A 144179-nucleotide genomic window follows, 5' to 3' on the forward strand; every position below is an offset into this window, starting at 1 on the left:
TCAATGCGGAAGACACATTTAGGGTGAATGGATTCAGTTGTGACTGACTAGATATCCCCTTTCCTTTCCCATCCCAGTCCTCCTTTAAGACTCCATAATGTTTCATCATTAGATGCTACAGTCCTCCTTTAAGACTCCATAATGTTTCATCATTAGATGCTACAGTCCTCCTTTAAGATAGATCTTTGATGAAAACCTGCTCCAGAGCAGAACCTGCTGCTTGAACAGAGTTCTGAGTATAGGGTCTGAATATTTAAGTAAATGTAATATTTCAGTTTTGTATTTTTTGATAAATTAGCAAAATTATCAAACAAAAATGTTTGGTATTGTGTTTTTAGAAAAAGGCTGTAATGTAACAAAATGTGGAAAAAGTCAAGGGGTCTGAATACTTTCAGGAGGCACTGTACTCTCCGATAGCAACGGCCAATAGCAGACCACTTCCTATATCAGGGACATAGTCGCTCCCGTCTTCCATGTGTGAAAGGTAACCTGGTGAATATCATAGAATCAGGGTTCTGTTAGGTAACCTGGTGAATATCATAGAATCAGGGTTCTGTTAGGTAACCTGGTGAATATCATAGAATCAGGGTTCTGTTAGGTAACCTGGTGAATATCATAGAATCAGGGTTCTGTTAGGTAACCTGGTGAATATCATAGAATCAGGGTTCTGTTAGGTAACCTGGTGAATATCATAGAATCAGGGTTCCGTAAGGGAACCTTCAGTTCTATTTCAGTGACTCGTTAGTCTCTCACTTTGGGGATATAGTCAACTACTACATTTACATTTACATTACATTTAAGTCATTTAGCAGACGCTCTTATCCAGAGCGACTTACAAATTGGTGCATTCACCTTAAGATATCCAGTGGAACAGCCACTTTACAATAGTGCATCTAAATCTTTTAGGGGGGGGGGGGTCAACTACTACTACAGAGCTCATATACTCTCTGATGCCAAGTCTAGACAGGATCATCCCTCAGAGGTCCCCACTCTACTCACCGTATGTGTAGTGATGTCCAGTCAGTAGAACCTCATGAAGGTACATCACCACAACATGCTGCATTACAGATCTCTTGAACAGAGATGCCTTTGAACCATGCCTATGTTGTAGCCATACCTCTGGTGGATTGAGCCATCAAGCCCTCCGGAGGAGTCAGATCCTTGCTACTATAGAACCCCATGAAGGTATGGGGGTGTAACTCATTATATGGATATAATGGCTAAAGTAAAGCAGTTTTAAATAAATCTAATTTCTACTCTTTCCAGTGGCTCCAACAGCGGCAATAACCTCAAGCAAAACATAAAAATCCCAGGATGGGACTAGCTGTTTGGGTACTGGGCGGAGGTGACCCTTCATAAAACAACAGATCAGGGGGTGTTCCACTGTATAGTTGTTGCAGCCTAAATGGCAGCCAAATATACATTTATAGTTGAAAAGGTTTTCCTTCGTCAGAAAGCAGAGTAGCTCTGAAACAGAGCAAACAAAGGGCCTGTTCTGTTATAATCTCCACCCGGCACAGCCAGAAGAGGACTGGCCTCCCCTCATAGCCTGGTTCCTCACTAGGTTTCTTCCTAGGTTTGGCCTTTCTAGGGAGTTTTTCCTAGCCATCGTGCTTCTACACCTGCATTGCTTGCTGTTTGGGGTTTTAGGCTGGGTTTCTGTACAGCACTTTGAGATATCAGCTGATGTACGAAGGGCTATATAAATAAATTTGATTTGATTTGACTGATTTGTTTCTGATCTCACCATCTGTTAAATACACACCCCTTATTGTGCTATAGTGAGTGTGTGGCTCTAGCACTCTGAATAGAGTTTATTCTCAAGGAGAGCGGTCACGTGTGTTGAGAAGCAGAGGATCACTGGTTTGAGCCTGGTATGGGGACAGTGGAGGAATTGCAACTGTTAGCAGCACACTGGCATCAGTTAAACATGAAATGAATAAAGTTAGTCATTTCCAAATGAACCATGTTCTTTAAGGTCAATATGTTGGAGTTCAGGATTTACTTGACCTGTTAAAGTAGGAAATGAAATGAACTTTGTCCATCACAGAGACGGAAGTCAAGACAAAAACAGGAGCTTGTTTTAAAATATATATTGGCCATGTTTAACAAGTTGTGTTGATCAGATGTTAATGAAGCAATACAGACGACATTGAAGTGTCTGGAGTTTAGTTTGTGTGTTCTAGAGTCTTGTAAAGAAAGGGGGGGTTGACTGGGACAGACAATGTAACATCCATCATGATTAATGATTTGAAAAAATGTTTTTGTAAAACATGCACCTGACATCAGATCATCTTGAAACTTTCTCTCTAAAGCTAACTTTCATCAAGGTTTTATATGGTCTATTGGTTTCTCTCTTTTCATTGGCAGAATCCTTTTTCAGTGTTATGATATTCATAACATCCATATCCACCAGTCTATCTTCCTGTCAACTAACAGAACTCTGCTGGTTGTCCTGGTAACAGATACCAGTGGGCAGATCTATTGTATTTGTTCAAGCTAAACTACAGCACTTACTTTGATGAGTCAAATCTGATCCTTTCTTCTCTTCTCCTCCTCTCATAGTTCCACTCAGCCCCGTTGTTTTCCTGCAGTCCACCAGCAGCACAGACAACCTCTTCATACCCAGCAGTAAGGTGCTACCGGGAGAGGCACGAAACGGGGACTCCAGGAGGGAGGAAGGGCTACCATTGTCCTGGTAACCATAAAGAGGGGACACAGACACATATCATTATGGATGCTGATGTCACTGTTGTCATGAAGTGCTTTACAGAAACCCAGCCCAGACCCCGATAGAGCAAGCTGTATGCTAGTCCAGACCAAAATGTACCATCTGGTGTTGTGATCTGGAGAGACTCTTCTCTGCCTCGTCAGCATCAGGATGTTGTTGAGGCTCCCCAGAGGATCCACGATAGTCATGTCTCTCTCCTGTGTGAACGACAACATCAAACAGATTGTAAACTTATGATCTTCTACTACAATCACAGGGTCTTACAAGAGGCATGAATGTCTAAAAAGGGCCTATAATGGCCACTTTCATCATGATTTTGTAAAATATTGTTTGTGTTGTAAATGTAAAAGGGTCGTTCCACTAAATGGAGGCTTTTTGCACCCCTTTGATATTTTAAGTAGAAATGATGCACCAATATTGAATTTTAAAAGCCTGTTATGCAAAGTGAAGATTACCACTTAAACATTTCCTACCTTACTGAACAACATGTTCAAGTGTAGAACTTCAGTAGAATGGCCCTTTAAAACCCCCACATTAGTTCAGGTTATAATTTGTGTAACTTTCCAACAGGAATATGTTCCAAAAACTTCGTAAATAACAAGGTTGCCAACAAACAGCGCATACAAAGTTGTATAGAGGCGGAATAAGACACCGGGAAGGGAGTGGGCTATTTCATTACGTGTTTCACTCACCACGTTAATCCACTCTGGTAGCCTACGGACAAACATTAAGAATAAGCTACGTGGTGAGTTGATGCCTATTCGGCAGCGTGTTAGCTCGGTGAATTGACCATGCTACTTTGTTTGCGGCGTTTGTTGGCATCCTTGTACTTTACGAAGATTTTGGAACAGATTCCTGTTGGGACGTTCCACAAATTAGACCCCATTAGTTCAACAACTGCATCGTTTGTGACCCTGGTTTTAAGACAGTACTCACTGGTGGTAATCGGAAATTCCCTCTCCTCCTCTTTTATTGAGATAGCCTCCTCTTCCTCTTTTACTACAAAATGTTCTTCCTCTTCTTTCAATGTTATGGCATTTTCCTCCTTTTTGATTCTGAAAGTTACTACCTCCTCCTCTTCCACTCTGACAACCTCTTTCCCATCTTCCTCTTTCACTGTAATATCATCCTCTTCTGTCAATGTGATAGCCTCCTCTTCCTCCTTTATCATCCTGAAAGCTTCTCCCTCTCCTTTCATCAGAGCTTCTTTCTCCGTCGAGCTTAGTGAGCTCATGCTCCGGGCGATTATCCTAGTACAGTATCAATTTAACACATTTGCTAATCTAAGACTCAAATTACGTTTAAATTAACGAGTAGATACGTAAACATAATTATGAGCCAGCTAGCAAACCACCACGTTGATTGAATCAGAAGCCTTTTGTCGCAGTTGAAGAAGCATCCTGTCCCGTCCACTAGAATACACGTCACGCAAGAAGCATCACCCGAAAGACTCATATCGCCATCAGCTGGCTGGAGTGGGTAACGCAGATTGGAGAAAAAACAACCAGATGTTATGTTTTCTCTTCCTTCTTACAGCCAATACTTTCCTCCAGGGCTGACCTGCCCATTAGGTAGGATTAGGTGACAGATTGACGAGGGTGGCATTTTACGAGCTAAATTGACCAAAGCTCATCGCTAACAACACATAATAACACCTCACATAATGTTGCCCTAAAACTATGACAATTTCTATCACCCAGTGGCATATGGGCTATTAAGGTGAGTGTAGGTGAGGCCACATGAAGCAGTGCCTGCTTTGTTTAAGGTAACATGGACAGATAGGACTCTACCTGTGTAGAGCACATGCCCCTTTTCCCTTCCAATCTCTAAAGTGTCCTTTTGGGTGGTGGTATAAATTGTATTCATTTTTTTGTCATTTTTATTCTGAACCCACTGCCTGCAAGTCATTGTTAAATTTGCCTAAATATCTTACAGGTAGACCCTCTTTCACTCTCTCTCATCATGTCACAAGCTGACAGGCTCCCAGAGGCAGGGTAATAAAAGGCCCCCAGCTCACTCAACTGCCCCTCCCCTCTCCAACAGCCATCAACCCAGAACATCCTGAAGACAGAACATCTAAAAGATTTTCCTCATGGAGCTTTTTGAAAGTGAGGTGAATATTCAATGTGATGTTTGTACGGTGGATTCAGAAAGTATTCAGACCCCTTTACTTTTTCCACATTTTGTTAAATTACAGCCTTATTTTAGAATGGATTTAAAAAATACATATTCAGCAATCTACACACAATACCCCATAATGAGAAAACAAAAACAGGTTTTATAAAAATTTTGCGAATTTATTAAAGATAAAAAACAGAAATACCTTATTTACATAACAGTAAGTATACAGACCCTTTGCTATGAGACTGTCAGAGCAAAAATCAAGCCATGAGGTAGAAGGAATTGTCCGTAGAGCTCTGAGACAGGATTGCGTCGAGGCACAGATCTTGGGAAGGGTACCAAAACACTTCTGCAGCATTGAAGGACCCCAAGAACACACTGTGGTGAAGAAGGCGCAACAGAGCCTCTTCAACCTCAGGAGGCTAAAGAAAGTTGGCTTGTCACCTAAAACACTCACAAATATTTACAGATGCACAATGAAAGCAATCCTGTGTCGGCGCTCTACGCACCATTCCTTCGACCTCGTGGCTTGGTTTTTGCTCTGACATGCACTGTGAATTGTGGGACCTCATATAGACAGTTGTGTGCCTTTCCAAATCATGTCCAATCAATTGAATGTACCACAAGTTGTAGAAACATCTCAAGGATGATCAATGGAAACAGCATGCACCTGAGCGAGTCTCATATCAAAGGGTCTGAAAACTTATGTAAATAAAGTATTTCTTTTGATTTTCTATAATTTGCAAACATTTCTAAAAACCTGAATACTTTCCGAAGGCACTGTATGTATATAAAAATATGTTTTCCAGTAACCCTACCATCCATCCCCTAATTAGAGTAAACTAATGCACAACAACTATTAGGCTTCTACGTCCAGCTTCTACATACTATGTACAATTTACACAATATATTTTACAATAGTTATATTTAGTTTGTTTTTAATCCTATTCTTCAGTTACCCTAAACCTCTCCCATCTATCTCTGAAGACCACCCTCTTTGATTTCTATTTGCCATATATTTTTAACTGTGCTGTTTCACAAAAGTGATTGACTTTTATATTCTCATCGTTGCTACAGATTGTAAATTAAAAATAAACATGTTTGCTAAAAGTATTATTATTTTATTAATCAATTGACTATGACTTTTCAAATCACTCAGTAGTCCTGTCTGCAGTTAGCTCCAGGTAAATGTTGCCATTCATTGACCTGCGACCAAAAACAAGCAACATATGGACAGTACCAAAACAAATGATCTAATGATTCTGTCTCTTCGCAGCTAAATCTGCAGGGGTTCGTTGTATCCCCACATATATTTTGTATAATAATTTCAATTGAAAAATTCTAAGTTTTGAATCTGGTGTCATTCACAATTTTCATGAACCAAGTTTGGTCTTTAAAGCAGGGCTGACAGACAAGATTCTGACTTTTCCCCCCTTCCACTTGTCTCTTCCATTTTTGTGGTAATGCTGCAATTAGTTGGTTGTAATTTTGGGTAGAGCAGAGATTTCCATATATTTTTATGAGCTGCATGTGTGACAACTCCACCAGTCCTATTGATGGTATAATTTACAAAGATTATACCTTTTTCATGTAATCAATTTTATTTATTTATTTTGATCAGTTACTATATTTGAGTTTAACCATTTTTTAAAATTATTTGTTTGGTCTTTTCTGGTGGATTAAACTGAAATTGCAACCAACTTTCTAAGGCTTGTTTTAAAAAATAATGATCTTTTGGAGATGATTTCATTTTCAAATAACTGAAAGTGAGAGGTTGTAATCTGAATAAAGAGAAAAAGGCCATTCTTGAACATCGGGTGAGACATTCTTACTAATCTGATAGAGAACCAGGTCGGAATAAAAGTATAACCTTTGTATGATTGAAGCTTTTAGTTAGAGATCTAATTCTTTAATGATTAATCATTTCTGCCCTCCGAATTCATATTCATTATATAAATAGTCCTATTTAATTTAGTCTTGCTTGCTGATATAAATACAATTGAATATTCTTTTCTCGTATAATTTAAAAGGGGACTGGGAGACAAGTCAGGATCAAGGCAAAGATGAACGGAGCAAAGTACAGAGAGATCCTTGATAAAATCCTGCTCAGGACCTCAGACTGGGACAAAGGTTCACCTTCCAACAGGACAATGACCCTAAGCACACAGCCAAGACATCGCAAAAGTGGCTTCGAGACAAGTCTCGGAACGTCCTTGAGTGGGCCAGCCAGAGCTCGGACTTGAACCGGATCGAACATCACTGGAGAGAGCTCTGGTGCAGGTTTTCATCAAGGATCTCTCTGTACTTTTCTCCATTCATCTTTCCCTCGATCCCTGCCACTGAAAAACATCCCCACAGCATGATGCTGCCACCACCATGCTTCACCGTAGGGATTATGCCAGGTTTCTTCCAGATGTGACGCTTGGCATTCAGGCCAAAGAGTTCAATCTTGGTTTCATCAGACCAGAGAATCTTGTTTCTCATGGTATGAAAGTCCTTTAGGTGCCTTTTGGCAAACTCCAAGATGGCTTTCTTTTGTCTTTTACGGAGAAGTGGCTTCCGTCTGGCCACTCTACCACAAAGGCCTAATTGGTGGAGTGCTGCAGAGATGGTTGGTCTTCTGGAAGGTTCTCCCATTTCCACAGAGGAACTCTTGAGCTCTGTCAGAGTGACCATCGGGTTCTTGGTCACCTCTCTGACCAAGGCCCTTTTCCCCCTATTGCTCAGTTTGGCTGAGCCGCCAGCACTAGGAAGGGTGGTTCCAATCTTCTTCCATTCAAGAATGATGGAGGCCACTGTGTTCTTTGGGACCTTCAATGTGGCAGAAATGTTTTGGTCCACTTCCCCAGATCTGTGCCGTGACACAATCCTGTCTCGAAAGGAATATATCACATCAAATATAGGCTACTTAAAGTTCAAGTTAGATCACACATTCCGCCGATTGTTGTTGAAAAACGTTTCTTAAACAGAACAAAACGGGGATAAACATGAAACATGGAATATGATTGGCAGTCATCTAATATGCGGTAATAGAAATAAGGCCATAATCTGCCTCATCTTAAACGGCACTGTTAGGATGGTGGACCACTCTTGGTACACATGGGAAACTGTTGAGCTGGGAAAACCCAGCAACTTTGCAGTTCTTGACACAAACCGGTGCACCTGGCACCTACTACCATCCCCCGTTCAAAGACACTTAAATATTTTGTCTTCCCCATTCACCCTCTGAATGATACACATACACAATCCATGTCTCATTTGTCTCAAGGCTTAAAAATTATTATTTAACTCATCTCCTCCCCTTCATCTACACTGATTGAAGTGGATTTAACTATTGACATCAATAAGGGATCATAGCTTTAGCCTGGATTCACCTGGTCAGTTTATGTCATGGAAGGAGCAGGTGTTCTTAATGTTTTGTAGACTCAGTGTAAAGCACTACAGATAATCAAGTGCTATTTGAATGTGATGCATTTGCTCTATTGTTTACAGCGGGGTTGGGAAATTCCAGTCCTCGAGGGCCTGATTAGTGTCACAGTTTTGCCCCAGCTAACACACCTGACTCCAATAATCAACAATTCCTGATCTTCAGTTTAGAATGCAATTTGATTAATCAGCTGTGTTTGCTAGGGAGGGAGAAAAAGTGTGACAATAATCAGGCCCCGAGGACTGGAGTTGCCCACCCCTGGTTTACAGGATGATTTGTATCTTAAAGAGCGTAGCTTTAAGGGAATAGTACCCACATCTAAATAAAAACGAATGTAAAAAATGAACAGAGCAAATGTGTATTAAAACACTACCTAATCATATAAGTATTTATTTAACATTTACATATTCATATTGTAATGAAACAGTAGGGAGCAGGTCTCGAACCCTCGACCTTCTAACCCGAGGTCCGGCGCGCTATCGACTGTGCCGCAAAAGCATGCTCGTGCGGCAGGGTTGATTTCCGCGACTATAAACCCAGGGTCGCTATTATTATTACACTATTAAGCTTCTACGTCTGTATACAGGACGGTATTATTTGTAAGACGTAAGAGAAAATATATCATCTTATTGTTAAATTATTATGACGTTCTTTCCAATACAAAAGTGTAGTAACTATTGTTTCCAAACTGCGTTACCCACTCCAGTCAGCAGAAGGCGAGTTTTTCAGGTGATGCTTCTTGCGTGACGTATAATCTAGTGGACGGGACAGGAGGCTTCTTCAACAGCGACAAAAGGCTTCTGGTTTAACCACGCGGTGCTTTGCTAGCAAACCTAAAACTCTTTATACCATTCTTGTGTATATTACTCTTAGTGTTTCGAACATAATTCTGTTTACCTATCTACTGGTTCATTTATAAACGTAATTTGCTTGTTAAATTAGCAAATGTGTTACATTGATACCGCACTAGGCTAATTTCCCGGAGCATAAACGCACAAATCTAGACGGAGAAAGAAACTCTGGTGAAAGGAGGCAAGGAAGTTTGAAGAATGAAAAAGGAGAAACAAGAGGATGATATTACAGTGAAAGAGGAAGATGGGAAAGAGGTTGTCAAAGTGGAAAAAAAGGTAGAAGCTTTCAGAATCAAAAAGGAGGAAGATGCCGTAAAATTGAAAGAAGAGGATGAACCTTTTCGAGTAAAAGAGGAGGATATCGCAATAAAAGAGAAGGAGACTGAAGTTCCGATTACCACCAGTGAGTACTGTCTTAAAAACAGGGACACAAACTATGCAGTAGTTGAACTGTGTTTTTTAAGGGGCATTATACTGAAGTTCTGCACTTTGATATGTTGTTCAGTACTGTAGGAATTGTTTAAGGGGCAATCTGCCATTGGTACATATATTTTGTGCACTTCAAAATTGTATTTATTGAATTCTCTATGGTCTATATTAAAGTGCACTAATTCTAATATAACAGGCTTTTAAATATAATATACAGTGCATCATTTCTACATAAAATATCAAAGGGACGCAAAATGCATCCATTTTGTGGAACGGCCCTTTAACATTTGCACCACAATGGTGGGAAAAGTACGCAATTGTCATACTTGAGTAAAAGTACAGATACCTGAATAGATAATTACTCAAGTAAAAGTGAGTCACCTAGTAAAATACTTCCTGAGTAAAAGTCTAAAATATACTTTAGTATCAAAAGTAAAAGTATATAACTAATTTCAAATTCCTTATTAAGCAAACCAGATGGTGCCATTTAACATTTTTTTTTTTTTACATTTACGGATAGCCAGGGACACACTCCAACTCTCCTACAATCTACAATTGAAACGTGTGTTTAGTGAGTCCGCCAGATCAGAGGCAGTGATGATTACCAGGGATGTTCTCTTGATTAGTGAGTGAATTGGACCATTTTCCTGTCCAGCTAAGCCTTCAAAATGTAATGAGTACTTTTGGGTGTCTGGGAAAATGTATGGAGTAAAAAGTACATCATTTTCTTTAGGAATATAGTGAAGTAAAAGTCAAATTAGTCAAAAATAGTAAAGTACAGATTCCCTGAAAAACTTAAATCGTACTTTAAAGTATTTTTTACTTAGGTACTTTATACCACTGATCACAAAAAAAAGAAAAAGCATAATTCAAGTGGCTAATTTAGGCCCTTTTTAGACATATATTCAAGCCTCTTGTAACACTGTAATTGCAATAGATGGTCATAAGTTTACCGTCTGTTTGATGTTCTCATTCACACAGGAGAGAGACATGACTATCCTGGATCCTCTGGGGAGCATCAACAACATCCTGATATTGACGAGGAAGAGAAGAGTCTCTCCAGATCAGAACACCAGATGGTACAGCTTGGTTTGGTCTATTATACAGCTTGCTCTATCGGGGTCTGGGCTGGGTTTCTGTAAAGCACTTTATGACAACAGTGACATCAGCATCCATAATTATATGTGTCTGTCCCCTCTTTATGGTTACCAGGACAATGCTAGCCCTTCCACCCTTCCGGAGTCCCCATGTCGTGCCTCTCCCGGTTGCGCCTCACTGCTGGATATGAAGAGGTTGTCTGTGCAGCTGGTGGACTGCAGGAAAACAACGGGGCTGAGTGGAACTGTGAGAGGAGGAGAAGAGAAGAAAGGATCAGATTTGACACATCAAAGTAAGTGCTGTAGTTCAGTTTGAACAAATACAATAGATCTTCCCACTGGTATCTGTTACCAGGACAACCAGCAGAGTTCTGTTAGTTGACATGAAGATGGACTGGTATCTGTTACCAGGACAACCAGCAGAGTTCTGTTAGTTGACATGAAGATGGACTGGTATCTTTTACTAGTAGGGCCGTCACAGACTAATAGAAATCTTGTTTGACTTAGTCACCTGTTCTTTCCACCAATCAATTGGTGCACATTTTAAATGTGTATTTCTATATATACACTACCGTTGAAAAGTTTGGGGTCAATTAGAAATGTCCTTGTTTTTTAAAGAAAGGCACATTTTATGTCCAATAAAATAACATCAAATTGATCAGAAATACAGTGTAAACATTGTTAATGTTGTAAATGACTGTTGTAGCTGGAAATGGCAGATTGTTTTATGGAATGTCTACATAGGCGTACAGAGGCCCATTATCAGCAACCATCACTCCTGTGTTCCAATGGCACTTTGTATTACCTAATACAAGTTTATAATTTTAAAAGGCTAATTGATCATTAGAAAACCCCTTTGCAATTATGTTAGCACAGCTGAAAACTGTTATGCTGATTTAAAGAAGCAATAAAACTGGCCTTCTTTAGACCAGTTGAGTGTCTGGAGCATCAGCATTTGTGGGTTTGATTACAGGCTCAAAATGGATCAATTAGCCTTTTAAAATGATAAACTTGGATTAGGTAACACAACGTGCCATTGGAAACACAGGAGTGATGGTTGCTGATAATGGGCCTCTGTACGCCTATGTAGATAATCCATAAAACAATCTGCCATTTCCAGCTACAACAGTCATTTACAACATTAACAATGTTTACACTGTATTTCTGATCAATTTGATGTTAGTTTAAATGGACAGAAAAAGGCTATTCTTTCAAAAACAAGGACATTTCTAAGTGACCCCGAACTCTTGAATGGTATTGTATATCCTAACACCATCCATGTTGTAAACAGCATTCTGCATGAATTCTTACTCAACTTGCAACAAAACAATTTTATGAAATCTAATTTTGTTAGAAATCTAAAATTGTTTAACATGGTCAAGTTCGGTTTCTGTGCAATCTTCAGACACTCTAGAAGGCAACCAAACTTGTTTCATCATTCTACATGATGTATTGGCTATACAACACCTGAATTAGCCCATGAAGGGTCTTGGTCCAATGACCACCTATCGTTTTGAAACCTAGCTAGATAGCCAATGAGCTGGGCTTTCCAGCAGTATGTGAATGCCGTTTGTAGGACAAACAGCCATCATGCTAGAGCTGTGCACAACAGAGTTCATTCTCTGGTGAAAGGAAACAGGACGCACTGTAGTTTACGTTTCACAGCAGTTCCTTCTCTTCTACAAACTTCTCAAATCTGAAAAAGTTAAACATGGCTACTAAGAGTGGAAAAGCTAAATCTCAGTCCAAGTATAAACATTTTGATGATATTATTGCAGAATTTGACCAGGAGAGTGACACAGAAGGAATGGATGAGGACTCTGTGAGTGACCACAGTTATGATTCCAGCGCGGAAGAAATGTTTTTGGAAGGAAAAGATCCACTTTTAGACCAGTAAGTAAAATAGGTTTTTGCTTCCCATGCTAATGCAGTTGTTTAAATGGTCGCATATTCATTTTGATCTTTTTTATTTATTTATATTTATTTATACACACAGTCGAAGTTTACATAAACTTAGGTTGGAGTCATTATAACTCGTTTTTCAACCACTCCACAAATTTCTTGTTAACCTCACTAGGGTATGTGGGACGGTAGCGTCCCACCTCGTCAACAGCCTGTGAAACTGCCAGGTGCCAAATTCAAAACAGAAATCCCATAATTTAAATTCCTCAAACATACAAGTATTTCACACTATTTTAAAGATACACCTGTTGTAAATCCAGCCAAAGTGTCCGATTTCAAAAAGCTTTTACGACGAAAGCACACAAAACGATTATGTTAGGTTAGAGCCAAGTCACAGAAAAATACAGCCATTTTTCCAGCCAAAGAGAGGAGTAACAAAAAGCAGAAAGAGGTAAAATGAATCACTAACCTTTGATGATCTTCATCAGATGACACTCCTAGGACTTCATGTTACACAATACATGTATGTTTTGTTCGGTAAAGTTCATATTTATATAGAAAAATCTGAGTTTAGGCGGGACGCTACTGTCTCACTTGGCCAAAAGCCAGAGAAAATGCAGGGCGCCAAATTCAAATGAATTACTATAAAAATCTAACTTTTATTAAATCACATATGAAAGAGACCAAATTAAAGCTACACTGGTTGTGAATCCAGCCAACATGTCAGAATTCAAATAGGCTTTTTGGTGAAAGCAAACAATGCTATTATCTGAGGATAGCACCATAGTAAACAAAGAGAGAGAAGCATATTTCAACCCTGCAGGCGCGACACAAGATGCAGAAATAAAAATGTAATTCATGCTTTAACTTTGACGAGCTTCTGTTGTTGGCACTCCAATATGTCCCATAAACATCACAAATTGTCATTTTTTTCGATTAATTCCGTCGATGTATATCCAAAATGTCCATTTATTTGGCGCATTTGATCCAGAAAAACACCGGTTCCAATTTGTGAAACGTGACTACAAAATATCTAAGGTTACCTGTAAACTTTGGCAAAAAATGTCAAACTACCTTTGTAATACATATTTTGGTATTTTTTTACGTAAATAATCGATAAAATTGAAGATGGGATGATCTGTGTTAAATACAGGATTAAAACCAACTGTAGCTAGCTTTCTGGTCACGCGCTTCTAACAAACAGGACACTTCGAGTGACCCTCCTTCAAGATGGCCGTACTTCATTACACAAAGGAATAACCTCAACCAATTTCTAAAGACTTCCAGTGGAAGCGGTAGGAACTGCAAGAATGTCCCTTCGAAATCTGGTTTCCCAATGAAAATTCATTGAAAAGAGAGTGACCTCAAAAAGAAAATCTGAATGCTTTGTCCTCAGGGTTTCGCCTGCTAAATAAGTTCTGTTATACTCAGACATGTTTCAAACAGTTTTAGAAACTTCAGTGTTTTCTATCCAAATATATCATAATCATATATTATCTTCTGGGGATGAGTAGCTGGCAGTTTAATTTGGGCATGCTTTTCATCCAAAATTCCGAATGCTGCCCCCTACCCAAGAGAAGTTAACTGCCTTGTTCAGGGGCAGAATGACATATTTTTACCTTGTCAGCTCTGGGACTCGATCCACCAACCTTTGGGTTAGTGGCCCAACGCTCTAACCACTAGGGTTACCTTACCTTATCGCCCCGAGGTTCCACATCATCAAGCAACATGATCTGTTTGGTGCTGTTCCATTCACTCCATTCCATTGTTATATAAATAGCCATTGGAGGCTGTTGAGGGGAGGGCTGCCCACAACAATGGCCGGAATGGAGTAGAATGGAACAGCACCAAACAGACCATGTTGCTTGATACCATTCCACTCACCTCACCCCGGCCACCACTATGAGCCGTTCTCCCCTGACCAGCCTTATTCACCATTGATAAACACACACTTCACCGTCGTGATTATGTTCCCTCTACTCTATATAATAGACATCTGTTTATTTTACGTGTCGATACAGGGCTCATCTGTAGAAGTATTCTTACTGATTGTTTTTTCTTACACAGTGCCAGGGACTCGGATGAACAATGGGAACCCACAATGTCAAGGTGTCCATCCCCCACTAATTCAGACACTGAAGCTGGTTCATCCAGCCGGACCCCTGCTGTCTCCTGCTCCACACCTTCCCCCGCCCGGCCATCTAGAGGTGTGAAGAGGTCAGCCCAGAAGCGGAGGAGGGCCAGTGAACCAGCGACAACTACCACTGAGGCAGAGGACCGTTGGCACACTGTGCTAGAAGATGATGTGGAGCCACTTCCACCAACATTTAGACCGAAAAGGCATCCAGGACCTCAGCTGGACAAGACTGTAAAGTACAGCCCCCTTCATCTTTTCCAGATGTTTTTCTCCTTGTCAGTTCTTGATTCGCTGGTTTCTAACACCAACAAGTATGGGGCTAAGACACAAGCAGATAAGAAAGAGGCATGGAAGCCCATTTCCATCCAAGACCTGTACTGTTACATCTCACTGGTTATTTACATGGGGTTTGTGAAGTGTAAAAACCTCAAGGACTACTGGAGAACGTCAACACTCTACCAACTGCCTTTCCCCTCCACTGTCATGCCTTCTAAAAAGTTTCTGACTATCTCGCAGGCGCTTCATATCAGTGACCCACAAGTTGACGACGACAATGACAAGAAGAGAGGCACAGCAAGCTTTGATAGGCTCTGCAAAATCAAACCTCTCTACCCCAGCATGGTTGAGGCTTGCAAGACCCATTTTCAGCCCAACCAGAACCTGTCCATAGATGAGAGGATGGTATCCTCAAAGGCTAGAATTGGCTACAAACAATATATGAGTAACAAGCCGACAAAATGGGGGTACAAACTGTTTGTTTTGGACGATTCTGTGTGTGCCTACACTTGGAATTTTTTTGTTTACGAGGGGAAATCCATCTCAGCCACCGGTAAGGGACTTAGTTATGATTCCGTTATGGAATTATTCGATTTTCAACTGCTGGGGACGGGCTACAAACTGTTTGTGGACAACTTCTACACAAGCCCTACCCTGTTCACAGACCTGAGGAAGCTGAATGTGTGGGGTTGTGGCACCATTCGTCCCAACAGAGTGGGTTTTCCCAAAACAAAAGTAAACGACATGCCAAAGCGGGCTGATAGGGGTACCATGCGATGGATTCGTAAAGATGACCTGCTCTTTGTGAAGTGGATGGATACCAGAGAGGTGGTCATGTGCTCCAGTATCCACAAATCCTTCAGTGGCGATCACGTAGTCAGGCGTGTGAAGGACGCTAATGGGGAACAGACCACTAAAAATGTTCCCATTCCTGCTGCTGTGAAGGATTACAACAAGAGCATGGGAGGTGTGGACCTGTCAGACGCTCTGATAGGCGACTACAATGTTCTCCACAAGACAACGAAATGGTACAGAACATTGTTCTATCATTTCATAGACATTGCTGTGGTGAATGCATTCGTCCTCCAGAAGGAAATGGCTAAGAGCTCTGGACAGACCTCCATGACACAGCTAGCCTTCAGAAAGCTGCTCATCTAGGAGCTTGCTGGCTACGGCACAAAGTCCACTGCAGCACTTTCTGACCCCTCTACCTCTGTCCCTTCTGCTCCTGCCACCAGTTTTGTTCACATGCCCGAATTCATAACTGCAGGCATGAATGTGCCTCGGGGCAAAAAGGCCACAGCATGGAGGCGTCTTTGTGTTCTTTGTCACATGAAGTCCCCCATCACCTGCACGACTTGTTCGGTTTGCCTCTGCTTTACAGCAGAAAGAGACTGCTTTGGGACTTGGCATCAGCAGCACGATATTGTGTAGAGGACTGAGGGTCTTCCAAATACTGTCATTCTAAAGTGTTCAAATTGTTTTTTTATTTTTTATTTTTTAACTTTGTGTGGTTTGTGGTGTTGTTCAACAGTGACATTTGATCACTGTGGGCTGCTAACTTGGCCCTTAAATGTTTCACTTCTGTGTTTGGAGATATTGGATCAGCATTCTTGTCACATTTCCCGTTAGTACCTTTTATGTAGGGAAGCTAATGATCCATCATTTATGACATTCCTGGGAGTGTGTAGACTTGTATTTTTTATTAGCGTAGCATTTTTGTATCTTCTATGTAGTTATTTTCTTGAAAAAATCAATTTGGCCATTTGGGCAACTGGTGTGGGACACCTGGGTGACTTCATACTAAATGTCATTTAACTCGCTCATTCTTGACGTTATCAGTCTGACTTTGCACATGTACTGTTGCCCTGTTGTGGACAACAAATAACTGACCCCCAGCGTCCTATATCAATGTATGTCCTTTTGCATTTCAAAGATTATCAAATAAAAATTGTAAACATGTATTTTTTTGTTTTTATCTTTTACCAGCTGTGTTATATTCTCCTACATTAATTTCACATCTCCACAAACTTCAGTGTTCCTTTCAAATAGTATAGAATATGCATAACCTTGCTTAAGGTCCTGAGCTACAGGCAGTTAGATTTGGGTAATTTTAGGTGGAAATTGAGATGAGGGGTCCAATCCGGAAGAGGTTTTAACCTGACCCAACCATTCTCCTCCCTCTCCTGCTGGCTTTCACTGATTGTGCCATTACTCTCCTGAAGTTGCCGCATTGACCAATCATGTCAATGAGAAGCTATACAGAGCTGTCCGCATTGGTACAACATTTGGGAGGTGCTTGGCGGTGCAGTACGGAGCTCCATTTGGCCTCTGGAGGCTGAGACCAAATTTTTGGATAAAGCATAAATTGGATTTTAGTCTTTTTTTGTAGGGTTAGTTCAGAGGGTGCAAATACAATGCCTTCGGAAGTATTCAGGCCCCTTGACTTTTTCCACATTTTGTTACGTGACAGCCTTATTCTAAAATATATATTTTTAAAATAATCAATCTACAAAATACCCAATAATGACGAAGTAAAAACAGGTTAACATTAAAAATTAAAATATCACATTTACATAAGTATTCAGACCTTTTACTCAGTACTTTGTTGAAGCACCCTAGGCAGCGATTACAGCTTCGAGTCTTGGGTATGACCCTACAACCGCCTTTCTTAAAGTATGGGTCGCGACCCTGTTAATGGTGGGTCGCGATGTGTCAGTGTACATTTATAAATGTTCACAACACCACAAAAATTGCAAAAAAATTCAAACCTATTTTTGCTCTGTCATTATGGGGTATTGTGTGTGTAGGGGAAAAAACGATTTAATCAATTTTAGAATAAGGCTGTACGGTGAAAGGTCAAGGGGTCTGAATACTGTATGTGCCAAGTTAAAATATTCCCAAGAGACATGTTCTAAACTCTGCTTCTGGCTCCTCAGCAACTTTGCAGTGTTCTGTTATTTCTATTAGCCCAGAACGTTTGTTGTGTTATTACATACAGTGGAAATAACATTTGGATATCAGAGCGGCGGTAACTCACCAGCATTACGACCTGGAATACGACTTTTTAGAATGTGATCCTTTGATCGTAGCCCCCAGGGCTCGCCGCCGACGGCAGAGAAGAGGTATTCAGAGTGGACTTCTAGTCAGACTCAGGAGGCGGGCACACCATGTACAAAGAATAATAATGCAATTTAACCATTGATGGATGGTGACGAAAATAATGACATCACCAGTAGTCATGTTAAAGTTGTCAATGTTTTATTGGTGAAGTTGATGTATTTGCATGTGGCTGTGCATTATATGATGCCTGAATAGGAAGCATAGTCTGATCGTACTGTTTTTTAAAATAAATTCTTGATCAAAACCTTCTTTGGGGTTAATTCCAAATATCTACTTGCATTGCTTGGTAGTGTATTCGCATAGTATGATACATAAATAATAACATTTAAGTCAAATAAAACAAACAGTATTATCCTGAATTCAGACGTGAATAACATTTTTGTTATCACATCAAAACCTTTCAGAATGTACCTGTTTTCATTATAGAACGTTGGCTAGTAAGCTGCCGATCTGTCTGAATCAGTAGCCTTGTGTCGAACGGTCCCGTCGACTAGATTATACGTCACGCAAGAAACAACTTGAAAGAATCATCTGCTGACTAGTTTGGGTGACGCAGTTTGGGAAAATGTTAATTACATTGTTTATTCTTGCTAACAACTTAATACAAAGTATTTTCAAAATAACCAGAGCTGTTTTTACTGCCCCATAGGAGGCATTTTGCCATGCTGTCATTGGAAATACGAATTTGTTTCCGAGGCTGCTGTTCATGCTGGGAATGTTGATTGGCAATTAAGTTTGGTAAACTAAGAAAACTATCATTTTATAGTAGATTTTGATCACACAATATACATTGGACATACTCAGAAGTAAATACCACACCTTTTCATTCCATGTCATTCATTTCACTACTTTCACAGGAAGTTATGCTACACTGCCTACAGGACGTTATGCTACACTGCCTAAAGGACGTTATGCTACACTGCCTTCAGGACGTTATGCTACACTGCCTACAGGAAGTTATGCTACACTGCCTACAGGAAGTTATGCTACACTGCCTACAGGAAGTTATGCTACACTGCCCACAGGAAGTTATGCTACACTGCCTACAGGAAGTTATGCTACACTGCCCACAGGAAGTTCTGCTACACTGCCTACAGGAAGTTATGCTATCTTATATCTTCATTCCTACAGCCTTCATCCCTGCCCCGTGAGTCTCTTCACTGTCTGATCTTCAGCCCCATGTTCACAGGAGAGCCCACCTGCACTCAGCTGGTCAGGTGCCTTAACAGGAAAAGCATATGACATCACACAGGGAGAAAGGCAGGAGCAGTGGTGCCCTGTATGTCCAAGGTGTCTCTGGGCCAGATGACTGTAAAATAACGTTGTGACCGCTGCTGAGGTAAAAAAAAAAAGGCCATACAAATTTGCTTGATTGATTGTATAAATAGAAGTCCTACTACCCGTCAGGTAGGAAGTAGCAGTGAAGTCCTATTACCAGTCAGATAGGAAAAAGCAGTGAAGTCCTATTACCAGTCAGATAGGAAGTAGCAGTGAAGTCCTATTACCAGTCAGGTAGGAAGTAGCAGTGAAGTCCTATTACCAGTCAGGTAGGAAGTAGCAGTGAAGTCCTATTACCAGTCAGATAGGAAAAAGCAGTGAAGTCCTATTACCAGTCAGATAGGAAGTAGCAGTGAAGTCCTATTACCAGTCAGATAGGAAGTAGCAGTGAAGTCCTATTACCAGTCAGGTAGGAAGTAGCAGTGAAGTCATATTACCAGTCAGGTAGGAAGTAGCAGTGTCAACACTGCCAAGTGGCTGGGATGTCCTCCACTGAGTCAACAGTCCTCTCCACCATAAACACCTCCACCACCGTCTGTTGTTTTCAACACATTCATGTTTCTTAATAAAAGAAGAAGTGATGCAGTCAGTCTCTCCTCAACTCTTAGCCAAGAGAGACTGGCATGCATAGTATTTATATAAGCCCTCTGATTACAATTAAGAGCAAAAAGTGCCGCTATGTTCTGGGCCAATTGCAGCTTTACTAGGTCTTTCTTTGCAGCACTGGACCACACGACTGGACAATAATCAAGATTAGACAAAACTAGAGCCTGCAGAACTTGCTTTTTGGAGTGTGGTGTCAAAAAAGCAGAGCATCTCTTTATTGCGGCTAGACCTCTCCCCATGTTTACAACCATTGAATCTATGTGTTTTGACCATGACAGTTTACAATCTAAGGTAATGCCAAGTAATTTAGTCTCCTCAACTTGTTCAACAGCCACACAATTCATTACCAGATTCAGCTGAGGTCTAGAACTTAAGGAATGATTTGTACCAAATACAATGCTCTTAGTTTTAGAGATGTTCAGGACCAGTTTATTACTGGCCACCCATTCCAAAAAAGACTGCAACTCTTTGTTAAGGGTTTCAGTGACTTCTTTAGCTGTGGTTCCTGATGTGTATATGGGTGAATCATCAGCATACATGGACACACATGCTTTGTATAATGCCAGTGGCAGGTCATTGGTAAAAAAAAGAAGTACATCACACTTTACATGTTTGACATTAGAGAAGCTTCCATTAAAAACCTGTTGAATTCAATTAGGTAGATAGCCCTGAATCCACGATATGGCAGAGGTTGAAAAGCCATAGCACAGACATTCTTAAACAACAGGTTATGGTCAATAATATCAAAGGCTGCACTGAAATCTGCACAATCATCAGTCATTTGTGTCAGTGCGTACATGTTAAGTGCCCTTCACGATGAGCATGCTGAAAATCTGTTGTCAATTTTTCTACAGACAAATAGCATTGTATTTGGTCAAACACGATTTTTTCCAACAGTTTGCTTAGAGCTGGCAGCAAGATTATAGGTCTGCTGTTAGAACCAGTAAAGGCCGCTTTACCACTCTTGGGTAGCGTAATTACTTTGGCTTCCCTCCAGGCTTGAGGACAACGACTTTCCTCTAGGCTCAGATTAAAAATATGACAGATAGGAGTGGCTATAGAGTCAGCTACCATCCTCAGTAGCTTCCCATCTAAGTTGTCAATGCCAGGAGGTTTGTCATTATTGATCGATAACAATTTTTCCACCTCTCCCACAATAACTTTACAACAGTCAATACTTGCAATGCTTTTCTTTCATTATGTTTTTTTTACAAGTTTGTTTACATCATTCTTTATATCATTGATCTTGGATTCATAATAAAGTTTATTATTTTTGTTGAGTTTGGTCACATCATTTCTCCATTTGCAGTACGTAAGCCAGCCAGATGTGCAGCCAGACTTATTAGCCACTCCTTTTGCCCCAACTCTTTCAAACATACAGTTTTTAAACTCCTCATCAATCCACGGAGCCTTAACAGTTCTAACAGTCAGTTTCTTAACAGGTACATGTTTATCAATAATTGGAAGAAGCAATTTCATAAATTCATCAAGTGCAGTGTCTGGATGCTCCTCATTAATCAAATCAAACCAACAAATATTTATAACATCTTCCACATCAGAGTCACACCAGAATCTTTGTTTAACCTCTTATACAACAGTTACACAGCGAAGTGTAGACAGTCTGAATTCCTGAAGCATTGGTTGATGAGCACATATCTTTATAGTTTCCTGTTCCTGGGAGGGACTTTATTCATACAAGGATGCAGGTACAGCTGGTTTGCAACACAGGATGATACTCCCAGGAACAGGAGATTATAATAAGACAGTTTCACAAGGTTAGTCACATACTCAGTTATGTGGACATATACAATTACCATTTTCCATTACAGTCTGAACATTTTAATGTCATTAAATCATCAGTGGGCCAACAATGCAAATATCAACAATGGAGCAAAAGAATCACATCCAAATATCACTCGATTATCTGTAGTGCTGGAGGAATGACACACCCAGATAAACACACATAGTCAGAGTTTAAAAAAGGACCATTTAAACACATGGAATCTGATCTACTTTATATTCAAACTGACAGACTCCATATACAATTTGTTTTCTAATAAAAACAAACAAATATATGTTTGAGTATACTGTGTACAATTCAATTTCATATGGTATAAACAAGTAAACACATTATCAGTCAACAATATAAGACAATGGGAGCACTGTGTATGTTCTCTGATGAATTTTAAGTCAATGTGATGTGAAATATCAATTTACACAGTAGGAGAAGTAATTATTCTCTCTTCTGTGTGTATTCTCTCAGGTTCAGGTGTCTTTTCTGGTTAAAACTCTTGCCGCACTGGGAGCAGTGGTAAGGCTTCTCCCCTGTGTGTATTCTCTCGTGTTGTTTCAGCTCCCATAAGAGGTTAAAACTCTTGCCACAATGGGAGCAATAGTAAGGCTTCTCCCCTGTGTGTATTCTCTCGTGTTGTTTCAGCTCCCATAAGAGGTTAATACCCTTTCCACACTGGGAACAGTGGTAAGGCTTCTCCCCTGTGTGTAATCTCTCATGTCGTTTCAGGTACCCTAACAGGTTAAAACTCTTTCCACACTGGGAGCAGTGGTAAGGCTTCTCCCCTGTGTGTATTCTCTCGTGTTGGTTTAGGTATCCTTTCTGGCTAAAACTCCTTCCACACTGGGAGCAGTGGTAAGGCTTCTCCCCTGTGTGTATTCTCTCGTGTTGCTTCAGCTCCCATAAGTGGTTACAACCCTTTCCACAGTGGGAGCACTGGTGTCTTCTTGCTGGTTTGGACGTCCCTGGCTCTGGTTCCTCTGAGTCTGGTCTTTCTCCTGCCAAAGACAAGTGTGTTTTTTAAAAAAGAGACCCAAATGAAACCACATGATAAAACAGCCTTGCTACGAGGGTAAATCCTAATCAGATCCCTCAATAACCTGATGCCAGTTTTAACAACCTTGGTGTGATTTTAAAACAAATGTTGTAGAGTTTCCTGGCAATTACTGATAATATGTTTACATTACTTATTTATTTATCCAAACTAAACAGTTCTAGGACAGATGTCGCTAGATTCCAATTGAGCAGGTGTTTCTAAATATATAACTTTCATAGCTGTATGATACAGAATGCGACCTACACACTTCCTTAAACTATAAGTAAATAAGTAATTTTAAGTGGACATCAGTAACATCTCCCCGTTGTGGAAAGGGTTCGACACCTGCTGTTTAAATGGCCCAATTTCTTATTTAGACTTTCACAGATTTTCAACAATTTGACTATCGCTGATGTCATATTTTGGGTAAAGTAAAAAATTAGGTGAAATATTTTGGGTAGATGTTCCTAAAACTGATAGTAACTAAAATAAACAAAAATATAAACGCAACATGTAAAGTGTTGGATGTTTCATGAGCTGAAAAAAAAAATATTGCAGAATTTTTAACATCCCAGTTAGTGAACATTTATTCTTTGCCAAGATAATCAATCCACCTGACAGGTGTGGCATATCAAGAAGCTGATTGAACAGCTTGATTATTATACAGGTGTACCTTGTGCTGGGGACAATAAAAGGCCACTCTAAAATGTGCAGTTTTGTCACACAACAATGCCACAGATGTCTCAGAGGGAGCGTGCAACTGGCATGCTGACTGCAGGAAAGTCCACAGGAGTTGTTGCCAGGGAATTTCATGTACAGTACCAGTCAAAAGTTTGGACTCACCTACTCATTCAAGGGTTTTTCTTCATTTTTACTATTTTCTACATTGTAGAATAATAGTGAAGACATCAAAACTATTAAAAAACACATATGGAGTCATGTAGTAACCACAAGTGTTAAACAAATAAACAAATATATTTTTATATCTATAATATATATAGATTTTTCAAAGTAGCCACCCTTTGCCTTGATGACAGCGTTGCACACTCTTGGCATTCTCTCAACCAGCTTCACCTGGAATGCTTTTTCCAACAGTCTTGCAGGAGTTCCCACATAAGCTGAGAACTTGTTGGCTGTTCTAAAACTTTTGACCAGTAGTGTAGAATAATATATCTGTAAATCAGATGTTAATGAAGCAATACAGACAAATTTGAAGTGTCTTTTTTCTTTTGTTTTCCTGTTCTACAGTCTTGTAAAGATAGGGGGGGGTTGACTGGGACAGGCATTGTACCATCCATAATGATTTGAAAAAATGTTTTTGTAAAACATGCACCTGACATCAGATCATCTTGAAACTTTCTCTCTAAAGCTAACTTTCATCAAGGCCTTATATGGTCTATTGGTTTCTCTCTTTTCATTGGCAGTAACCTTTTTCAGTGTTATATACATCCATATCCACCAGTCTATCTTCCTGTCAACTAACAGAACTCTGCTGGTTGTCCTGGTAACAGATACCAGTCCATCTTCCTGTCAACTAACAGAACTCTGCTGGTTGTCCTGGTAACAGATACCAGTGGGCAGATCTATTGTATTTGTTCAAACTAAACTACAGCCCTTACTTTGATGTGTCAAATCTGATCCTTTCTTCTCTTCTCCTCCTCTCACAGTTCCACTCAGCCCCGTTGTTTTCCTGCAGTCTACCAGCAGCACAGACAACCTCTTCATACCCAGCAGTACGGCGCTACCGGGAGAGGCATGACACGGGGACTCCGGGAGGGAGGAAGGGCTAGCGTTGACCTGGTAACCATAAAGGAGGGGACACAGACACATATCATAATGGATGCTGATGTCACTGTTGTCATTAAGTGCTTTACAGAAACACAGCCCAGACCCAGACGGAGCAGGCTGTATGCTAGACCAGACCGAGCTGTACCATCTGGTGTTCTGTTCTGGAGAGACTCTTCTCTGATTCGTCAGCATCAGGATGTTGTTGAGGCTAACCCAGAGGATCCACAATAGTCATGTCTCTCTCCTGTGTTAACGAGGACATCAAACAGATCGTAAACTTATGACCATCTATTGCAATCTTAGAGTCTTATAAGAGGCATGCATATGTCTAAAATGGCCACTTTCATCACGATTTCCTAAAATGTTGTTTGTGATGCAAATGTAAAAGTGTCGTTCCACAAAATGGGTGACTTTTGCGTCCCTTTGATATTTTAAGTAGAAAATATGCACCAATATTGAATTTTAAAAGCCTGTTATATTAGATGAGGGAAACTTTAATATAGACCACATGGAGAATTCAATACATCTAATTGAGAAGTCCCAACAAAAAATGTACCAATGGCAGATCGAACCTTTAACAATTTATACAGTACTGAACAACATATTAAAGTGTAGAATTTCAGTAGAACGCCCCCACAGTTCAACAACTGCATAGTTTGTGTCCCTGTTAAGACAGTACTCATTGGTGTTAATCGGATATTCTGTCTCCTCCTCTTTCACTCCCAAAACGTCTTCCTCCTTCACCTTTACTGAGATAGCATCCTCTTCCTCTCTAAAAGGTTCTTCCTCTTCTTTCACTATAACAGCCTCCTCTTCCTCCTTTTTCATTCTGAAAGATTCTTTCTCCATACAGCAGACCCCCTCTTCATTAGCAAGGGAAGAGTAGTTTGGTGTGCTCATGGTCAGGGATGTTAGCTAGCTAGCATTAGCGACTAGCCTAGTGCTAGGCTCAGTATCAATCTTTAACAAGTTTGCAAATTGAACAAGCAAATTAGGTTAAAGTTAAGCAGTTGATACGTCAACCGAAATTTGTTTAAAACACTGGGATTAGCTAATGTACACAAACATGGTCTAAAACGTAAACCTTTCAGTTTTATGTTGGCTAGCAAGCTACCGAGGTGGTTGAAAGAGTATCCGCGTTGTTGTTCCTGAAGAAGCGTCCGGTCCAGAAAATCACACGTCACGCAAGAAGCATCACCTGAAAGACGCATATCGCCGTCTGCTGACTGGAGTGGGTAACGCAGTTTGGTAACAACAGTTACTACACTTTTTGTATTGGAAAGAACGTCATAATAATTTAACAATAAGCTGATATATTTTCTCTTCCAAATAATACGTTCCTGTACACAGACGTAGAAGCTCAATATGAATATGTAGATGATTAATAAATACTTATATGAATAGGTAGTGTGTTGTTAATACACATTTTCTCTGTTTATTTTTCACATTCGTTTTTATCTAGATGTGAAAATACTATTACCTTAAAGCCACGCTCTATAAAATACAAATCATCCTGTAAACAACAGAGCAAATGCATCCCATGCAAATAGCACTTGATTATCTGTAGTGCTATACACTGAGTCTACAAAACATTAAGAACACCTGCTCCTTCCATGACTTAGACTGACCAGGTGAATCCAGGCTAAAGCTATGATCCCTTATTGATGTCACTAGTTAAATCCACTTCAATCCGTGTAGATGAAGGGGGGAAACAGGTTAAATAAGGATTTTTAAGCCTTGAGACATGATACATGGATTGTGCATGTGTGCCATTTAGAGAGTGAATGTGGAAGACAAAATATTTAAGTTACTTTGCACGGGGTATGGTAGTAGGTGCCAGGCGCCCCGGTTTGTGTCAAGAACTGCAACGCTGCTGGGTTTTTCAGCTCAACAGTTTCCAATGTGTACCAAGAATGGTCCACCACCCAAACAGTGGTGGTCAGTGCCGTTTAAGATGAGGCAGGACAATTTGTTTTTTCATGAGCATGGCCTTAATTCTATTATAGCATATTGGATGACTGTCATTCATATTTCACTCACCCTGTTCAATGTAACAGCAATAGGTTTAGGCTAGTACATGATACTCTAATTGTCCCTATACCCATCATGAGGCAGCAACCTAGCCTATGAATGAAAGTTTAGAATGTAGGTTCACACAGGTCGAGAGAAAATGTTGCAGTGACACATGGACAGACACATTCAATATCGCCTTGCACACTCTCGCCTGCATCTAGCTAAGATAGAGAAGGTGAACAGTATAACTTTAGACCGTCCCCTCGCCCATACCCGGGCGCGAACCAGGGACCCTCTGCACACATCAACAACAGTCACCCACGAAGCATCGTTACCCATCGCTCCACAAAAGCCGCGGCCCATGAGGTAGCAACCTAGCCTATGAATGAAAGTTTAGAATGTAGGTCACACAGGTCGAGAGCAAATTTTGCGGTGACAGACAGTGACACATGGACAGACACATTCAATATCGCCTTGCACACTCTCGCCTGCATCTAGCTGAAATAGAGATATTACTGGACAAATTCAGGTATGTTTATCCTGGTCTTGTTCCGTTTAAGAAACATTTGTCAACAGAATCGGCGGAATGAATACACCCCTGATCAGGCATAAACACAGTTCACTTTCATAACAGCCACGTTGTATTCCTTCTCTCCTCCTCTCACCTTTTCCCTTTGCTTCTGGACTTCAATGCACAACAGATCAGCTGTATGTGACCAGGCGAAAAAACCTTTCCAAGTCAAACCATACCATAACTGCTACACACAGCCTACATCCTTGTCACCATATTAGCTAAAGTAACATCATAGTCAACATAGCTAATAGAACTAACGCGTTAGTAAACCTGCTACAATCATGCAGTAACGTTACAGTGTACAGTCAGTAAGCAGTTTAGCACTTACATTGGCGGGTCCCAGTGGCAATAAATTTGTAAAACCAAAAGCTTGCCATGACTTGGAAGAGTTCCAGTGTTGTGTTGGATAGTCATAGCCAGCTAGCTAACATAGCATCCCTTTGTTTGAGCCAAGTGTTTGAGTAGGCTAAACTAGATAGCTGCATTTGCTAGCTAAGTAAGTGAAACTGAAAGTGGAAAATAAGTGACGAAATATCTCTCTCTCGCTTCTCCTTCATTTTGGAATAAAATAATTTGTTCAAAACTGTTCAACTATTGTCTTTCTCTCTCTTTGAGTCAACTACTCACCACATGTTATGCACTGCAGTGCTAGCTAGCTGTAGCTTATGCTTTCAGTACTAGATTCATTCTCTGATCCTTTCATTGGTTGGACATCATGTCAGTTCATGCTGTAAGAGCTCTGATAGGTTGGAGGACGTCCTCCGGAAGTTGTCATAATAATAATAATAAGTCTATGGAAGCCTTGAGATTCCTCCTAGGTTTTGTATTGAAGTCAATGTAACCATAGGAGGATGCAAAGTAGCATGTTTTAATCAATTATTATTTGGTGATAAAAGTATACTAAATATAATTACATCTAAACTGAAACTGACATACTCCATATTTAGTTCAAATAAATTGTTATTTGTCACATGCGCTGATTACAACAGGTGTAGTAGACCTTACCGTGAAATGCTGAATACAACCTTACTGTGAATTGCTTACTTACAAGCCCTTAACCAACAATGCAGTTTTAAGAAAAATAAGAGTTAAGAAAATATTTAGTAAATAAACAAAATAAAAAAAGTAACACAATAAAGAATTCAGGAAGTACCTGTACAGAGTCAATGTGGAGGCTATATACAGGGGGTACCACTACAGAGTTAATGTGGAGGCTATATACAGGGGGTGCCAGTACAGAGTCAATGTGGAGGCTATATACAGGAGGTACCAGTACAGAGTCAATTTGGAGGCTATATACAGGAAGTACCAGTACAGAGTCAATGTGGAGGCTATATACAGGAAGTACCAGTACAGAGTCAATGTGGAGGCTATATACAGGGGGTACCGGTACAGAGTCAATGTGGAGGCTATATACAGGGTGTACAAGTACAGAGTCAATGTGGAGGCTATATACAGGGGGTACCAGTACAGAGTCAATGTGGAGGCTATATACAGGGGGTACCAGTACAGAGTCAATGTGGAGGCTATATACAGGGGGTACCAGTACAGAGTCAATGTGGAGGCTATATACAGGGGGTACCAGTACCGAGTCAATGTGGAGGCTATATACAGGAAGTACCAGTACAGAGTCAATGTGGAGGCTATATACAGGGGTACCAGTACAGAGTCAATGTGGAGGCTATATACAGGGGGTACCACTACAGAGTCAATGTGGAGGCTATATACAGGGGCTACCGGTACAGAGTCAATGTGGAGGCTATATACAGGGGGTAACAGTACAGAGTCAATGTACTGAGGTACAGGTCAGGAGCAGGTGTTGAAATAAAACACATACAGCTTTATACAGTTTGATTTAATGAGGCTTAATGACCAAAAGCACAATTATATTTTTGTAGAAAAACATGAGACAAGTGTACGAGCAGTATGCCTGTTCTCTCATGAACTTTAAGTAGCCTATATTTGATGTGATATATTCTTTTCGAGACAGGATTGTGTGACGGCACAGAATTGGGGAAGTGGACCAAGGCATTTCTGCAGCATTGAAGATCCCAAAGAACACAGTGGCCGCCATCATTCTTAATAAATGGAAAGTTAGGAAGTTTGAAACCACCAAGACTCTTCCTACTTCCGGCGCCGACAGAGATGGCCGCCTCGCTTCGCGTTCCTAGGAAACTATGCAGTATTTTGTTTTTTTACGTGTTATTTCTTACATTGGTACCCCAGGTAATCTGGATCAGTACTAATCAGTACTAATCAGTAATCAGTAAAAGGCACACACATGAAAGTCTGTTTGGAGTTTGCCAAAACGCACCTAAAGGACTCTCAGAACATGAAAAACAAGATTCTCTGGTCTGATGAAACCAAGATTGAACTCTTTGGTCTGAATGCCAAGCGTCAGGTCTGGAGGAAACCTGGCACCATCCCTACGGTGAAGCATGGTGGTAGCAGCATCATGGTGTTTGGATATTTTTCAGCAGCAGGGACTGGGAGACTAGTCAGGATCGAGGGAAAGATGAACGGAGCAAAGTACAGAGAGATAATTGATGAAAACCTGCTCAAGAGCACTCAGGACCTCAGACTGGGGCAACGGTTCCCCTTCCAACAGGACAACAACCCTAAGCTCACAGTAGAACAACATAGAAGTGGCTTTGGGAAAAGTCTCTGAATGTCCTTGAATGGCCCAGCCAGAGCCCGGATTTGAACCCGATCGAACAACTCTGAAGAAATCCTGAAAATAGCTGTGCAGCGACGCTCCCCATCCAATCTGACAGATCTTGAGAGGATCTGCAGAGAAGAATGGGAGAAACTCCACAAATACAGGTGTGCCAAGATTGTAGTGTCATACCAAGGCGGCTTGAGGCTGTAATCGCTGCCAAAGGTGCTTCAACAAAGTACTGAGTAAAGGTTCTGAATACTTATTTAAATGTGATATTTCAGTTTTAATTTTAAAATGCATTTGCAAACATTTCTAAAATCCTGTTTTTGCTTCGTCATTATAGGGTGGTGTTAGGGTGGTATAGGGTCCTTATTATAGGGTGGTATAGGGTCCTTTTCTGTTAGTTTGTGTATGTGTTAGCTGGTCAGGACGTGAGTTTGGGTGGGCAGTCTATGTTTTCTGTTTCTATGTTGGTTTAAGGGTGACCTGATATGGCTCTCAATTAGAGGCAGGTGGTTTTCATTTCCTCTGATTGAGAGCCATATTAAGGTAGGTGTTTTCACACTGTTTGTTTGTGGGTGGTTGTCTCCTGTGTCAGTATGTATGTTCGTGCCACACTGGACTGTAGCGTTTGTTTGTTTCGTTTCGATGTCGTCTGTTTCCTGTACGTAAGTTTATGTTTAGTTATGTAAGTTTATGTTCAGGTTTCGTCAACGTCGTTTTCTTGTTTTGTAGTTTGAAAGTGTTTTGTTTCGTTTCGTGTGGCCATCGTATTTTAATAAAGATGGCTTATTTCCCAACTGCTGCGTTTTGGTCTGAAGATCCTTCTCTCCTCACCTCATCCGAAGATGAGGAGAGCACCAGCCGTTACACCTCCCAATTTAATCAATTTTAGAATATTCCAGTAAATTCAGGAAGTAAACTGAAAATTCCAATTCTCTTCTATGGTTTTCAATGAGGAAAATGTGGAATTTGGTTTACTTTCTGAATTGACTGGAATTGAAATGGAATTGACTCCAACCCTGGTTTTACTACAAAGCTGTCAACGTCATCATTTAGTCAATCGATGTTATAATGCATAACGCTCACAGCTGTGCTTGTTGTCATTCAGAGTACATTTTCTAATTTAATAAAACAGAATTAAACAAATAAAATGTATTTTGCACCTGAATAACTTCAACATGGACAATCTGGTTGATTCTCTGCTCAACAACACTGACCGCGTCAAACTTTGCTGTGTGTCCAGGCTGTCACTTCTGTCATCAGCTACTAACACCAGTGCTGCACCTTTGTCCTTGAGAGACTGGATGACAGCTTCCTGCTCCCTCTTCCATAGTGACAACACTGATTGCTCAACATGGGCTTCCTGGTTATGAAATAAAGTGTGGCGGTCAATGGTAGCCACTCCCATTGTGTGAAGCAGTTGTAGTCTTTGTTGGCAGGTATCCAGACACCAGAATGGCAGTAGAAAGGAGCCTGTTCCCCGCATGCTTCCTCCCAATCATTGGCTGGATCGACTACTCCCCCACCTGACCACAGGACCAGCACTGCTGTCTGATCTTCATTCCTACAGCCTTCATCACCGTCCCTGGAGTCTCTTCACTGTCTGATCTTCATTCCTACAGCCTTCATTACCACCCCTGGAGTCTCTTCACAGAGTAAGTAAAGCTAGTTTAAGAAACCTGTCCCATTCTACTTGTCTATTATCTTTGTTTAGAAATAGTCATGTGTGACCTACTGATTTTCCCTACAATTTATTTTAAGGATTTAGAAATATAGAAATAGTAGAACGAGCAATGTCAGAGTCTGGAATATAAATATATATACAGTTAGTTTACAATGTATATGATGGTGTGTCTAGACATTATGGACTGTATATGAATAGAAAAGGTGTATACAGCAGTAGTTATATAGGATGAGCCTTGACTAGAATACAGGGTGGAGTACTGGGTGGTAGACGGCAGTGTAACAGTGACTAAAGTGCAGGGCAGGGTACTGGGCGGAGGCCGGCTAGAGGTGACTATTTAACAGTCTGATGATCTGGAGATAGACCACACATTAATCACACAATAAGTATTGTGGTGGTAGCATCATGTTATGGGTATGCTTGTCACCGGCAGGGACTGGGGAGTTTGTCAGGATCAAAAGAAATATGAAAGGAGCAAAGTGTAGACTTTGTATAGTCACTGTACAGCCTAAACTGTGGAGTGACCTCATAAAATGGGATATCAGCCAACTCAGTGACAACCACAGAACACAACTATGTATAGTTTACACAAATATTAGCATCTTAGCTCTTATTGCAGGACTTTGAATGTGGTACATCACCTCCATAACCAACCTATTGTGTGTATTGAACATTCATATTGGACTGTACAGCTAGCTAACTGGCTACTGATCAACCTATTGTGAGAGTTGAACATTCATCATTGACTGTACAGCCTTACCTATAGAGTGTACACCACCACCGATCACAACTTCCTGTTTCCATCACAGCTGTCGTGAGTTTTTATACGGTATGACTTTACTGCCATAAAAACTTTGGATGGAAGCGTGGTTAATTAAGATATATATAGCAGCACAGCTAACTGGCTACCGAATAACCTATTGTGTGTATTGAACATTCATATTGGACTTCATATTGGACTGTAGCAGCGAGCTAACTGGCTACCGATCAACCTATTGTGTGTATTGAACATTCATATTGGACTTCATATTGGACTGTAGCAGCGAGCTAACTGGCTACCGATCAACCTATTGTGTGTATTGCACATTCATATTGGACTGTAGCAGCTAGCTAACTGGCTACCGATCAATCTATTGTGTGTATTGAACATTCATATTGGACAGCCTTACCTATATAGTAGCACCACCACCCATCAGCCCATTCTCTTCTTGATGTCAAAGCTGCAGTGTATTGTTGCTATAGGAGTTTATGATTAATAACCTTATTTCATTCAAACCACACTAAGATGTCACCACACTATTCCTTTAAAGCCCCTCTGTCAGATATAAATCATCAGAGTGGGAAACCAACTGACATGGAAACAATGGAGCAAATGTATCACTATCAGAGTGTATTATGACATCAGATAGAACTACTCAGACATTCTAAATATCACTTGATTATCAGAGGGGTGTATTATGACATCATATAGAACTACTCAGACATTCTAAATATCATATGATTATCAGAGGGATGTATTATGACACAAATTGCATGGAAACTTAGCTACTAAGGTGGATATTGATCCAACACCTGCCGCTTTTTCAAACCAGCTCACTGGGCACAGACGTGTTGAACATCTAGTTTCTATTTACATTTCTTTGAGTCAAGTAAAGTGAATTCAACATGAAATCAACACAAAATGTCGCCTGTCATTGGATTTAGGTTGCCAGTTCGGTGAAAAATAAAAAAATACCTGCCGTTCATGGCTTTTTACAAATCCAATCAGTTTTCAACATTAATCTATCATCATCACATGGATTTGTTTTGTTGAAATGTCGTGGAAATAAAGTTTATTCAACCAGTGGGAGGCTTGTAAATGACCCCAGGAAAGTCAAACAAAGACCTATTCATTGAGACAATGATAAACAGCAATCTGTGGGAGAGTTGTGGTGGATATTATAAAATAAGGATCTGCTGGAGTCCAAGTCAAACCAAGATTCTTTATTTCTGAGCTCAGAGAGAAGAACAGTTACACAGCGCAGTGTAGACAGTCTGAATTCCTGAAGCATTGGGTGATGAGCACATATCTTTATAGTTTCCTGTTCCTGAGAGGGACTTTATTCATACAAGGAAACAGGTGCAGCTGGTTTGCAACACAGGATGATACTCCCAGGAACAAGAGATTATAATAGGACAGTTTCACAAGGTTAGTCACATACTCAGTTACGTGGACACATACAATTAACATTTTGCATTACAGAGTCTGTGAACATTTTCATTTCATAAATCATCAGTGGACCAACAAGGCAAATGTAAACAATGGAACAAATGCATCACATCCAAATATCACTTGATTATCTGTAGTGCTGGAGGAAAGACACCCAGATAAACACAAACACAGAGTTTAAAAAAGGACCATTTAAACACATGGAATCTGATCTACTCTATATTCAAACTGACATACTCCATATTCACTTCATGTTTTCTAATAAAAACATACAAATATATGTTTGAGTATATTCACACTTGGAGAATAAATTATTCTCTCCTGTGTGTATTCTCTCATGTCTTTTCAGGGTCCGTAAACGGCTATAACACCTTCCACACTGGGAGCAGTGGTAAGGGTTCTCCCCTGTGTGTATTCTCTCATGTTCATTCAGGGCCCCTAACCGGTTAAAACACTTTCCACACTGAGAACAGTGGTAAGGTTTCTCCCCTGTGTGTATTCTTTCATGTTGTTTCGTGGTTTTTATCCGCAAAACTCTTTCCACACTGGGAGCAGTGGTAAGGTTTCTCCCCTGTGTGTATTCTCTCATGTTGTTTCAGTTTCCCTAAATCTTTAAAACTCTTTCCACACTGGGAGCAGTGGTAAGGCTTCTCCCCTGTGTGTATTCTCTCATGTTGTTTCAGGTTCCCTAAATCGTTAACTCTTTCCACACTGGGAGCAGTGGTAAGGCTTCTCCCCTGTGTGTATTCTCTCGTGTTGGTTCAGGTTTCCTTTATGGCTAAAACTCCTTCCACACTGGGAGCAATGGTAAGGCTTCTCCCCTGTGTGGATTCTCTCATGTTGTTTCAGGTCCCATAACCGGTTACAACCCTTTCTACAGTGGGAGCACTGGTGTCGTCTTGCTGGTTTGGACGTCCCTGGCTCTGGTTCCTCTGAGTCTGGTCTTTCTCCTGCCAAAGACAGTGTTTAAAATAGAGACCTGAATGAAACCTCCACATGATAAAACAACCATGCTACGAGGGTAAATCCTGAATCAGATCTCTCAATAACCTGAGGGCTGTTTTAACAATCTTTGTGTGATTTTAAAACAAATGTTGTAGAGCATCCTGGTAATTACTGATATGTTTACGTTACTTATTTTTTTCATCCTGTTTTACAAGTCAGAACACAAAAAACTAGACAGTTCTATGACACTAACACAGACATCACTGGATTCCTATCAGCAGGTGGTTCTAAATATATAACCTTCATAGTTGTATGATACAGAATGTGACCTACAAACTTCCTTAAACATAAAATAACTAAATAGGTAATTTTGTGTGATAGTCCGAAACTTGTTTTTACGTCGAAGACACAAAGCACATCAGTAACATCTCCCCGTTGTTGAAAGGGTTCGACACATGCTGTTTAAATGGACTAATTTCTTATTTAGACTTTCACAGATTTTCAACATTTTGACTATCGCCGATGTCATATTTTGGGTAAAGTAAAAAATAAGGTGAAATATTTGGCAAGATGTTCCTAAAACTGATAGTTAATACAATTAACAAAAATATAAACTCAACATGTAAAGTGTTGGATGTTTAATGAGCTGATAAAAAAAGATTGAAGAATTTATTACATCCGTTAGTTAACATTTATTCTTTGCCAAGATAATCCATCCTCCTGACAGGTGTGGCATATCAAGAAGCTGATTGAACAGCTTGATTATTACACAGGTGCACCTTGTGCTGGGGATAATAAAAGGCCACTTGAAAATGTGCAGTTTTATCACACAACAATGCCGCAGATCTCTGAGGGAGCGGGCAATTGGCATACTGACTGCAGGAATGTCCACTGGAGCTGTTGCCAGGGAATTTAATGTACAGTACCAGTCAAAAGTTAGGACTCACCTACTCATTCAAGGGTTTTTCTTTATTTTTACTATTTTCTACATTGTAGAATAATAGAGAAGACATCAAAATTATTAAAAAACACATGGAATCATGTAGTAACCACAAGTGTTAAACAAATCAAAATATATATTAGATTCTTTAAAAGTAGCCACCCTTTGCCTTGATAGCTTTGCACACTCTTGGCTTTCTCTCAACCAGCTTCACCTGGAATGCTTTTCCAATAGTTGTGAAGGAGTTCCCACATATGCTGAGAACTTGTATGCTGCTTTCCCTTCACTCTGCAATCCAACTCATCCCAAACCATCTCAATTTGGTTGAGGTCGGGGGATTGAGTAGGCCAGGTCATCTGATGCAGCACTCCATCACTCTCCTTCTTTTTCAAATAACTCTTACACAGCTTGGAGGTGTGTTGACCAAGGCCATTGTCCTGTTGAAAAACAAATGATAGTGGGACTAAGCCCAAACCAGATGGGATGGCGTATCGCTGCAGAATGATGTGGTGGCCATGCTGGTTAAATGTGACTTGAATAAATAAATCACTGACATTGTCAACAGCAAAGCACCCGCACACCATCACATCTCCTCCTCCATGCTTCATGGTGGGAACCACACATGCGGAGATCATCTGTTCATCTACTCCGCGTCTCACAAAGACATGACGCTCGGAACCAAAAATCTCAAATTTGGACTCATCAGACCCAAGGACAGACATCCACCGGTCTAATGTCCATTGCTCGTGTTTCTTTGCACAAGCAAGTCTCTTCTTATTGGTGTCCTTTAGTAGTGGTTTCTTTGCAGCAATTCGACCATGAAGGCCTGATTCACGCAGTCTCCTCTGAACCGATGATGTTGAGATGTCTGTTGCTTGATCTTTGTGAAGCGTTTATTTGGGCTGCAATTTCTAAGGCTGGTAACTCGAATGAACTTATGCATCAGAAGTAACTCTGGGCTTTCCATTCCTGTGATGGTCCTAAAAGTAATGATGGACTGTTGTTTCTCTTTGCTTATTTGAGATGTTCTTGACATAATATGGACTTCGTCTTTTACCCAACAGGGCTATTTTCTGAATACCACCCCTACCTTGTCCCAACACAACTGATTGGCTCAAACACATTAAAACCTGTTATGGCTAGGGGTTCCGCTAGCGGAACGTTTCGACAACATCCGGTGAAATTGCAGAGCGCGAAATATATATATTTTTTATTCTAAATATTTAACTTTCATGCATTCACAAGTGCAATACACCAAATTAAAGATTAACTTCTTGTTAATCTAGCCACCGTATCAGATTTCAAAAAGGATTTACAGCAAAAGCAAACCATGCAAATATCTGAGGACCCTATCAAACAAACACATGACAATCATATTTCAACCCGCCAGGTTGACTCCATGCTACACTCCTCCTTTAAGACTCCATAGTGTTTCATCATTAGATGCTACAGTCCTCCTTTATGACTCCATCATGTTTCATCATTAGATGCTACAGTCCTCCTTTAAGACTCCATCATGTTTCATCATTAGATGCTACAGTCCTCCTGTAAGACTCCATAATGTTTATCATTAGATGCTACAGTCCTCCTTTAAGACTCCATAATGTTTCATCATTAGATGCTACAGTCCTCCTTTAAGACTCCATAATGTTTCATCATTAGATGCTACAGTCCTCCTTTAAGACTCCATAATGTTTCATCATTAGATGCTACAGTCCTCCTTTAAGACTCCATAATGTTTAGAATATGTCTGGAAGCGCTACTCTATCTATTCTACTCTTATCCTTTCGGTTTTAATAATATTTAATAATAATAATGTTATAATAGGTAATAACTAACTTTAATAACTAGGGTTAATACCTGCCTGGCGCACCAACAAAATCTTTCTTTACCCCCCTCTAACAATACCGCTACAGAATTAGCATAGTAGGCCATGTAACTGAAGGTAATCTGAAATATTTAGGACTAACTTATTCCTTGCCACCCATTCTGAAACTAACTGCAGCTCTTTGTTAAGTGTTGCAGTCATTTCAGTTGCCGTGGTAGCTGACGTGTACAGTGTTGAGTCATCTGCATACATAGACACACTGGCTTTACTCAAATGTCGTTGGCATGTTGTTGGTAAAGTTTGAAAAAAGTAGGTGCCAAACAGCTGCCCTGGGGAATTCCTGATTCTACCTTGATTTTGCTGTACAGGCTTCCATTAAAGAACACTGTGTTCTGTTAGACAGGTAGCTCTGGGGTGGTAGGCCAGTAACCGAAAGATTGTTGGATTCCCGAGCTGACAAGGTAAAACTCTGTTGTTCTGTCCCTGAACAAGGCAGTTAACCCACTGTTCCTAGGCCGTCATTGAAAATAAGAATTTGTTCTTAATCTTAACTGACTTGCCTAGTTAAATAAAGGTTACATTTAAAAACATATATTAAAAAAAGAATCCACAATATAGCAGGGGGTGTAAAGCCATAAGTTTTTTTCAGCAGCAGACTACGATCGATAATGTCAAAAGCCACACTGAAGACTAACAAAACAGCCCCAACAATATTTTTATCATCATCAACTTCTCTCAACCAATCAGTCATTTGTAAGTGCTGTGCTTATTGAATGTCCTTCCCTATAAGCTGAAAGACTCAATTTGTTTACTGTAAAATAGCATTGTATCTGGCCAAACTATTTTTTTCCAAAAATGTAAGGGTTGGTAATAGGCTGATTACTGGCTTAAATAGCCGACCAAAGGGAGCTTTACTATTCTTGGGAAGTGGAATGACTTTAGCTTCCCTCCAGGCCTGAGGGCACACACTTTCTAGTAGGCTTAAATTAAAGACAAGGCAAATAGGAGTGGCAATATTGGCCGCTATTATCCTCAATCATTTTCCATCCACGTTGTCAGACACCAGTGACATGTCATTGTTGATTTTTTTGCCCAAAATTTAATTGAAGATGCTCCAAAGATTTTTACTATCATTCTTCATGTCATTTATCTGTTTCATAGTGTAGTTTCTTCTTCTTTTTATTCAGTCAAATGATTTCTCAATTTGCAATACGTTTGCCAATCAGTTACACAGCCAGACCTATTTGCCATCTCTTTTGCCTCCCTCTTCATCATACCATTTTTTGATTCCTCATCAATCCACGTGGATTTAACAGTTTTTGCAGTCATTTTCTTAATGGGTTCATGCTTATTAGTAACTGGGATAAGCATTTTCAAATGTGTCAAGGGCAGCGTCTGGTTGCTCATCATTACACACCAAGGACCAACAAATATTATTTACATCAACAACATAGGAATCACTACAAAACTTATTGTATGACCTCTTTCACACAATATTAGGCCCAGCCTTTGGAACTGTGGTTTTCCTAGACATGGCTACTATATTGTGATCACTACATCTGATGGATCTGGAAACTGCTTTAAAACACATTTCTGCAGCATTAGTAAAGATATGATCAAAACATGTTGATGATTACATTTCTGTACTGTTTGTAACTACCTTGGTAGGTTGATTGATAACCTGAACCAGGTTGTAGGCACTGGTTACAGTTTGAAGCTTTCTCTTGAGTGGGCAGCCTGATCACAGCTTTCCTCCAGTATTAGTTAATTAATCAACAGTGTCTGGAGTTTAGTTTGCCTGTTCAACAGTCTTGTAAAGATAGGGAGGGTTGACTGGGACAGACAATGTAACATCCATAATGTTTTAAGGAAAAGTATTTGTAAAACAAGCATCTTACATTGGATCATCTTTTAACTTTCTCTCCAAAGCTAACTTTCATCAAGGTTTAATACGGTCTATTGGTTTCTCTCTTTTCATTGGCAGAATCCTTTTTCAGTGTTATGATATTCATAACATCCATATCCACCAGTCTATCTTCATGTCAACTAACAGAACTGCTGGTTGTCCTGGTAACAGATACCAGTGGGCAGATCTATTTTAATTGTTCAAACTAAACCACAGCACTTACTTTGATGTGTCAAATCTGATCCTTTCTTCTCTTCTCCTCCTCTCACAGTTACACTCAGCCCCGTTGTTTTCCTGCAGTCCACCAGCAGCACAGACAACCTCTTCATACCCAGCAGTAAGGCGCTACTGGGAGAGGCACGACACGGGGACTCCGGGAGGGAGGGCTAGCGTTGTCCTGGTAACCATAAAGAGGGGACACAGACACATATCATTATGGATGCTGATGTCACTGTTGTCATGAAGTGCTTTACAGAAACCCAGCCCAGACCCCGATAGAGCAAGCTATATGCTAGACCAGACCAAGCTGTACCATCTGGTGTTCTGATCTGGAGAGACTCTTCTCTGCCTCGTCAGCATCAGGATGTTGTTGATGCTCCCCAGAGGATCCACAATAGTCATGTCTCTCTCCTGTGTGAAGGAGAACATCAAACAGATAGTGAACTTACGACCGTCTATTATAATCATAGGGTCTTACAAGAGGTATTAATCTCTCTAAACAGGGCCTAAAATGCAAATCTTAAAGGGTCGTTCCACTAAATGGGTACCTTTTGCATACCTTTGCATTTTAAGTATAAATTATGCTCCAACATTGCATTTTAAAAGCCTGTTATACTAGATGAGATGCACTTTAATGTAGACCACATGGATAATTTAATAAATCTAATTTAAAAGTCCCCAAAATATATGTACCAATGGCAGATTAAAACTAACAAAGGCAGATGGCCCCTTTAACAATTCCTACAGTACTGAACAACATATTCAAGTGTAGATCTTCAGTAGAATGGCCCTTAAAACCCCACATTAGTTAAACTAACGGCATAGTGTGTGACTCTGTTTTTAAGACAGTACTCACTGGTGTTAATCTGATATTCTGTCTCCTCCTCTTTCACTCCCAAGACGTCTTCCTTCTTCACCTCTACTGAGATAGCATCCTCTTCCTCTCTAAAAGGTTCTTCCTCTGTTTCCTCTATAACATCCTCTTCTTCTTTCACGACAATGTTCAGCCTCAGAGCTTCATTCTGCATACAGCAGACCTCTTCTTCTTTAACGGAGGAGGAGTTGTTTAGTGAGCTCATGGTCTGGGATGTTAGAATTAGCGACTAGCCTAACGCTAGGCTCAGTATCAATGTTTAACAACTTTGCAAATTGAACAAGCAAATTAGGTTAAAGTTAACCAGTAGATACGTCAACTGAACTGCGTTAACAACACTGAGATTAGCTCATGTACATTAACATGTTCTAAAGCGTCAATCTTTCAGTTTTATGTTGGCTAGCAAGCTACCGAGGTGGTTGAAAGAGTAGCCGTGTTGTTGTTCCTGAAGAAGCGTCCCGTCACTTCACGCAAGAAGCATCACCTGAAAGACGCCCATCGCCATCTGCTGGCTGGAGTGGGTAACGCAGTTTGGAAACAATAGTTACTACACTTTTGTATTGGAAAAAACGTCCGAATAATTTAACAATAAGCTGATATATTGTAAATGATGAATACATACATCTATGAATAGGTAGTGTTTTAATAAACATTTTTCACATTCGTTTTTATCTCGATGTGACGGTACTTGATTGGTGTCACACTTTTTCTCCATCGCTAGCAAACACAGCTGATTAATCAAACTGCATCTTAAACTGAAGATTATGATTAGGTGATTATTGGAGTCTGGTGTGTTAGCTGGGGCTGGAAGCTGTGATCCCTTATTGATGTCACTAGTTAAATCCCCTTCAATCAGTATAGATGAAGGGGAGGAGACAGGTTAAATAAGGCATTTTAGGCCTTGAGACAAATGAGACATGGATTGTGTATGTGTGCCATTCAGATGGTGAATGGGGAAGACAAAATATTTAAGTGTCTTTGAACGGGGGATGGTAGTAGGTCCCAGGTGCCGGTTTGTGTCAAGAACTGCAACGTTGCTGGGGTTTTCCAGCTCAACGGTTTCCCATGTGTACCAAGAATCATCCAACACCTAAACAGTGCCGTTTAAGATGAGGCAGAATGATTTGTTTTTTTCATGAGCATGGCCTTAATTCTATTACAGCATATTGGATGACTGTCATTCATATTCCATTCACCCTGTTCAATGTAACAGCAATAGGTTTTGGCTACTACATGATACTAGAATTTTCCCTATACCCATCATGAGATTGCCTATGAATGAAAGTTTAGAACGTAAGTGCACACAGGTCGAGATAGGTTTTATAGGTGAGAGACAGTCTTGAAGACATCACTAACTAATTATCATGGTCCAAACACACCGAGACAGTCGTGAAGAGGGCACGACAACAACTTTTCCATCTCAGGAGACTGAAAAGATTTGGCATGGGTCTCCAGATCCTCAAAAGACCTACAGCTGCACCATCGGGAGCATCCTGACCGGTTGCATTACCGCCTGGTATGGCAACTGCTCGGCATCTGACCGTAATGCACTACAGAGGGTAGTGAACATCACTGGGGCCAAGCTTCCTGCCATCCAGGACAATTATAAAGAAAGCCCAAAAAATTGTCAGATGCTCCAGTCACCCAAGTCATAGACTGTTTTCTCTGCTCCCGCACGTCAAGCGGTACCGGAGCACCAAGTCTAAAACCAAAAGGCTCCTTAACAGCTTCTACCCCCAAGCCATAAGACTGCTGAACAATTAATAAAATGGCCACCTGGACTATTTACATTGACCCCACCTCCATTTGTTTTGTACACTGCTGCTACTTGCTGTTTATTATCTATGAAATGTCACTTCACCCCTACCTACATGTACAAATTACCTCGACTAACCTGTACCCCCGCACATTGACTCGGTACCAGTACCCCCTGTATATAGCCTTGTTATTGTTATTTTATTGCGTTACTTTTTATAATTTTTTACTTTTGGTCATTTGCTCATTTTCTTAACTCTTCTTGAACTGTACTGTTAGTTAAGGGCTTGTAAGTAAGCAATTCACTGTAAGGTCTACACTTGTTGTATTCGGAGCATTTGACAAATAAAGTTAGATTTTATTTGACAAATTCAGGTATGTTTATCCCGTTTTTGTCTGTTTAAGAAACGTTTGTCTCTAGAGAGTTGAAAACAGCAGGTCTGGGACAGGTAGCACCTCCGGTGAACAGGTCAGGGTTCCATAGCCGCAGGCAGAACAGTTGAAACTGGAGCAGCAGCACGGCCAGCTGGACTGGGGACAGCAAGGAGTCATCATGCCAGGTAGTCCTGAGGCATGGTCCTAGGGCTCAGGTCCTCCGAGAGAGAGAAAGAAAGAAAGAGAGAAAGAGAATTCGAGAGAGCATACTTAAATTCACACAGGACACCGGATAAGACAGGAGAAATACTCCAGATATAACAGACTGACCCCAGCCCCCCGACACATAAACTACTGCAGCATAAATACTGGAGGCTGAGACAGGAGGGGTCAGGAGACACTGTGGCCCCATCCGATGATACCCCCGGACAGGGCCAAACAGGCAGGATATAACCCCACCCACTTTGCCAAAGCACAGCCCCCACACCCCTAGAGGGATATCTTCAACCACCAACTTACCATCCTGAGACAAGGCCGAGTATAGCCCACAAAGATCTTCGCCATGGCACAACCCAATGGGGGGTGCCAACCCATGATTACGGCTGCACAGTATTGTCTCTTCTCGATGGCGGTTATGATATCGTTTAGTACCTTGAGCGGGGTTGAGGTGCACCCATGACCAGCTCGGAAACCACATTGCACAGCGGAGAAGGTTCATGCTGAAAGAGCTCTGATAGGTTGGAGGATGTCCTCCGGAAGTTGTCATAATTACTGTTTAAGTCTATGGAAGCCTTGAGAACCATGAGCCTCCTAGGTTTTGTATTGAAGTCAATGTACCCAGAGGAGGACGCAAAATATATGTTTTATTCAATTATTTGGTGATGTGATTATATTTAGTATAGTTTTATCCAAAAATTATTTTATTTTAATGTTTTACCAATTTCCCTTCCCACAAATTTTTTTTAAAAATTAAATAAAATATAAAATCCCTTCCCACAATTATGTAATGTTGGCTCGTTGTCCTTTGGGTGCAGTGGAGGATTCTCAGAGGAGGAAGGGGAAGACCATCCTTCTCTGAGCAGCCTCCACTGCACCCAAAGGACATCCAGCCAACATGACACAATTGTGGGAAGCATTGGAGTCAACATGTCCCAGCATCCCTGTGGAAGGCTTTGGACACTTTGAAGAGTTCATGCCCCGACAAATTGAGGCTCTTCTGAGGGAAAAGGGGGAGGTTCCTAGTCCATATTAGGACGTTTATTTCTCTCCAAATGTTTGGTATGATCAGTGTATATATATATAAAGAAAATATTGCATGACCAAAAGCACAATTCTATTTTTGTAAAAATGAGACAAGAGTACGAGCATATGTGTGTTCTCTCATGAACTTTAAGTAGCCTGTATTTGATGTGATAAACTCCTTTCGAGACAGGATTGTGTCACAGATCTGGGGACGTGGACCAAAACATTTCTGCCACATTGAAGGTCCCCATCATCTTAAAAGGAAGAAGTTTGAAACCACCAAAACCCTTCCTACTGCTGGCTGCCCGGCCAAACTGAACAATCGGGGGAGAAGGGCCTTGGTCAGGGAAGTGACCAAGAACCCAATGGTCACTCTGACAGAGCTCCTCTGTGGAGATGGGAGAACCTTCCAGAAGGACAACCATCTCTGCATCAAAATACAGAGAGATAATTTTTTTTAACTTGCTCCAGAGCACTCAGGACCTCAGACTGGGGCAAAGGTTAACCTTCCAATAGGACAACGACCCTACGCACAAAGCCAAGACAATGCACAAGTGGCTTTGGGAGTCTCTGAATGTCCTTGAGGGGCCCAGCCAGAGCCCAGATTTGAACCCGATTTAACATCTCTGGAGAGACCTGAAAATAGCTTTGTAGTGACACTCCCCATCCAACCTGACAGAGTTTGAGAGGATCTGCAGAGAAGAATGGGAGAAACATGAGGCTCCTGCTGCTGCTGTCCTCAAGGGCAAATTGACAGATTTTTCACCTAGTTGTCTTTGGGATTCAAACCAGAGATCTTTCGGTTACTGGCCCAACACTAGTAACCGCTAGGCTACCTGCAGCAGGAGCCCCATGTTGACAGGAGAGCCCACCTTTATTTTTCCCTCATTATGAACATTCATATCAGTCAACAGTCAACCTATTGTGTGTATTGAACATTCATATTGGACTGTAGCAGCTAGCTAACTGGCTACTGATCAACCTATTGTGTGTATTGAACATTCATATTGGACTGTAGCAGCTAGCTAACTGGCTACTGATCAACATATTGTGTGTATTTAACATTCATATTGGACTGTAGCAGCTAGCTAACTGGCTACTGATCAACCTATTGTGTGTATTGAACATTCATATTGGACTGTAGCAGCACGGCTAACTGGCTACTGATCAACCTATTGTGTGGATTGAACATTCATATTGGACAGCCTTACCTGTATAGTAGCACCACCACCCATCAGCCCATTCTCTTCTTGATGTCAAAGCTGCAGTGTATTGTTGGTATAGTTTTTGATGAATAATAATTCAAATTGTGAAAATAGAAGTGTACAATTTATATATATATATATATTTAAACAACTTTAAGATACTGTTTGCCTCTATGCAGATGTAGAAGCTGACTAGGAATATACATTATCAATAAATAGTTGATTGTTCTTTTTCACATCATACTAAGAATACTGAGCCACAACCTGTAAATGTGACCATACTATTTATTTCAAGCCACACTAAGATGTCACCATACTACTCCTTTAAAGCCCCTCTGTTAGATATAAATCATCAGAGTGGGAAACCACCTGACATGGAAACAATGGAGCAAATGTATCACTATCAGAGGGGTTTATTATGACATCATATAGAACTACTCAGACATTCCAAATCAGGCTTCATCCATATCATGAAGGTGGATTTTGATGAATAATAATTCAAATTGTGAAAATAGAAGTGTACAATTTATATATATATATATATATTTAAACAACTTTAAGATACTGTTTGCCTCTATGCAGATGTAGAAGCTGACTAGGAATATACATTATCAATAAATAGTTGATTGTTCTTTTTCACATCATACTAAGAATACTGAGCCACAACCTGTAAATGTGACCATACTATTTATTTCAAGCCACACTAAGATGTCACCATACTACTCCTTTAAAGCCCCTCTGTTAGATATAAATCATCAGAGTGGGAAACCACCTGACATGGAAACAATGGAGCAAATGTATCACTATCAGAGGGGTTTATTATGACATCATATAGAACTACTCAGACATTCCAAATCAGGCTTCATCCATATCATGAAGGTGGATATTGATCCAACCATTTCAAAAGTAATCACCGGGCTGATGGAAACAGGATATGCCTGTACAATTTTATTAATTAATGCAGACAGACAATTTGTTAGTTTGTTTTACATGGTGGGGTCTTTTTGTGTCAGTAAAAATGTATGAATGAGAAATGGCGATGGAAACTCCTTTATGTGCAAATATTTATATAATAACCATCACATCTCAGTTAACTTGGAGTCACGCGATGATATGTTGTGTGGTCCTCCCTCTACGACTTGGGAACCCATGAAGTTTATTAGGCTACAGATGAAATAAGTTATGAACTTCACAGGATGGTGAAACTGCATGTGATGAGCTTGATGCTCCTTTCCAATACATTTTGATGTTCTTATTCTGGTGACATGATGATTGATGCTTGGTTGCCATTAGACAAATAAAATAATATCTCTCTCATCCATAATAATCTCATCATGTAGGTAGCCTACCAGCACTGTATCTGTGAGCTGCTGACTACAGTGCACGGGACAAGAGCACGTTTGCTATATAATACAACAGCTTTTTAAACCCTCAGTAGAGTTGAAAATGTGATGGAAACCCATTTAACTTGCATTTTTCATACGGTATACGGGATTTTAACAACAAAAGTTTTTTTATTTGTCACACAAAGCCTTATGTCTGCAATTAGTCTGTTTGAAAGAAACATTTCTGGTGGGAAAATGCATATATTGTTTTGTACATATTTAAGAATATTCACATGAAAATCTGTCGCAAATTACATGGAAACTTAGCTACTAAGGTGGATATTGATCCAACACCTGCTACTTATTCAATCCAGCCCACTGGGCACAGACGTCAGTTCAACATCTAGTTTCTATTTACATTTCTTTGAGTCGTGAATTCAACATGAAATCAACACAAAATGTCACCTGTCATTGGATTTAGCTTACAAGGTGGGTGAAAAATAAATAAAGATTCCTGATGTTGACGGCTTTTTACAAATCCAATCAGTTTTCTGCATTGATCTAACATCACATGGATTAGTTTTGTTGAAATGACTTGGAAACAACATTTATTCAACCAGTGGGAGGCTTGTAAATGCCCCCAGGAAAGTAAAACAAAGAACTCTTTACTGAGACAATGACAAACAGCAATCCGTGGGAGAGTTGTGATGGATATTATAAAATAAGGATCTGCTGGAGTCCAAGTCAAACCAAGATTCTTTATTTCTGAGCTCAGAGAGAATAACAGTTACACAGCGCAGTGTAGACAGTCTGAATTCCTGAAGCATTGGGTGATGAGCACATATCTTTATAGTTTCCTGTTCCTGGGAGGGACTTTATTCATACAAGGACGCAGGTGCAGCTGGTTTGCAACACAGGATGATACTCCCAGGACCAGGAGATTATAATAGGACAGTTTCACAAGGTTAGTCACATACGCAGATATGTGGACACCTACAATTAACATTTTGCATTACAGACTCTGTGAACATTTTCATTTAATTAAATCATCAGTGGACCAACAATGCAAATGTAAACAATGGAACAAATGCATCACATCCAAATATCACTTGATTATCTGTAGTGCTGGAGGAAGGACACCCAGATAAACACACAGAGTTTAAAAAAATACCATTTAAACCCATGCAATCTGACCTACTCTATATTCAAACTGACATACTCCATATTCACTTCATGGTTTCTAATAATAACATAAAAATATATGTCTGAGTATACTTTGTACTATTTCATTTCATATGGTACAAACAAGTAAACACATTCTCAGTCAACAACATAAGACAATGGGAGCACAGTGTATGTTCTCTGATGATATTCACACAAGTATTCTATCATCTATGGATTCTCACATGTCTTTTAAGTGACTGTGATGAGTAATACGTCTTCCCACAGTCTGAGCATTTGTAAGGCTTCTCTCCTGTGTGTATTCTCTCATGTCGTTTCAGGGCCCCTAACAGGTTAAAACACCTGCCACACTGGGAGCAGTGGTAAGGCTTCTCCTCTGTGTGTATTCTCTCGTGTTGTTTCAGGGCCCATAAACGGTTAAAACACTTGCCACACTGGGAGCAGTGGAAAGGCTTCTCCCCTGTGTGTATTATCTCATGTCTTTTCAAGTAGCTTTTCCGTTGAAAACTTTTCTCACACTTGGAGCATTGGTAAAGCTTCTCCCCTGTGTGTATTATCTCATGTTGTTTCAGGGCCCATAACAGGCTAAAACACCTGCCACACTGGGAGCAGTGGTAGGGTTTCTCCCCTGTGTGTATTCCCTCGTGTCGTTTCAGTGCCCCTAAACCGTTAAAACACTTGCCACACCGGGAGCAGTGGTAAGGCTTCTCCCCTGTGTGTATTCTCTCATGTGTTTCCAAGTAACTTTTCCGGCGAAAACTTTTTTCACACTGGGAGCAGTGGTAAAGCTTCTCCCCTGTGTGTATTATCTCATGTTGTTTCAGGGCCCCTATACCGTTAAAACACTTGCCACACCGGGAGCAGTGGTAAGGCTTCTCCCCTGTGTGTATTCGCTCATGGGCTTTCATGTTTTCAAAGTGATTAAAACTCTTGCCACACTGGGAGCAGTGGTAAGGCTTCTCCCCTGTGTGTATTCTCTCATGTTGTTTCAGGGCCCCTAACCGGTTAAAACATTTGCCACACTGGGAGCAGAGGTGTCGACTTGCTGGTTTGGACGTCTTTAGTTCGTCCAAGTTTGGTTTTCCTCCTGCCAAAGACAGTGTTTATTTTAAGACAGACCAGAATGAAATCTCCACATGATAAAACTGCCTTGTTATGAGGTTTAAACCAAATCAGATGCCTCAATAACCTGAGGCCAGCTTTCAAACGTTTCATCATTTAAAACAATCTTTGTGTGATTTTAAAACAAATGTTGTAGAGCATCCTGGTAATTACTGACATGTTTACATTACTTATTTTTATTTCTGTTTTATAAGTTAGAACACAAAACATTAGACAGTTCTATGACACTCAAGACACAAACATCGCTGAATTCCTATCAAGCAGGTGGTTGTAAATACACTGCTCAAAAAAATAAAGGGAACACTAAAATAACACATCCTAGATCTGAATGAATGAAATATTCTTATTAAATACTTTTTTCTTTACATAGTTGAATGTGCTGACAACAAAATCAAACAAAAATTATCAATGGAAATCAAATTTATCAACCCATGGAGGTCTGGATTTGGAGTCACACTCAAAATTAAAGTGGAAAACCACACTACAGGCTGATCCAACTTTGATGTAATGTCCTTAAAACAAGTCAAAAAATTAGGCTCAGTAGTGTGTGTGGCCACCACGTGCCTGTGTGACCTCCCTACAACGCCTGGGCATGCTCCTGATGAGGTGGCGGATGGTCTCCTGAGGGATCTCCTTCATAGTTGTATGATACAGAATGCGACCTACACACTTCCTAAAACCTAAAATAAATAAGTAAAAAAGCAAAAAATTATCATTTGCAAAGATAATCCATTTACCTGACCGGTGTGGGATATTGTTTAACACTTTTTTGGTTACTCTATGATTCCATAAGTGTTTTTTCATAGTTTTGATGTCTTCACTATTATTCTACAATGTAGAAAATAGTGAAAATAAAGAAAGACCCTTGAATGAGTAGTTGTGTCCTGACTTTTGACTGGTAGTGTATGTGGTCGATTCTGTGGGAAAGTCAACCTGAACATGTGTAACGGAGGTGAGAACGTGCCGTAAACTCACTCCACAGCTAGCTTGAAACATCATAGATGGAGCTATCCAACTGGTACCTTTTGTATAGCTTCAATCGGTTCATTGTCAAGGAGAGCGGTCACATGTGTTGAGAAGCAGAGGATCACTAGTTTGAGCCAAGTATGGGGACAGAGGAGGAAGCTAAACTGTAAGCAGCACACTGATGTCAGAAACATGAACAAAAAAAGTGAGTCATTTCCTAATGAAACAATGTTCTTTAAAGTCTATATGTTGGAGTTTATTTGACCTGTTAAAGTAGAAAATGGATTTAATTTTGTCGACGGAGCACAAGTCTCACAAATGTTTTTCTTCATTTAATCAATATCACAGCTTTTAGAAAAGGCTTACAAAGCTTGTTTAAAAATAAATACATACAGTTGAAGTCTGAAGTTTACAAAGACTTATGTTGGAGTCATTAAAACTAGTTTTTCAACCACTCCACAAATTTCTTATTTCACTTATAATTCACTGTATGTTTCAAAGGCCTACCTTCAAACTCAGTGCCTCTTTGCTTGACATCATGGAAAAATCTAAATAAATCAGCCAAGACATCAGAAGAAAAATTGTAGACCTCCACAAGTCTGGTTCATCCTTGGGAGCAATTTCCAAATGCCTGAAGGTACCACGTTCATCTGTACAAACAATAGTATGCAAGAATAAACACCATGGGACCACGCGGCCGTCATACTGCTCAGGATGGCCGTGTACGTGGGAAAAGTGCAAATCAATCCCAGAACAGCAGCAAAGGACCGTGTGGAGATGCAGGAGGAAACAGACACAAAAGTATCTACATCCACAGGAAAACGAGTCCTATTTCGACATAACATAACCTGAAAGGCTGCTCAGCAAGGAAGAAACCACTGCTCCAAAACCGCCATAAAAAAGCAAGATTCCGGTTTGCAACTGCACATGGGGACAAAGATCGTACTTTTTGGAGAAATGTCCTCTGGTCTGATGAAACAAAAACAGAACTGTTTGGCCATTATGACCATCGTTATGTTTGGAGGAAAAAGGGGGAGGCCTGCAAGCCGAACACCATCCCAACACCGAAGCATGGGGGTGACAGCATCATGTTATGGGGGTGCTTTGCTGCAGGAGTGATAAAAGAATTATAAGGTTAAAGATAATGATTAAATAATTAAACCCGGAAACTTAACTATAAGGGAGTATAGGTTAGGATATATAAGGAATAATACAAATATTATCCAGAAGTCCAACTAGGTTGGATTGGGGAGAGAGAGGAATGTGTGTGTGTGCGCCTAAAGAAAGCACAAAGGACAATTAAACTGTGTTTGAACCGACCCGGCTATAACTCTGAGAAAGTACGATAGGACAGGGATTACCACTCCAGGTTTCCCTTATCTGGGGGGGGAATGTTACTGTCAGCTGGGTAGTGATAAACTGTGGTGAGAATTCTGGAGAAGAAGATAGCTCTCCTAATGTTAGTGTGCATGTAAGTGAGAAGAATGGTATAAAAGGAATGTCTTTGTATATGAACTGCAGAACGTTCTCGTGAATAAATTGTACAAGCCTTTTGCATAAGCGGAGTCCTTGCCTAATCATTATTAAACCTATGGTCTTACAAACCTCTGGGATTTGTCAAAGTTGATTGATTATTAGTTATTATCATTGGGATTGAAAATTCTCATGAAAAGAAGGGACTGGTGCACTTCACAAAATAGATATTGGAGTGGCCATCACAAAGCCCTGACCTCAATCCTATAGAAAATATGTGGGCAGAACTGAAAAAGCGTGTGCGAGCAAGGTTACACCAGCTCTGCCAGGAGGAATGGGACAAAATTCACCCAACTTATTGTGGGAAGCTTGTGGAAGGGGCAACCTGAAACGTTTGACAAAGGTTAAACAATTTAAAGGCAATGCTACCAAATACGAATTGAGTGTATGTAAACTCCTGACCCACTGGGAATGTGATGAAAGAAATAAAAGCTGAAAGAAATCTCTATTATTCTGTCATTTCACATTCTTAAAATAAAGTGGTGATCCTAACTAACCTAAAACAGGGAATTTTTACTGGGAATAAATGTCAGGAAATCTGAAAAACTGAGTTTAAATGTATTTGGCGAAGGTGTATGTAAACTTCCGACTACGACTGTACATTTTTATGTTTAACACGTTCTCTGTAGATCAGATGTCAATGAAGCAATACAGACCACATTGAAGTGTATGGAGTTTTGTCTGCCTCTTCTAGAGTCTTGTAAAGATAGGGGATTGACTGGGACAGGCAATGTAACATCCATAATGTATTTAAGGAAAGTTTCTGTAAAACATGCACCTTACATCAGATCATCTTGAAACTTTCTCTCTAAAAATAACTTTCATCAAGGTTTTATATGGTCTATTGGTTTCTCTCTTTTCATTGGCAGAATCATTTTTCATTGTTATGATATTCATAATATCCATATCCACCAGTCTATCTTCCTGTCAACTAACAGAACTCTGCTGGTTGTCCTGGTAACAGATACCAATGGGCAGATCTATTGTATTTGTTCAAACTAAACTACAGCACTTACTTTGATGAGTTAAATCTGATCCTTTCTTCTCTTCTCCTCCTCTCACAGTTCCACTCAGCCCCGTTGTTTTCCTGCAGTCCACCAGCAGCACAGACAACCTCTTCATACCCAGCAGTAAGGCGCTACCGGGAGAGGCATGACACGTTGACTCCGGGAGGGAGGAAGGGCCAGCGTTGTCCTGGTAACCATAAAGAGGGGACACAGACACATATCATTATGGATGCTGATGCCACTGTTGTCATGAAGTGCTTCACAGAAACCCACCCCAACCCTGATAGAGCAAGCTGTATGCTAGACCAGACCAAGCTGTACCATCTGGTGTTCTGATCTGGAGAGACTCTTCTCTGCCTCGTCAGCATCAGGATGTTGTTGAGGCTCCCCAGAGGATCCACAATAGTCGTGTCTCTCTCCTGTGTTAATGAGAACATCAAACAGATGGTAAACTTATGACCATTGTTGTGGAAATATTGAATCAAATATTTCTCAGATACCGGAGCTTACATTCACTTAGGTTGGAGTCATTAAAACTAGTTTTTCAACCACTCCACAAATTTCTTGTAAACAAACTATAGTTTTGGCAAGTCGGTTAGGACATCTACACTGCTCAAAAAAATAAAGGGAACACTTAAACAACACAATGTAAACCCAAGTCAATCACACTTCTGTGAAATCAAACTGTCCACTTAGGAAGCAACACAAGAAGTTTTAAGACTCCATAATGTTTCATCATTAGATGCTACAGTCCTCCTCCAAGACTCCATAATGTTTCATCATTAGATGCTACAGTCCTCCTTTAAGACTCCATAATGTTTCATCATCAGATGCTACAGTCCTCCTCCAAGACTCCATAATGTTTCATCATTAGATGCTACAGTCCTCCTTTAAGACTCCATAATGTTTCACCATTAGATGCTACAGTCCTCCTTTATGACTCCATAATGTTTCATCATCAGATGCTACAGTCCTCCTCCAAGACTCCATAATGTTTCATCATTAGATGCTACAGTCCTCCTCCAAGACTCCATAATGTATCATCATTAGATGCTACAGTCCTCCTCCAAGACTCCATAATGTTTCATCATCAGATGCTACAGTCCTCCTCCAAGACTCCATAATGTTTCATCATTAGATGCTACAGTCCTCCTTTAAGACTCCATAATGTTTCATCATTAGATGCTACTGTCCTCCTTTATGACTCCATAATGTTTCATCATTAGATGCTACAGTCCTCCTCCAAGACTCCATAATGTATCATCATTAGATGCTACAGTCCTCCTCCAAGACTCCATAATGTTTCATCATCAGATGCTACAGTCCTCCTCCAAGACTCCATAATGTTTCATCATTAGATGCTACAGTCCTCCTTCAAGACTCCATAATGTTTCATCATTAGATGCTACAGTCCTCCTTTATGACTCCATAATGTTTAGAATGTGTCTGGAAGCGCTACTCTACTCTTATCTTTTCGGTTTTTATAATATTTAATAATAATAATAATGTTATAATAGGTAATAACTAACTTTAATAACTAGGGTTAATACCTCCCTGGCGCCTCAACAAAATCTTTATCTTTATCCCCCTCTAACAATACCGCTACAGAATTAGCATAGTAGGCCATGTAATTTAAGGTATTCTGAAATATTTAGGACTAACTTATTCCTTGCCACCCATTCTGAAACTAACTTTAGCTCTTTGTTAAGTGTCATTTCAGTTGCCATGGTACAGTGTTGAGTCATCCGCATTGAGTCATCCGCACACACTGGCTTTACTCAAATGTCATTGGCATGTTGTTGGTAAAGATTGGAACAAGCAGGTGCCAAACAGCTGCCCTGGGGAATTCCTGATTCTACCTTGATTTTGTTGTACAGGCTTCCATTAAAGAACACTCTGTGTTCTGTTAGACAGGTGGCTCTGGGGCGGCAGGTAGCCTAGTGGTTAGAGCGTTAGGCCAGTAACCAAAAGGATGCTGGATCGAATCCCCGAGCCGACAAGGTAAAACTCTGTCGTTCTGCCCCTGAACAAGGCAGTTAACCCACTGTACCTAGTTATATAAAGGTAAAATAGAAATTAAACACTGGTGACATGTCATTGTTGATTTTTTTTAAACCAAAATTTCATTGAAGATGCTCCAAAGATTTTTACAATCATTCTTTATGTCATTTATCTTTGTTTAAAATTTTTTTTATTATTTACCTCAACAACATAGGAATCACCACAAAAGATTGTATGACCTCTTTTACACAATATTAGGCCCAGCCTTTGGAACTGTGGTTTTCCTAGACATGGCTACTATATTGTGATCACTACATCTGATGGATCTGGATACTGCTTTAAAACACATTTCTGCAGCATTAGTAAAGATATGATCAAAACATGAAGATTTCATTCCTCTACTGTTTGTAACTACCCTGGTAGGTTTTCTGATAACCTGAACAAGGTTGACAGCACTGGTTACAGTTTGAAGCTTTCTCTTGAGTGGGCAGCCTGATCACAGCTTTCCTCCAGTATTAGTTCATTAATTACCAGTGTCTGGAGTTTAGTTTTCCTGTTCTACAGTCTTGTAAAGATAGGGGGGGTTGACTGGGACAGAAAATGTAACATCCATAATATTTTGAGAAAATGTTTTTGAAAAACGAGCACCTTACATTGGATCATCTTAGAACTTTCTCTCTAAAGCTAACTTTCATCAAGATTTAATATGGTCTATTGGTTTCTCTCTTTTAATTGGCAGAATCCTTTTTCAGTGTTATGATATTCATAACATCCATATCCACCAGTCCATGTTCCTGTCAACTAACAGAACTCTGCTGGTTGTCCTGGTAAGATACCAGTGGGCAGATCTATTGTATTTGTTCAAACTAAACTACAGCACTTACTTTGATGAGTCAAATCTGATCCTTTCTTCTCTTCTCCTCCTCCCACAGTTCCACTCAGCCCCGTTGTTTTCCTGCAGTCCACCAGCAGCACAGACAACCTCTTCATACCCAGCAGTAAGGCGCTACCAGGAGAGGCATGACACGGGGACTCCGGGAGGGAGGAAGGGCTAGCATTGTCCTGGTAACCATAAAGAGGGGACACAGACACATATCATTATGGATGCTGATGTTACTGTTTTCATGAAGTGCTTTACAGAAACCCAGCCCAGACCGAGATAGAGCAAGCTGTATGCTAGACCAGACCAAGCTGTACCATCTGGTGTTCTGATCTGGAGAGACTCTTCTCTGACTTGTCAGCATCAGGATGTTGTTGAGGCTCCCCAGAGGATCCACGATAGTCACGTCTCTCTCCTGTGTGAACGAGAACAGCAAACAGACGTAAACTTATGACCATCTATTACAATCAAGAGGCATGAATATGTCTAAAATGGCCTTTTTCATCATGATTTTGTCAAATATTGTTTGTGTTGCAAATGTATAGGGTCAATTCCAATTCTCTCCACTTGGATTCTCTGCCTCTAACCCTAATACAGGGGCCAAGTCACTGGCTTACTGGTGCTCTTTCATGCCGTCCCTAGGAGGGGGTGCGTCACTTGAGTGGGTTGAGTCACTGACGTGATCTTCCTGTCTGGGTTGGCGCCCCCCTTGGGTTGTGCTGTGGCGGAGATCTTTGTGGGGTATACTCGGCCTTGTCTCGGGATGGTAAGTTGGTGGTTGAAGATATCCCTCTAGTGGTTTGGGGGCTGTGCCTTAGCAAAGTGGGTGGGGTTTTATCCTTCCTGTTTGGCCCTGTCCGGGGGTATCATCGGATGGGGCCACAGTGTCTCCTGACCCCTTCTGTCTCAGCCTCCAGTATTTATGCTGCAGTAGTTTATGTGTCGGGGGGCTAGGGTCAGTTTGTTATATCTGGAGTACTTCTGTCTTATCCGGTGTCCTGTGTGAATTTAAGTATGCTCTCTCTAATTCTCTCTTTCTCTCTCGGAGGACCTGAGCCCTAGGACCATGCCTCAGGACGACCTGACATGACTCCTTGCTGTTCCCAGTCCACCTGGCCGTGCTGCTGCTCCAGTTTCAACTGTTCTGCCTGCGGCTATGGAACCCTGACCTGTTCACCGGACGTGCTACCTGTCCCAGACCTGCTGTTTTCAACTCTCTAGAGACCGCAGGAGCGGTAGAGATACTCTTAATGATCGGCTATGAAAAGCCAACTGACATTTACTCCGGAGGTGCTGCACCCTCGACAACTACTGTGATTATTATTATTTGACCATGCTGGTCATTTATGAACATTTGAACATCTTGGCCATGTTCTGTTATAATCTCCACCCGGCACAGCCAGAAGAGGACTGGCCACCCCTCATAGCCTGGTTCCTCTCTAGGTTTCTTCCTAGGTGTTGGCCTTTCTAGGGAGTTTTTCCTAGCCACCGTGCTTCTAAACCTGCATTGCTTGCTGTTTGGGGTTTTAGGCTGGGTTTCTGTACAGCACTTTGAGATATCAGCTGATGTACGAAGGGCTATATGAATACATTTGATTTGATTTAGAATGCCCCGTTAAAACAATACATTATTTCAAGAACTTCATAGTGCCCCTGTTTTTAAGACAGTACTCACTGTTTGTAATCTGATCTTCAGCCTCCTCCTTTTTCACTCCCAAAACGTCTTCCTCCTCTTTTATTGAGATAGCCTCCTCTTCCTCTTTTACTCTAAAAGGTTCTTGCTCTTCTTTCACTACATTCTCTTCTTTCAATATTACGGCATCTTCCTCCTTTTTGATTCTGAAAGCTTCTACCTCCTCCTCTTCCATTCTGACAACCTCTTTCCCATCTTCCTCTTTCACTGTAATATCATCCTCTTCCTCTTTCAATGTGATAGCCTCCTCTTCCTCCTTTTTCATCCTGAAAGCTTCTTCCTCTCCTTTCATCAGAGCTTCTTTCTCCGTCGAGCTTAGTGAGCTCATGCTCCGGTCGATTAGCCTAGTGCATTATCAATTTAACACATTTGCTAATTTAACAAGCAAATTACGTTTAAATGAACTAGTAGATAAGTAAACAGAATTATATTCCAAACACTAAGAGTAAAATAGACAAGATTGGTCTAAAGCGCTTCAATGTTTCGGTTTTAGGTTCGCTAGCAAATCACCACGTTGGTTGAATCAGAAGCCTTTTGTCGCTGTTGAAGAAGCCTCCAGTTCCGTCCACTAGATTATACGTCACGCAAGCAGCATCGCCTGAAAGACTCAAATCGCCATCTGCTGACTGGAGTGGGTAACGCAGATTGGAAAAATATTAATTACAATGTTTATTCTTGCAAGCAATGTCATGAGAGGTAATAAAAAATAAAAAAACAGATGTTATGTTTTCTCTTACTTCTTACAGCCAATACTTTACTCCAGGGCTGACCTGCCCATTAGGTAGGATTAGGTGACAGATTAAAGAGTTTTCATTTTTATGTCATGGTTATTCTGAACCCACTGCCTGCAAGTCGTCTAAATTAGCCTATGTGATTTGTATTTTCCTTCAACTTTCTGAAGAGGAAAAAGCCAGGAAATGCCCCTGTCTGAGTGCATTTGTCTACCACTATGTTTAGCTGCTGGGCGATTATGCTAATGACAACCATCTTCTGGTTGATGGAAAAGCTTTCCCAAAAACTTTGTCAATTAAATGTTAACTATAAAGTAGTCTATGCCTACCTGGCAGAATGATATCATGATTATTTGCATCAATCCTGTTGTGATTTGTTCAGCAAACTCTGCAATCACATGTGTGCTACAGAGACACCACCAACCAAGCAAGGCTCTTGCTGGTGCCACTTGAATTAAAGGGTATCTACACACAAAAATGAACATTTCTTAGATTTTTCTCAGACTTCAAAAGTGGTCTCCTGATGTGGTTTAAGTATTGTTGTGGACTTAGAACATCCAATATTGTTGTTTTTCTATTAACAGTGTGATTTAGAGAGAAAAACAGAAAAACAGGGACATCAGAAACCTGGAAAAACCAGACGGAGAAAATGGAATTAGGTTAAAAAAAGAAAAGACAACGGATTTGATACAGATGTTATATATAGATAGAGATGTTATAGGGCCCTAAATATTCTATTCAGTTTTTCTCATTACTGGATTATGTAGGGATAGTGTAGAGTAACAGCTGTATCCCGAAGTGACCTTTAACCTCCCTGCTCCTCAATACTTCTTCCACTGGATCAAAGCTTCAGCCAAGTAGGATACATGATAGTGGCAACACATGGAGTTGGTTTGGATATAGTCATGGTAGGATACATGATAGTGGCAACACATGGAGTAGGGTTCGATATAGTAATGGTAGGATACATGATAGTGGCAACACATGGAGTAGGGTTGGATATAGTCATGGTAGGATACATGATAGTGGCAACACATGGAGTTGGGTTGGATATAGTCATGGTAGGATACATGATAGTGGTAACACATGTAGCTGGGTTGGATATAGTCATGGTAGGATACATGATAGTGGCAACACATGGAGTTGGGTTGGATATAGTCATGGTAGGATACATGATAGTGGCAACACATGGAGCTGGGTTGGATATAGTCATGGTAGGATACATGATAGTGGAAACACATGTAGTTGGGTTGGATATAGTCATGGTAGGATACATTGGGCGGCAAGATGTTCTTTACCATTCGGCCATCAGATATGCCACCAATGCTCCTTATAGGAAACCTCACTGCACTCTATACTCCTCTGTAAACGGGTTATCTCTGTATACCAGTCGCAAGACCCACTGGTTTAATGCTTATTTATAAAACCCTCTTAGGCCTCACTCACCCCTATCTAAGATATCTACTGCAGCCCTCATCCTCCACATACAACACTCGTTCTGCCAGTCACATTCTGTTAAAGGTCCCCAAAGCACACACATCCCTGGGTCACTCCTCTTTTCAGTTCGCTGCAGCTAGCGACGGGAACAAGTTGCAAAAAAACACTCAAACTGGACAGTTTTATCTCCATCTCTTCATTCAAAGACTCAATCATGGACACTTTTACTGACAGCTGTGGCTGCTCCGCGTGATGCATTGTTTTCTCTACCTTCTTGCCTTTGTGCTCTTGTCTGTGCCCAATAATGTTTGTACCATGTTGTGTTGCTACAATGTTGTGTTGCTACCATGTTGGTGTCATGTGGTGTTGCAACCATGTTGTGTTGCTGCCATGTTGTGTTGCTACCATGTTGTTGTTATGTTGTGTTGCTACCATGTTGTTGTCATGTGATGTTGCTACCATGTTGTGCTGCTGCCATGTTGTGTTGCTACCATGTTGTTGTTATGTGGGGTTTCTACCATGTTGTTGTCACGTGGTGTTTCTACATGTAATAATAACAACATGTGTGATTTATATAAAGTTCTTTAGTACTAAAACATTAGTGACATAATTTAGTTTTTAATATGACATAGTAAACTTTAATAATTGTAATATGTATGTTTAAATGACTGTACTAAAGTTTTTGAATAAAATAAAAGGTTTGAAATAAAATGTAATTTACCTTCAAAGAATTGAAATCTCTCTCTCTTTCTCTCCCTCTGTCTCTCCTTGGCTGGGAATGTTAAGGGTCAAGAAGTTGTGAATCTAGGGGGGCTCTTACACACAGGGGAACTAAATGTACACAAAATAACTAACAACCTGGACCCCCAGGTGTCTTTAAAACATATGTTTTACTAACGACCTAAACAGGTCACTTTCACCCTTTCAAAAATAGTTATAGGGGAGATGTCTGGGGGATGTCTCTGTCTTTGAAAGGGTCATTGTAATATTAAGATGTCCCCTTTACTGATGACCTAAACAGATACATCTTACCTCCCATAAAAGAGTGTCCGAGGGATGTCTCGGTCAACCCCACCAAAAATGCCCCAGAGGCCTCACACCATTCTCTTCGAAAGGTTCATTGTACTCTTTAACTATGCTTCCTTTACTGACGACCTAAACAGATCACTTTTACCCTTTAAAAAATATTTGTCAGTTATCCAGATTTAATGGTCAAGAGATTGTGAACCTAGAGGGGCCCTTGAACACATGTTGTGTTGAGGTACACATATGTTTTCTGTTTATGAAGGAATAAATTATTGGCAGGATATAGACCACAAAACAACAAAAAAAGATAACTGTATTCTTAACGATGTGCCCTTTACTAATGACTTAAAAAGATAATTTTACTCCATGAATAACACTTTACTGCAGGGGGCTAAATCAGGGGCCTTCAAAGCTGCAGAAATGTTTTGGTACCCTTCCCCAGATCTGTGCCTCAACACAATCCTGTCTCGGAGCTCTACGGACAATTCCTTCAACCTCATGGCTAGGTTTTTGCTCTGATCTGCACTGTCAACTGTGGGACCTTATATAGACAGGTGTGTGCCTTTCCAAATCATGTCCAATCAATTGAATTTACCACAGGAGGACTCCATTCTAGTTGTAGAAACATCTCAAGGATGATCAATGGAAACAGGATGCACCTGAGCTCAATTATGAGTCTCATATAGCAAAGGGTCTGAATACTTATGTAAATCATTATTTTGTGTTTAAAACATTTGCAAAAATGTATAAAAAACTTGTTTCCGCTTTGTCATTATGGGGTATTGTGTGTAGATTGCTGAGGAAATTGTTTCATTTAATACATTTTTTAATAAGGCTATAAGATAACAAAATGGGGAAAAGTCAAGGGGTCTGAATACTTTCCAAAGAAACTGTAAGTGATTGAGGAGAGAGCATAATTGCTATATTCTAATTAAAATCATTGACCCATAAGGGAACATATGACCAAAGCAATGCGTGACCCATACAGAATTAAAAAAATAATAATCTCAATGAGAAATATAATTAAATAAACAAACGTTTGCATAACCAAAGACATGAAAACTGGTAGGGAACATTGTATTTCGCTAGGATTTCATATGGCCAGGAAGGTTACTGAGAATAACAATAGACAATAGTTAATGTTGCTAGTCTAGGGATGAAGATAGTGAAGGTTCATTATGTTAAAGATGTTTTTTATTTAGACGTGGAAACAATGTTTATTGGAAAGTAAAACAAAGAACTCTTTCCTGAGACAATGATAAACAGCAATCCGTGGGAGAGTTGTGGTGGATATTATAAAATAAGGATCTGCTGGAGTCCAAGTCAAACCAAGATTCTTTATTTCTGAGCTCAGAGAGAATAACAGAGTTTGGTATTTTATTAGGATCCCCATTAGCTGTTGCAAAAGCAGCAGCTACTCTTCCTGGGGTCCACACGAAACATGACACATAATACAGCACATCAATAGACAAGAACAGCTCAAGGACAGAACTACATACATTTTGTAAAAGGCACACGTAGCCTACATATCAATGTATGCACACAAACTATCTAGGTCAAATAGGGGAGAGGGGTTGTGCCGTGAGGTGTTGCTTTATCTGTTTTTTGAAACCAGGTTTGCTGTTTGTTTGAGCAATATGAGATGGAAGGAAGTTCCATGCAATAAGGGCCCTATATAATACTGTACGCTTTCTTGAATTTGTTCTGGAAACTTGGGGACTGTGAAAAGACCCCCGGTGGCATGTCTGGTGGGATAAGTGTGTGTGTCAGAGCTGTGTGTAAGTTGACTTGTAAGAACTTTGATGATATCTGTACATTATAGGAACACCTGTGATGACAAAAGTACAATGATTCATGTTTTGCTTTAGCTTGAGATTAAGAATCAGTGGTTGACACCTTGCAAGTGAATGAAAAGGTCAACTGTACAAAGCAGATGTTGAAACTATATTTTAGGTAAGAGATGGATAAAGGGAACTAAGAGTTCCTGTTGATACTATGTTCCAGTCTTACTTCCAGTCTGACATGATAGCAATAAGGGGAAGAGTGATTGGGAAACTAACTGCCAATAACGCAATAAGCTGAACTCCGCCTAGCAGAGACATCTTTGTATTAGCAACTATTAATTATGAGCTTATATGGTATTAAAGTTAAGGGACATCACCCTGGGCGGGGTGATCCTCAGTAGGGGATAAAAAGGGAAAACACCATCTTTTGAACTGAGTGTTGCTTGCAAATTGCTGTAAGTGTAAACTCCGTGTTGCAATCCTTATTAAACAAACTAAGCTCTGATCAAATAAGTTTTCCTGTGATCTCTTGTGTGCACATAGGGCAGAATTCCCTTACAGACTACACAAACAATTTGGGATTTTCAACACATTCATGTTTCTTATAAAAAGAAGAAGTGATGCAGTCAGTCTCTCCTCAACTCTTAGCCAAGAGAGACTGACATGCATAGTATTTATATCAGCCCTCTGATTACAATTAAGAGCAAAACGTGCCGCTCTGTTCTGGGCCAGCTGCAGCTTTACTAGGTCTTTCCTTGCAGCACTGGACCACACGACTGGACAATAATCAAGATTAGACAAAACTAGAGCCTGCAGAACTTGCTTTTTGGAGTATGATGTCAAAAAAGCAGAGCATCTCTTTATTGCGGCTAGACCTCTCCCCATCTTTACAACCATTGAATCTATATGTTTTGACCATGACAGTTTACAATCTAAGGTAATGCCAAGTAATTTAGTCTCCTCAACTTGTTCAACAGCCACACAATTCATTACCAGATTCAGCTGAGGTCTAGAACTTAAAGAATGATTTGTACCAAATACAATGCTCTTAGTTTTAGAGATGTTCAGTACCAGTTTATTACTGGCCACCCATTCCAAAACAGACTGCAACTCTTTGTTAAGTGTTTCAGTGACTTCATTAGCTGTGGTTGCTGATGCTTATATCGTTGAATCATCAGCATACATGGACACACATGCTTTGTTTAATGCCAGTGGCAGGTCATTGGTAAGAATAGAAAAGAGTAGAGGGCCTAGAGAGCTGCCCTGAAGTACATTACACTTTACATGTTTGACATTAGAGAAGCTTCCATTAAAAACCCTCGGAGTTCTAGTAGATAGATAGCTCTGAATCCACATTATGGCAGAGGTTGAAAAGCCATAGCACAGACATTCTTAAACAACAGGTTATGGTCAATAATATCAAAGGCTGCATTGAAATCTAACAATAGAGCTCCCACAATCTTCTTGTTATCAATTTCTCTCACCCAATCATCAGTCATTTGTGTCAGTGCAGCACATGTTGAGTGCCCTTCTCTATAAGCATGCTGAAAGTCTGTTGTTAATTTGTTTACAGAGAAATATCATTGTATTTGGTCAAACACAATTTTTCCCAACAGTTTGCTAAGAGCTGGCAGCAAGCTTATAGGTCTGCTCTTAGAGCCAGTAAAGGCCGTGTTTACCACTCTTGGGTAGTGGAATTACTTTGGCTTTCCTCCAGGCCTGAGGATAAAAGACTTTCTTCTAGGCTCAGATTAAAAATATGACAGATAGGAGTGGCTATGTCCTCAGTAGCTTCCCATCTAAGTTGTCAATGTCATTATTGATCGATAACAATTTTTCCACCTCTCCCACACTAACTTTACAAAATGTAATACTTGCACTGCTTTTCTTTGATTATGATTTTTTACAAGTTTTTTTCCCATCATTCTTTATATCATTGATCTTGGCTTCCTAATAAGGTGTATTATTTTGTTGAGTTTGGTCACATAATTTCTCAATTTGCAGTACGTAAGCCAGCCAGACTTATTAGCCACTCCTTTTGCCCCAACTCTTTCAAACATACAGTTTTTAACTTCCTCATCAATACATGGAGCCTTAACAGTTCTAACAGTCAGTTTCTTAACAGGTACATGTCTATCAATAATTGGAAGAAGCAATTTCATAAGGTTTTCCCACAGTCTGAGCTTTTGTAAGCCTTCTCCTCTATGTGCAGTCTCATGTGTTCTTTCAGGCTTCCTAAATGGGCAAAAGCTTTGCACCTGAGAGCAGTGGTAAGGCTTCTCCCCTGTGTGTATTCTCTCGTGTTTGTTCAGTTCCCCTGACCAGTTGAAACACTTACCACACTGAGCAGTGGTAAGGCTTTTCAACTGTATGTATTCTCTCATGTTTTTTCAGGTTACTTAAATGGTTAAAACTCTTTCCACACTGGGAGCAGTGGTAAGGCTTCTCACCTGTGTGTATTATCTCATGAACTTTCAAGTTCCTTAAATTGTTATAACTCTTTCCACATTGGGAGTAGTGGTAAGGCTTCTCCCCTGTGTGTATTCTCATGTTTTTTCAGATCCCCTGACTGGTTGAAAAACTTGCCACACTGGGAGCAGTGGTAAGGCTTCTCACCTGTGTGTATTCTCTAGTTGTTTCAGGCTCCTTAATAACCTCTTATGGCTGCAACCCTTGTTCTCAATTTCCGCCTGAAGACATACCCTAATCTAACTGCCTGTAGCTCATGCCTAGAAGCAAGGATATGCATATTCTTGGTATCATTTGAAAGGAAACATTCTGAAGTTTGTGGAAATGTTAATTGAATGTAGGAGAATATAACACAATAGATCTGGTACAAGAAAATACACGGAAATAAACATACGTTTTCTGTTTTTATTGTTGTAGCATCATTTTTCACATGTACTGGAATAGCCAAACAGTCAGATAGGATGCTGGGCACAATTTAGATGGAGAACACAACTGTACAACTGTACTGGGCAACTGTAGTTGTGCAAAGTATTAGACTGATAACTTCAGGAATGGGTGAGCTACAAGACATTTAGCATGAAGTTACCCAGGTGTCCCACACAAGTTGCCCAAATGTACCCAAGTGGCCGAATTGGTGAAATGATATATAACTATATACAACAGTGCAAATAACTATATACAACATATCAAAAAGCAATTCTAACACACCAAAAAATATATAATTAAAATATATATATGAGAAAAAATTAAAAAACAGGGGTAGAGCCTTTAGAAGTCCTCTACACAATATTTTGCTGCCTGTGCCATGTCCCATAGCAGTCTCTTTCTGAGTTAAAGCAGAGACAAACTGAACACGTGGTGCAGATGATGGGGGACTTCATGTGACACAGAACACAACAACGCCTAAATGCTGTGGCCTTTTGTCCATGAGGCACAGTCATGCCTGCAGTAATGAACTGTGGCATATGAACACCACTGGAGGCAGGAGTAGAGGGGGCAGAGGTAGAGGGGGCAGAGGTAGAGGGGGCAGAGGTAGAGGGGGCAGAGGTAGAGAGGGCAGAGGTACAGGGGGCAGAGGTAGAGGGGGCAGAGGTAGAGGGGGCAGAGGTAGAGGGGGCAGAGGTAGAGGGGGCAGAGGTAGAGGGGGCAGAGGTAGAGGGGGCAGAGGTAGAGGAGGCAGAGGTAGAGGGGGCAGAGGTAGAGGAGGCAGAGGTAGAGGGGGCAGAGGTAGAGGGGGCAGAATGTGATTCAGTGGACTTTGTGCGATAGGCAGCAAGCTCCTTGATGAGCAGCTCCCTGAAGGCTAGCTGTGCGATGGGGGGCTGTCCACAGCTCTTCGCCATTTCCTTCTGCAGGATGAAGGAATTCACTACAGCAATGTCAATGAAGTGGTAAAACAATGTCTTGTACCACTTCTTTGTCTTATGTAGAACATTGTAGTACCCTATCAGTGCGTCTGATAGGTCCACACCTCCCATGCTCTTGTTGTAGTCCTTGATGGCTGCAGGAATGGGGACATTTTTGTTGTTCCATGCACCCAAAGCATCTTTTACACGCCTACTGACATGGTCGCCATTGAATGACTTGTGAATAGTGGAACACATCACCACCTCTCGAGTGTCCATCCACTTCACAAACAGCAGGCCATCTTCACGGATCCATCGCATGGTCCCCCGCTCAGCCCGCTTAGGCATGTCATTTACCTTTGTCTTTGGAAAGCCCACTCTGTTGGTCCGAATAGTGCCACAAGCCCACACCTCCCGCTTCCTCAGGTCTGCAAACAGGGTAGGGCTTGTGTAAAAGTTGTCCACAAAGAGTTTGTAGCCCTTCCCCAGCAGTTGGAAATCCAATAACTCCATCACAGAGTCATAGCTAAGTCCTTTACCAGTCGCACAAGTGTTCTTCCCCTCATAGACAAAGAAATTGCATGTGTATGCACACACAGTATCAGCCAAAACAAACAGCTTGTAACCCCACCTAGTTGGCTTGTTACGCATGTATTGTTTTAGGCCAATTCTGGCCTTTGAGGCTACCATCCTCTCGTCTATGGACAAGTTCTGTGCGGGCTGAAAATGGGTCTTGCAAGCCTCAACCATGCTGGCGTAGAGAGGTTTGACTTTGCAGAGCCTGTCAAGCCGTGCGGTGCCTCTCCTCCTGTCATTCTCCTCATCAACTTCTGGGTCACTGATGTGTAGCGCCCGTGAGATATTTAAAAACCTTTTAGAGGACATGACAGTGGGGGGGAAAGGCAGTTGATAGAGTTTGGATGTTTTCCAGTAATCCTTTAGGGTTTTGAACTTCACCAGCCCCATGTAAATTACCAGTGAAAGGTAGCAGAAAATGTCTGACATGGAAATGGGCTTCCATGCCTCTTTCTTTCCTGCTTGCTTCCTAGCCCCATACTTGTTAGTATTGCAAACAAGGGAATCAACAACTGCCGGGGTGAAAACAGTTGGAAAAGTTGCATCGGGCTATACTTCGAAGTCATATCCAGTTGGGGTCCCGGTTGCCGTTTAGGTCGGAAAATTGGAGCACGAGGCTCCACATCTTCCTCCAGCACAGAGTGCCATTGCCCCTCTACCAGCAGGTTCCACACTTCCCTTCCTCCGCTTCTTTGTTACCCTCTTCCCACCTCTAGATGGCCGGGCGGCGGTAGGTGTGGAGCCGGAGACAAGCAGGAGTCCGGCAGGATGAACCCGCTTCAGTGGGGGATGGGCACCATGGCACCGGAGGCTCCCAGTCAGAGACTCTATCACTGTGAAAGAAAACATAAAAAAAAATATTTGTATTGTATGAGCCTTTTATCATCACATAAAATAAACAGATATGTATTGTATAGAATACTTCACTACGGTGAAGTGCTGTTCCATTCAACTGCGGCCATTGTTGTGGGCCTGCCCTCCCCCCAACAGCAACAAATGGCTATTTCATATGGAAATGGAGAGGAGTAGCAGGCGCAGTGGCCATGTGTGTGTGTTTGCTGTTTTACGCCATTCCATTTGGGGGAAAAAAGGAAAATATATACATCTGACATGGAATATATATATATACACACACACACACATCCACCCAAACAAACACACACGTGGCCATGTGTGTGTGTTTTATGTTCTACTCCATTCTATTTGAATAAAAAATGGAAAATATATATATCTGACATGGAATATACACTGATCAAAAAAATAAAGGGAACACTTAAACAACACAATGTAACTCCAAGTCAATCACACTTCTGTGAAATCAAACTGTCCACTTAGGAAGCAACACTGATTGACAATACATTTCACATGCTGTTGTGAAAAATGGAATAGACAAAAGGTGAAAATTATAGGCAATTAGCAAGACACCCCCAATAAAGGAGTGGTTCTGCAGGTGGTAACCACAGACCACTTCTTAGTTCCTATGCTTCCTGGCTGATGTTTTGGTCACTTTTGAATGCTGGTGGTGCTTTCACTCTAGTGGTAGCATGAGACGGAGTCGACAACCCACACAAGTGGCTCAGGTAGTGCAGCTCATCCAGGATGGCACATCAATGCGAGCTGTGGCAAGAAGGTTTGCTGTGTCTGTCAGCGTAGTGTCCAGAGCATGGAGGCGCTACCAGGAGACAGGCCAGTACATCAGGAGACGTGGAGGAGGCCGTAGGAGGGCAACAACCCAGCAGCAGGACCGCTACCTCCGCCTTTGTGCAAGGAGGAGCACTGCCAGAGCCCTGCAAAATGACCTCCAGCAGGCCACAAATGTGCATGTGTCTGCTCAAACGGTCAGAAACAGACTCCATGAGGGTGGTATGAGGGCCGACGTCCACAGGTGGAGGTTGTGCTTACAGCCCAACACCGTGCAGGACGTTTGGCATTTGCCAGAGAACACCAAGATTGGCAAATTCGCCACTGGCGCCCTGTGCTCTTCACAGATGAAACTAGGTTCACACGCACATGTGACAGACGTGACAGAGTCTGGAGACGCCGTGGAGAATGTTCTGCTGCCTGCAACATCCTCCAGCATGACCGGTTTGGCGGTGGGTCAGTCATGGTGTGGGGTGGCATTTCTTTGGGGGTCGCACAGCCCTCCATGTGCTCGCCAGAGGTAGCCTGACTGCCATTAGGTACCGAGATGAGATCCTCAGACCCCTTGTGAGACCATATGCTGGTGCGGTTGGCCCTGGGTTCCTCCTAATGCAAGACAATGCTAGACCTCATGTGGCTGGAGTGTGTCAGCAGTTCCTGCAAGAGGAAGGCATTGATGCTATGGACTGGCCCGCCCGTTCCCCAGACCTGAATCCAATTGAGCACATCTGGGACATCATGTCTCGCTCCATCCACCAACGTCACGTTGCACCACAGACTGTCCAGGAGTTGGCGGATGCTTTAGTCCAGGTCTGGGAGGAGATCCCTCAGGAGACCACACGCCACCTCCGCCATCAGGAGCATGCCCAGGCGTTGTAGGGAGGTCATACAGGCACACGGAGGCCACACACACTACTGAGCCTCATTTTGACTTGTTTTAAGGACATTACATCAAAGTTAGATCAGCCTGTAGTGTGGTTTTCCACTTTAATTTTGAGTGTGACTCCAAATCCAGACCTCCATGGGTTGATAAATTTGATTTCCATTGATAACTTTTGTGTGATTTTGTTGTCAGCACATTCAACTATGTAAAGAAAAAAGTATTTAATAAGAATATTTCATTCATTCAGATCTAGGATGTGTTATTTTAGTGTTCCCTTTATTTTTTTGAGCAGTGTATATAAAGAAAATATTGCATGACCAAAAGCACAATTCTATTTTTGTAAAAATGAGACAAGAGTACGAGCATATGTGCGTTCTATCTCATGAACTTTAAGTAGCCTGTATTTGATGTGATATGATTCAGTCACGGCATAGATCTGGGGAAGTGTACCAAACCATTTCTGCAGCATTGAAGGTCCCCATCATCTTAAAAGGAAGAAGCTTGAAACCCCCAAAACCCTTCCTACTGCTGGCTGCCCGGCCAAACTGAACAATCAGGGGAGAATGGCCTTGGTCAGGGAGGTGACCAAGAACCCAATGGTCACTCTGACAGAGCTCCTCTGTGGAGATGGGAGAACCTTCCAGAAGGACAACCATATCTGCATCACTCCACCAAGCAGGACTTTATGGTAGAGTTGCCAGGCGGAAGCCACTCCTCAGTAAAAGGCACATGAAAGCCAGCTTGGAGTTTGCCAAAAGGCACCTAAAGGACTATCAGACCATGAGTAACAAAATTCTCTGGTCTGATGAATGCCAAGGGTCACGTCTGGAGGAAACCTGGCACCATTCCTACGGTGAAGCATGGGGTTGGCAGCATCATGCTGTGGTGATGTTTTTCAGCGGCATGGACTGGGAGACTCGTCAGGATCGAGGGAAAGATGAACGGAGCAAAATACAGAGAGATAAGTTTTGAAAACTTGCTCCAGAGCACTCAGGACCTCAGACTGGGGCAAAGGTTAACCTTCCAATAGGACAACGACCCTACGCACAAAGCAAAGACAATGCAGGAGTGGCTTTGGGAGATGTCTCTGAATGTCCTTGAGGGGCCCAGCCAGAGCCAAAACAGAACTCATTTTGCAGCAAACTTCCTGGCAGGAAGTGAGAAATCTGAAATCGGGCACTCTGTTCCAGGGTCAGTTTATTAATTTGCATGTAATCTATGGGTCGACATGCACTGCATACGCCTTCCCCTAGATGTCAGTAAGCAGTGAAAATTGGAATGGGGTGTCTAGGTAGATCTGAGGCCGTACAAAAGCTCTTGGAACCGGGTGTGCAGTCTTTTCAACGTTCATCATGACGCAAGACAGACCTCAGGATTGCATTCTGAAAAGCTCTCGTTATAGGCGTTAGATATATCCGGCTCTGATTTTATTCGATATAGGTGTTAAAAACATCATAATGTAGTTATTTTAAACCGAGTTATATCAGTTTATATCAGTATATTGCGATTTTCGGTATTTTATTTGTGCTGCGTTATGGTGAGTTGGACACGTCTTCGCCACATGGCTAATGTTTGCTGCTAATTCCAAAGTTGAAGACGACAATCTACAACCGAGCAACGATTATTCTGGACAAAGGACAACTTGCACAAGATTCTGATGGAAGCTCATCAAATAGTAAGAACTATTTATGATGTTAATTCGTTGTTCTGTTGAAAAATGTTAAACAATTATTCCGCCATTAATTTCGTTGCGGTCTCGCTTTAACGCACGCTGTATGTCGTAGTAACGTTAATTTTAACAATCTAACACAGCGGTTGCATTAAGAACTAATGTATCTTTCATTTGCTGTCCAACCTGTATTTTTTTGTCAAGTTTATGATTAGTTATTGATTAGATTAGGTGCCTCTCCCAAGATTTCTCCCGACATTTTGTTTGCATTTTGGCTACTATTCATTTTGAACAAACCATATATGTTTTGTGTAATTTGATGTTATAGGACTGTCATCTGAAGAAGTTTGAGAAGGTTAGTGAAAAAATGTATGTCTTTTGCTGGTTTATTCGTTATTGCTACTGTTGGCTTGAATCAATGCTGTTGTGTGGTTGGCTATTGTAGTAAGCTAATATAATGCTATATTGTGTTTTCGCTGTAAAACACTTAAAAAATCTGAAATATTGGCTGGATTCACAAGATCTTTGTCTTTCATTTGCTGTACACTGTGTATTTTTCATAAATGTTTTATGATGAGTATTTAGGTAATTCACGTTGCTCTCTGTAGTTATTCTAGTTGCTTTGGTGAGAGTTGTGATGGTGGCTGCAATGTAAAACTATGATTTATACCTGAAATATGCAATTTTTTTTAACAAAACATATGCTATACAATAAATATGTTATCAGACTGTCATCTGATGAAGTTGTTTCTTGGTTAGTGACTATTTATATTTTTATTTGGTCGAATTTGTGATAGCTACCTATGCAGTAAAAAAATGGTGGGGGAAAAAAGTGGTGTCTTTTGCTATCGTGGTTAGCTAATAGAAATACATATTGTGTCTTCCCTGTAAAACATTTTAAAAATCAGAAATGATGGCTGGATTCACAAGATGTGTATCTTTCATCTGGTGTCTTGGACTTGTGATTTCATGATATTTAGATGCTAGTATTTACTTGTGGCGCTATGCTAGGCTATGCTAGTCAGCTTTTTTACTGATGAGGGTGCTCCCGGATCCGGGATGAGTACCAAGTAAAATTAAGATACTGTTTGCCTCTATGCAGATGTAGAAGCTGAATAGGAATATACATTATCAATAAATAGTTGATTGTTCTTTTTTCACATCATACTAAGAATACTGAGCCACAACCTGTAAATGTGACCATACTATTTATTTCAAGCCACACTAAGATGTCACCATACTATTCCTTTAAATCCCCTCTGTCAGATATAAATCATCAGAGTGGGAAACCAACTGACATGGAAACAATGGAGCAAATGTATCACTATCAGAGGGGTGTATTATGACATCATATAGAACTACTCAGACATTCCAAATATCACTTGATTATCAGAGGGGTGTATTATGACATCAGATATAACTACTCAGACATTCCAAATATCACTTGATTATCAGAGGAGTGTATTATGACATCATACAGAACTACTCAGACATTCCAAATATGCCCCACTAAGATGTCACCATACTATTCATTTACAGCCCCTCTGACAGATATAAATCATCAGAGTGGGAAACCAACTGACATGGTGTAACGGCAGCCTTGCCTCTCTTTACTAGATTAGGGGGTGTAACAGGGATCAGACCAACACGCAGCGTAGCCAGTGCTCAACATGTTTAATTAAACGAATAAACAGTGAACACTACAAATACAAAATAACAAAATGTGGCAAACCGATACAGTCCTAGCTGGTGCATAGAAAACACAAAGACAGGAAACAACCACCCACAAAATCCCAACACAAAACAAGCCACCTATATATGATTCTCAATCAGGGACAATGATTGACAGCTGCCTCTGATTGAGAACCATATTAGGCCGAACACAGAAACAGACAAACTAGACACACAACATAGAATGCCCAGCCAGCTCACATCCTGACCAACACTAAAACAAGCAAAACACATAAGCACTATGGTCAGGATGTGACACATGGAAACAATGGAGCAAATGTATCACTATCAGAGGGGTGTATTATGACATCATATAGAACTACTCAGACATTCTAAATATCACTTGATTATCAGAGGGGTGTATTATGACATCATATAGAACTACTCAGACATTCTAAATATCACTTGATTATCAGAGGAGTGTATTATGCCATCATATAGAACTACTCAGACATATCAGAGGGGTGTATTATGACATCATATAGAACTACTCAGACATTCTAAATATCACTTGATTATCAGAGGAGTGTATTATGCCATCATATAGAACTACTCAGACATTCCAAATATCACTTGATTATCAGAGGGGTGTATTATGACATCATATAGAACTACTCAGACATTCCAAATCAGGCTTCATCCATATCATGAAGGTGGACATTGATCCAACCATTTCAAAAGTAATGACCGGGCTGACGGAAACAGGATATGCCTGTACAATTTTATTAATGCAGACAGACAATTTGTTAGTTCGTTTTACATGGTGGGGTCTTTTTGTGTCAGTAAAAATGTATGAATGAGAAATGGCGATGGAAACTCCTTTATGTGCAAATATTTATATAATAACCATCACATCTCAGTTAACTTGGAGTCACGCGATGATATGTTGTGTGGTCCTCCCTCTACGATTTGGGAACCCATGCAGTTTATTAGGCTACAGATTAAATAAGTTATGAACTTCACAGGGTGGTAAAACTGCATGTGATGAGCTTGATGCTCCTTTCCAATACATTTTGATGGTCTTCTTCTGGTGACATGATGATTGATGCTTGGTTTCCATTTGACAAATAAAATAATATCTCTCTCATCCATAATAATCTCATCATGTAGGTAGCCTACCAGCACTGTATCTGTGAGCTGCTGACTACAGTGCACGGGACAAGAGCACGTTTGCTATATAATACAACAGCTTTTTAAACCCTCAGTAGAGTTGAAAATGTGATGGAAACCCATTTAACTTGTATTTTTCATACGGTATATGCGATTTTAACAGCAAAAGTTTTTTTATTTGTCACGCCAAGCCTTATGTCTGCAATAAGTCTGTTTGAAAGAAACATTTCTGGTGGGAAAATGCATATATTGTTTTGTACATATTTGAGAATATTCACATGAAAATCTGTCGCAAATTGCACAGAAACTTAGCTACTAAGGTGGATATTGATCCAACACCTGCCACTTATTTAAACCAGCCCTTTGGGCACAGACGTCAGCTCAACATCTAGTTTCTATTTACATTTCTTTGAGTCGTGAATTCAACATGAAATCAACACAAAACGTCACCTGTCATTGGATTTAGCTTACAAGTTGGGTGAAAAATAAATAAAGATTCCTGATATTGACGGCTTTTTACAAATCTAATCAGTTTTCTGCATTGATCAAACATCACATGGATTTGTTTTGTTGAAATGACGTGGAAACAACATTTATTCAACCAGTGGGAGACTTGTAAATGACCCCAGGAAAGTAGAACGAGGAACTCTTCATTGAGACAATGATAAACAGCAATCTGTGGGAGAGTTGTGGTGGATATTATAAAATAAGGATCTGCTGGAGTCCAAGTCAAACCAAGATTCTTTATTTCTGAGCTCAGAGAGAATAACAGAGTTACACAGCGCAGTGTAGACAGTCTGAATTCCTGAAGCATTGGGTGATGAGCACATATCTTTATAGTTTCCTGTTCCTGGGAGGGACTTTATTCATTCAAGGACATAGGTGCAGCTGGTTTGCAACACAGGATGATACTCCCAGGAACAGTTTCACAAGGTTAGTCACATACGCAGATATGTGGACACATACAATTAAAATTTTGCATTACAGACTCTGTGAACATTTTCATTTCATTAAATCATCAGTGGACCAACAATGCAAATGTAAAAAACGGAACAAATGCATCACATCCAAATATCACTGTATTATCTGTAGTGCTGGAGGAATGACACCCAGATAAACACACACACAGTGTCAGAGTTTAAGAAATGACCATTTAAACACATGGAATCTGATCTACTCTATATTCAAACTGACATACTCCATATTCAATTCATGTTTTATTACAAAAACATATATTTGAGTATACTTTGAACCATTTCATTTAATATGGTACAAACAGGTAAACACATTCTCAGGCAACAATATAAGACAATTGGAGCACTGTGTATGTTCTCTGATGAATTTTAAGTTAATGTGATGTGAAATATAAATTTACACACTAGGAGAAGTAATTATTCTCTCCTGTGTGGATTCGCACATGATGTTTAAGTGACTGTGATGAGTAATATGTCTTCCCACAGTCTGAGCATTTGTAAGGCTTCTCCCCTGTGTGCAGTCTCATGTGTTCCTTCAGCTTCCCTGAATAGTTAAAACGCTTTCCACAGTGGGAACAATGGTAAGGCTTCTCCCCTGTGTGTATTCGCTCATGAGCTTTCAGGTTTCCTAAATGGGTAAAATGCTTTGAACACCGGGAGCAGTGGTAAGGCTTCTCCCCTGTGTGCAGTCTCTTGTGTTCTTTCAGGTTTCCTAAATGGGTAAAACGCTTTGCACACTGGGAGCAGTGGTAAGGCTTCTCCCCTGTGTGCACTCTCATGTGTTCTTTCAGGCTTCCTAATTGGATAAAACGCTTTGCACAATGTGAGCAGTGGTAAGGCTTCTCCCCTGTGTGTATTCGCTCATGAGCTTTCAGGCTTCCTGACTGGTTAAAACTCTTTCCACACTGGGAGCAGTGGTAAGGCCTCTCCCCTGTGTGCAGTCTCATGTGTTCTTTCAGGCTTCCTAATTGGGTAAAACTCTTTCCACACTGGGCGCAATGGCATGGCTTCTCCCCTGTGTGTATTCGCTCATGAGCTTTGAGGGTGTCTAACCGCTTAAAACTCTTTCCACACTGAGAGCAATGGTGTGGCTTCGTTCTTATGTGTACCCTCTCATGTCTTTTCAAGCTAACTAACTGGTTAAAACTCTTTCCACAATGGGAGCAGAGGTGTCGTCTTGCTGGTTCGGACGTCTTTGGTTCCTCCAAGGTTGGTTTTCCTCCTGCAAAAGACAGTGTTAATTTTAAGAGATGCCAGAATGAAATCTCCACATGATAAAACTGCCTTGCTGAGGTTTAATCCAAATCCCATCCCTCAATATCCTGATGCCAGTTTTCAAACATTTCATAATTTAAAACAAATGATGTAGAGCTTCCTGGTAATAACTGATAATATGTTTACATTACTTATTATTCTTTCTGTTATATAAGTCAGACCACAAAACACTAAACAGTTCTAGAACACTGAAGACACAGACTGGATTCCAATCAGCAGGTGGTTCTAAATACACTGCTCAAAAAAATAAAGGGAACACTTAAACAACACAATGTAACTCCAAGTCAATCACACTTCTGTGAAATCAAACTGTCCACTTAGGAAGCAACACTGATTGACAATAAATTTCACATTCTGTTGTGCAAATGGAATAGACAAAAGGTGGAAATTATAGGCAATTAGTAAGACACCCCCAAAAAAGGAATGGTTCTGCAGGTGGTGACCACAGACCACTTCTCAGTTCCTATGCTTCCTGGTTGATGTTTTGGTCACTTTTGAATGCTCGCGGTGCTTTCACTCTAGTGGTAGCATGAGACGGAGTCTACAACCCACACAAGTGGCTCAGGTAGTGCAGTTCATCCAGGATGGCACATCAATGCGAACTGTGGCAAAAAGGTTTGCTGTGTCTGTCAGCGTAGTGTCCAGAGCATGGAGGCGCTACCAGGAGACAGGCCAGTACATCAGGAGACGTGGAGGAGGCCGTAGGAGGGCAACAACCCAGCAGCAGGACCGCTACCTCCGCCTTTGTGCAAGGAAGTGCACTGCCAGAGCCCTGCAAAATGACCTCCAGCAGGCCACAAATGTGCATGTGTCTGCTCAAACGGTCAGAAACAGACTCCATGAGAGTGGTATGAGGGCCTGACATCCACAGGTGGGGGTTGTGCTTACAGCCCAACACCGTGTAGGACGTTTGGCATTTGCCAGAGAACACCAAGAGTGGCAAATTCGCCACTGGCACCCTGTGCTCTTCACAGATGAAAGCAGGTTCACACTGAGCACATGAGCACATGTGACAGACGTGACAGAGTCTGGAGACACCGTGGAGAACGTTCTGCTGCCTGCAACATCCTCCAGCATGACCGGTTTGGCGGTGGGTCAGTCATGGTGTGGGGTGGCATTTCTTTGTGGGGCCGCACAGCCCTCCATGTGCTCGCCAGAGGTAGCCTGACTGCCATTAGGTACCGAGATGAGATCCTCAGACCCCTTGTGAGACCATATGCTGACACATGCACATTTGTGGCCTGCTGGAGGTCATTTTGCAGGGCTATGGCAGTGCACCTCCTTGCACAAAGGCGGAGGTAGCGGTCCTGCTGCTGGGTTGTTGCCCTCCTACGGCCTCCTCCACGTCTCCTGATGTACTGGCCTGTCTCCTGGTAGCGCCTCCATGCTCTGGACACTACGCTGACAGACACAGCAAACCTTTTTGCCACAGCTCGCATTGATGTGCCATCCTGGATGAACTGCACTACCTGAGCCACTTGTGTGGGTTGTAGACTCCGTCTCATGCTATCACTAGAGTGAAAGCACCGCCAGCATTCAAAAGTGACCAAATCATCAGCCAGGAAGCATAGGAACTGAGAAGTGGTCTGTGGTCACCACCTGCAGAACCATTCCTTTTTTGGGGGTGTCTTACTAATTGCCTATAATTTCCACCTTTTGTCTATTCCATTTGCACAACAGCATGTGAAATTTATTGTCAATCAGTGTTGCTTCCTAAGTGGACAGTTTGATTTCACAGAAGTGTGATTGACTTGGAGTTACATTGTGTTGTTTAAGTGTTCCCTTTGTTTTTTTGAGCAGTGTATATAACCTTCATAGCTGTATGATACAGAATGTGACCTATACACTTCCTTGAACCTAAATTAAGTAAATAAGTCATTTTGTGTGGAAGTTTCATTTTTACATTTGGAGCACATCAGGAACATCTCCCCGTTGTCGATAGGGTCGACACATTCCAAGATGGCGTAGCAGTCGGACGTGTGTTTTGTCTTGTCCCGTCCTGTCCCATGTAAATATTTTTATATATTGTTTTCATTTGGTATATATTGTAATCTCACTTTCCATTTACGGACTAAATTAACTTTCCTGCAACCCGCCTCACCCAATGTGGTACAGATCTGCTATTTTTATACTTTAGAACCGGAACCCCCATCAGAAGCTAGCCAGCTAACTAGCTACTAGCTAGTAGTCAGTTAGCCACTACTAGCGGTCTTCACCGTTAACTCGGACACCAGCCAGCTTCAGCTCGGTCAATACCTGCCAGTCTGCACAGCGCGATATCAACCCAGAGCTTATCGGACTGCTTTTTCTCTACCACATCTCCGGATTCCTACCGCAAGCTCTGAACCTTTACACATCGCAGCTAGCTAGCTGCAATCCGAGTAGCTACTCCTGGCAAACGTCTCTGTCCCGAAGCAAGCACCACTTAGACTTGAACTAGCCTCGAACTAGGCCCATCTCCCAGCTTGCAAAAGTGGTCCACCAGCTAATTCTTGGGCTACAATACCTCTTTTGCCAATTGGCCTGGACCCATTACTGCCGACACGGAGCCCCGCCGATCCATCACGACTGGTCTGCCGACGTAATCGCCCGACATCGCCGAAGACCCATCTGCTAGCCCCGGCCCGCTAGCTGTCTGAATCACCATGTCTCCAGCTCACCTAGCGTAGTAGCGACTACCGAACGCCTCCCTGACTCACCTATTGCTGCTCATTGGACCCTATGATCAGTCGGCTACACATGCCTCTCCCTAATGTCAATATGCCTTGTCTATTGCTGTTTAGGTTAGTTATTATTGTTTTATTTCACTGTAGAGCCCCCAGCCCCGCCCAACATGCCTTAGATAGCCCTTTTGTCCCACCCCCCACACATGCAGTGACCTCACCTGGGTTAACTGGTGCCTCTAGAGACAAAAGCTCTCTCATTATCACTCAATGCCTAGGTTTACCTCCACTGTACTCACATCCTACCATACCCTTGTCTGTACATTATGCCTTGAATCTATTCTACCGTGCCCAGAAATCTGCTCCTTTTACTCTCTGTTCTGAACGCACTAGATGACCAGTTCGTATAGCCTTTAGTCATACACTTATCCTACTCTGGTGATGTAGAGGCTAATCCAGGACCTGCAGCCCCACTCCCATTCCCCAGGCGCTCTCATTTGTTGACTTCTGTAACTGTAAAAGCCTTGGTTTCATGCATGTTAACATCAGAAGCCCCCCCCCCCCCCTAAATTTGTTTTGTTCACTGCTTTAGCACACTCCGCCAACTGAGATGTCCTAGCCGTGTCTGAATCCTGGTTTAGGAAGGCCACCAAAAATCATGACATTTCCATCCCTAACTACAACATTTTCTGACAAGATAGAACTTCCAAAGGGGGCAGAGTTACAATCTACTGCCGAGTTCTGTCATACTATCCAGGTCTGTGCCAAAAACAATTAGAGCTTCTACTTTTAAAAATCCACAATTCAAATCAAAGTTTATTTGTCACGTGCGTCGAATACAACAGGTGTAGACCTTAGAGTGAAATGCTTACTTACAGGCTCTAACCAATAGTGCGAAAAAAAAGGTATGTGTGTGTAGGTAAGTAAAGAAAGAAAATAACAGTAAAAAGACATTTGAAAATAACAGTAGCAAGGCTATATACAGACACCGGTTAGTCAAGCTTATTGAGGTAGTATGTACATGTAGGTATGGTTAAAGTGACAGAAACAAGTCTATCACCGTTGCCGCTTGTTATAGATTCCCCTCAGCCCCCAGCTGTGCCCTGGACACCATATGTGAATTGATTTCCCCCCAATCTATCTTCAGAGTTCGTACAGTTAGGTGACCTAAACTATGATATGTTTAACACCCCGGCCGTCCTACAATCTAAGCTAGATGCCCTCAATCTCACATAAATTATCAAGGAACCTACCAGGTACAACCCTAAATCTGTAACCATGGGCACCCTCTTAGATATCATCCTGACTAACTTGCCCTCTAAATACACCTCTGCCGTCTTCAACCAGGATCTTAGCGATCACTGCCTCATTGCCTGCGTCCGTAATGGGTCCGCTGTCAAACGACCATCCCTCATCACTGTCAAACGCTCCCTAAAACAATTCAGCGAGCAGGCCTTTCTAATCGACCTGGCCCGGGTATCCTGGTAGGATATTGACCTCATCCCGTCAGTAGAGGATGTCTGGTTTCTCTTTAAAAGTAATTTCCTCACCATCCTAAATAAGCATGCCCCATTCCAAAAACGTAGAACTAAGAACAGATATAGCCCTTGGTTCACCCCAGACTTGACTGCCCTTGACCAGCACAAAAACATCCTGTGGCGTTCTGCATTAGCATCGAATAGCCAGCAATATGCAACTTTTCAGGGAAGTCAGGAACCAATATACACAGTGTCGTGGAAAATTGCAAGATTATGTTATAATGCTTGTATTGCGTTATAATGGTTGTTTTATTCGACAGAATAGAGTGTTCTGTTAACTATTGTGTGTTCCACTGAGGATGGGCCTCTATGAGATATAGCACTGACAGAGGAGATTTACGATGTCTTTGGGTGATAAAACCTAAAGAGCATTCCAGATAACATGAGGTAATGTTTTTGTGCTACCAGGAACGAGATTAGAACCTAATTTTAGAGACCAAACTGAACGATAATTTATAGCGAATGCTATCTGGCTATGTGCTACTCCTCTCTCTCTCAAGTAAAAGTCTTTCTTTGTGAACTTTTCATAAGATATGTGGTTCGTCATGGAAGTTGAGAGGGGTGTATCTTGGCTATAAAAGATCTTTGTACTTTTCTGTTGACACTTTCAATGGTTCATTAGAGATAGCGCATCATTGAAAGTAAAATGCTATTGCAAAGCTCTTAATATTAAAGATGTAGTTTAAGTATAACTCTAACTGATGTGTGAAGTTTGTAACACTCCTCATTATGGTAAACCAGAAAAATACCACCACAACACTCAGTTAGGAAAGCAAAGGCTAGCTTTTTCAAACAGAAATTTGCGCCCTGTAGCACTAATTCCAAAACGTTTTGGGACACTAAAGTCCATGGAGAATAAGAGCACCTCCTCCCAGCTGCCCCCTGCGCTGAAGCTAGGAAACACTGTCACCACCGATAAATCTACAATAATCGATAATTTCAATAAGCATTTTTCTACGGCTGGCCATGCTTTCCACCTGGCTACCCCTACCCCGGCCAAAAGCTCTGCACCACCTGCAGCAACTTGCCCAAGCACCCCCCCCCCCCACCCAAATCAAGACAGCTGATGTTCTGAAAGAGCGGCAAAATCTGGATCCCTACAAAACAGCTGGGCTAGACAATCTGGAACCTCTTTCCCAAAATTGTTGCAAACCCTAACTATTACTAACCTGTTCAACTTCTCTTTCGTATTGTCTGAGATCCCCAAAGATTGGAAAGCTGCCGCGGTCATCCCCCTCTTCAAAGGGGGAGACACTCTAGACCCAAACTGTTATAGACCTATTCCCATCCTGCCCTGCCTTTCTAAAATCTTTGAAAGCCAAGTTAACAAACAGATCACCGACGATTACGAATACCACTGTACCTTCTCCATTATGCAATCTGGTTTCCGAGCTGGTCATGGGTGCACCTCAGCCATGCTCAAGGTCCTAAACAATATCATAACCGCCATCGATAAAAAACAGTACTGTGCAGCCGTCTTCATAAACCTGGCCAAGGCTTTCGACTCTGTTAATCAACGCATTCTTATCGGCAGACTCAATAGATTTGGTTTCTCAAATGACTGCCTCGCCTGGTTCACCAACTTCTTCTCAGATAGAGTTCAGTGTGTCAAATCGGAGGGCCTGTTGTCCGGACCTCTGGCAGTCTCTATGGGGGTGACACAGGGTTCAATGTCTCTGTATATACAGTTGAAGTCGGAAGTTTACATACACCTTAGCCAAATACATTTAAACTCAGCTTTTCACAATTCCTGACATTTAATCCCAGTAAAAATTCCCTGTCTTAGGTCAGTTAGGATCACCACTTTATTTTAGGTGTGAAATGTCAGAATAATAGTAGAGAGAATGATTTATTTCAGCTTTTATTTCTTTCAACACATTCCCAGTGGATCAGAAGTTTACATACACTCAATTAGTATTTGGTAGGATTGGCTTTAAATTGTTTAACTTGGGTCAAAGTTTCGGGTAGCCTTCCACAAGCTTCCCACAATAAGTTAGGTGAATTTTGGCCCATTCCTTCCTGACAGGGCAAAAATTGTAATTGAGACAGGTTTGTAGGCCTCCTTGCTCGCACATGCTTATTCAGTTCTGCCAACAAATATTCTATGGGATTGAGGTCAGGGCTTTGTGATGGCCACTCCAATACCTTGACTTTGTTGTCCTTAAGCCATTTTACCACAAATTTGGAAGTATGCTAGGGGTCATTGTCCATTTGGAAGACCCACTTGCGACCAAGCATTAACTTCCTGACTGATGTCTTGAGATGTTGCTTCAATATATCCACATCATTTTCCTTCCTCATGAAGCCATCTATTTTGTGAAGTGCACCAGTCCCTCCTGCAGCAAAGCACCCCCACAACATGAAGCTCCCACCCCCGTGTTTCATGGTTGGGATGGTGTTCTTCGACTTGCAAGCCTCTCCCTTTTTCCTCCAAACATAACGATGGCCATACAGTTCTATTTTTGTTTCATCAGACCAAAAGTACGATCTTTGTCCCCATGTGCAGTTGCAAACCGGAGTCTGGCTTTTTTATGGCAGTTTTGGAGCAGTGACTTCTTCCTTGCTGAGCGACCTTTCAGGTTATGTCGATATAGGACTCGTTTTACTGTGGATATAGATACTTTTGTACCTGTTTCCTACAGCATCTTCACAAGGTCCTTTGCTGTTGTTCTTGGATTGAATAGCACTTTTCGCACCAAAGTACCTTCATCTCTAGGAGACAGAACGCGTCTCCTTCCTGAGCGGTATGACGGCTGAGTCGTCTAATGGTGTTTATACTTGCGTACTATTGTTTATACAGATGAACGTAGTACCTTCAGGCATTTGGAAATTACTCCCAACGATGAACCAGACTTGTGGAGGTCTACAATTTGTTTTCTGAGGTCTTGGCTGATATCTTTTGATTTTCCCATGATGTCAAGCAAAGAGACACTGAGTTTGAAGGTAGGCCTTGAAATACATCCACAGGTACACCTCCAATTGACTCAGATGATGTCAATTAGCCTATCAGAAGCTTCTAAAGCCATAACATCATTTTCTGGAATTTTCCAAGCTGTTTAAAGGCACAGTCAACTTAGTGTATGTAAACTTCTGACCCACTGGAATTGTGATACCGTGAATTAAACGTGAAATAATCTGTCTGTAAACAATTGTTGGAACAACTACTTGTGTTATGCACAAAGTAGATATCCTAACCGACTTGCCAAAACTATAGTTTGTGAACAAGAAATTTGTGGAGTGGTTGAAAAATGAGTTTTAATGACTCCAACATAAGTGCAAGTAAACTTCCGACTTCAACTGTATCAATGATGTCGCTCTTGCTGCTGGGGATTCTCTGATTCACCTCTACGCAGACGACACCATTCTGTATACATCTGGCCCTTCTTTGGACACTGTTTTAACAAACCTCCAAACGAGCTTCAATGCCATACAACACTCCTTCCGTGGCCAGCTTTTAAATGCTAGTAAAACTAAATGCATGCTCTTCAACAGAATTTTGAATATTTTAGAATATGTGGACAATTATAAATACCTAGGTGTCTGGTTAGACTGTAAACTCTCCTTCCAGACTCACATTAAGCATATCCTATCCAAAATTAAATCTAAAATCAGCTTCCTATTTCGCAACAAAGCCTCCTTCACTCATGCTGCCAAACATACGCTCGTAAAACTGACTATCCTACCGATCCTTGACATCGGCGATGTAATTTACAAAATATCCTCCAACACTCTACTCAGAAAATTGGATGTAGTCTATCACAGTGCCATCCATTTTGTCACCAAAGCCCCATATACTACCCACCACTGCGACCTGTATGCTCGTTGGCTGGCCCTCTCTACATATTCGTCGCCAAACTCACTGGCTCCAGGTCATCTATAAGTCTTTGCTAGGTAAAGCCCCGCCTTATCTCAGCTCACTGGTCACCATAGCAACACCCACCAGTAGCACGCATTCCAGCAGGTATATTTCACTGGTAACCCCCAAAGCCAACACCTACTTTGGCCGCCTTTCCTTCCAGTTCTCTGCTGCCAATGACTGGAACAAATTGCAAAAATCACTGAAGCTGGAGACTTATATCTCCCTCTCTAACTTTAAGCATCAGTTGTCAGAGCAGCTTACCTGTACACAGCCCATCTGTAAATAGCACAACCAACTACCTCATCCCCATATTGTTATTTAGATTTTTTTGCACCCCAGTATCTCGACTTGCACATCATCATCTGCACATCTATCACTCCAGTGTTAATGCTAAATTGCCTCTATGGCCTATTTATTTCCTTACCTCCCTAATCTCACTACATTTGCACACGCTGTACATAGACCTTTTCTTTTGTGTTGTTGACTGTACGTTTGTTTATGTGTAACTCTGTGTTGTTTTTGTAGCACTGCTTTGCTGTATCTTGGCAGGTCGCAGTTGGAAATGAGAACTTGGATAAATAAAGGTAGGAAAAAAAGGCATTTTTTATTTATTTAGACATTTTTTTTAACATTTTGACTATCATTAATGTCATGATATTTTGAGTAAAGTAAAAAAAGAATGAAATATTTTGGGTAGATGTTCCAAAAATATCAATATGTAAAGTGTTGGTCCCATGTTTCATGAGCTGAAATAAAACATCCCAAAATTTTTCCACACGCATGAAAGATTATTTACCTCAAATTTGTTTATATCCCTGTTAGTGAACATTTCTCCTTTGCCAAGATAATCCATTCACCTGACAGGTGTGGCATATCAAGAAGCTGATCAAACAGCATGATCATTACACAGGTGCACCTTGTGCTGGGGACAATAAAAGGCCACTAAAATGTTCAGTTTTGTCACACAACACAATGCCACAGATGTCTCAAGTTTTGAGGGAGCGTGCAATTGGCATGCTGACTGCAGGAATATCCACCGGAGCTGTTACCAGAGAATGTAATGTTAATTTCTCTACCATAAGCCGCCTCCAACGTTGTTTTAGAGAATTTGGCAGTACATCCGACCGGTCTCACAACCGCAGACCATGTATAACAACGCCAGGCCAGGACTTCCACATCGTCTGAGCACCCGCCACCCAGAGCTATTTGACCAATTAGGAGAATGATGTGGTGCTGCAGCAGTTGACTTGGCATCCACAATCAACCGACCTCAACCCAATTGAGAAGGTTTGGGATGAGTTGGACCGCAGAGTGAAGCAAAAGTATCCAACATGTGCTTAGCATATGTGGGAACTCCTTCATAACTGGTTGTCCTGGTAACAGATACCAGAGGGCAGATCTATTTTATTTGTTCAAACTAAACTACAGCACTTACTTTGATGAGTCAAATCTGATCCTTTCTTCTCTCCTCCTCCTCTCACAGTTCCACTCAGCCCCGTTGTTTTCCTGCAGTCCACCAGCAGCACAGACAACCTCTTCATACCCAGCAGTAAGGCGCTACCAGAAGAGGCACAACACGGGAACTCCGGGAGGACGGAAGGGCTAGCGTTGTCCTGGTAACCCTAAAGAGGGGACACAGACCATTATGGATGCTGATGTCACTGTTGTCATAAAGTGCTTAACAGAAAACCAGCCCCGGATAGAGCAAGATGTATGCTAGACCAGACCAAGCTGTACCATCTGGTGTTCTGATCTGGAGAGACTCTTCTCTGCCTCGTCAGCATCAGGATGTTGTTGAGGCTCCCCAGAGGATCCACAATAGTCATGTCTCTCTCCTGTGTGAACGAGAACATCAAACAGATTGTAAACTTATGATCTTCTATTACAATCACAGAGTCTTACAAGAGGCATTAATATGTCTAAAAAGGGCCTAAAATGGCCACTTCCATCATGATTTTATTAAATATCTTTTTGTGATGCAAATGTAAAAGGGTCGTTCCACGAATTGGGTGAGTTTTGCATTCCTTTTAAGTATAAATTATGCACCAATATTGAATTTTAAAACCCCACATTAGTTCAACAATGGCAGAGTTTGTGCCCCTGTTTAAGACAGTACTCACTGGTGTTAATTTGATATTCTGTCTCCTCCTCTTTCACTCCCAAAATGACTTCCTCCTTCACCTTTATTGAGATAGCATCCTCTTCCTCTCTAAAAGGTTCTTCCTCTTTTTCCCCTATAACATCCTCCTCTTTCATTCTGAAAGTGTCTAGCTCCTCCTCTACCATTGTGACAGCCTCTATCCCCTCTTCCTCTTTCACTACAATATGTTCTTTCTCATATTTCACTGTAATACCCTCATCCTCTTCTTTCAGTGTGATATTCTCCTTTTTCTCCTTTTTCATTCTGAAAGCTTCTTCCTCCTCCTCTTCCACTGTGAGAGCCTCCATCCCCTCTTCCTCTCCAAACGGAGACTTCTCTCCTTTCACTGTAACACCCTCTTCTTCTTCTTCTTTGACGACAATGTTCATTCCCAGAGCTTCTTTCTCAGTCCAGTAGACCTCCTCTTCTTTAGCAAGGGGCGAGTAGTTTAGTGAGCTCATGGTCCGGGATGTTAGCTAGCTAGTTAACATTAGCGACTAGCCTAGTGCTAGGCTCAGTATCAATCTTTAACCAGTTTGCAAATTGAACAACCAAATTAGCTTAAAGTTAACCAGTAGAAACGTCAACAGAATTGTGTTTAAAACACTGAGATTAGCTAATGTACATAAACATGGTCTAAAGCGTCAATGTTTCGCATTTAAATTAGCTAGCAAGCTACTGAGGCGTTTGAAAGAGTAGCCGTGTTGTTGTTCCTGAAGAAGCGTCCCGTCCAGTCCATTATACGTCACGCATGAAGAGTCAGCTGAAAGACGCAAATCGCCATCTGCTGGCTGGAGTAGGTAACGCAGATTGGAAACAACAGTTACTACACTTTTTGTATTGGAAATAACGTCATAATAATTTAACAAAAAGCTGATATATTTTCTCTTCCATCTTACAAATAATACTTTCCTGTACACAGAAGTATAAGCTTAATATGAACATGTATATTGATTGAATTTATTTGACAGTTTGTAAAATACATACAATAAGGGAGCTCGTCCAGCTGGTGACGCCTCCACATACAATTTAAGAAAATCATGAAGGATAACACAATAATGCTTAACAGATATTTACATGGTGGTCCTTTTCAAAAGGGAAAGGGGAATACAACAAGGTTAGGCGGCGATTGTAATGACAACAGACAATGACAGACACAATTGTTGTTTGTTTCACAACATCCGATAATTAATACAATATCCTTTCCTAATAAACAACTATGGTACGTCTTCCTTGTCTCAAATACCCTTAATATATAAACAATCAATCCCTAATATATATAAATATATACACAAGACAATCACAATATAATAAACAACATACCCTTAATATATAAACAATCAATCCCTAATATATATATGTATATATATATACACAAGACAATCACAATATAATAAACAACATACCCTTAATATATAAACAATCAATCCCTAATATATATATATACAAGACAATCACAATATAATAAACAACTATGGTACATTTTCATTGTCTCACATACCCCCAATACATTTTGATTGGGCAAAATCACACAACTCAAATTTTTACACTATTAACTACTATCTTACACTACTTCTAACAAATTTGGCAAATACGGCTATTGGATCTTCCCAGACTCTTATCATCGGATGGACCCCAGGCACCAATCTGCAAGGCTTTGATTTTCCCAGACTCTTATCATCGGATGGACCCCAGCCATCAATCTGCAAGGCTTTGATCTTCCCAGACTCTTATCATTGGATGGACCCCAGCCATCAATCTGCAAGGCTTTGCTCTTTTGATCTGTGGAACCTTGCAAGTTGATTTGGAAACAATAAATTCATAAAGTATTTGCTTGTTAGTTTGGATGAAAATGTAATTGAAACCAGAGTGAAAATTATCTTGAAGTTATACATTAGAATGTATTTCCTGTTGGAGTTCACATTATAGGACCACTACTTATTCAGCAGTTATTCAGCACACTACTATGATACACAGCACTATGATTCCCTATGATATCCTATGATACCCATCCCTATGATACACATCCCTATTATTCCCTATGATATCCTATTATACCCATCCCTATGATATCCTTATGATACCCATCCCTATGATACACATCCCTATTATTCCCTATGATATCCTATTATACCCATCCCTATGATATCCTTACGATCCCTTATGATACCCATCCTTATGATACCCTATGATACTATGATACACATCCCTATGATATCCTATGATACTATGACACATATCCCTATGATTCCCTATGATATACTTATGATACCCTATGATACCCATCCCTATGATACCCTATGATACTATGACACACATCCCTATGGGCCAGTGGAGGCGGCGCCAGACATTATAGCACCAGTACTTAATTACCCCCAACATCATTCTGAGATAACAGTTTATTTACATAAAAATACATGCAGTAGTGAAAACACTGGAAAGTCAATACCTAACACGAATTTCCCGAGTCTCTGCAGCCTACTCTCCCACCACGTATAGGGCTTGCACCTCTCCTATGTCCCACTGTTCAGAGGCATATATATATCCTACTGTTCAGCAGCCTAAATCTGTCCTCTTTCCTACTGTTCAGTAGCCTACATCCTTATCTCCTGTGTGTTATATCTCATGTTACCTAACTGATTAAAACAATTTCCACACTGGGAGGAGTGGTAAGGCTTCTTCCCTGTGTGTGTATTCTCTCATGTGTTTTCAAGTTCAATAACTGGGTAAAAATCTTTCCACACTGGGAGCAGTGGTACAGCTTTTCTCCTGTGTGTATTCTCTCATGCCGTTTCAGGGCCCCTAACTGGGTAAAACTCTTTCCACACTGGGAGCAGTGGTACGGCTTTTCTCCTGTGTGTATTCTCTCATGTTGTTTCAGGTCCCCTAACTGGTTACAACCCTTACCACACTGGGAGCAGTGGTAAGGCCTCTCCCCTGTGTGTGATCTCTCGTGTTTTTTAAGGTAGCTTTTCTGATTAAAACTCTTTCCACACTGGGAGCAGTGGTAAGGCTTCTCCCCTGTGTGTAACTGCTCATGTGTTTTCAGGTTACATAAGTGGATAAAACTCTTTCCACACTGGGAGCAGTGGTAAGGCTTCTCCCCTGTATGTATTATCTCATGTGTTTTCAGGTTACGTAAGTGGGTAAAACTCTTTCCACACTGGGAGCAGTGGTACAGCTTTTCTCCTGTGTGTATTCTCTCATGTCGTTTCAGGTCACCTAAGTGGGTACAACCCTTTCCACACTGTGAGCAATAGTACAGATTTTCTCCTGTGTGTATTCTCTCATGTCGTTTCAGGTCACTTAAGCGGTTACAACCTTTTCCACACTGGGAGCAATTGTACAGCTTTTCTCCTGTGTGTATTCTCTCATGTTGTTTCAGGTAGCTTTTCTGGTTAAAACGCTTTCCACACTGGGAGCAGTGGTAAGGCTTTTCTCCTGTGTGTATTTTCTCATGTTTTTTCAGGTAGCTTTTCTGGTTAAAACGCTTTCCACACTGGGAGCAGCAGTAAGGCTTGTCCCCTGTGTGTAATTGCTCATGTGTTTTCAGGTTATTTAAGTGGGTAAAATTATTTCCACACTGGGAGCAATGGTAAGGCTTCTGCCCTGTGTGTATTCTCTCATGTGTTTTCAGGTTACGTAAGTGGGTAAAACTCCTTCCACACTGGGAGCAGCAGTACAGCTTTTCTTCTGTGTGTATTCTCTCATGTGTTTTCAGATTACACAAGTGGGTAAAACTCTTTCCACACTGGGAGCAGTGGTAAGGCTTCTCCTCTGTGTGTATTCTCTCGTGTTTTTTCAGGTAGCTTTTCTGGTTAAAACCCTTTCCACACTGGGAGCAGTGGTAAGGCTTCTCCCCGGTGTGTATTCTCTCGTGTTGGTTCAGGTGTCCTTTCTGGTTAAAACTCTTTCCACAGTGGGAACACTGGTGTCTTCTTGCTGGTTTGGACGTCCGTGGCTTTGGTTCCTCTGAGTCTGGTCTTTCTCCTAATAAAGACAGAGTGTTCATTTAAATAGAGACCTGAATGGAACCTCCACATGATAAAACGGCCTTGCTACGAGGGTAAATCCTAATCAGATCCCTCAATAACCTGAGGCCAGTTTTAACAGTCTTAGTGTGATTTTAAAACAAATGTTGTATAGCTTCCTGGTAATTTCCAATAATATGTTTACATTACTTATTTTATTTATCCTGTTTTACAAGTCAGAACACAAAAAACTAAACAGTTCTAGGACACTGAAGACACAGACGTCGCTGGATTCCTATCAGCAGGTGGTTCTAAATATATAACTTTCATAGCTGTATATGATACAGAATGCGACCTACACACTTCCTTAAACATAAAATAAGTAAAGAAGTAATTTTGTGTGGAAGTCCAAAACTAGTTTTTACGTCAAAGGCACAAAGCACATCAGTAACATCTCCCCGTTGTGGAAAGGGTTTGACGCCTGCTGTTTAAATGGACCAATTTCTTATTTAGACGTTCACAGATTTTCAACATGTTGACTATCGCTGATGTCATATTTTGGGTAAAGTAAAAAATAAGGTGAAATATTTGGGGTAGATGTTCCTAAAACTGATAGTTACTATATATAGTAAGTCTATATACAGCCATATCATAGAGTCTGAAAAGGCTTGTTCATTCTCATGTGATGAATAACCTATGACATCATATGTTTCTAAAACTGATAGCAACTACACTGAACAAAAATATAAACGCGACATGTAAAGTGTTGGTCCCATGTTTCATGAGCTGAAAAAAAAGATAGCAGAATTTTTCCCCATACGTACAAAATGCTTATTTCTCTTGAATTGGGCACAAATTTTGCATCCCTGTTAGTGAACATTTCTCCTTTGCCAAAATAATCCATCCACCTGACAGGTGTGGCATATCAAGAAGCTGATTAAACAGCATTATCATTACACAGGTGCACCTTGTGCTGGGGACAATAAAAGGCCACTCTAAAATGTGCAGTTTTGTCACACAACACGATGCCACAGATGTCTCAGGGGGAGCGGGCAATTGGCTGACTGCAGGAATGTCCACTGGAGCTGTTGCCAGGGAATTTAATGTACAGTACCAGTCAAAAGTTAGGACTCACCTACTCATTCAAGGGTTTTTCTTAATTTTTACTATTTTCTACATTGTGGAATAATAGTGAAGACATCAATAATATGAAAAACACATATGGAAACCTGTAGTGACCAAAAAAGTGTTAAACAAATCTAAATATATATTAGATTCTTCAAAGTAGCCACCCTTTGCCTTGATGACAGCTTGGCATTCTCTCAACCAGCTTCACCTGGAATGCTTTTCCAACAGTCTTGTAGGAGTTCCCACATATGCTGAGCATTTGTTGGTGGTTTGTTTGCAGCAATTTGACCATGCAGGCCTGATTACACAGTCTCCTCTGAACAGTTGATGTTGAGATGTGTCTCTTAATTGAACTCTGTGAAGCAGTTATTTGGGCTGCAATTTCTGAGGCTGGTAACTAATGAACTTTTCCTTTGCAGCAGAGGTAACTAATGAACTTTTCCTCTGCAGCAGAGGTAACTAATGAACTTATCCTCTGCAGCAGAGGTAACTAATGAACTTTTCCTTTGCAGCAGAGGTAACTATGGATCTTCCTTTCCTGTGGTGGTCCTCATGAGAGCCAGTTTCATCATAGCTCTTTTGCGACTGTACTTGAAGAAACACCTGTTAATTAAAATGCATTCTACGAGCCTACCTCATCAAGCTGGTTGAGAGAATTCCAAGAGTGTGCAAAGCTGTCATCGAAGCAAAGGGTGGCTAATTTGAAGAATCTCAAATATAAAATATATTTATTTGTTGAACACTTTTTTGTTTACTACATGATTCCATATGTGTTATTTCATAGTTGATGTCTTCACTATTATTCTACAATGTAGAACATAGTACAAATAAAGAAAAACCCTGGAATGAGTAGGCGTGTCCAAACTTTTGACTGGTACTGTAAATTCCTCTACCATAAGCCGCCTCCAACGTCATTTTAGAGAATTTGGCAGTACGTCCAACCGGCTTCACAAATGCAGATCACGTGTAACCACGCCCGCCCAGGACCTCCACATCCGGCTTCTTCCCCTGCGAGAGACTGAGACCAGCCACCTGGACCACGTGTAACCAGCCAGCCCAGGACCTCCACATCCGGCTTCTTCCCCTGCGGGAGACTGAGACCAGCCACCTGGACAGCTGATGGCACCGAGTAGAACGTCTATCTGTAATAAAGCCATTTTGAGGGGGAAAACAAATTCTGATTGGCAGGCCTGGCTCCACAGTGGGTGGGCCTATGCCCAGTCATGTGAAGTCCGCAGATCAGGGCCTAATGAATGTATTGACATTGACTGACATATATGAACTGTATATCGTTGAAATTGTTGCGTTTATGTTTTGTTCAGTCTATATATAGCCATATTATACAGTATGAAAAGGCTTGTTCATTCACAACATGAATTCACTATGACATCATATTTGTATATGTTTTATTAGACTTTTATTGGGTTTTTCATGTGGGTTGAAAAGTGTTTTATGATGTAATAGATCATATGGGTTGAAAAGTGTTTTATGATGTAATAGATCATACGGGTTGAGTAGTGTTTTATGATGTAATAGATCATAAGGGTTGAGTAGTGTTTTATGATGTAATAGATCATACGGGTTGAAAAGTGTTTTATGATGTAATAGACCATACGGGTTGAGTAGTGTTTTATGATGTAATAGACCATACAGGTTGAGTAGTGTTTTATGATGTAATAGATCATACGGGTTGAGTAGTGTTTTATGATGTAATAGATCATATGGGTTGAGTAGTGTTTTATAATGTAATAGATCATGTGGGTTGAGTAGTGTTTTATGATGTAATAGATCATACGGGTTGAGTAGTGTTTTATGATGTAATAGATCATACGGGTTGAGTAGTGTTTTATGATGTAATAGATCATATGGGTTGAGTAGTGTTTTATAATGTAATAGATCATGTGGGTTGAGTAGTGTTTTATGATGTAATAGACCATACAGGTTGAGTAGTGTTTTATGATGTAATAGATCATACGGGTTGAGTAGTGTTTTATGATGTAATAGATCATATGGGTTGAGTAGTGTTTTATAATGTAATAGATCATGTGGGTTGAGTAGTGTTTTATGATGTAATAGATCATACGGGTTGAGTAGTGTTTTATGATGTAATAGATCATACGGGTTGAGTAGTGTTTTATGATGTAATAGATCATATGGGTTGAGTAGTGTTTTATAATGTAATAGATCATGTGGGTTGAGTAGTGTTTTATGATGTAATAGATCATACGGGTTGAGTAGTGTTTTATGATGTAATAGATCATATGGGTTGAGTAGTGTTTTATGATGTAATAGATCCTATGGGTTGAGTAGTGTTTTATGATGTAATAGATCATATGGGTTGAAAAGTGTTTTATGATGTAATAGATCATATAGGTTGAGTAGTGTTTTATGATGTAATAGATCATATGGGTTGAGTAGTGTTTTATGATGTAATAGATCATACGGGTTGAGTAGTGTTTTATGATGTAATAGATCATATGGGTTGAGTAGTGTTTTATGATGTAATCGATCATACGGGTTGAAGAGTGTTTTATGATGTAATAGATCATATGAAGAATGGCGCTGAAGGAGATGGCTGCCATTTTACGATCCCGTAACCAATTGTGCGATTGTGTATGCTTCTTCTCGTTATTTGTAACTTATTTTGTACATAATGTTTCTGCCACTGTGTCTTATGACCGAAAATAGCTTCTAGATATCAGGACAGCGATTACTCACCCCGTACTGGAGAAATACTTTTTCTTCAATGAAAGATTTACTTCAGAAGCCGGACAAGGCCCTCATCCTCGTCATTCGCATGAGAAAGAAACGGAGGTATCAGGGACGAAGGTCCGGGTGCCTTGTAAGGATCCGTCTCCAAGAGGGTAATCTACCTTTACCATCGGTCCTGTTAGCCAACGTACAATCAATCGATAAAAGACGAAGTACGATTACGTATATATCCTATCAACGGGACATTAAAAACTGTTTCACAGAGTCATCATATCACAACCAGCTATTGTTGGGAGTCCCATAGGGCGACGCAGAATTGGCCCAGCGTCGTCTGATGTAGGCCGTCATTGTAAATAAGAACTTGTTCTTAACTGACTTGCCCAGTTATATAAAGGTTCAATATAACTATGGCCATAAGCAAACAGGAACACACTCAGAGGTGGGCTCCTAGTGGCTGGAGACTTTAATGCAGGGAAACTCAAATCTGTTTTACCTCATTTCTACCAGCATGTTAAATGCACAACCAGAGGAAAACTCTAGACCACCTTTACTCCACACATAGACCCAAGTTTGCGGACGACACTACAGTGGTAGGCTTGATTACCAACAACGACGAAACGGCCTACAGGGAGGAGGTGAGGGCCCTCGGAGTGTGGTGTCAGGAAAATAACCTCACACTCAACGTCAACAAAACAAAGGAGATGATTGTGGACTTCAGGAAACAGCAGAGGGAGCACCCCCCTATCCACATCGACGGGACAGTAGTGGAGAGGGTAGTAAGTTTTAAGTTCCTCGGCGTACACTTCACGGACAAACTGAATTGGTCCACCCACACAGACAGCGTTGTGAAGAAGGCACAGCAGCGCCTCTTCAACCTCAGGAGGCTGAAGAAATTTGGCTTGTCACCAAAAGCACTCACAAACTTCTACAGATGCACAATCGAGAGCATTCTGTCGGGCTGTATCACCGCCTGGTACGGCAACTGCTTCGCCCACAACCGTAAGGCTCTCCAGAGGGTAGTGAGGTCTGCACAACGCATCACCGGGACACCTACACCACCCGATGTCACAGGAAGGCCATAAAGATCATCAAGGACAACAACCACCCGAGCCACTGCCTGTTCACCCCGCTATCATCCAGAAGGCGAGGTCAGTACAGGTGCATCAAAGCAGGGACCGAGAGACTGAAAAACAGCTTCTATCTCAAGGCCATCAGACTGTTAAACAGCCACCACTAACATTTAGTGGCTGCTGCCAACATACTGACTCAACTCCAGCCACTTTAATAATGGGAATTGATGGAAATGTATGTAAAAATGTATCATTAGCCACGTTAAACAATGCCACTTAATATAATGTTTACATACCCTACATTACTCATCTCATATGTATATACTGTACTCTATATCATCTACTGCATCTTGCCATCTTTATGTAATACATGTATCACTAGCCACTTTAAACTATGCCACTTTATGTTTATATACCCTACATTACTCATCTCATATGTATATACTGTACTCTATACCATCTACTGCATCTTGCCTATGCCGTTCTGTACCATCACTCATTCATATATCTTTATGTACATATTCTTTATCCCTTTACACTTGTGTGTATAAGGTAGTAGTTGTGGAATTGTTAGATTACTCGTTGGTTATTACTGCATTGTCGGAACTAGAAGCACAAGCATTTCGCTACACTCGCATTAACATCTGCTAACCATGTGTATGAGACAAATAACATTTGTTTTGATTTGATACAAAGCTCTCCCTTGCTTCCATGTGGCAAATTTGACCATAATTCTATCCTGATTCCTGCTTAAAAGCAAAAACTAAAGCAGGAAGCACCAGTGACTCGGTCACTAAGAAAGTGGTCAGATGAAGCAGAAGCTACAGGACTATTTTGCACAGACTGGAATATGTTCCGGGATTCTTCCGATGGCTTTGAGAAGTACACCACATCAGTCACTGGCTTCATCAATAAATGCATTGATGACGTCGTCCCCACAGTGACCGAACGTACATACTAGAGGTTGACCGATTAATCAGCATGGCCGATTAATTAGGGCCGACTTCAAGTTTTCATAACAATCAGTAATCGGCCTTTTTGGACGCTGACTATGGCCGATTACATTGCAATCCACGAGGAAACTGCGTGACAGGCTGACTTCGTTACACAAGTGCAGCGTGAAAAGGACCTTGTGTTGCACAGAGCCAAGGTAAGTTGCTAGCTATCATTAAACTTATCTTATGAAAACAATCAATCTTCACATAATCACTAGTTAACTACACATGGTTAATGATATTACTAGGTTAACTAGCTTGTCCTGCGTTGCATATAATCAATGTGGTGCCTGTTAATTTATCATCGAATCACAGCCTACTTCAACTTCGCCAAATAGGTGATGATTAAAAAAAGTGCATTGCTGAAATAAGCACAATCTTTGCACAAATGTATCCAACTATAAACATCAACTTAAAATCAATGCACAGAAGTTTATTTTTTTTAAACCTGCATATTTAGTTAAGAAATTGATGTTAGCAGGCAATATTAACTAGGGAAATAGTGTCCCTTCTCTTGTGTTCAGTGCAAGCAGAGTCAGGGTATATGGAACAGTTAGGGCCGCCGGGCTCGTTGTGAACTGGAAACTCATTTGACAGAATTTGACAGAGTTGAAGTCGGAAGTTTCCATTAACTTAGGTTGGAGTCATTAAAACTTGTTTTTCAACCACTCCACAAATATCTTGTTCACAAACTATAGTTTTGGCAAGTCGGTTAGGACATCTACTTTGTGCATGACACAAGTAATTTTTCCAACAATTGTTTATAGACCGATTATTTCACTGTATCACAATTCCAGTGGGTCAGAAATGTACATACACTAAGTTGACTGTGCCTTTAAACAGCTTGGAAAATTCCAGAAAATTATGTCATGGCTTTAGAAGCTTCTGATAGGCTAATTGACATCATTTGAGTCAATTGGAGGTGTAACTGTGGATGTATTTCAAGGCCTACCTTCAAACGCAGTGCCTCTTTGCTTGACATCATGAGAAAATAAAAAGAAATCAGCCAAGACCTCCGAAAAAAATTTGACTTCCCAAGGATGAACCAGACTTCCACAAGTCTGGTTCATCCTTGGGAGCAATTTCCAAACGCCTGAAGGTACCACGTTCATCTGTACAAACAATAGTACGCAAGTATAAACACCATGGGACCACGCAGCCGTCATATTGGCTCATTCATCCCCCTCTTCTCCCCTGTAACTATTCCCCAGGTTGTTGCTGTAAATGAGAATGTGTTCTCAGTCAACATACCCGGTAAAATAATAAATAAATACAGCTACGGAAGGAGACGCGTTCTGTCTCCTAGAGATGAAGGTACTTTGGTGCGAAAAGTGCAAATCAATCCCAGAACAACAACAAAGGACATTGTGAACATGCTGGAGGAAACAGGTACAAAATGACCTATATCCACAGTAAAACAAGTCCTATATCGACATAACCTGAAAGGTCGCTCAGCAAGGAAGAAGCCACTGCTCCAAAACCGCCATAAAAAGCCAGACTACAGGTTGCAACTGCACATGGGGACAAAGATCATACTTTTTGGAGAAATGTCCTCTGGTCTGATGAAACAAAAATATAACTGTTTGGCCATAATGACCATCGTTATGTTTGGAGGACAAAGGGGGAAAGCTTGCAAGCCGAAGAACACCATCCCAACCGTGAAGCACGAGGGTGGCAGCATCATGTTGTGGGGGTGCTTTGCTGCAAGAGGGACTGGTGCACTTCACAAAATAGATGGCATCATGAGGAAAGAAAATGATGTGGATATATTGAAACAACATCTCAAGACATCAGTCAGGAAGTTAATGCTTGGTCGCAAATGGGTCTTCCAAATGGACAATGACCCCAAGCATACTTCCAAAGTTGTGTCAAAATGGCTTAAGGACAACAAAGTCAAGGTATTGGAGTGGCCATCACAAAGCCCTGACCTCAATCCTATAGAAAATGTGTGGCCAGAACTGAAAAAGCGTGTGTGAGCAAGGAGGCCTACAAATCTGACTCAGTTACACCAGCTCTGTCAGGAGGAATGGGCCAAAATTCACCCAACTTATTGTGGGAAGCTTGTGGAAGGCTACCCGAAACGTTTGACCCAAGTTAAATAATTTTAAAGGCAATGCTACCAAATACTAATTGAGTGTATGTAAACTTCTGACACACTGGGAATGTGATGAAAGAAATAAAAGCTGAAATATATCATTCTCTCTATTATTCTGACATTTCACATTCTTAAAATAAAGTGGTGATCCTAACTGACCAGGGATTTTTTACTAGGATTAAATGTCAGGAATTGTGAAAAACTGAGTTTAAATGTATTTGGCTAGGTGTATGTAAACTTCTGACTTCAACTGTAATTATGACATAACATTGAAGGTTGTGCAATGTAACAGCAATATTTAGACTTATGGATGCCAACCGTTTTATAAAATATGAAACGGTTCCGCATTTCACTGAAAGAATAAACGTTTTGTTTTTGTAATGATAGTTTCTGGATTTGACCATATGAATGACCTAAGGCTCGTATTTCTGTGTGTTTATTATATTATAGTTAAGTTTATGATTTGATATTTGACAGAGCAGTCTGACTGAGCGGTGGTAGGCAGCAGCAGGCTCGTAAGCATTCATTCAAACAGCACTTTCCTGCAATTGCCAGCAGCTCTTAGCAATGCTTAAAGCACAGCGCTGTTTATGACTTCAAGCCTATCTACTCCCGAGATTAGGCTGGCAATACTAAAGTGCCTATAAGAACATCCAAAACAAATGTGCATGTGTCAGCATATGGTCTCACAAGGGGTCTGAGGATCTCATCTCGGTACCTAATGGCAGTCAGGCTACCTCTGGCGAGCACATGGAGGGCTGTGCGGCCCCACAAAGAAATGCCACCCCACACCATGACTGACCCACCGCCAAACCGGTCACGCTGGAGGATGTTGCAGGCAGCAGAACGTTCTCCACGGCGTCTCCAGACTCTGTCACGTCTGCTCATGTGCTCAGTGTGAACCTGCTTTCATCTGTGAAGAGCACAGGGCGCCAGTGGCGAATTTGCCAATCTTGGTGTTCTCTGGCAAATGCCAAACCTCCTGCACGGTGTTGGGCTGTAAGCACAACCCCCACCTGTGGACGTCGGGCCCTCATACCACCCTCATGGAGTCTGTTTCTGACCGTTTGAAGAGACACATTCATGCACATTTTGCAGGGCTCTGGCAGTGCCCCTCCTTGCACAAAGGCAGAGGTAGCGGTCCTGCTGCTGGGTTGTTGCCCTCCTACGGCCTCCTCCACGTCTCCTGATGTACTGGCCTGTCTCCTGGTAGCGCCTCTATGCTCTGGACACTACGCTGACAGACACAGCAAACCTTGCCACAGCTCGCATTGATGTGCCATCCTGGATGAGCTGCACTACCTGAGCCACTTGTGTGGGTTGTAGACTCGGTCTCATGCTACCACTAGAGTGAGAGCACCGCCAGCATTCAAAAGTGACCAAAACATCAGCCAGGAAGCATAGGAACTGAGAAGTGGTCTGTGGTCACCACCTGCAGAACCAGTCCTTTATTGGGGGGTGTCTTGCTAATTTCCTATAATTTCCACCTTTTGTCTATTCCATTTGCACAACAGCATGTGAAATTTATTGTCAATCAGTGTTGCTTCCTAAGTGGACAGTTTGATTTCACAGAAGTGTGATTGACTTGGAGTTACATTGTGTTGTTTAAGTGTTCCCTTTGTTTTTTTGAGCAGTGTAGTTAAGTTTATGATTTGATATTTGACAGAGCAGTCTGACTGAGCGTTGGTAGGCAGTATCAGGCTCGTAAGCATTCATTCAAACAGCACTTTTCTGCGTTTGCCAGCAGCTCTTAGCAATGCTGGGATGCACAGCGCTGTTTATGACTTCAAGCCTATCAACTCCTGAGATTAGACTGGCAATACTAAAGTGCCTATAAGAACATCCAATAGTCAAAGGTATATGAAATACAAATGGTAGAGAGAGAAATAGCCGACACGTCATAATTCCTATAATAACTACAACCTTAAACTTCTTAACTGGGAATACTGAACCACCAGATTTCATATGTCTTGTGTTCTGAGCAAGGAACTCAAACGTTAGTGTTTTTACATGGCACATATTGCACTTTTACTTTCTTCTCCAACACTGTGTATTTGCATAATTTAAACCAAATTGAACACGTTTCATTATTTATAGATTTTATTGATGTATTATATTAAGTTAAAATAAGTGTTCATTCAGTATTGTTGGAATTTTCATTATTACAAATTTTTAAAAAAATAATCGGCCGATTAATCGGTATCGGCTTTTTTTGGTCCTCCAATAATCGGTATCGGCGTTGAAAAATCATAATCGGTCGACCTCTAGTCTGAGCACCGATGGAGGGATTGTGCGTTCCTGGTGTAACTTGGGCAGTTGTTGATGCCATCCTGTACCTGTAGGTGTGATGTTCGGATGTACCGATCCTGTGCAGGTCTTGTTACAAGTGGTCTGCCACTGCGAGGACGATAAGCTGTCCGTCCTGTCTCCCTGTAGCGCTGTCTTAGGCGTCTCACAGTACGGATATTGCAATTTATTGCCCTGGCCACATCTGCAGTCCTCATGCCTCCTTGCAGCATGCCTAAGGCACGTTCACGCAGATGAGCAGGGACCCTGGGCATCTTTCTTTTGGTGTTTTTCAGAGTCAGTAGAAAGGCCTCTTTAGAGTCCTAAGTTTTCATAACTGTAACCATATCATAAAATATAATTTTCATGAAATCACAAGTACAATACAGCAAATGAAAGATAAACATCTTGTGAATCCAGCCATCATTTCCGATTTTTAAAATGTTTTACAGCGAAAACACAATACGTATTTCTATTAGCTAACCACAATGTTTCATCATTAGATGCTACAGTCCTCCTTTAATGCAGCTGGTGGCCACACCAGATACTGACTGTTACTTTTGATTTTGACCCCCCCACTTTGTTCAGGGACACATTATTCAATTAGTCACATGTCTGTGGAACTTGTTCAGTTTATGTCTGTTATTGAATCTTGTTATGTTGCAACATAATTTACACATGTTAAGTTTGCTGAAAATAAACGCAGTTGACAGTGAGACTGTGTATTTGCAATATTTCAACCAAATTGAACATGTTTCATTATTTATTTGAGACTAAATAGATGTTATTTATGTATTATATTAGGTTCAAATAAAATTGTTCATTGTTCATTCAGTATTGTTATAAATGTCATTATTACAAATATATATATAAAAATGTGCCGATTAATCGGTATTGGCTATTTTTGTTCCTCCAATAAATCCGTATCGGCGTTGGAAAATCGTAATCGGTCGACCTCTAGTACATACCCCAACCAGAAGTTATGGATTACAGGCAATATCCCCACTGAGCTAAAGGGTAGAGCTGCCGCTTTCAAAGAGCGGGACTCTAATCCGGAAGCTTATAAGAAATCCCGCTATGCCCTCCGACGAACCATCAAACAGGCAGAGAGTCAAAACAGGACTATGATCGTATCGTACTACACCGGCTCTGAGGTTCGTCAGATATTTGCAAGGCAAACTATCACACACTATAAAGAGAAGCACAGCCGCGAGCTGCCCCGTGACACCTACCAGATGAGCTAAATTACTTGTATGCTCGCTTCGAGGCAAGTAACACTGAAGCATGCATGAGAGCATCAGCTGTTCCGGGTCAACATTCCCAAGGCCGCAGGGCCAGACGGATTACCCAGATGTGTACTCCGAGCATGCCCTGACCAAGTCTGTATTACCAACATGTTTCAAGCAGACCACCATAGTCCCGGTGTCCAAGAACACTAAGGTAACCTACCTAAATTACTACCGACCCGTAGCACTCACGTCTGTAGCCATGAAGTGCTTTGAAAGGCTGGTCATGGCTCACATCAACAACATTATCCCAGTAACACTTAGACCCACTCCAATTTGCATACCGCCTCCCTCTGCAACTGGATCCTGGACTTCCTGACGGACTGCCACCAGGTGGTAAGGGTAGGTAACAACACATCAGCCACGCTGATCTTCAACACGGGGGCCCCTCAGGGGTGTCTGCTCAGTCCCCTCCTGAACTCCCTGTTCACTCATGACTGCACAGCCAGGCAGCATCACTAAGTTTGCCGATGACAACAGTGGTAGGCCTGATCACGAGCAACGATGAGACAGCCTATAGGGAGGAGGTCAGAGACTTGGTTGTGTGGTGCTAGAATAACAACCTCTCCTTCAACGTGATCAAGACAAAGGAGATGATTGTAGACTACAGGAAAAGGAGCACCGAGCACGCCCCCATTCTCATCGACGGGCTGCAGTGGAGCAGGTTGAGAGCTTCAAGTTCCTTGGTGTCCACATCACCAACAAACTATCATGGTCCAAACACACCAAGACAGCCGTGAAGAGGGCACAACAAAGCCTATTCCCCCTCAGGAGACTGAAAAGATTTGTCATGGGTCCTCAGATCCTCAAAAGGTTCAACAACTGCACCATCGAGAGCCTCCTCCCTGGTTGCATCACTGCCTGGTATGGCAACTGCTCGACCTCCGACCACAAGGCACTACAGAGGGTAGAGCGTATGGCCCAGTACATCACTGGGGCCGAGCTTCCTGCCGTCCAGGACATTTATACCAGGCAGTGTCAGAGGAAGGCCCTAAAAATTGTCAAAGACTCCAGCCACCCTAGTCATAGACTGCTCTCTCTTTTACCACATGGCAAGCAGTACCACACGGCAAGCGGTACCACACGGCAAGCGGTACCACATGGCAAGCGGTACCGGAGCGCCAAGTCAAGGTGCAAAAGGCTTTTGGTTGCGTAAACAACAACAGTAATTGATGTTGGGGATGCAGGGCAGCATTCATATATGGTCAATTCCGTGGGAAAGTCAACCTGAACATGTGTAACGGGGGTGAGAACAGGACGTAAACTCACTCCACAGATGGAGATAACCAACATATATGGTCGATTCCGTGGGAAAGTCAACCTGAACATGTGTAACGGGGGTGAGAACGGGACGTAAACTCACTCCACAGATGGAGATAACCAACATATATGGTCGATTCCGTGGGAAAGTCAACCTGAACATGTGTAACGGGGGTGAGAACGGGACGTAAACTCACTCCACAGATGGAGATAACCAACATATATGGTCGATTCCGTGGGAAAGTCAACCTGAACATGTGTAACGGGGGTGAGAACAGGACGTAAACTCACTCCACAGATGGAGATAACCAACATATATGGTCGATTCCGTGGGAAAGTCAACCTGAACATGTGTAACGGGGGTGAGAACGGGACGTAAACTCACTCCACAGATGGAGATAACCAACATATATGGTCGATTCCGTGGGAAAGTCAACCTGAACATGTGTAACGGGGGTGAGAACGGGACGTAAACTCACTCCACAGATGGAGATAACCAACATATATGGTCGATTCCGTGGGAAAGTCAACCTGAACATGTGTAACGGGGGTGAGAACAGGACGTAAACTCACTCCACAGATGGAGATAACCAACATATATGGTCGATTCCGTGGGAAAGTCAACCTGAACATGTGTAACGGGGGTGAGAACGGGACGTAAACTCACTCCACAGATGGAGATAACCAACATATATGGTCGATTCCGTGGGAAAGTCAACCTGAACATGTGTAACGGGGGTGAGAACGGGACGTAAACTCACTCCACAGATGGAGATAACCAACATATATGGTCGATTCCGTGGGAAAGTCAACCTGAACATGTGTAACGGGGGTGAGAACAGGACGTAAACTCACTCCACAGATGGAGATAACCAACATATATGGTCGATTCCGTGGGAAAGTCAACCTGAACATGTGTAACGGGGGTGAGAACGGGACGTAAACTCACTCCACAGATGGAGATAACCAACATATATGGTCGATTCCGTGGGAAAGTCAACCTGAACATGTGTAACGGGGGTGAGAACGGGACGTAAACTCACTCCACAGATGGAGATAACCAACATATATGGTCGATTCCGTGGGAAAGTCAACCTGAACATGTGTAACGGGGGTGAGAACGGGACGTAAACTCACTCCACAGATGGAGATAACCAACATATATGGTCGATTCCGTGGGAAAGTCAACCTGAACATGTGTAACGGGGGTGAGAACAGGACGTAAACTCACTCCACAGATGGAGATAACCAACATATATGGTCGATTCCGTGGGAAAGTCAACCTGAACATGTGTAACGGGGGTGAGAACGGGACGTAAACTCACTCCACAGATGGAGATAACCAACATATATGGTCGATTCCGTGGGAAAGTCAACCTGAACATGTGTAACGGGGGTGAGAACAGGACGTAAACTCACTCCACAGATGGAGATAACCAACATATATGGTCGATTCCGTGGGAAAGTCAACCTGAACATGTGTAACGGGGGTGAGAACAGGACGTAAACTCACTCCACAGATGGAGATAACCAACATATATGGTCGATTCCGTGGGAAAGTCAACCTGAACATGTGTAACGGGGGTGAGAACGGGACGTAAACTCACTCCACAGATGGAGATAACCAACATATATGGTCGATTCCGTGGGAAAGTCAACCTGAACATGTGTAACGGGGGTGAGAACGGGACGTAAACTCACTCCACAGATGGAGATAACCAACATATATGGTCGATTCCGTGGGAAAGTCAACCTGAACATGTGTAACGGGGGTGAGAACAGGACGTAAACTCACTCCACAGATGGAGATAACCAACATATATGGTCGATTCCGTGGGAAAGTCAACCTGAACATGTGTAACGGGGGTGAGAACGGGACGTAAACTCACTCCACAGATGGAGATAACCAACATATATGGTCGATTCCGTGGGAAAGTCAACCTGAACATGTGTAACGGGGGTGAGAACGGGACGTAAACTCACTCCACAGCGAGTTTAAAACGTCACAGATGGAGATAACCAACAGGCACCTTTTGTATAGCTTCAATCTGTTCATTGTCAAGGAGGACGGTCACGTGTGTTGAGAAGCAGAGGATAACTAGTTTAAGCCAAGTATGGGGACAGAGGAGGAAGCTAAACTGTTAGCAGCACATTGATGTCAAAAAAGTTAGTAATTTCCAAATGAAACAATGTTCTTTAAAGTCTATGTTGGAGTTCAGCCTTCACTTGACCTGATAAAGTAGGAAATTAAATTAATTTTGTCCATTACAGAGACGGAGGCCAAGTCTCACAAAAAATGCTTTTCATCTATACATATTTAATGGCTTTTAGAAAAGACTTACAGAGTTTGTTTTAAACAATACATTTGTTGTGTAGATCAGATGTTAATGAAGCAATACAGACCACATTGAAGTGTCTGGAGTTTAGTTTGTGTGTTCTAGAGTCTTGTAAAGATAGGGGGGTTGACTGGGACAGGCAATGTAACATCCATAATGTTTTTAGGGAAAGATTTTGTAAAACATGTGTAACGGATGTGAAATGGCTAGCTAGTTAGCGGTGGTGTGCGCTAATAGCCTTTCAGTCGGTGACGTCACTTGTTCTGAGACCTTGAAGTAGTGGTTCCCCTTGCTCTGCAAGGGCCGCGGCCTTTGTGGAGCGATGGGTAACGATGCTTCGTGGGTGACTGTTGTTGGTGTGTGCAGAGGGTCCCTGGTTCGCGCCCGTGCCGGGGCGAGGGGACGGACTAAAGTTATACTGTTACTCATTCACCTTACATCAGATCATCTTGAAACTTTCTCTCTAAAGCTAACTTTCACCAGGGTTTTATATGGTCTGTTGGTTTCTCTCTTTTCATTGGCAGAATCCTTTTTCAGTGTTATGATATTCATAACATCCATGTCCACCAGTCTATCTTCATGTCAACTAACAGAACTCTGCTGGTTGTCCTGGTAACAGATACCAGTGGGCAGATCTATTGTATTTGTTCGAACTAAACTACAGCACTTACTTTGATGTGTCAAATCTGATCCTTTCTTCTCTCCTCCTCCTCTCACAGTTCCACTCAGACCCGTTGATTTCCCGCAGTCCACCAGCAGCACAGACAACCTCTTCATACCCAGCAGTAAGGCACTACCGGGAGAGGCACGACACGGGGAGGGGAGGGTGAGGGTGAAAGGGCTAGCATTGTCCTGGTAACCATAAAGAGGGGACACAGACACATATCATTATGGATGCTGATGTCACTGTAGTCATAAAGTGCTTTACAGAAATCCAGCCCAGACGCAGATAGAGCAAGCTGTATGCTAGACCAGACCAAGCTGTACCATCTGGTGTTCTGATCTGGAGAGACTCTTCTCTGCCTCGTCAGCATCAGGATGTTGTTGAGGCTCCCCAGAGGATCCACAATAGTCATGTCTCTCTCCTGTATGAATGAGAACATCAAACAGATGGTAAACTTATGACCATTTATTACAATCATAGTCTTACAAGAGGCATGAACATGTATAAAAACGGCCTAAAATGACCACTTTCATCATGATTTTGTCAAATATTGTTTGTGTTGTAAATGTAAAAGAGTCATTCACCTAAATGGGTGCCATTTACGTCCCTTTGATATTTTAAGGAGGAATTATGCCTGTTATTTTAGATGAAGTGTACTTTAATATAGACCACCTGGAGAATTCAATATATCTCGTTTAAAAGTCCCAAAAACATATGCACCAATGGCAGATCGATCCTTTAACAATTTCTACAGTACTGAACAACATATTCAAGTGTAGAACTTCAGTAGAATGCCCCTTAAAAACCACACATTAGTTCAACAACTGCATAGCTTGTGCCCCTGTTTTTAAGACAGTACTCACTGGAGTTAAACGGATCTTCAGCCTCCTCCCTTTTCACTCCCAAAACGTCTTCCTCCTCTTTTATTGAGATAGCCTCCTCTTCCTCTTTTACTCCAAAATGTTCTTCCTCTTCTTTCACTACATTCTCTTCTTTCAATGTTATGGCATCTTCCTCCTTTTTGATTCTGAAAGCTTCTACCTCCTCCACTTTGACAACCTCTCTCCCATCTTCCTCTTTCACTGTAATATCATCCTCTTCTTTCAATGTGATAGCCTCCTCTTCCTCCTTTTTCATCCTGAAAGCTTCTTCCTCTCCTTTCATCAGAGCTTCTTTCTCCGTCTAGTTTAGTGAGCTCATGCCAGGTCGCAGTTGTAAATGAGAACTTGTTCTCAACTAGTCTACTTGGTTAAATAAAGGTGAAATAAATAAAAATAAAAAATGCTCAGCGACATTAGCCTAGCGCAATACCAATGTAACAGATTTGCTAATGTAATAAGCAAATTGCGTTTAAATGAACAAGTAGATACGTAAACAGAATGATGTTCTAAACACTAAGATTAATAATACATAAAATACACAATAATGGTCTAAAGATCTTAAACGTTTCGGTTTTATGTTCGCTAGCAGACCACCGCGGTGGGTGAATCAGAAGCCTTTTGTCGCTGTTGAAGAATCCTCCCGTCCCGTCCACTAGATTATACGTCACACAAGAACCATCAACTGAAAGACTCACATCGCCGTCTGCTGCCTGGAGTGGGTAACGCAGACTGGGAAGAAATCCCCATTACATTGTTTATTCTGGCAAGCAATGTCATAAGAAGTCATTTAAAAACAACCAGATGTTATGTTTTCTCTTCCTTCTTACAGCCAATACTTTCCTCCAGGGCTGACCTGCCCATTAGGCAGGATTAGGTGACAGATTGAAGAGGGTGGCATATTCCTAGCTAAATTGACCAAGGCTCATCTGGTGGTATAATTTGTATTCCTTTTTGCCATAGTTATTCTGAACCTACTGCCTGCAAGTTGTCATTATCTACACCCAAAAAATGAAAATATCTTCTCAGATATCTCAAATATTTTTCTCAGACTTCAAAAGTGGTCTCCTGATGTGGTTTAATTATTGTTGTGGACTTAGAACATCCAATGTTGTTGTTTTTCTATTAACAGTGTGATTTTGGAAGAGAAAACCAGAAAAACAGCGACAATCAGAACCTTGAAAAACTAAACGTAGAATATAAATTAAACATTAGGTCCCTGAATGGTCAAAAACCTCTTCAAATAGAAGTATGTTTATAGCACAAAATATCTTACAGGTGGGCCATCTCTCAGTATTTAGCAAGACTTTCATATGGCCAGGAAGGTCATTGAGAATAACAATAGACAATAGTTATTGTTGCTAGTTTAGGGATGAAGATAGTGAAGGTTCATGAATGTTACAGATGTGGTGTTCACAGTGCGGATTTTAACAGAGGGGGATTAGAACCCCAAAGTAATAGTGGTACAACAGATCATAAAGGTCATTTAATATTCTGGTTTAGGGAGAAATAACTTTTTGGAAACCACTATTCACACTATGTACAGACATAAAAAACCCTCACATCAAGGAGGTGTAACAGTGATGAATGGCTATTCAATGTACAACAGTAGTCTTCTGTAACAAGCAATACCTGGTAAATATGTTTACATACATCCATGACTGAATGGTTTCATGAACTCCGTTAAAGGTTTTGTAAGTAAGTTGTAACTGGTCCTCAATCAGCAGTCTGAATTAACCCAGAGGCACCAAAACAGCAACTTTTAGAGAAGTTTGGAGATTATTCCACAAGTAAGGTGCAAAGAGCTGATTTACCTAACTCTGTACAGACCAAAGGAATTCCCAGAGCTAGCCATCCCTGAGACTGTGTATGATAACACCTACTCTTACCTCTAATGGTTATTGTAGATGTTAGCTACAGAGGGAGTTACTGTCAAAGAGATTTATAAATGCAAAGAGAGCAATGAATGGACCTACGTGACCACAAAGAGGGTCAGCCTACTTCCTGATGGAGAATGCAGGGAGGTGTACTGAACCTGTACCCAGAATAAAACAAAGTGCATTATGGTCAAATGCATCTAATGGCTTTTAATGAAGTGGCAGCTGTATTCATATAGATGATGTCACCACAGTCTAGGACCAGTAAGAACATCGATTGAATGATCTGCTTTGTACTATTAAGCAAGAGGCCTGACCTATTTCTATAGAGGACCCTTTTCATACTCAGCATCTTAATTAACTAACTGATCAATATGTTTTTTAAATACAGCTTAATGTCTACACAGAAACACAGCCTAAAACCCCAACTCAGCAGCTTAATTAACTAACTCATCAATATGTTTTTTTAAAGACAGCTTAACATCTAGACAGAAACCCAGCCTAAAACACCAACTCAGCATCTTAACTAACTCATCAATATGGTTTTTAAAAGACAGGTTAACGTCAGATACACCATACAAGGTACACACACTTCAATCATTAGAATTATTTTTGTACAATCTAGAAAACAACATATACTTAGTTTTTTTTGTATTGTTGTACCGGGTCTTGTTGTAACGGGTCTCGTCCCGTGTATTGTCATTACGGGTCTCGTCCCGTGTATTGTTACTATGGGTCTCGTCCTGTGTATTGTCCTTACGGGTCTCGTCCCGTGTATTGTAAATACGGGTCTCGTCCCGTGTATTGTTGTAACGGGTCTCGTCCCGTGTATTGTCATTACGGGTCTCGTCCCGTGTATTGTTACTACGGGTCTCGTCCCGTGTTTTGTCACTACGGGTCTCATCCCGTGTATTGTCACTACGGGTCTCGTCCCGTGTATTGTTGTAACGGGTCTCGTCCCGTGTATTGTTACTATGGGTCTCGTCCTGTGTATTGTTACTATGGGTCTCGTCCCGTGTATTGTCGTAACGGGTCTCGTCCCGTGTATTGTTGTAACGGGTCTCGTCCCGTGTATTGTCATTACGGGTCTCGTCCCGTGTATTGTCATTACGGGTCTCGTCCCGTGTATTGTCACTACGGGTCTCGTCCCGTGTATTGTCACTACGGGTCTCGTCCCGTGTATTGTCGTAACGGGTCTCGTCCCGTGTATTGTCATTACGGGTCTCGTCCCGTGTATTGTTACTATGGGTCTCGTCCCGTGTATTTATTAGAGGTTTACACCTCGCTCATTGTTTGGGTTACAGCCTCGTGTAAAATATACGTGTTTGCTTTGGGCTTCGTCCCCGTCATGTTTATGACGTACGCATCTGTGGGTAGAAAAAAATATACCACATACACTGCTCAAAAAAATAAAGGGAACACTTAAACAACACAATGTAACTCCAAGTCAATCACACTTCTGTGAAATCAAACTGTCCACTTAGGAAGCAACACTGATTGACAATACATTTCACATGCTGTTGTGCAAATGGAATAGACAAAATGTGGAAATTATAGGCAATTAGCAAGACACCCCCCAAAACAGGAGTGATTCTGCAGGTGGTGACCACAGACCACTTCTCAGTTCCTATGCTTCCTGGCTGATGTTTTGGTCACTTTTGAATGCTGGCGGTGTTCTCACTCTAGTGGTAGCATGAGACGGAGTCTACAACCCACACAAGTGGCTCAGGTAGTGCAGTTCATCCAAGATGGCACATCAATGCGAACTGTGGCAAAAAGGTTTGCTGTGTCTGTCAGCGTAGTGTCCAGAGCATGCAGGCGCTACCAGGAGACAGGCCAGTACATCAGGAGACGTGGAGGAGGCCGTAGGAGGGCAACAACCCAGCAGCAGGACCGCTACCTCCGCCTTAGTGCAAGGAGGTGCACTGCCAGAGCCCTGCAAAATGACCTCCAGCAGGCCACAAATGTGCATGTGTCAGCATATGGTCTCACAAGGGGTCTAAGGATCTCATCTCGGTACCTAATGGCAGTCAGGCTACCTCTGGCGAGCACATGGAGGGCTGTGCGGCCCCACAAAGAAATGCCACCCCTCACCATGACTGACCGATCGCCAAACCGGTCATGCTGGAGGATGTTGCAGGCAGCAGAACGTTCTCCACGGCGTCTCCAGACTCTGTCACGTCTGTCACATGTGCTCATGTGCTCAGTGTGAACCTGCTTTCATCTGTGAAGAGTACAGGGCGCCAGTGGCGAATTTGCCAATCTTGGTGTTCTCTGGCAAATGCCAAACGTCCTGCACGGTGTTGGGCTGTAAGCACAACCCCCACCTGTGGACGTCGGGCCCTCATATCACCCTCATGGAGTCTGTTTCTGACCGTTTGAGCAGACACATGCACATTTGTGGCCTACTGGAGGTCATTTTGCAGGGCGCTGGCAGTGCACCTCCTTGCACTAAGGCGGAGGTAGCGGTCCTGCTGCTGGGTTGTTGCCCTCCTACGGCCTCCTCCACGTCTCCTGATGTACTGGCCTGTCTCCTGGTAGCGCCTGCATGCTCTGGACACTACGCTGACAGACACAGCAAACCTTTTTGCCACAGTTCGCATTGATGTGCCATCCTGGATGAACTGCACTACCTGAGCCACTTGTGTGGGTTGTAGACTCCGTCTCATGCTACCACTAGAGTGAGAGCACCGCCAGCATTCAAAAGTAACCAAAACATCAGCCAGGAAGCATAGGAACTGAGAAGTGGTCTGTGGTCACCACCTACAGAATCACTCCTGTTTTCGGGGGTGTCTTGCTAATTGCCTATAATTTCCACCTTTTGTCTATTCCATTTGCACAACAGCATGTGAAATTTATTGTCAATCAGTGTTGCTTCCTAAGTGGACAGTTTGATTTCACAGAAGTGTGATTGACTTGGAGTTACATTGTGTTGTTTAAGTGTTCCCTTTATTTTTTTGAGCAGTGTATTTAGTTTTACACAGATTCAATAACAATATAAGGTCAATAAAGGTTTTCTGTAAAATAATGACAGCATACTGTAGTTCAGATAGAGACTGATCAGCAGGGTGGGCAATATAGTACACATCTGTATCGTCTGCCTACAGATGCAGGTAGCAGTTTATTTTGACAAAACAATATTGTTAATGTATACAATATAGTTGTTTATTAGACATTATAACATATAAAACAATGCCTAGGAACTAAAGATGTTATATGCAACATTTGAACAACAATTTGACCACCCTTGGGTTACGATGTATATGACATGACAAGATACTTTAGTCATCTTTCTTTATTGACATGTTTATAATCCAAAAGTATGTTTTTAGAGGGGAGGGAAATACTGTTTATGTTAAACTGTAGAGAACAAGAACCTTTGGTGAATCAAGGAGTCCCTGATATTTTATATACTACACATGTCCAAAAAGCTGGTTCTGACAATAAACTTTTCAGTTTCAAACGTCAAGACAGGACCGTACTGTAGTACTAGACTATTACACTGTTATGTACTACTAATGTACTAGTATCTAAGATGTTAAGGAATATCAACAAGGGGTACATGCACACAATATAACACATTCCCACAGCATCTAAGGATACTGACACTGACATTATATTATGTTATGTGACAGTAGCATAAGGATACAGAACCAGTCAAAAGTTTGGACACATCTACTTATTCAAGGGTTTTTCTTTATTTTCACTATTTTATACATTGTAGAATAATATATGTGGACATCAAAACCATGAAATAGCAGTGAAGTCCTATTACCAGATAGGAAGTAGCAGTGAAGTCCTATTACCAGTCTTGTATGTATCAGTTCATGAGGGTTGCCTAATCACACATATGACATTTTGGAAAGATGTGACCTTTTTAACCCCTCAAAACAGCACCTATGACCTCAATGTAAGGCACTTCCGGTTGTCACAGGAAGCTACAATTAAACACATTTCCTCACTGGGACACCCGTTTACATAATCCTGAGTTTCAAGTCTTTATGTTAAAAACAGATTGATTTTCATAGGGTTGAATACCTCTTTTAGGGTCAACTTAACCACTTCCGGTTGCTCCAGGAAGCTGAAAAACAACACAGGTAATCCTTATAGTAGCCTGATTAGTTGTCATTGATGATAGTTTTCTAGGGTAACCCTAACCCACTTAGTCATCCAGTTGAATTTCGAGCAGCAGGCAATGTATTCCTAAGGGGAGAGAACTAAGGCACATTTAGGAATTGATTCACTGTTTTAAGGGTTCATTTCAAATGGTCTGAGTAAATAAGGAGGACCTCCCAACCATTCCTGTGGTTGAATTGTGTTTCTAGCCTCCACGGTTTGGCTGCTGTAACCCAAAAGCACCTTAAATTTAGGTCAGGCTTCATTCTGGGCCTAGAATGTACACACTCTCTCCCTATCTTAATGGATACCTTTATGAAATAGATTCTCTCTCTCTATGACAAAAGAGAACAGACATGGCATTGACTCAAATCAAATTTATTTATAAAGCCCTTCTCACATTAGCTGATTTCTCAAAGTGCTGTACAGAAACCCAGCTTAAAACCCCAAACAGCAAGCAATGCAGGTGTAGAAGCATGGTGGCTAGGAAAAACTCCCTAGAAAGGCCAGAACTTAAGAAGAAACCAGAATTTAAAAAAATTAAAGGATCAAGGCTGAGCAGGGACTTCATTGGCATTTGTACTTTGGTTCTTGTCCCTTTAAGGTTAGAAAGTCCATCAAATCCACATACTTTAGTGTAGACATTCATTTATTTATGATTTCATGACTGTTTGATAGTAGATCCCTGAATGGGAAAAAAACCCTTCTCCAAATAGAAGTATGTTTGTATCACAAATTATCTTACAGATATATCTTACAGATATTTTGACCATATCTGACAGGCTCCCCTCTGCAAGGCAATCAAAGGCTCCAGCTCACTGAACTGCCCCTCCCCTTTGCAACAGAAGATAATGAAATGTTGACATCCTGGGAAGATCACCTCCAAAGGTCATTCTCTTAGCCTATCAACAATTTTCTGACAGGGAAACATTCAAACTACAGGGACAATTTAAGCCTTTCCTGTGGCTCCAGGTCCATAGCTTAAATCAGTAAAGGTAATCCTTATAGTAGCCTGATGAGCTGTCATTGTAGGTGATTTTGCAAGGCAAATCATTCAATTACCCGTGAGGACCTGACATTTTCAGTCAAACTTGCATGGCTAAACATATTACAGAAATTACAGTTTTTGAATTTTTAAAGAGAGGTTTGTTGGGTTCTGAGAATATTTGTCCGTCAAGTTCTTACTCTAATATTTAGAACCAAACATGTTAATGGATAGTATTGTGTCCCATTAGACTTCAAGCAGATGGACCTAGCAGTAAAGAGAGAAGGTACATTTTGGAATTTATTCACTGTTAAGGGTTCATTTCACATGGTCAGAGAATATATGGAGGACCTCAAAAACATTCCTGTGGTTTAATTTGTGTTTCTAGCCTCAACGGATTGGCCGCTGTTACCCAAAATCACCCTCAATTTAGGTCAGGCCTCATTTTGGGCCTACTTTTTTGTCTTGAGAGAAAACAGCCCATGCTTCCTATGAACACAACTTTTTCAACATTTCAAGATAGCAGTTTGTTCAATAGGAGAACAGGGCTCTGGCGGGTTAGGTTTAGGTGAAAATGGACCTCAAAGAGAACAAAATACACAGGCGCATGTTCTCCAACTCTATTGCTCCTTTGGATACATCTTTATGAAAGCTAATCTACTGGAAGTGAGGAGACATTCCCAAAAGGAGGGGGGTAAAGGTTATTGTAGAATAAAAAGGTAAAATTAACATTTTCACATGTATGAGGAGGAGGGCCACTGCGGTGAGAACGGAAGACTAGGGCGCGGGCCAGGGTGGAGCCGCCGCGGGTGCAGATCTTGATGGTAGTAGCAAATATTCAAACGAGAGCTTTGAAGGCCGAAGTGGAGAAGGGTTCCATGTGAACAGCAGTTGAACATGGGTCAGTCGGTCCTAAGAGATGGGCGAACGCCGTTCGGAAGGGAGGGGAGATGGCCTCCGTCGCCCCCGGCCAATCGAAAGGGAGTCGGGTTCAGATCCCCGAATCCGGAGTGGCGGAGATGGGCGGCACGAGGCGTCCAGTGCGGTAACGCGACCGATCCCGGAGAAGCTGGCGGGAACCCCGGGGAGAGTTCTCTTTTCTTTGTGAAGGGCAGGGCGCCCTGGAATGGGTTCTCCCCGAGAGAGGGGCCCAAGCCCTGGAAAGCATTGCGGTTCCGGCGGCGTCCGGTGAGCTCTCCCGGGCCCTTGAAATTCTGGGGAAGAGGGTGTAAATGTCTGGGGATGTTTAAAAATGGAAAAAGCTCAACTTTCCCAAAATGCTCTCAAATTATAGGTCTAGTCACACTGGAACAGAGCATTTGTGATACATCACTGTGACTGTCCAATCTATGGATCTATGCAGCCTCAAAACAAGCTTGTTTTTACTGTATGTTCAAATCATTGCCCATTTTCGTAATACCTAATAAAACAAAATTGTATTCAGTTTACTGGATTTTAGGTGCACCTTACCAATCACATGAATCATCTCCTTTCCTCTTGTTGGCTTCTCCACTTGTCACAGCAGTGGAGCAGTGTAAACATTCATCTTTTAATGATTTCTTGACTGTTTGATAGTAGATCCCTGAATGGTAAAAAAAAAACTCTCCAAATAGAAGAAGTATGTTTGTAGCTCAAAATATTTTACAGATATATCTTACTGATATTTTGAACATATCTGACAGGCTCCCAGAGGCAGGGCAATCAAAGGCTCCAGCTCACTGAACTGCCCCTCCCCTCTGCAACAGAAGATAACGAAATGTTGACATCCTGGGAAGATCACCTCCAAAGGTCATTCTCTTAGCCTCTCAACAATTTTCTGACAGGGAAACATTCAAAACTACAGGGACAAACAATTGCTTCTGGCCTGTTCGGTTGCATTTGACTTTATTATTGTACCAAAACTTCTCAGACTAGAAAATACAATTAGAAAGTACATTTAGAAACTATGATTAGAAACTATGGCCAACTATATTCAAACTATGATCATATGCGATAATTAAAAATGGTGAGAAACTATGAATAAACTGTGAACAACGATGAAGCCATGTTTGTGTGTGTGTGATGATCTATTATTTAATATTGCACATTCTCTTTCAATATGTATAACAACAGAAGAAAACAAAATGTTGACAGGCTGGGAAGATCACTTCCAAAGGTCACTCTCTTATCTCCGCCACAGCACCACCCAAGGGGGGTTGTTTAGAGACCAATCAGATTTCAAGCTGACGGACCTAGTTGTCACAAAGCCATTCCAAATCTTCTCCTTCTCACATTTACATTTACATTTAAGTCATTTAGCAGACGCTCTTATCCAGAGCGACTTACAAATTGGTGCATTCACCTTATTCTCCAACAAAAGATTTTCTTGACACCCCATAGTCAAATAACAGTTCTTGTTGCACCTGAATGTCTCGTAGGGCAATGAAAAGGATGATGTTCCACACGTTGCCATCCTCTTCTAATTGCTGAAGCTGACCCTTTATGTTGCTTCTCTTTCTGGAATGATTTATCCTACGTCCAATTGTGTCCATCTCTGGGTGGCAAGGGCAGGGCAGTCTTTGCATCTATACAGTACGTTTTCCCTGACGATTCCTTGTAGAAGTAAAGGAACCCCATCTCGTCATTATCTGTTGCTTCCAACAATTCTTTCCCCTGCTTCCCTGAGAGTGGGAGACCGTGGTAGTCACAGACAACTTCCCCTTTAGCAAATGGACGTGTCGTCATGACCTTTTTTCCTTTATCAGGGTCAGTGGCAATGTACAGTCCTTTCCACTTCTGGGACTTCACCAGCTTCTTAATTGCCTTGTTGTCTTTTGGTGTGTCAGTGTTAATTGAAGGTTGCCAGTAACAAAGGACATTCTCCACTTTCACTTTGTTCTTCTCCCAGTGCTGCCTTTCAATGTATCTCTCTACTTGACTTGCAGTGGGCTGTCTTCTGGGGAAGTGCGCTGTAACCAAAAAATAAGTGTTATTAATAATTTCATTTATTCAATAGTAGAAGCCCTTATCAAGTAGTACTTTATTTACTGACTAAATACAGTACATTTTTGTAATATATAATATAACAAAATTGTATTTAGTTTAGTGTATTTTAGCTGCTTCGTACCGATCACATAATCACGTCTCATTTTCTCTTGCTGGCTTCTCCACTTGTCATAGCAGTATCTCTCATACGTTCCTGCAATCAGTCGTCTGTCCTTCGTCTTGATTGATTGTCCATCAATTGTGACAGGGAAGTGTTCATAGAAGAGTTTCAAGGTCTGTGCCTCATCCAACTTTTTGCTGCTGGACAATGCTCCTTTTCTCCTTGTGCTTGCACAGGAGGGGCCTGCAGTCTCACTACTTGAAAAAGGGAACATAACACATTTGTATCTATATGTAGCAGCATTTACAAGACAATGTAAAGTGTAATTTATATAAGTAGTGTAAATACTTACTCAGATTCAATGGACATGGCAACTTTGGAGATCAGCTTCATTTCCATGCAGGCATTGACTGTTGTCTTCAAGCAGTAATGCTTTTTAGTTGTAGCAGTTGTATGGGCCAAGTAGTCAGCAACAAGGGACATCTCTTGGTCTGTGAAGCTGGCTTTGGTATTTGTCTCAAAAACTTTTCTTGCTACCTGGCTCGTGATGTTGGGCAAGTTGTATCTGATGAAAGAACAAGAAAAACAGTTTGGTTTCAGAAAACTGTACTGTCCAAAAAGTATTGTGGAATGATTAAACGGTGTTCTCCTTAACAGTGGTGTACTTACTTGGCATGAAACCTTTGTAGGTCATTGGATGGGTTGTAGATGGGTTTCCCGGTTGTGGAAATGAAGAATCTCTCATCTTCTTGCATGTCATCAGAGTTTTTAAGAAAAGCTGGTCGAACATGTCGGTAGTACACATCGAACCACTGAAAATATAGACAACATTAATACATGTAAATAGGGGGCACCCGATTCACTTCTGGATAAAATCGTGCCCAATTTAAACGGCCTCGTACTCTGTCCTAGATCATATGATATGCATATTATTATTACTATTGGATAGAAAACACTCTGAAGTTTCTAAAACTGTTCTAAAATTATATCTGTGAGAAAAACAGAACTCATTTGGAAGGCAAACTTCCGAACAGGAAGTGAAAATTCTGAAATGGGTCTCTGTGAAAGGCATTGCCTATTCAATTGTCTTTTATTTATGGATCTGTATGCACTTCACACGCCTTCCACTAGATGTCAACAGGCAGTAGAACGTGGAATGAAGTCTCTAGCCTTTCCTGGGACCGGATGGGACTCGTTGGAGTGAGAGGTCAGCCATATTAGTAGTACTTGGCAACGCACTTCGGTTTGTCATATCGTTTTCTGCAATGCATTAGGTAGACACGAAGAAATGCTCCGTCTGGGAAGTTATTGGATTGATTTCTGAAAAACACCCTAAAGATGGATTCTCAACTGAGTTTGACCAGTTTATTCGACTATTATGAGTTTTTGAATTTTTCGTTCATGCGTAAAATCTTCATGGACACGTGAGCTCCACTATGCAAGCCAAAATTGCTAATTCGACAGAAGAAATGGACAATCTAAAACAAAACAACAATTTATTGTGGAATTAGGATTCCTGGCACTGCATTCTGATGAAAGATCATCAAAGGTAAGGGAATATTTATGATGTAATTTCGTATTTTCGTTTTTGACTCTTTGGACTCCATCATGGTGGAGAATGGCTGAGCGCTGTCTCAGATTATTGCATGCTGTGCTTTGTACTAAAGTATTTTTTTTTAAATCTAACACAGCGGTTGCATTAAGAACCAATGTATTTTCAATTATATATGCAACTTGTATTTTTCAGCAAAGTTTATGATGAGTTTTTCTGTTAGATTACGTGGCTGTCTAAAATTTCTCCAGACATTTTGGTGCCATTTGTGACCATGGCTGCAATGTAAAACCTAGATTTGTAGCTATAAATATGCAGATTTTCGAACAAAACATAAATGTATTGTATAACATGATGTCATAAGACTGTCATCTGATGAAGTTGTTCAAAGGTTAGTGATTAATTTTATCTCTATTTGTGGGTTTTGTGAAAGCTATCTTTGCGGTGCAAAACTGCCGTTGTGTTTTGGGCTATTGTGGTGAGCAAACATAAATATATGTTGTGTTTTCGCTGTAAAACATTTTAAGAATCGGACATGTTGGCTGGATTCGCAAGATGTTTATCTTTCATTTGCTGTATTGGACTTGGGATTTCATGAAAATATATTATATCATATTCCCTGTGGCGCTAGGCTAGGTTATGCTAGTCAGCGTTTCTGATGAGGAGGATCCCGGATCCTGTATTAAATCACATTCACAATAACAGATTGTAGTAAATATACTTACTGCATGTTCCTCCTCATCTAACAAAATGGTTGCAACTTGCTGCGTTGCTGTTTCGTGCATCTTAACACCGACGACAGTCCAATTCTCACCATCTGGCAACTTGCACGCGCTCCTTGAGAGCCATTCGCTCAGCTGCAATTGGAACAGTGACATATTAATAAAACAAATGCCAAAGAAGCAAATACAATTCAACATTATAGCAAATTTATGACATTAGTTAACTTACGGTCAAATGTTTGATCACTCCAGCCCTTTGGAGATGTTTGAGCATGAGCAGAGACTCAAGGTAGTACAGAACATGCAGTTGTTCAGTTTCCAGCAAGGATTCTTCATTCATGGCCTTCCCAATGATACACAGAAATTCGTTCTTCGCCACCCTCAAAATTTCCCAACATTCTTTTGGTGTCTTCGCAACTGACACCATCTGTATGTATCTGCAGAAAAACAATAATACATTAATTATTTTAAGAACGTTGATAATACACACTTATTAAAAATAAAAAAACATTTCTGTGAGGATCAATTGGAAATATATACCGTTTCCCAGTAGTTTCCTGAGACACCTGCTTGCTCATGGACTTCTGCAGTTCATTCAAGCATAGGAGGAAATGCTTGCATTGCTCAAACACGGCTCTGTCTGTCTGAATAAGGCTTGTAGTGGTGATGTTGTAGCGAATAAATCTCTTCAAATTCTTCATGTAGTTGGCAATGGTTTGCTTCTTCTGTCCGATGTCTGCAAGCTTGGTAAAAAATGATCTGCTTTTTTCCAAGTTATTAACAAAATCCAGCGATGGTTTGTTTGAGTCCATGTAAAACAAAAACCTTGACACATTTGCAACCTGTACATGAAAATAATATTAATTACATAGTTAATAACTACTTTAAAATCTATTAATTCTCATTAAAATATGTAAACAGTTAAATTAAAGTAACATCTCTGTACACACCTCCTGTTTGAAATTGGGAATTTTGTTGTCGTCACGGAGATATTTCCCAAATCCAGCCAGCAGATCACAATCCAGAGGGTGCTTTTGGTATAAACCACTGCTTTGCATCACCTTTCTCAGTTTGGTGTCCCATACCTGGTTCAATGGTCTAGAAAATATTTGGTATGCAGATTAGAATAAATAAAATACATCCATGTTTGCTTATATACTTCTACGTAGTACTTGTTAATGAAAATGATTTCTATTTGTATTTACTTACGGTTGGTACAGCGCCGACTGGTCATCTTCCATGTTGACGTCTGATTCTTCATCTATATTTTCATCTGTAGTTGGTGCCAACACTTGAGCCACTTCCACTTGGCTGAAATATCATACAGATTAACAAAAACATTTATATTATTTTACAATCAAACATAATTGGACAACAGTTCAAATGAGTTCCAATAGCATGTAACTTGCACATATATTATTTTATCAGTACAAAATAGTAGCTTACCCAGTTATTAGTTTGGCTTCTGGCTTGTTCGTAACAAAATGACCCATTTGTTCACGGTTCTTAATCAGAGGTTGGAGTGCGTACTGTTGTGTCACAATACAGCTGAGTATTCTGTAGTCAATAATCCTGCCGTGCCAAAGATGCTCTATCATGGAGTCGCGGGAATTACGAACTTCCTGATCAATCTTTTGTTTTGATTCTGTCTTCATGCAGACTCTGCTGAGATGTATAGATATGTTTTCCTGGTTCTTCACGCAAAATCTGCACACAATAGGGATCCTTCTTTGTTTTCTGTAACACAGTGAATGCACAATAAGTACATGTAATGAAGTTATTACTTAAAACCTCTCTGGGATATGTGGGACGGTAAAAAAGCTCAAATGTTTACAAAAATGGTCTCAAATTAGAGACCTAGTCACACATGAACAGAGCATGTGTGATACATCACGGTGACTGTCCAATTTATGGATCTATGCACGCTCAAAAATATGGATTTTTTTGCTGAAAATTCAATTCAGGTTTGTTTTTCAAAAAAGTCTGCGGATGTTTAAAATCTCAAAAAAGCTCCAATGTTTACACAAATGGTCTCAAAGTATACGTCTAGTCACACCTGAACAGAGCCTGTGTGATACATCACTGATCTATGATCACGGATCTATGCACCCTCAAAACTGGCTTGTTTTGGCTGTACGTTCAGCCTCAAACCAAGGTTGTTTTTACTGTATGTTCAAATCATGGCCTATTTGTCTAAATTGTCTGGGGGTGTTTAAAAATCGAAAAAAGCTCAACTTTCCAAAAATGGTCTCAAATTATAGGTATGGGCACACTGGAACAGAGCATGTGTGAGCTATGACTGTGACTTTCCTATTTTGGGATATATTCAGCCTCAAAACAGGCTTGTTTTTGCTTAATGGTCAAACCATTTTTTATTTCTCTAAATTGTTTGGGGGTCTTCAAAAATCAATAAAAAGTACTGTACTGGTGTCTTCTTGCTGGTTTGGACGTCCGTGTCTCTGGTTCCTCTGAGTCTGGTCTTTCTCCTGCCAAAGAAAGTGTGTTTTTTAAAATAGAGACCCGAATGAAACCTCCACATGATAAAACGGCATTGCTACGAGGGTAAATCCTGATCAGATCCCTCAATAACCTCAGCCCAGTTTTAACTATCTTGGTGTGATTTTAAATCAAATGTTGTAGAGTTTACTGGTAATTACTAATATTTACATTACTTATTTATTCATTCTGTTTTACAAGTCAGAACACAAAAAACGAAACAGTTCTAAATATATAACTTTCAAAGCTGTATGATACAGAATGCGACCTACAGTCGCGGCCAAAAGTTGAGAATGACACAAATATTAATTTCCACAAAGTTTGCTGCTTCAGTGTCTTTAGATATTTTTGTCAGATGTTACTATGGAATGCTGAAGTATAATTACAAGCATTTCATAAGTGTCAAAGGCTTTTATTGACAATGACATGAAGTTGATGCAAAGAGTCAATATTTGCAGTGTTGACCCTTCTTTTTCAAGACATCTGCAATCCACCCTGCTGTCAATTAACTTATGGGCCACATCCTGACTGAGGGCAGCCCATTCTTGCATAATCAATGCTTGGAGTTTGTCAGAATTTGTGGGTATTTGTTTGTCCACCCACCTCTTGAGGATTGACCACAAGTTCTCAATGGGATTACAGTCTGGCGAGTTTCCTGGCCATGGACCCAAAATATTGATGTTTTGTTCCCCGAGCCACTTAGTTATCACTTTTTCCTTACGGCAAGGTGCTCCATCATGCTGGAAAAGGCATCGTTCGTCACCGAACTGTTCCTGGATGGTTGGGAGAAGTTGCTCTCGGAGGATGTGTTGGTACCATTCTTTATTCATGGCTGTGTTCCTAGGCAACATTGTGAGTGAGCCCACACCCTTGGCTAAGAAGCAACCCCACACATGAATGGTCTCAGGATGCTTTACTGTTGGCATGACACAGGACTGATGGTAGCGCTCACCTTGTCTTCTCCGGACAAGCTTTTTTCCAGATGCCCCAAACATTCGGGAAAGGGGATTCATCAGAGAAAATGACGTTACCCCAGTCCTCAGCAGTCCAATCCCTGAATGACTTTAGCTTCCCTCCAGGCCTGAGGGCACACACTTTCTAGTACGCTTAAATTGAAGACAAGGCAAATAGGAGTGGCAATATCGGCCGCTATTATCCTCAATTTTCCATCCACGTTGTCAGACACAGGTGACAAGTCATTGTTGATATTTTTGCCCAAAATGTCATTGAAGATGCTCCAAAGATTTTTACTATCATTCTTCATGTCATTTATCTTTGTTTCATAGTGTAGTTTCTCCTTCTTTTTATTTAGTCACATGATTTCTCAATTTGCAATTTGTTTGCCAATCAGTTATACAGCCAGACCTATTTGCCATCTCTTTTGCCTCCCTCTTCATCATACCATTTTTTGATTCCTCATCAATCCACGTGGATTTAATAGTTTTTACAGTCATTTTCTTATCGGGTGCATGCTTATTAGTAACTGGGATAAGCATTTTCATAAATGTGTCAAGGGCAGCGTCTGGTTGCTCATTACACACCACGGACCAACAAATATTAATTACATCAACAACATAGGAATCACTACAAAAACTTATTGTATGACCTCTTTTACACAATATTAGGCCCAGCCTTTGGAACTGTGGTTTTCCTAGACATGGCTACTATATTGTGATCACTACATCTGATGGATCTGGATACTGCTTTCAAACACATTTCTGCAGCATTAGTAAAGATATGACCAAAACATGATGATTTCATTCCTCTACTGTTTGTAACTACCCTGGTAGGTTGACTGATAACCTGAACAAGGTTGACGGCACTGGTTACAGTTTGAAGATTTCTCTTGAGTGGGCAGCCTGATCACAGCTTTCCTCCAGTATTAGTTAATTAATTAACAGTGTCTTGAGTTTAGTTTGCCTGTTCTACAGTCTTGTAAAGATAGGGGGGTTGACTGGGACAGACAATGTAACATCCATGTTTTATGGAAGTTTTTGTAAAACATGCACCTTACATTGGATCATCTTTTAACTTTCTAAAGCTAACTTTCATCAAGGTTTTATATGGTCTATTGGTTTCTCTCTTTTCATTGGCAGAATCCTTTTTCAGTGTTATGATATTCATAATATCCATATCCACCAGTCTATCTTCCTGTCAACTAACAGAACTCTGCTGGTTGTCCTGGTAACAGATACCAGCCTATCTTCCTGTCAACTAACATAACTCTGCTGGTTGTCCTGGTAACAGATACCAGTCTATCTTCCTGTCAACTAACATAACTCTGCTGGTTGTCCTGGTAACAGATACCAGTCTATCTTCATGTCAACTAACAGAACTCTGCTGGTTGTCCTGGTAACAGATACCAGTCTATCTTCCTGTCAACTAACAGAACTCTGCTGGTTGTCCTGGTAACAGATACCAGTGGGCAGATCTATTGTATTTGTTCAAACTAAACTACAGCACTTACTTTGATGAGACAAATCTGATCCTTTCTTCTCTTCTCCTCCTCTCACAGTTCCACTCAGCCCCGTTGTTTTCCTGCAGTCCACTAGCTGCACAGACAACTTCTTCATACCCAGCAGTAAGGTGCTACCGGGAGAGGCACGACACGGGGACTCCGGGAGGGTGGAAGGGCTAGCATTTTCCTGGTAACCATAAAGAGGGGACAGACATATCATTATGGATGCTTATGTCACTGTTGACATAAAGTGCTTTACAGAAACCCAGCCCAGACCCCGATAGAGCAAGCTGTATGCTAGACCAGACCAAGCTGTACCATCTGGTGTTCTGATCTGGAGAGACTCTTCTCTGACTCATCAGCATCAGGATGTTGTTGAGGCTCCCCAGAGGATCCAGGATAGTCACGTCTCTCTCCTGTGTGAATGACAACATCAAACAGACAGTAAACTTATGACATTTACATACATTACATTTAAGTCATTTAGCAGACGCTCTTATCCAGAGCGACTTACAAATTGGTGCATTCACCTAATGACATCCAGTGGAACAGCCACTTTACAATAGTGCATCTAGATCTTTTAAGGGGGGGGGGGGGGGGGGGGGGGCAGAAGGATTGCTTTATCCTATCCTAGGTATTCCTTGAAGAGGTGGGGTTTCAGGTGTCTCCGGAAGGTGGTGATTGACTCCGCTGTCCTGGCGTCGTGAGGGAGTTTGTTCCACCATTGGGGTGCCAGAGCAGCGAACAGTTTTGACTGGGCTGAGCGGGAACTGTACTTCCTCAGTGGTAGGGAGGCGAGCAGGCCAGAGGTGGATGAACGCAGTGCCCTTGTTTGGGTGTAGGGCCTGATCAGAGCCTGAAGGTACTGAGGTGCCGTTCCCCTCACAGCTCCGTAGGCAAGCACCATGGTCTTGTAGCGGATGCGAGCTTCAACTGGAAGCCAGTGGAGAGAGCGGAGGAGCGGGGTGACGTGAGAGAACTTGGGAAGGTTGAACACCAGACGGGCTGCGGCGTTCTGGATGAGTTGCAGGGGTTTAATGGCACAGGCAGGGAGCCCAGCCAACAGCGAGTTGCAGTAATCCAGACGGGAGATGACAAGTGCCTGGATTAGGACCTGCGCCGCTTCCTGTGTGAGGCAGGGTCGTACTCTGCGGATGTTGTAGAGCATGAACCTACAGGAACGGGCCACCGCCTTGATGTTGGTGGAGAACGACAGGGTGTTGTCCAGGATCACGCCAAGGTTCTTAGCGCTCTGGGAGGAGGACACAATGGAGTTGTCAACCGTGATGGCGAGATCATGGAACAGACAGTCCTTCCCCGGGAGGAAGAGCAGCTCCGTCTTGCCGAGGTTCAGCTTGAGGTGGTGATCCGTCATCCACACTGATATGTCTGCCAGACATGCAGAGATGCGATTCGCCACCTGGTCATCAGAAGGGGGAAAGGAGAAGATTAATTGTGTGTCGTCTGCATAGCAATGATAGGAGAGACCATGTGAGGTTATGACAGAGCCAAGTGACTTGGTGTATAGCGAGAATAGGAGAGGGCCTAGAACAGAGCCCTGGGGGACACCAGTGGTGAGAGCGCGTGGTGAGGAGACAGATTCTCGCCACGCCACCTGGTAGGAGCGACCTGTCAGGTAGGACGCAATCCAAGCGTGGGCCGCGCCGGAGATGCCCAACTCGGAGAGGGTGGAGAGGAGGATCTGATGGTTCACAGTATCGAAGGCAGCCGATAGGTCTAGAAGGATGAGAGCAGAGGAGAGAGAGTTAGCTTTAGCAGTGCGGAGCGCCTCCGTGATACAGAGAAGAGCAGTCTCAGTTGAGTGACTAGTCTTGAAACCTGACTGATTTGGATCAAGAAGGTCATTCTGAGAGAGATAGCAGGAGAGCTGGCCAAGGACGGCACGTTCAAGAGTTTTGGAGAGAAAAGAAAGAAGGGATACTGGTCTGTAGTTGTTGACATCGGAGGGATCGAGTGTAGGTTTTTTCAGAAGGGGTGCAACTCTCGCTCTCTTGAAGACGGAAGGGACGTAGCCAGCGGTCAAGGATGAGTTGATGAGCGAGGTGAGGTAAGGTAGAAGGTCTCCGGAAATGGTCTGGAGAAGAGAGGAGGGGATAGGGTCAAGCGGGCAGGTTGTTGGGCGGCCGGCCGTCACAAGACGCGAGATTTCATCTGGAGAGAGAGGGGAGAAAGAGGTCAAAGCACAGGGTTGGGCAGTGTGAGCAGAACCAGCGGTGTCGTTTGACTTAGCAAACGAGGATCGGATGTCGTCGACCTTCTTTTCAAAATGGTTGACGAAGTCGTCTGCAGAGAGGGAGGAGGGGGGGGGAGGATTCAGGAGGGAGGAGAAGGTGGCAAAGAGCTTCCTAGGGTTAGAGGCAGATGCTTGGAATTTAGAGTGGTAGAAAGTGGCTTTTGCAGCAGAGACAGAAGAGGAAAATGTAGAGAGAAGGGAGTGAAAGGATGCCAGGTCCGCAGGGAGGCGAGTTTTCCTCCATTTCCGCTCGGCTGCCCGGAGCCCTGTTCTGTGAGCTCGCAATGAGTCGTCGAGCCACGGAGCGGGAGGGGAGGACCGAGCCGGCCTGGAGGATAGGGGACATAGAGAGTCAAAGGATGCAGAAAGGGAGGAGAGGAGGGTTGAGGAGGCAGAATCAGGAGATAGGTTGGAGAAGGTTTGGGCAGAGGGAAGAGATGATAGGATGGAAGAGGAGAGAGTAGCGGGGGAGAGAGAGCGAAGGTTGGGACGGCGCGATACCATCCGAGTAGGGGCAGTGTGGGAAGTGTTGGATGAGAGCGAGAGGGATAAGGATACAAGGTAGTGGTCGGAGACTTGGAGGGGAGTTGCAATGAGGTTAGTGGAAGAACAGCATCTAGTAAAGATGAGGTCAAGCGTATTGCCTGCCTTGTGAGTAGGGGGGGAAGGTGAGAGGGTGAGGTCAAAAGAGGAGAGGAGTGGAAAGAAGGAGGCAGAGAGGAATGAGTCAAAGGTAGACATGGGGAGGTTAAAGTCACCCAGAACTGTGAGAGGTGAGCCGTCCTCAGGAAAGGAGCTTATCAAGGCATCAAGCTCATTGATGAACTCTCCAAGGGAACCTGGAGGGCGATAAATGATAAGGATGTTAAGCTTGAAAGGGCTGGTAACTGTGACAGCATGGAATTCAAAGGAGGCGATAGACAGATGGGTAAGGGGAGAAAGAGAGAATGACCACTTGGGAGAGATGAGGATCCCGGTGCCACCACCCCGCTGACCAGAAGGTCTCGGGGTGTGCGAGAACACGTGGGCAGACGAAGAGAGAGCAGTAGGAGTAGCAGTGTTATCTGTGGTGAGCCATGTTTCCGTCAGTGCCAAGAAGTCGAGGGACTGGAGGGACGCATAGGCTGAGATGAGCTCTGCCTTGTTGGCCGCAGATCGGCAGTTCCAGAGGCTACCGGAGACCTGGAACTCCACGTGGGTCGTGCGGGCTGGGACCACCAGGTTAGGGTGGGCGCGGCCACGCGGTGTGAAGCGTTTGTATGGTCTGTGCAGAGAGGAGAGAACAGGGATAGACAGACACATAGTTGACAGGCTACAGAAGAGGCTACGCTAATGCAAAGGAGATTAGAATGACAAGTGGGCTACACGTCTCGAATGTTCAGAAAGTTAAGCTTACGTTGCAAAAAAATAAAAATAAAATACAAGATCTTATTGACTAAAATGATATAGTACTGCTGGCTGGTGAAGTAGCCTGGCTAGCAGTGGCTACGTTGTTGAAAGTGAAGCTGGCTAGGTAACCTCGACAATTTCACTAAATTTCTCTAAACTACACAATTATCATGGATACAAGGACAGCAAAGACAACTAGCTGACCATCTATTGCAATTACAGAGTGTTACAAGAGGCATGAATATTTGTCTAAAAAGGGCCTAAATTAGCCACTTTAATTATGCTTTTGTTTGTGATGAGTGGTATAAAATACTTTAAAGTACGATTTAAGTAGTTATTCAGGGTATCTGTACTTTACTATTTTTGACTAATTTGACTTTTACTTCACTATATTCCTAAAGAAAATTATGTACTTTTTACTCCATACATTTTCCCAGACACCCAAAAGTACTCATTACATTTTGAAGGCTTAGCTGGACAGGAAAATGGTCCAATTCACGCACTAATCAAGAGAACATCCCCGGTAATCATTACTGCCTCTGATCTGGCGGACTCACTAAACACACGTTTCAATTGCAGATTGTCTGAGAGTTGGAGTGTGTCCCTGGCTATCCGTAAATGTAAAAAATTTAAAATACGAGAAAATGGCACCATCTGGTTTGCTTAATATAAGGAATTTGAAATTATTTATAATCTTTACTTGAGAAACTTCAGTATATTTTAGACTTTTACTCAGGAAGTATTTTACTAGGTGACTCACTTTTACTTGGGTAATTTTCTATTCAGGTATCTGTACTTTTACTCAAGTATGACAATTGCGTACTTTTCCCACCACTGTGATGCAAATGTTAAAGGGCGGTTCCACAAAATGGGTGCATTTTGCATCCCTTTGATATTTTAAGTAAAAATGATGCACTGTATATTATATTTTAAAAGCCTGTTATATTAGAATAAGTGCACTTTAATATAGACCACATAGAGAATTCAATAAATACAATTTTGAAGTGCACAAAATATATGTACCAATGGCAGATTGCCCCTTAAACAACCCCTACAGTACTGAACAACATATTAAAGTGCAGAACTTCAGTATAATGCCCCTTAAAAAACACAGTTCAACAACTGCATAGTTTGTGTCCCTGTTTTTAAGACAGTACTCACTGGTGGTAATCGGAACTTCAGTCTCCTCTTTTACTCGAAAAGGTTCTTCCTCTTCTTTCAATTTTACGGCATCTTCCTCCTTTTTGATTCTGAAAGCTTCTACCTCTTTTTCCACTTTGACAACCTCTTTCCCATATTCCTCTTTCACTGTAATATCATCCTCTTGTTTCTCCTTTTTCATTCTTCAAGCCTCTTTGCCTCCTTTCACCAGAGTTTCTTTCTCCGTCTAGATTTGTGCGTTTATGCTCTGGGAAATTAGCCTAGTGCAGTATCAATGTAACACATTTGCTAATTTAACAAGTAAATTACGTTTATAAATGAACCAGTAGATAGGTCAACAGAATTATGTTCGAAACACTAAGAGTAATATACACAAGAATGGTCTAAAGAGTTTTAGGTTTGTTAGCAAAGCCCCGCGTGGTTAAACCAGAAGCCTTTTGTCGCTGTTGAAGAAGCCTCCTGTCCCGTCCACTAGATTATACGTCACGCAAGAAGCATCACCTGAAAGACCCCAACACACCCTTTCTGCTGGCTGGAGTGGGTAACGCAGTTTGGAAACAATAGTTACTACACTTTTATATTGGAAAGAACGTCATAATAATTTAACAATAAGCTGATATATTTTCTCTTACGTCTTACAAATAATACCGTCCTGTATACAGACGTAGAAGCTTAATAGTATAATAATAATAGCGACCCTGGGTTTATAATTGCGGAAATCGACCGTGCCGCACGAGCATGCTTCTGCGGCACAGTCGATAGCGCGCCGGACCTCGGGCTACTGTTTCATTACAATATGAATATGTAAATGTTGAATAAATACTTATATGATTAGGTAGTGTTTTAATACACATTTGCTCTGTTCATTTTTTACATTCGTTTTTATTTAGATGTGACGGTACTATTCCCTTAAAGCTACGCTCTTTAAGATACAAATCATCCTGTAAACCAGGGGTGGGCAACTCCAGTCCTCGGGGCCTGATTGATGTCACACTTTTTCTCCCTCCCTAGCAAACACAGCTGATTAATCAAACTGCATTCTAAACTGAAGATCATGAATTGTTGATTATTGGAGTCAGGTGTGTTAGCTGGGGCTGGGGCAAAACTGTGACACTAATCAGGCCCTCGAGGACTGGAATTTCCCAACCCCGCTGTAAACAATAGAGCAAATACATCACATTCAAATAGCACTTGATTATCTGTAGTGCTTTACACTGAGTCTACAAAACATTAAGAACACCTGCTCCTTCCATGACATAAACTGACTAGGTGAATCCAGGTGAATGATATGATCCCTTATTGATGTCACAAGTTAAATCCACTTCAATCAGTGTAGATGAAGGGGAGGAGTCAGGTTAAATAAGGATTTTTACGCCTTGAGACAAATGAGACATGGATTGTGTATGTGTATCATTCAGAGGGTGAATGGGGAAGACAAAATATTTAAGTGTCTTTGAACGGGGGATGGTAGTAGGTGCCAGGTGCACCGGTTTGTGTCAAGAACTGCAAAGTTGATGGGTTTTCCAGCACAACAGTTTCCCATGTGTAGCAAGAGTGGTCCACCATCCTAACAGTGCCGTTTAAGATGAGGCAGAACGATTTGTTTTTTCATGAGCATGGCCTTATTTCTATTACAGAATATTAGATGACTGCCAATCATATTCCATTCACCCTGTTCAATGTAACAGCGATAGGTTTAGACTACTACATGATACTAACATTTCCCCTATACCTATCATGAGGCTGCTACAACCTGCCTGTGAATTAAAGTTTACAACGTAGGTGCACACAGGTCGAGAGAAAAATTTGAGGTGACAGACAGTGACACATTCAATACCGCCTTGCACACTCTTGCCTGCATCTAGCTGATATACGGTGTAATCATTAGTCCAACAGTTGCAAACGAGAGTTTCTATTGGACAAATTCAGGTATGTTTATCCCCGTTTTGTTCCGTTTAAGAACCGTTTTTCAACAACAATCGGCGGAATGTGTGATCTAACTTGAACTTTATGTAGCCTATATTTGATGTGATATATTCCTTTCGAGACAGGATTGTGTCACGGCACAGATCTGGGGAAGTGTACCAAAACATTTCTGACACATTGAAGGTCCCAAAGAACACAGTGGCTTCCATCATTCTTAAATGGAAGAAGATTGGAACCACCAAGACCCTTCCTAGTGCTGGCGGCTCAGCCAAACTGAGCAATAGGGGGAGAAGGGCCTTGGTCAGAGAGGTGACCAAGAACCCGATGGTCACTCTGACAGAGCTCAAGAGTTCCTCTGTGGAAATGGGAGAACCTTCCAGAAGACCAACCATCTCTGCAGCACTCCACCAATTAGGCCTTTATGGTAGAGTGGCCAGACGGAAGCCACTTCTCCGTAAAAGACAAAAGAAAGCCACCACCCAAAAGGACACTTTAGAGACTGGAAGGGAAAAGGTGCATGTGCTCTACACAGGTAGAGCCGTATCTGTCCATGTTACCTTAAACAAAGCAGGCACTGCTTCATGTGGCCTCACCTACACCCACCTTAATAGCCCATATGCCACTGGGTGAGAGAAATTGTCATAGTTTTAGGGCAACATTATGTGAGGTGTTATTATGTGTTGTTAGCGATGAGCTTTGGTCAATTTAGCTTGGAATATGCCACCCTCTTCAATCTGTCACCTAATCCTACCTAATGGGCAGGTCAGCCCTGGAGGAAAGTATTGGCTGTAAGAAGGAAGAGAAAACATAACATCTGGTGATTAATATTTTTCCAAACTGCGTTACCCACTCCAGCCAGCTGATGGCGATATGAGTCTTTCGGGTGATGCTTCTTGCATGACGTGTGATCTAATGGACGGGACAGGATGCTTCTTCAACTGCGACAAAAGGCTTCTGATTCAATCAACGCGGTGGTTTGCGAGCTAACATAAAACAGAAACATTGAAGAGTTTGTTAGTAAAACGTTTACTGTTGACAGGAGAACAAGAGGAGACAATAGGACGAGGTGGATAATTTTATAATAAGGCCGTTTAATCACATGTAAAGATATCTTAGTAAAATCTTGCAGCAAGGCTCTTTCTGTCTGACTCCTAGTGAATCGTCCGGGAAAGAGACCAGTTTCCAGAATTGTACAGTACTATATAGACAACAAGCAAAGTAGGTAGATCTGCGAGTCCGGCCTTCCGATTGGTCGATCTGGGTCTTGGGTAGTCCTGATCAGGCCTGGTGTCCACGTTCCATTGGTTCCTGAGATAGTTCTTTGTCCTGAGGTCCAACCATGGGTTGGGTGTGTCTGTGTGATTGTCATGGGGGAGGGGAGTTGTGGGTGTCGTGTATATGTCCAATGAGTCCAGCATATGTCCAAGAGAAAGAGGGGGTGTGTATGTTGTGTCAACTATAGCTAATGTTGAGAAGTTGTTAAAACAAGTTACCAATATCTAATACAATTTCTTACAGTCTTTAAACCAATCTTGTGTATATTACTCTTAGTGTTTGGCTCATAATTATGTTTACGTATCTACTCGTTCATTTAAACGTAATTTGAGTCTTAAATTAGCAAATGTTTTAAATTGATACTGCACTAGGATAATCGCCCGGAGCATGAGCTCACTAAGCTCGACGGAGAAAGAAGCTCTGATGAAAGGAGAGGAAGAAGCTTTCAGGATGATAAAGGAGGAAGAGGAGGCTATCACACTGACAGAAGAGGATGATATTACAGTGAAAGAGGTTGTCAGAGTGGAAGAGGAGGTAGAACCTTTCATAATCAAAAAGGAGGAAGATGCCATAACATTGAAAGAAGAGGAAGAACATTTTGTAGTAAAAGAGGAAGAGGAAGCTATCTCAATAAAAGAGGAGGAGAGGGAATTTCTGATTACCACCAGTGAGTACTGTCTTAAAACCAGGGTCACAAACGATGCAGTTGTTGAACTAATGGGGTCTAATTTGTGGAACGTCCCAAAAGGAATCTGTTCCAAAATCTTTGTGAAGTATAAGGATGCCAACAAACGCCGCATGCAAAGTAGCATGGTCAATTCACCTAGCTAACACGCTGCCGAATAGGCATCAACTCACCACGTAGCTTATTCTTAATGTTTGTCCGTAGGCTACCAGAGTGGATTAATGTGGTGAGTGAAACACGTAATGAAATAGCCCACTCCCTTCCCGGTGTCTTATTCTGCCTCTATACAACTTTGTATGCGCTGTTTGTTGGCAACCTTGTTATTTACGAAGTTTTTGGAACATATTCCTGTTGGAAAGTTACACAAATTATAACCTCAACTAATGTGTGGTTTTAAAGGGGCATTCTACTGAAGTTCTACACTTGAATATGTTGTTCAGTAAGGTAGGAAATGTTTAAGTGGTAATCTGCCATTGGTACATATATTTTTGGGACTTTTAAATTCGATTTATTGAATTCTCCATGTGGTCTATATTAAAGTGCACTTAACTTTGCATAACAGGCTTTTAAAATGTAATATTGGTGCATCATTTCTACTTAAAATATCAAAGGGGTGCAAAAAGCCTCCATTTAGTGGAACGATCCTTTTACATTTACAACACAAACAATATTTTACAAAATCATGATGAAAGTGCCCATTTTAAGCCCTTTTTAGACATTCATGCCTCTTGTAAGACCCTATGATTGTAGTAGAAGATCATAAGTTGACTGTCTGTCTGATGTTGTCGTTCACACAGGAGAGAGACATGACTATCGTGGATCCTCTGGGGAGCCTCAACAACATCCTGATGCTGATGAGTCAGAGAAGAGTCTCTCCAGATCAGAACACCAGATGGTACAGCTTGGTCTGGTCTAACATACAGCTTGCTCTATCTGGGTCTGGGCTGGGTTTCTGTAAAGCACTCCATGACAACAGTGACATCAGCATCCATAATGATATGTGTCTGTGTCCCATCTTTATGGTTACCAGGACAACGCTAGCCCTTCCTCCCTCCCGGAGTCCCCGTGTCGTGCCTCTCCCAGTAGCGCCTCACTGCTGGGTATGAAGAGGTTGTCTGTGCTGCTGGTGGACTGCAGGAAAACAATGGGGCTGAGTGGAACTGTGAGAGGAGGAGAAGAGAAGAAAGGATCAGATTTGACTCATCAAAGTAAGTGCTGTGGTTTAGCTGGAACAAATAAAATAGATCTGCCCACTGGTGTCTGTTACCAGGACAACCAGCAGAGTTGGTTGTCACACAAAAAATCATGACATTTATGTACATCAACGGAGCATGTTAATTTGAATAATTTATGAACTGTAATATTGGAGCAGTTTATCATCAGTCGGTTTCAGTATCTTCTTCTTCTCGGCCATATTGACTACCCAGTTCTGTTAGTTGACATGAAGATAGACCGGTGGATATGGATGTTATGAATATCATAACACTGAAAAAGGATTCTGCCAATGAAAAGAGAGAAACCAATAGACCATATCAAACCTTGATGAAAGTTAGCTTTGAAGAAAAAGTTTCAAGATGATCGAATGTATGGTGCTTGTTTTACAAAAACCTTTCCTTAAAACATTATGGATGTTACATTGTCTGTCCCAGTCAACCTCCCTATCTTTACAAGACTGTTGAACAGACAAACTAAACTCCAGACACTGTTAATGAATTAACTAATACTGGAGGAAAGCTGTGATCAGGCTGCCCACTCAAGAGAAAGCTTCAAACTGTAACCAGTGCCGTCAACCTTGTTCAGGTTATCAGTCAACCTACCAGGGTAGTTACAAACAGTACAGAAATTAAATAATCAACATATTTTGATCATATCTTTACTAAGCTGCAGAAATGTGTTTTAAAGCAGTTTCCAGATCCATCAGATGTAGTGATCACAATATAGTAGCCATGTCTAGGAAAACCAAAGTTCCAAAGGCTGGGCCTAATATTGTGTAAAAGAAGTCATACAATACGTTTTGTAGTGATTCCTATGTTGTTGATGTAAATAATATTTGTTGGTCCGTGGTGTGTAATGATGAGCAACCAGACGCTGCCCTTGACACATTTGAAAATGCTTATCCCAGTTACTGATAAGCATGAACCCATTAAGAAAATGACTGCAAAAACTGTTAAAGCCACGTGGATTGATGAGGAATCAAAAAATGTATGATGAAGAGGGAGGCAAAAGAGATGGCAAATAGGTCTGGCTGTATAACTGATTGGCAAACGTATTGCAAATTGAGAAATCATTTGACTAAATAAAAAGAAGAAGAAACTACACTATGAAACAAAGATAAATGACATGAAGAATGATAGTAAAAATCTTTGGAGCATCTTCAATTAAATTTTGGGCAAAAAAATCAACAATGACATGTCACTTGTCTGACAACGTGGATGGAAAATTATTGAGGATAATAGCGGCCGATATTGCCACTCCTATTTGCCTTGTCTTTAATTTAAGCCTACTAGAAAGTGTGTGCCCTCAGGCCTGGAGGGAAGCTAAAGACATTCCACTAACCAAGAATAGTAAAGCTCCCTTTGGTCGGCTATTTAAGCCAGTAATCAGCGTATTACCAAACCTTACTTTTTTGGAAAAAAATAGTTTGGCCAGATACAATGCTATTTTACAGTAAACACATTGAGACTTTCAGCTTATAGGGAAGGACATTCAATAAGCATAGCACTTACAAATGACTGATTGGCTGAGAGAAGTTGATGATGATAGAAATATTGTTGGGGCTGTTTTGTTAGACTTCAGTGCGGCTTTTGACAGTATCGATCGTAGTCTGCTGCTGAAAAAAACGTATGGCTTTACACCCTCTGCTATATTGTGGACAATTTTTTTAATATATATTTTTTTATGTAACCTTTATTTAACTAGGCAAGTCAGTTAAGAACAAATTCTTATTTTCAATGACGGCCTTGGAACAGTGGGTTAACTTAGTTTTAGCTTGTCAGCTCGAGATACCAACAATCTTTCGGTTACTGGCCTAACACCCCAGAGCTACCTGTCTAACAGAGTGTGTTCATTAATGGAAGCCTGTACAACAAAATCAAGGTAGAATCAGGAATTCCCCAGGGCAGCTGTTTGGCACCTACTTTTTTCAATCGACTGTGGATGATTTGGTGACCTTGATGGTATAGTAGATTAGTCAGGATCAAGGGAAAGATGAACAGAGCAAAGTAGAGAGAGAACCTTGATGAAAACCTGCTCCAAAGCGCTCAGACAATGCAGTAGTGGCTTCGGGTCAAGTCTCTGGTCTCTGAATGTCCTTGAGTGGCCGAGCCAGAGCCCGGACTTGAACCCGATCTAACATCTCTGGAGAGACCTGAAAATAGCTGTGCAGCGACGCTCCCCATCCAACCTGACAGAGCTTGAGAGAATCTGCAGAAAAGAATGGGAGAAACTCCCCAAATACAGGTGTGCCAAGCTTGTAGCGTCATACCCAAGAAGACTCAATGCTGTAATCGCTGCCAAAGGTGCTTCAACAAAGTACTGAGTAAAGCGTCTGAATACTTATGTAAATGTTATTTTTCAGTTTTTAATAAATTAACAACAATTTCTAAAGACCGGTTTTGTTTTGTCATTATGGGATATTGTGTGTAGATTGATGAGAGGGAAAAAAGTATTTAATACACAGGCTGTAACGTAACAAAATGTGGAAAAAGTCAAGGGGTCTGAATACTTTCTGAAGGCATTGTATATATCCATGTTATAAAGTATGAAAAGGCTTGTTCATTCACATGTCATGAATTCACTATGACATCATCATATTTGTATATATCCTAATGAATAAACTTTGGATGGAAACATGGTTATTATTTATTTAACAAGGTAAGTCAACTGAGAACACATTGTCATTTACAGCAACAACCTGGGGAATCATTACAGGGGAGAGAAGGGAGGATGCATGAGCCAAATTGTAAACAGTTTCCTTCCTCCTGTTCTCAGTTGACTTACCTTGTTAAATAAATAATAACCATGTTTCCATCCAAAGTTTATTCAGTAGGATATATACAAATATGATGATGTCATAGTGATTTCATGACATGTGAATGAACAAGCCTTTTCATACTTTACAACATGGCTATATACAATGCCTTCAGAAAGTATTCTAATCAGATGACCATGATGGCATGAGGGCCAGATGAGGAATTAATCCAGGACACCAGAGTTAACACCCCTACTCTTATGATAAGTGCAATGGGATCTTTAGTGACCACAGAGAGTCAAGACACCCGTTTATCGTCCCATCTGAAAGATGGCACCCGACACAAGGCAATGTCCCCAATCTGAATACTTTCCCAAAGGCACTGGAAGTGATTGAGGAGACACCGTAATTGCTATATTCTAATTAAAATGATTGACCCATAAGAGAACACATGACCAAAGCAAGGCGTGACCATTTAGAAATAAAACAATATTCTTAATGATAAATATAATCTAATAAACAAATGTTTGCATAACCAACCAGGACCAACCCTGTTTAGTTTCAGAAGCAAGCCAGCTGTGGGAAGTAGGGTGGTATGCTGCTGGCTCCAAAATCAAGCTATATACAGCCTAATTGTTTCCCCTCAGGAAGCTCTGGTAAACAGTTGATGTAGTACACTGCTGCCACTACCAGGCCTGGAGGGCATTTTGACTAAGTTGATAGCGAGTTGTATTGCTAAAAACGTAGCAGCTAACTAACTGGCTACCGATCAACCTATTGTGTGTATTGAACATTCACATTCATATTGGACAGCCTTACCTGTATAGTAGCACCAACACCCATCAGCCCAATCTCTTCTTGATGTCAAAGCTGCAGTGTATTGTAGCTATAGGAGTATTAAATTAATGAATAATCCTATTTATTTAAAGCCCCGCTAAGATGTCACCATACTATTCCTTTAAAGCCCCTCTGTCAGATATAAATCATCAGAGTGGGAAACCAACTGACATGGAAACAATGGAGCAAATGTATCACTATCAGAGTGTATTATGACATCATATAGAACTACTCAGACATTCCAAATATCACTTGATTATCAGAGGAGTGTATTATGACATCAGATAGAACTACTCAGACATTCTAAATATCACTTGATTATCAGAGGAGTGTATTATGACATCAGATAGAACTACTCAGACATTCCAAATATCACTTGATTATCAGAGGGGTGTATTATGACATCAGATAGAACCCCGCCCACATTCCACTGAAAAGGCAGCGCGCGAAATAAAATAATAAAAAAAACGAAATATTTAGCTTTCACACATTAACAAGTCCAATACAGCAAATGAAAGATAAACATCTTGTGAATCCAGCCAACATGTCAGATTTTTTAAATGTTTTACAGCGAAAACACCACGTATATTTATGTTAGCTCACCACCAAATACAAAAAAGCACAGACATTTCTTTCACAGCACAGGTAGCTTGCACAAAACCAACCAAACTAACCAAGAACCAACCAAACTAACCAAGAAACAACTTCATCAGATGACAGTCTTATAACATGTTATACAATAAATCTATGTTTTGTTCAAAAAATGTGCATATTTCAGGTATAAATCATAGTTTCACATTGCAGCTACAATCACAAATAGCACCGAAGCAGCTAGAACAATTACAGAGACCAACTTGAAATACCTAAATACTCATCATAAAACATTTATGAAAAATACATGGTGTACAGCAAATGAAAGACAAACATCTTGTGAATCCAGCCAAAATTTCAGATTTTTTAAGTGTTTTACAGCGAAAACACAATATAGCATTATATTAGCTTACCACAATAGCCAAAAACACAACCCATTTATCAGCAGCAAAAGTTAGCGATCGCAAAAAAACAGCAAAAGATATATAATTTTTCACTAACCTTGACAAGCTTCATCAGATGACAGTCCTATAACATCAGGTTATACAATACACTTATGCTTTGTTCGAAAATGTGCATATTTAGAGCTGAAATCCGTGGTTATACATTGTGAAAACGTAGCAACTTTTTTCCAGAATCTCCGGATATATTTCTGACACTCACCTATTCTGACCAAATAACTCATCATAAACTTTACTAAAAAATTCATGTTGTACAGCAAATGATAGTTACACTAGTTCTTAATGCAATCGCCGTGTTAGAATTCTAAAATAACTTTAGTACGACATACAGCTTACGTTATAGCGAGACAGCGCCCAAAATCAGGGCGGAAAATAATACTAAACATTTGACAGAAATACGAAATAACATCATAAATGGGTCCTACTTTTGCTGAGCTTCCATCAGAATCTTGTACAAGGGGTCCTTTGTCCAGAATAATCGTTGTTTGGATTTAGAATGTTCTCTTCGTCTGTCGAATTAGCAACCAAAGCTAGCCAAGTGGCGCGAAGCTGTCCATCGTCACCAAACGCAGAGAACGGAACACGCCAAAACTCCCGATAAACTTTCAATAATCTGATAAAACTATATTGAAAAAACATACTTTACGATGATATTATCACATTTATCAAATAAAATAAAAGCCGGAGATAATAGCCGTCTATAACGAAAGCTCTTCAGAAGGCAATCCAGAGTTCCTTCCCGCGCCTTCCTGAACAAAGGAAATTGGGGTCATGTCATTCCAAGAGCTCTCTTTTGACCTCAGATCAAGCTATACACTCCATTTCACCTCTCACTGCCTATTGACATCTAGTGGAAGGCGTATGAAGTGCATGTTTATCCATAGATTTCAAGCAAATGAATAGGGAACACAGCCTCGATTTCAGATTTTTCACTTTCTGACAGGAAGTTTGCTGCAAAATGAGTTCTGTTTTACTCACAGATATAATTCAAATGGTTTTAGAAACCTGAGAGTGTTTTATTTTCAATAGTAATAATAATATGCATATTGTACGAGCAAGAATTGAGTACGAGGCAGTTTAATTTGGGAACGATTTTTTACAAAGTGAAAACAGCGCCCCCATATCCCAAAGAGGTTTTAACTTGTATTTTTCCATTCGGCACATGGGAATTCAACAGCAAAAGTATTTTTTGGTCTCATAAAGCCTTTGATCAGCAATAAGTCTGTCTGATAAAAACATTTCTTGTGGAAAAATGCATATATTGTGTAATGCAGATTTTAGAATATTCACATGAACATCTGTTGCAAATTACATGGAAACTTAGCTACTAAGGTGGATATTGATCCAACACCTGCCGCTTATTCAAACCAGCCCACTAGGCACAAACGTCAGTTCAACATCTAGTTTCTATTTACATTTCTTTGAGTCGTCTACTAAAGTCAATTCAACATGAAATCAACATAAGATGTCACCTGTCATTGGATTTAGGTTGCAAGTCCATGAAACAAAAGGTGTTTTGTTGAAATGACGTGGAAACGTTTATTCAACCAGTGAAAGCTTGCACCCAGGAAAGTGGAATGAGGAACTCTTCTTTGAGACAATGATGAAACAGCAATCCGTGGGAGAGTTGTGGTGGATATTATAAAATAAGGATCTGCTGGAGTCCAAGTCAAACCAAGATTCTTTATTTCTGAGCTCAGAGAGAATAACAGTTACACAGCGCAGTGTAGACAGTTTGAATTCCTGGAGCATTAGGTGATGAGCACATATCTTTATAGTTTCCTGTTCCTGGGAGGGACTTTATTCATACAAAGACGCAGGGGCAGCTGGTTTGCAACGCAGGATGATACTCCCAGGAACAGGAGATTATAATAGGTCAGTTTCACAAGTTTCGTCTGTGGTGGTTAATTTCTGTATTACCAAATGAGGAGAGACAAACTTCACACACCAATCAGAGTTATACTTAAACTACATCTTTGCAATGACTTTCAACAATTCACTATTTATAATAAACCGTTGAGTGTCAAAACAATGGCTACTGAGATCTTTTATAGCAAAGATCCACCCCCCTAGTCGACATAACAAACCACAGATATTAGGAACAGTTCACAAAGTGAGACTTTATAATGAGAAAGGAGTTTCCCGTAGCCAGATAGCATTCGCTATAATTTATCATTCAGTTTGGTCCCTAAGACGAGGTTCTAATCTCTTTCCTGGTACTTCATTGCACAAAAACACCAACCCATCCAATGGCATAACTCAATTGTCAACTCTAGATACTCCCATCTCAAGTAAAACCCCTTCTTGACCCCACTCCTGGACAAGCTCACTGAGGGGAGTGAGCCTCTAGGTCATACACTATCCCAGGATAAGTGCAACATCAGAGAGGACATACAATGGTTCCAGACGCTGCCATACACCTCCCCCAATGCCAAAGGAGGGAGTGACTTGCGCACAGACATTGTGGAAACCAGTAATTGGTTCCCCATTAATCACACCATCCCTTTACATAGTTTAACAGATACATTCACATATGAAGACAATGTTCCCTCTTGTCCTCTTCCCTTCCTGATATTCTGCATAGCACCAGGGACATGTGAAAGACAAGCCTGACCTCTTCCCTCTCTGGGCCCCAGGTGACTGAGCCCCAGCTTAGGGAAGAAGTGCAACTGCCATCACCAGAGTCCAAAGGGATACATACTAATAACAAGTACATCACATCAGCATATTATGCAGATAAGACATCTTAATTATCTATGTTACCCAACTAATTCTGATTCATCCACCACAAGTCACATACTCAGATATGTGGACACATACAATTAACATTTTGCATTACAGAGTCTGTGAACATTTTCATTTCATTAAATCATCACTGGGCCAACATTGCAAATGTAAACAACGGAACAAATGCATCACATCCAAATAACACTTGATTATCTGCAGTGCTGGAGGAATGACACACAGATAAACACACACACAGTGTCAGAGTTTAAAAAAGGACCATTTAAAACAGAAGGAATCTGACCTACTCTATATTAAAACTCCATATTCTAGTCATTTTTTCTAATAAAAACATACAAATATATGTTTTAGTATACTTTGTACAATTCAAGTTCATATGGTAAAAACAGGTAATCATTATCAGTCAACAATATAAGACAGCAAGTCCCCTGTGTGTATTCTCTCATGGCATTTCAGCTCCCCCAGCTGGTTGAAACACTTTCCGCAATGGTAAGGCTTCTCCCCTGTGTGTATTCTCTCATGCCATTTCAGCTCCCCCGGCTGGTTGAAACTCATTCCACATTGGGAGCAGTGGTAAGGCAGTGTGTATTCTCTCGTGTTGTTTCAGGTTCTCTAAAAGGTTATAACACTTTCCACACTGGGAGCAGTGGTAAGGCTTCTTGTGTGTATTCTCATGTTTTTTCAGGTTCCCTAACTTGTTAAAACACTTTCCACACTGGGAGCAGTGGTAACGCTTCTCCCCTCTGTGTATTCTCTCGTGACATTTCAGCTCCCCCGGCTGGTTGAAACACTTTCCACACTGGGGGCAGTGGTAAGGCTTCTCCAATGTGTGTATTCTCTCATGCTTTTTCAGATACCCTGACCCGTTAAAACTCTTTCCACACTGCGAGCAGTGGTAAGACTTCTCCCCTGTGTGTATTCTCTCATGTCGGTACAGGTCCCTTAACTGGTTAAAACACTTTCCACAGTGGGAACACTGGTAAGGCTTTTCAACTGTATGTATTCTCTCATGTTGTTTCAGGTTCCCTAACTGGTTAAAACACTTGCCACACTGGAAGCAGTGGTAAGGCTTCTCCCCTGTGTGTATTATCTCGTGAACTTTCAGGTCCCTTAACTGGTTAAAACACTTTCCACAGTGGGAACACTGGTGTCTTCTTGTTGGTTTGGACGTCCCTGGCTCTGGTTCCTCTGAGTCTGGTCTTTCTCCTGCCAAAGACAGTGTGTTTTTAAAAAAAGAGACCTGAATGAAACCTCCACATGATAAATAGGCCTTGCTACGAGGGTAAATCCTAATCAGATCGCTCAATAACCTAAGGCCAGTTTTAACAATCTTGGTGTGATTTTAAAACAAATGTTGTAGAGTTTCCTGGTAATTACTGATAATGTTTACATTACTTATTTATTCATTCTGTTTTACAAGTCAGAACACAAAAAACTAAACCGTTCTTGGACACTCAAGACACAGATGTCGCTTAATTCCAATCGAGCAGGTGGTTCTAAATATATAACTTTCATAGCTGTATGATACAGAATGCGAGCTACAGTTGTGGCCAAAAGTTTTGAGAATGACACAAATATTAATTTCCACAAAGTTTGCTGCTTCAGTGTCTTCAGATATTTTTGTCAGATGTTACTATGAAATACTGAAGTATAATTACAAGCATTTCATAAGTATCAAAGGCTTTTATTGGCAATGACATGAAGTTGATGCAAAGAGTCAATATTTGCAGTGTTGACCCTTCTTTTTCAAGACCTCTGCAATCCACCCTGGTGTCAATTAACTTCTGGGCCACATCCTGTGATGGCAGCCCATTCTTGCATAATCAATGCTTGGAGTTTGTCAGAATTTGTGGGTATTTGTTTGTCCACCCGCCTCTTGAGGATTGACCACAAGTTCTCAATGGGATTAAGGTCTGGGGAGATTCCTGGCCCTGGACCCAAAATATTGATGTTTTGTTCTCCGAGCCACTTATCACGTTTGCCTTACGGCAAGGTGCTCCTTCATGCTGGAAAAGGAATTGTTCGTCACCGAACTGTTCCTGGATGGTTGGGAAAAGTTGCTCTCGGAGGATGTGTTGGTAGCATTCCTTATTCATGGCTGTGTTCTTAGGCAACATTGTGAGTGAGCCCACACCCTTGGCTGAAAAGCAACCCCACACATGAATGGTCTCAGGATGATTTACCATTGGCAATGACACAGGACTGATGGAAGCGCTCACCTTGTCTTCTCCGGACAAGCTTTTTTAAAGTGAAATATTTAGGAAGATGTTCCTAAAACTGAGAGTAACTACAATAAACAAAAATATTAACGCAACATGTAAAGTGTTGGATGTTTCATGAGCTGAAAAAAAAATGCTGAATTTTTTACATCCCTGTTAGTTAACATTTATTCTTTGCCAAGATAATCCATCCACCTGACAGGTGTGGCATATCAAGCTGATTAAACAGCATGATCATTACACAGGTGCACCTTGTGCTGGGGAGAATAAAGGCCTCTAAAATGTGCAGTTCTGTCACACAACACAATGCCACAGATGTCTCAAGTTTTGAGGGAGCGTGCAATTGGCATGCTGACTGCAGGAATATCCACTGGAGCTGTTACCAGATAATTGAATGTTAAATTCTCTACCAGAAGCCACCTCCAACGTCATTTTAGAGAATTTGGCAGTACATCCAACTGGCCTCACAACCACAGAACACATGTAACGACGCCAGCCCAGGACCTCCACATCGTCTGAGACCAGCCACCCGAGTTGTATTTCTCTTTCTAATGAAGCCCTTTTGTGGGGAAAAACTAATTCTGATTGGCTGGGCCTGTCTCCGCAATGGGTGGGAGCATGCCCTCCAGGGCCCACCAATGGCTGCGCCCCTGCCCAGTTATGTAAAGTCCATAGATTAGGGCCTCGTTTATTTATTTACAATCACTTACTCATATAAACTGTAAATCGTTGTTTATATTTTGGTTAAGTATACACACACACAGTGCATTCGTTAAAAACTTCTCTAGGATAGGGGTCAGCATTTTCACGTTTGGATGAAAAGCATATCCAAATTCAACTGCCAGCTACTCATCCCCAGAAGATAAGATGTGCATATTATTAGTAGATTTGGATGGAAAACACTCTGAAGTTTCTAAAACTGTTTGAATCATGTCTGTGAGTATAACATAACTTATTTAGCAGGCGAAAGCCAGAGGACAAACCATTCAGATTTTTTTTTTGAGGTCACTCTTTTCAATTAGTTTTCATTGGGAATCCAGATTTCTACGGGACCTTCTTGCAGTTCCTACCGCTTCCAATGGATGTCAACAGTCTTTAGAAATTGGTT

The 144179-nt window shown here is 41.3% G+C and overlaps 5 protein-coding genes and 2 pseudogenes across 5 annotated transcripts; 1 reads left to right on the forward strand and 6 right to left on the reverse strand.

Annotated features, from left to right (window-relative positions):
- The first annotated feature begins 8767 nt into the window (after window positions 1–8767).
- Window positions 8768–16935, forward strand: LOC129843073 (piggyBac transposable element-derived protein 4-like). Its single transcript, XM_055911826.1, has 5 exons — window positions 8768–9533; window positions 10541–10638; window positions 10772–10949; window positions 12435–12549; window positions 14626–16935. Exons 1-5 carry the CDS (start codon window positions 9329–9331, stop codon window positions 16127–16129), a joined length of 2100 nt encoding a protein of 699 aa, XP_055767801.1. The 5' UTR covers window positions 8768–9328; the 3' UTR covers window positions 16130–16935.
- Window positions 16936–20136: 3201 nt separating this feature from the next.
- LOC129843081 (zinc finger protein 23-like) lies at window positions 20137–25761 on the reverse strand. Its single transcript, XM_055911838.1, has 3 exons — window positions 25339–25761; window positions 24426–24603; window positions 20137–22768 (listed from the first exon to the last, which is right to left on the reverse strand). The coding sequence occupies exons 1-3, from the start codon at window positions 25492–25494 to the stop codon at window positions 22212–22214; spliced, it is 891 nt and encodes a 296-aa protein (XP_055767813.1). The 5' UTR covers window positions 25495–25761; the 3' UTR covers window positions 20137–22211.
- Window positions 25762–33495: 7734 nt separating this feature from the next.
- LOC129843083 (gastrula zinc finger protein XlCGF7.1-like) lies at window positions 33496–40912 on the reverse strand (annotated as a pseudogene).
- Window positions 40913–47094: 6182 nt separating this feature from the next.
- Window positions 47095–106935, reverse strand: LOC129843063 (zinc finger protein 729-like). The gene is given in 12 exon segments (XM_055911817.1): window positions 47095–48554; window positions 63971–64058; window positions 64060–64194; window positions 74571–75333; window positions 84882–85068; window positions 85184–85281; window positions 85567–86062; window positions 86574–86602; window positions 88224–89576; window positions 105397–105577; window positions 105713–105810; window positions 106253–106935. Coding segments are annotated over 12 exon segments (4545 nt in total). The 5' UTR covers window positions 106554–106935; the 3' UTR covers window positions 47095–47738.
- LOC129843079 (cilia- and flagella-associated protein 251-like) lies at window positions 48546–57495 on the reverse strand. Its single transcript, XM_055911835.1, has 6 exons — window positions 56717–57495; window positions 55359–55456; window positions 55046–55223; window positions 52482–52579; window positions 52170–52347; window positions 48546–49334 (listed from the first exon to the last, which is right to left on the reverse strand). The coding sequence occupies exons 1-6, from the start codon at window positions 57060–57062 to the stop codon at window positions 49192–49194; spliced, it is 1041 nt and encodes a 346-aa protein (XP_055767810.1). The 5' UTR covers window positions 57063–57495; the 3' UTR covers window positions 48546–49191.
- An 8177-nt stretch (window positions 106936–115112) lies between the features above and the next one.
- On the reverse strand, window positions 115113–123961 carry LOC129843071 (uncharacterized). Its single transcript, XM_055911824.1, has 12 exons — window positions 123568–123961; window positions 121030–121090; window positions 120051–120341; window positions 119814–119915; window positions 119555–119702; window positions 119145–119446; window positions 118834–119041; window positions 118608–118739; window positions 117000–117142; window positions 116683–116895; window positions 116352–116587; window positions 115113–116193 (listed from the first exon to the last, which is right to left on the reverse strand). The coding sequence occupies exons 1-12, from the start codon at window positions 123776–123778 to the stop codon at window positions 115757–115759; spliced, it is 2484 nt and encodes an 827-aa protein (XP_055767799.1). The 5' UTR covers window positions 123779–123961; the 3' UTR covers window positions 115113–115756.
- A 15759-nt stretch (window positions 123962–139720) lies between these two features.
- Window positions 139721–142191, reverse strand: LOC129843064 (gastrula zinc finger protein XlCGF17.1-like; annotated as a pseudogene).
- Window positions 142192–144179: the final 1988 nt, after the last annotated feature.

Source organism: Salvelinus fontinalis, unplaced genomic scaffold (genome assembly GCF_029448725.1).
Source record: "Salvelinus fontinalis isolate EN_2023a unplaced genomic scaffold, ASM2944872v1 scaffold_0097, whole genome shotgun sequence".
In the NCBI taxonomy this organism is placed as follows: domain Eukaryota; kingdom Metazoa; phylum Chordata; class Actinopteri; order Salmoniformes; family Salmonidae; genus Salvelinus; species Salvelinus fontinalis.

What these genes read in the sequence shown, in the direction of transcription:
- LOC129843073 (XM_055911826.1), top strand. Translation starts at nt 9,329, where the DNA reads ATGAAAAAGGAGAAACAAGAGGATGATATTACAGTGAAAGAGGAAGAT. An exon ending in TGAAGTTCCGATTACCACCA is followed by an intron (nt 9,534 to 10,540) that starts GTGAGTACTGTC and finishes TCATTCACACAG; the next exon opens with GAGAGAGACATGACTATCCT. An exon ending in ATCAGATTTGACACATCAAA is followed by an intron (nt 10,950 to 12,434) that starts GTAAGTGCTGTA and finishes ATATTATTGCAG; the next exon opens with AATTTGACCAGGAGAGTGAC.
- LOC129843081 (XM_055911838.1), bottom strand. Translation starts at nt 25,494, where the DNA reads ATGAGCACACCAAACTACTCTTCCCTTGCTAATGAAGAGGGGGTCTGC. An exon ending in AGGATGCTATCTCAGTAAAG is followed by an intron (nt 24,604 to 25,338) that starts GTGAAGGAGGAA and finishes TATGGTTACCAG; the next exon opens with GTCAACGCTAGCCCTTCCTC. An exon ending in ATCAGATTTGACACATCAAA is followed by an intron (nt 22,769 to 24,425) that starts GTAAGGGCTGTA and finishes TGTCTTTGGCAG; the next exon opens with GAGAAAGACCAGACTCAGAG.
- LOC129843079 (XM_055911835.1), bottom strand. Translation starts at nt 57,062, where the DNA reads ATGAGCTCACTAAGCTCGACGGAGAAAGAAGCTCTGATGAAAGGAGAG. An exon ending in CCAGATCAGAACACCAGATG is followed by an intron (nt 55,224 to 55,358) that starts GTACAGCTTGGT and finishes TATGGTTACCAG; the next exon opens with GACAATGCTAGCCCTTCCTC. An exon ending in ATCAGATTTAACTCATCAAA is followed by an intron (nt 49,335 to 52,169) that starts GTAAGTGCTGTA and finishes TATTTATTTTAG; the next exon opens with GTTTTAGGAAGTGTGTAGGT.
- LOC129843071 (XM_055911824.1), bottom strand. Translation starts at nt 123,778, where the DNA reads ATGATATGTCTGTCCCCTCTTTATGGTTACCAGGAAAATGCTAGCCCT. An exon ending in AAACCAGCAAGAAGACACCA is followed by an intron (nt 120,342 to 121,029) that starts GTACAGTACTTT and finishes ACTGTGTTACAG; the next exon opens with AAAACAAAGAAGGATCCCTA. An exon ending in GAGTGATCAAACATTTGACC is followed by an intron (nt 118,740 to 118,833) that starts GTAAGTTAACTA and finishes TTCCAATTGCAG; the next exon opens with CTGAGCGAATGGCTCTCAAG.